General features: G+C 44.6%; 2 protein-coding genes, 1 long non-coding RNA gene and 1 other non-coding gene across 6 annotated transcripts; 1 reads left to right on the forward strand and 3 right to left on the reverse strand.

Moving 5' to 3' along the window:
- Positions 1-10641: 10641 nt before the first annotated feature.
- On the reverse strand, positions 10642-79630 carry ZNF652 (zinc finger protein 652). 2 transcript variants are annotated; one of them, XM_030923147.1, is made up of 6 exons: positions 79429-79630; positions 32987-34145; positions 28411-28558; positions 27629-27744; positions 27016-27160; positions 10723-13664 (listed from the first exon to the last, which is right to left on the reverse strand). In XM_030923147.1, exons 2-6 carry the CDS (start codon positions 33884-33886, stop codon positions 13153-13155), a joined length of 1821 nt encoding a protein of 606 aa, XP_030779007.1. In that variant the 5' UTR covers positions 33887-34145; positions 79429-79630; the 3' UTR covers positions 10723-13152. The 2 variants fall into 2 exon arrangements, with proteins under 2 accessions (XP_030779008.1, XP_030779007.1); XM_030923148.1 differs by lacking the exons at positions 27016-27160; positions 27629-27744 and having other exon boundaries at positions 10642-13664; positions 79429-79552.
- On the reverse strand, positions 42712-42774 carry LOC115895009. The gene has a single exon (XR_004055219.1). It is a non-coding gene; the product is annotated as a U7 small nuclear RNA (small nuclear RNA).
- Positions 79631-79874: 244 nt separating the features above from the next.
- LOC104659926 lies at positions 79875-118167 on the forward strand. The gene is made up of 6 exons (XR_004054982.1): positions 79875-80038; positions 81772-81842; positions 103838-103965; positions 105670-105752; positions 113255-113363; positions 117952-118167. It is a non-coding gene; the product is annotated as an uncharacterized LOC104659926 (long non-coding RNA).
- Positions 118168-125512: 7345 nt separating this feature from the next.
- Positions 125513-136547, reverse strand: PHB (prohibitin). 2 transcript variants are annotated; one of them, XM_010359938.2, is made up of 7 exons: positions 136482-136547; positions 134831-134945; positions 133028-133189; positions 130779-130921; positions 130491-130607; positions 128200-128295; positions 125513-126678 (listed from the first exon to the last, which is right to left on the reverse strand). In XM_010359938.2, exons 2-7 carry the CDS (start codon positions 134916-134918, stop codon positions 126466-126468), a joined length of 819 nt encoding a protein of 272 aa, XP_010358240.2. In that variant the 5' UTR covers positions 134919-134945; positions 136482-136547; the 3' UTR covers positions 125513-126465. The 2 variants fall into 2 exon arrangements, with proteins under 2 accessions (XP_010358240.2, XP_010358248.2); XM_010359946.2 differs by having other exon boundaries at positions 136387-136500.
- Positions 136548-144179: the final 7632 nt, after the last annotated feature.

Genomic DNA, 144179 nt, shown 5'->3' on the forward strand with positions numbered 1-144179 from the left:
AACAGAGCGGGATTTGGTCTCAAAAAAAACCAAAAACAAACAAACAAAAAAAGTTAGCTGGGTGCAGTGGCTCATGCCTGTAATTCCAGCACTTTGGGAAGCCGAGGTGAATCACGAGGTCAGGAGTTCGAGACCAGCCTGGCCAAGATGGTGAAACCCCATCACTAAAAATACAAAAATTAGCTGGGCATGGTGGCAGGCAACTGTAGTCCCAGCTACTTGGGAGGCTGAGGCAGGAGAATCCCTTGAACCCCGGGAGGTAGAGGCTGCAGTGAGCCAAGATTGTGCCACTGCACACAAGTCTGGGCGACAGAACAAGACACCAACTCAAAAAAAAAAAAAAAAAAAAAAAAGAAAGAAAAAAGAAAAAAAGTCACTGAGTCCAGCGCAAATCCAGTGGGTGGCGGGGGGGGGGGGGGGGCGGAAATTACACAAAGGCATGAATACTAGGAAGTGGGATCACTGGGGACATTTTAGAGTTGCACATCTCAAGTACTACCCGCCGAACACTGAGCTGAGCATTTTACCTGCTCTACTTTAATACTTACAATAACCTTAAGGTAGTTATTTTTAATTTTATTATTATTTTTTGAGACGGAGTCTCGCTCTGTCCCCCAGGCTAGAGTGCAGTGGCGCGATCTTGGCTCACTGCAAGCTCCGCCTCCCGAATTCATGCCATTCTCGTGCCTCAGCCTCCCAAGTAGCTGGGACTACAGGTGCCTGCCACCACGCCCAGCTAATTTTTTTTTTTTTTTTTTAAGTAGAGACAGGGTTTCACCGTGTTAGCCAGGATGGTCTTGATCTCCTGACCTTGTGATCTGCCCGCCTCGGCCTCCCAGAGTGCTGGGATTACAGGCGTGAGCCACCGCACCCAGCCACCTTAAGGTAGTTATTAATACCTCCCTCTGCAGATGTGGAAAGAAGCTCAGCGTGGTTAAACTACTTGCTCATAAGCCACACAAATTACTATGTAGGAGAGAAAAGATTTAGCCTAGGTTTGAGGACAAGGCTGTGTGTTTTTTAACTCTTTTGCTCTATTGTCTCCCTCAATAACAGCTGAGAGGGATCAAAGTGTTACAGAATACTGAAGCTAAATAGGGTGCTACTTTGCAGTAGGTGCGGGAACTGAGGGGGAGATATACCAGTCAAAGGGCTCTAAATTTAGCCAGGCATTTACTAGCCCCAAAGTTCAGGAATAAGGTTGGGAACATGGAAAAGCAGGCCAGGAGACAAAGTGAAGAGGAATTCCAAAACAGTTGTGTTGCTGGTGAAATCTGCTGTGGACATATGAACACCTTCCTTTCTAGTTCCACAGTTGCTAAATATGAATTGGAAATAGAGGTAGCAGGGACCTAGAAACAAATGACCTAAAACTCTTACAGGTTGCGTATCCCTTGTCCGAAATGCTTATAACCAGGAGCATTTTGGAATTTCTTGCATTTTGGAGTATTTGCCTGATATACTTACCGGGTGAGTATTCCTAATCCAAAATCTAAAGTGCTCCAATGAATATTCTCTTTGAGCATGACCTTGGAGTGTCATGTCAGTGCTCAAAAAGTTTTGGATTTTTGGTCAGGCGCAGTGGCTAACACCTGTAATCCCAGCACTTTCAGAGGGCGAGGTGTGTGGGTCACCTGGGGTCGGGAGTTCGAGACCAGCCTGATCAACATGGAGAAACCTCATCTCTACTAGAAATACAAAATTAGCCAGGCGTGGTGGCACATGACTGTAATCCCAGCTACTCAGGGGGCTGAGGCAGGAGAATCACTTGAACCTGGGAGGCGGAGGTTGCAGTGAGCCGAGATCACACCATTGCACTCCAGCCTGGGCAACAAGAGCGAAACTCCATTTCAAAGAAAAAAAAAAGTTTTGGATTTTGAAGCATTTTAAATTTTGGATTAGGGATCCTCAACCTGTACTCAGTTATGGCCAAAAAAGTCAAGCTTCTTGCACAAGGAACTTGTACAAAGATACAAGCTTTCAGTAACTCTTAGACCTAAATCTGGGGGCTATTTCAAGTTTATTGCTGTATAACAAACCACCCCAAATCTTAGTGATTTATAATAATACTATAATAATAGTTTATATCTCATGATCCTATGGTTTGGCTGGGGGGTTATTCTGCTGGTCTCACCTGAACTTTTTTTTTTGAAATGGAGTCTCATTCTGTTGCCCAGGCTGGAATGCAGTGGTGCAACCTTGGCTCCTGGGTTCAAGTGATTTTCCTACCCCAGTCTCCTCAGTAGCTGGGATTACAGGCGCCCACCACCAGGCCTGGCTAAGTTTTGTATTTTTAGTAAAGATGGGGTTTTGCCCTGTTGCCCAGGCTGGTCTTGAACTCCTGACCTCAAGTGATCCACCCACTTCAACCTACCAGAGTGTTAGAATTACAGGTGTGAGCCACCGCACCTGGCCTCGCCTGGACTTTTAAGCATGCATTTACCTGTAGGTCAGCTGAGCTGGTGGGTCCAAGATGTCCTCACCCACATCTGGAGCTGGGCAGGGACAGCTGGAACTCTGTCTCGATACAGCTCTCATTGCTGTGGTCTAGCCTGAGATTTTTACTTGGCAGGCATGTTTCAAGAAAGGAAAATAAAGGCAGAGGCCGGGTGCAGTGGCTCACGCCTGTAATCCCAGCACTTTGGGAGGCCAAGGTGGGTGGATCATGAGGTTGAGATGGAGACCATTCTGGCAAACATGGTGAAACCCCGTCTCTACTAAAAATACAAAAATTAGCTGGGTGTGATGGTATGCGCCTGTAGTCCCAGCTACTTGGGAGGCTGAGGCAGGAGAATCGCTTGAACCTGGGAGACGGAGGTTGCAGTGAGCTGAGATCACACCACTACCCTCCAGCTTGGGCAACAGAGAGAGAGACTCCATCTGAAAAAAAAAAAAAAAAAAAAAAAAAAAAAAAAGAAAAGAAAAAAAAAAATCAAAGCGCAGCACATATATTTTTCTTGAACCTTTTATTCACTTATATAAATAAGCTCATCTATATATGTGTATTGAGTAGCAAAGTAGTGGTAAAAATATTTCTTGCTATGGTGTCATGGTGAAAGTCTGAAAGCACTTATTTTATATACTCAGGTGGGAGTGATTACCTACCCTATATCTATGAAGAACCTGTGTTAACATCTACATCTAGTTAGAGATACAAGATGATAAAGAATAGTAATTCTATGATTTGGGCAGTTTTATTCCATTCTAAGAGGTTTCAAAGGGAAACTTGAACAATAAGATTTCCTTCCTATACACTCAACTCCCTCAATGGAATCCTTAGAAGGAACAAAATCGGTGGCTCATGGACCGGGAAGGCTTATGATGACAGAAGCTAGTCGATCTTCCAGCTGACTACAGTCACAGCTCTGAGGGCAAGCTTCACAGTACAAGGGCCCACACCACCTGACATTATATAAGATCATCATTTGTTTATTGTCAGGGTTTCTCCACTGGAAAGCAGGGTCTGTGAGAGTAGAGCCTGTCTTGCTCATTGCTGAATCCCCCGTGGCCAGATCAATGCCCAGCACGTATTAGGCATCTAATAAACATTTGTGGAATAAATGAATGAGTGACTGAATGAAGGGCGTAGAGGTAGGGAAAGCTGCCTCATCCCAAGTACCATATTTTATAATTATTGCTTTTCACTGACTATACTTTGTAAGCTGTTTCAATCTGTGTTGATTTTTCTTCAAATTGGTTCAGAACCCAATCCTGATCCTTTGTCTAAACACTGTTCTCAAGGATACTTTCAGATTATTGCTCGGCTGAACACACTAGTGTTACTGAAAACAAACAGCGCTGCAAAGAGAGAACTAATCACTCTGCCTTTGATTAACAGCCTTGAAAACATGTTATTCATGAAGAGATCAGGCAGGTTTGGGGTAGGTCAGCCTATTACCACCATCACTAGAAACAACAAGTAAACAAGTAACAGCAGAAGAAGACTGCAGGATTGTTCGTTTTTCTCAAAAAGGGCAATTTGTTAGCAATGGGGACCTCAAAATGTTGTCACCTGAGGGTATGGAAGAAATGAAGAAAGACACAAAGGGGATATGGCTGCTTTTTTTTTTTTTTTTTTTTTTACTTTGAACATTAGCATTAAGTTGGTTACCGTACACATCCAAAGGCCCAGCATCTCAGAAAATTCATTAGGCGGCACACCTGTACCAGAGTCTCACAAGAAAAAAATATACAATGCTACATTGAGTGGTTAAAAATACACAAAAAAGTAGTTAACAATCTATAAATTTTTTATACTTAAAATCATGATTGAGTTGAAATAAAAAAGTGCATTTCAATTGCTAAAAAAATAATATTGATATAGTTAACACAAGGGGGAAATCAGTACACTGAGGGATCTGACAGGATGCTGGAAAAAACGACTCAGGGAAGCTGGGCAGCATGGGCTCGTTTGGAGATTCAGGAGCGGAGCTCAGTTCCATCTCACTGCAGTTCCCTGGGGCCAAGCAGCCCTCCTCTCCCCAGTATCTTTCCCATCTTAAGAGATCCTGTCCTACCTACCTGTCACCTCCCCAACCCAAAGACTCCTCTAAACTTCTTTGCAGCATGACAGCTGCCTGCCCTACACTGAGTCTACTTGACCTTCAATTGCATCTCCGCAGAGAGGTAGGAGAGGGACACTGCCCCATTCTGGACTTGACATAAGTACCCCAGCCACATGGCCTTCATCCTTATGACCTAGCAGGCAGAACAGGGACCAAGCAGCTTCTATTTTGTCAAACTCCTTTGGACAAATATTCAACATTCAACAACAAGCTTTGTAAACCTAACGCTAAACAAGTCATGGCAAGCAAACTGGATTTTCTTTTCTTAACAAATGAGGAAAAGTGCAAGTGATCTCAGTACTGTTGGGGAAAACAAAAATAAAAACAAACAAGTTGCACCTGGCCACTTGCTGCCTAAACCAATCACAGCTTCAGTTTTGTTTTTTGTCAAGTGTTGGAGTTACAAGTAGACACCACCCTCTGTGCCTGATATTGCTCAGGTTCAGACTTGGCTGGGGGTGAGGGGACCAGGCAGAAATCAGTTAAGAAGGCCATTCCAGGTGTAAATGCCTACCGGCTCTACTGGGGTAATATTTACTGTCTGGTCTTTTCCCTTCCCAGGTTGATTACTGACCTGTTTGTTGTGAAGATGCTGCTGCAATAAGCACCAATGGCCAGAGAGCTGATGATCATGGTTAGAAGCCCTTAGACAAAGTAACTGACAGAGGGGGAGCGCACAGTTTCTAACCTAGAGTGCCTGTTGCACTGGTCGGGAGGAAGGGTCTGACCTAGAGGACTTGCTCCCCGATGTAACAGATACCCCTTTGGAGCAGAGAAGGTGAGAAGCATTTCCTTACTCATACTCCAGAGTTCCCCCAGTGCTCTTGTTCCTCCTTCTGTAGATGTGATGGTGGTGGCCTGTGAAGGAGATAGGAGCGGGGAAGCCTGCCTGCTCTGCCTTCAGCACACAAAGGCGCCCCCATGGGAAGGTCCTGGCTTTCAATCTGGAGGTCATCAATATGTAAAAAGTCGAATTAACTAAGATGCCTGACCCACAAGGACTCCAGACCCACAAGTCAATCATTGCTTGCATCATGAGGGATGAACGACGACTGGACTTTGTAATAAGGGAACACTTCTTAAATAATCAAAATATATGAATAAGCTTCGAGCCAAGAGGCTATTCCAGAAGAGATTTAAAAGTGAGATCTTTCTTTAGAAGGTTGAGAATAAAGCTAAAGTACTTTATTGCTCCCTTGTGGACAAAGCCAGAACTGCTGATGGAAAACAGTCACACAGCCCATGTCAAGAAACGAATAAAACACATATTCAAATTTATGGAAGATTGAGAAGAAATCATCCTATTTTCAGAGGCTACATATATGCCCTTGGGGAGACAACTTAAGAAGTAAACACAAAAATTATGTCACACAGTTTCTTTTTAACCTAATGAATTAATAGAGTATGAAAAGATATTTCTAGGAGGGTTAGAAGTTCTAGCAGAATAAAATACTTCCCACCAACTTTCAAATGCAATGAAAGTCTTGAGTCCTGTACAGGATGTGAGTTAAAGTCTATCATGCTCATCAGACGGTCCCTTTTCACCTGTAAAAGACGGGTAGGGAGGAAGCTGTGTTCGTTCAGAGGAGCTGGATATTCCAGAAACTTGATTCTCTGGCACATCCAGTACAGACACAGGCTCTTTAGTTGATCAGAACTAGCCAAGGCAAGTATCAGATTTCCTTCTGAAGTTAAGCAAAATTCAGCTTCCACCCCCTTTCTTGCCCCATCCTCACTTCCTATGAAATCATTTTCAAGTAATATGTAACATCCCTGATCTCACCAGAGAAGCTGACGTAGTGTGAAAGTAATCTGCGACTGGAAAGCTATGGGAACACTCTCAGGGGCAGGAACTCCCTTGGATGCGTGTGTCAGAAGTTTCCTACTGAAACATACAAGACAGCAGGCTGTCTCAAGGACATGGTTCCTCCAAATGACAAGCAAGTACAGCTCTCCACTGTTTTATGGCCTGGGACTCTGAAGAGAAAAGCCACAAATTTTAAAGTAGATCCTGTAAGTAGCTAGTTACTATCCAAGAGGCAAACTTCTAGATCAATAATGAGGAAGAAACATCGCGGTGAATGCAGCGAAAGGTATTTAACACAGTAAGAAGCGCTTGTTGCTGATTTCTGTAACATAAAACCTTTTTCATTCTGTAAACTCATCTTCCCATCCCAGATAGCAGTGAAGCCTTCACAAATCTTGAATTTATTCATCATCAAACATAACCAATTCTCACAATTTTGCACTATCTCACCAATAATATAGTGTCTGTTGCCAGACGGGAAAGATGGAGAATGTATTAACAGCTGCCTTCTTAGACACCCACCTTGTGTGGTTATCAGTTAGTCTTAAAAACCTGAGTACTATTAACTTTAAGGAAAAGGACATGAGATTTTAAGTTAGAAAGGAAAAATGCTGACTAAGGCCCAAACACTCAACTCCAAGCTTTCATTCACCTAAAAAATGCAATCAAATCTCATTTGAAAGAGTTCATTTTTTTTTTTCTTTTTCTCCAGTTTTGGAGGAGAACTGGAAGGGAGTAAAAAGAACTGTACACAGCACAAACTTCCGCTCTGGCTGTGAAGGACTAGCCAATTGCTAAATGTTTGATCACGGAGGTGCTCGATCATATTACATGGAAAACACTGCAACCTCCTTTTCATTACATCCTTCATATATTATGGATCCATCATATGTTTTAAACCAATTAGATGAAAACAGCTAGAAAAAATAAACAGAAGTTTTTGAGGGACAGGGCCATGAGAAAGCAGAAACCCAGAGAGCAATTTTAAATAAATTTGACTAAAAGAGTAGAGTCTCGCAAAATGTGTATGGAAGAGAGTGGGCACATGGGAACAGGGCAGAGCAACAGCAGCACTCAGGATCCCTTCATCAGAAAGGGGAGGCATTCAGGAAGACTTCAGTTGAGAAAAAGGTGTTCAAAAGACATATTCAATGACCTTTAATTTTAAAGGAACGTCGAATTTCCGGTGAAAGTAAAGAAGGTGAAGAGTCAAATAAGGATAAAATCTTTCAACAGGGAGATGTAATATGTGAAGAAATAACATATAAATAAAAGTTAAAAATGTAACCTAAAAATGACATGGAGGAACAAAACAGAAATTCAGTCAAAATTCTTGTCCAAGGTTTTAGCTAGTTTGTAGAGTTAAGCCCACTGGAATATGGGTGAATTCCAATATTCATGGATAATGAAGTAGTCAGAGGTAGGATTTAGCTCAGGAAAAGAATGTTCCAGGATGCTGGCATTTTGAAGGCACTCAAAAACAGAGTGAGAGAGACTGAAGCTGCAGTGACATCAGAGGATTAGAGAGAGGTGCATACTCATGTATCTGTCATAAAGAAATAAAACAACTCCAGGAACATGTGACCATACATATATTATTGAGTAATACATAGAGTAACAAAGCAGAAAGAAAGCCACCTTATAAGTAGTTTCTTACAACAATACAGATTCTCTCTAGAGAACAAGAAAGAGTTTGTTTTCCAAATATGCATGTCTGCAAAGTAGTTTTGATTTAAAGAATTTCATAAATGGTATGTGATCTGGTTCTTTAAACAAATTTACTGAAGCAAAAGCTTCAAAGCTGGAACGACCAAGAGTTTGATTTTCCTTTGAATCTTGCAAAACCTATCCTCTAAGACAAAAAGATTTTATCATAAAGTCTATAAAAAAGTCTAGAAAGTATAAAAGTATAGAACTATGAAAGTGGATATATTGATGGCAACTTTTATGGCTTCCATAGAAAGTGTAGAGAGGATCTCTGGTTTGCTTTATCGAGGTAGTGTCCAGGGTTGGAAGGTCATCATTCTTTATTGTAAGTGCTACAGATGACAAAAGCAGGTTAGCTAGGGTGTTGTTATTGCATAATAATGCCACTATTTCTAATGGCTTATGACCTTTCATTCCTAAAAAAAAAAAAAAAAAATCTTTTGAGAAATTTCCTATCTTGGTTCAGGCCAAGGAAAATTAAAACCCAAACTTTACTTGCTCAATTTTATAGTCTGAGGAATTCCAAATGAGTTGATTTTTTAAAAACAGTAATTAGCTGATACAATTCTTAAATGTAATGTATCCCTTTTTTCATTAAGTACTTCTCATACAGTCTAGAACAGCATTGAAATATTTATCATGTGGACCAGCAATGCAATAAAAGTTGTCTTTTCTATACAGTAGCTCAAACAGAAAGGTTTCTTTAACTTTTGTTTTCTTTTTTTTTTTTAAACATTAAAACTGACCTATCATTGTGTGTTTTACTAGCCGAAATCTGCAAGATGGTGTAAATATACATATATCTGCAATGGATTTCTATCTCTGCTTCATCTTCTCAAAATTTAAAACTTCCAGTGAAGTAATAATGAAACTAAACATACATATCTATTCAACAAACATAAAAACTGAAAAAAATTTCAAGAATTAAAAAATCCATAGTTTATAAGAATCTCATCAGAGCATTTTGCTTTCGGTTAGTGTATGAGTGACAATCAAATTACAGGGAAAGTTCTAACCACTAGAAAAGGATACTTCGAACCAATGTGGTTTTAAAAAAATGGTATAATTATGGTAATGTCCACGCTCAGTCACTAATCTAGAACAGTTAATGTAAATGGTAGACTATGAAAGTACAGGTAACTGATTTGCACAGGCTTCTCTGAACTACAGTAAAGGTTTTGTGGAGCTCTCCCCTGCTTGCTGAAAATAAGAAACCAGCCACAAATACATGTGGGAACGAAGCCACAGGTCTTCAAATTGTTGCCTTTTCTTCATTCAGATGTAAACATCTAGCTCAGAATGAGCCTACCTGACTCAATTTGAGAAAGCAGCAGCCTTTATTAAGGCTAAGGAAGAGTTTATATTTTACTGATAAATCTTATGAGAGAAAGCAGAAAAATGAAAATGAAACACACACAAACAAACCAACCCACACACACACAAAATACAATGCCAACTCATCCTCAAATAAGTCTTAACCCTAGCAATGATACAAGCCTTTGAAGACAGTAAAACTAAGTAATGAGAGACAGCCTCCATTTGTTATCTACATAATGCTTAAATGTGGCCTTTGTTGTCTTTAACAGACATGTACAGATAAGGGCTGAGAACTCAAACTTCTCCATAATTATTTTTTTCATAAACAGATAACAAGTAGGTAAAAAGTTTTGAAGAATTCATGGGGTGCTGTAGCATATATGGAAGAGAACATACCACATAATGCAACTTTTATCTTACAAAGACGACCCCAACCAAATTTTCAACCCTGAGTTTGAGTCTTAAGTATGTTAAACGTGTTGCACATATATGTTTAAGGCTTAATCCTGCAGTTCTTATATTCAGAAGCATTAATGTTGTAAATATTCTTAATGCATTTCATTATTCATATGCAATATGATACTGATGAGGAGTCATTATATTCGGAGCAGTTTTCCTGAAGACCACAAATCTCAAGTCAAGGAAAGTATCCTTAATCTAGGGGAAAAAAAGGAAGTTTCTAAATTGTTCCACAATACATTTCACTAAGAACTGTACTGTATGACAATGCTAATTTTAAAAAATAATCTTTTTTTTTTTTTTGCTTCTGTTAAGGATGGTGGTGATTATTTGCTTAATACTGGTTTTCCTGTATAGCAGATATTTTCTTATGGCTATATTTACTTGAATGAAAAATCAAAGATGACTACCTGAATATTCCAGTGTATAATTATAGTACAACCTCATGAAATGGTTGATTCTGTGGTCTCAAGTCTAGAATTCAGAATTGCTGCCCAATACTGTAAATTTATTTAGAACAAAATAAGGCGGTCGGGCATGGTGGCTCACGCCTGTAATCCCAGCACTTTGGGAGGCTGAGGTGGGCGGATCACAAGGTCAGGCATTCAAGACCAGCCTGGCCAATATGGTGAAACCCCGTCTCTACTAAAAATACAAAACTTAGCCGGGCATGGTGGCGTGTGCCTGTAATCCCAGCTACTCGGGAGGCTGAGGCAGGAGAATCACTTGAACCCGGGAGGCGGGGGTTGCAGTGAGCCAAGATCGCACCACTCCACTCCAGCCCGGGCAAGAGAGCAAGACTCTGCCTCAAAAAAAAAAAAAAAAAAAAAAAAAAAGAACAAAATATAACCAATTAACTAAGCACAATTTACATCTTTAAAAAAATCATTTTAATACTATAGGCTTGACCATGAAATAATGATATGTCCATATAAAAGTGTAGGTTGACAAACTTGTCATGGAATGCCAAGGAGACTGTGGAGGGAGGGGAGACAACCACTAAAGATATAACCGTCAAATGCAAGGAATTAACTTTCCTCATTGGCTTGGATACCTGGGTGCTCAAAGAATGTGTACAAATATTAAAAATACCATTTTTAAAACTTACATCCAAAACCAGGAAGAAAAGTATATCTTGAGATATTTTTCTGCCTCATTCCAAAAGTTTCCTATGCTCATTATACAAGACAGGCAAAATCAGAAGGAGAAAATTTAGAAACATTAAACCAAAAAGCTAATAGAGAGTGTGATGTTTAAAAAAATACGGACTTAATCTCAGTTGAAAGAGTTACATTTTTTCCTACCACAGAACTCATTAGCTAGAAAAGTGCTCAAAGCATATCTGCACATTTAACATTAAAAAAAAAAAAAAAAAAAAAAAAAAAAAAGCCAGTGTTCTGATTCAGGCAATTATTTTAAGAACCTGAAGAAAGAAAAATGAAGAAATTTCAAGATTCAAAAATGGACTGGGCATGGTAGTGTGTGCCAGTAGTCCCAGCTACTTGGTTAGCTGAGGCAGGATTGCTTGAGCCCAAGAGTTGGAGGCTGTAGTGTGCTATAGTTGCACCTGTGAATAGCCACTGCACTCTAGCCTGGGCAACATAGCAAGACCTTGTCTTCAAAAAAAAAAAAAAAAAAAAAAATTGGAGAGGGGGTGGGAGGTAAGTGATTTAGCCTGGGAACTCAGTTCTCTGAGATAAAGAAATACAAAATTTTAAGCTATAATGAGTCTGGATAAATTTGATCAGTTAAGTGTAATCAATACACTAGCCCTTCTGTTCAGCCTTTCCTATAATAAGCTCCTGGTTGATTATGTTCTTTTGAAGTTCCCCAAACTTGAAAAAGTAATCTGCCTAAAGGTATTGGGGTGCTGCTCTCTTTATCACCTAAGAATGCTGGTATTACATAATTTGCAGAGGACAGGGCAGTAAAACTTAGGAGTTTTCCTATTTACTATTTACTGTGTTAAAATAGCTCAAGGTTGTGAACATATCCATATTTCACATATAATCGATATTTCAAAATTCATAACCAATTTACCTTCTCATCTGAATTTCTCAGCCACTATCAGCAACATCATGTTTATGATTTTAAGTTTACTATTTTAGCTTCTTATAACAATTCCAGAAAAGTAAAGCAACCTCAAAATGAGAGATTTCAACTTGTCATCCCATAAAAGCTAAACATGAACACAGTTCCTAAGGGAAGTGAGAAACAGACGTGACTGAGATTAAATGATCTCCACTACTTCCTCCTCCTGTCAGCAAACAGCCTTATTCAAATGTTCAAAACATTGGAAGCTTTAGGTGACTTCCCTGGAAAAGGCCCCATCCCCTGCAAATCATTTCATGTAATGCACTAACGAAGCCAGGTAGAACATGGAGGACAGGAGCACATTAGGGAGCCTCTCTGAGTGTTACACAGAGATGTCAAAACTACCAAGTATTTATGCCAAATCCTGAAAGCAAAACCTCATTTTTGCAGTAACCTGGTGTGGAGACCCTCTCAGATACATCTAGTCTCTGAAGCACCTTTTGAGTTGTACGGATGTAAGAATAACTTTGAATTATAGAAGTTATATGCATCTTTAAGAATCACATTTTGATGATTATAAAATTTTTTTTCTATTTTACAACATAGGTTCAGCTACACTGAAAAAATTACACCGCTTATTGAAATACATTTCATTTTAGAAACAGACTACTAAAGAAGTCTATACAAAAACTCTAAAATAATTTCTGTAGTAAAATAAAGAGTGCGTTAGGAGAGCTACACGAAGAAAATTTGTCTTTCTCTATAATGCTTGATATACTGTGAATCATGGCCAGCTCAACTCTGTAGCTGGCACCAAAAGCTGAAAAGAATTCCTTACCATACACAGTGATACAATTAATGCTCTGGATTAATCTCACAGCCTTCCCGATTAGTACAAAGGAAACCAGGCCTATCCCCTCTTTGAGGAGAAGTCCGGGATATAAAAGCAAGCATACCTCATCAGCTGATATGAAATTATAAAATTCCACAAGTCTGAGTATTTGAAACTTATAAAAGTCATCAGAAAATGCAAGCAAATTGGGCTTTAGTTCAGTGGTTCCCTTGGTTTAGGTGACAGTCCCTCTGTGAGCTCAAGGTAGTCTTCTTGTTCATTCCCTTGGATCTGTTGATTCAGTGACACTGGCGAAGCTCTTGGTAGAGGCGGAGGAGAGTCTAAGAACTAAGGAAATGCTCACCGACTCCCTCTGTGCACGCTCACACATGGGGACGTGTCTCCTGGAGAACACACTAAGGAGACGGATGTTAATGATGCTGTGCTGAACTGTTCTTCTCTGCCAGGTGCCGCAGAAAGTTGTCATCACTCTGGCCTCTATGATTTAAAGGCTCACTCTTAAAGAGAGCTGGAGGTGGGGGGAGGTGAGGGACTGGAGGGATGGGAAGGTGATGCGGGTGGTGAGGGTGTGGGTGGATGTGCAGGTGTGAGAAGGGGTGGGGGATGGGCCGAGGGGGAAGAGTGCTTACAGGATTCATATTGATTGGAGGGGTTGGGGTTGTGGGTGTGTTCACCACAGAAGGAACTGGGGTGGCTGGGGAAGTTGTAAGTGGGATCTGGACAGCAGGTGGCACATTCACGGGGCTGGTCACCCGAAAGCACTTCTCCTTGTGGGCCTTAAGCATATTCGAGAAGCGGAACCGCTGGCCACACACATCACATGGATAGGGCTTCTCGCCTGTGTGAGTTCTGCGGTGTCTCTTCATGTTGGGGCGGCTGGTGAAGCTTTTGCCACAGATTTCACAGATAAAGGGTTTCTCTCCTGAGATGAACACAGACATAAAAATGATTAACATATTAGGTGGTAATTGTGTGCTCATGCTTCTTCTTTTCTTTCTTTCTTTTTTTTTTTTTTTTAATAGAAATGGGGTCTCACTATGTTGATCAGGCTGGTCTCGAACTCCTGGCCTCAAGTGATCCTCCTATCTGGGCCTTCTAAAGTGCTGGGATTACAGGTGTGAGCCACTGCACCTGGCCTATGAGACTGTATTCTAGAGTCATTTAAAAATCCTCTCAAATTTGGACTTAACAGATCAGAGTAGAGACAACTAAAACTTACATACACCCTACCATCTGGGCTTAGCTAAAAGAAGAAGATAAAGATGGGGGAGAAGGCATCTACATTAGTGATCCTCTACATCCTACATAAAGAACAGTTCAAATGGCTTTCTGTGCTCAAGGACACATCCTAGATGACTCTTTGCCTTTAAATTTAGGCAAGTTAATCTGTAAGCTATTTATTTATTTATTTATTTTTTGGTTTTCTGAGACAGAGTTTTGCTCTTGTCACACAGGCTATAGTGCGATGGTGCGATCTCGGCTCACTGCAACCTCCACCTCCTGGGTTCAAATGATTCTCTTGTCTCAGCCTCCCGAGTAGCTGGTACTACAGGCGTGCACCACCATGCTGGCTAATTTTTGTATTTTTAGTAGAAACGGGGTTTCACCATGTTGGCCAGCTGGTCTCAAACTCCTGACTTCAGGTGATCCACCCACCTTGGCCTCTCAAAGTGCTGGGATTACAGGCGTGAGCCACTGTGCCCGGCTGCAATTTCTTTTTCCTTTTTCTTTTTTTTTTTTTGAGATGGAGTCTCGCTCTGTCACCCACGCTGGATTGCAGTGGCGCGATCTTGGCTTACTGCAAGCTGCGCCTCCTGGGTTCATGCCATTCTCCTGCCTCAGCCTCCCAAATAGCTGGGACTACAGGCACCCGCCACCATGCCCGGCTAATTTTTTGTATTTTTAGTAGACACAGGGTTTCACCGTGTTAGCCAGGATGGTCTTGATCTCCTGACCTCGTGATCTGCCCGCCTCGGCCTCCCAAAGTGCAGGGATTATAGGCGTGAGCCACCGTGCCCGGCCTTGCAATTTCTTTTTTAAAGAGGATCTTGCTCTGTCACCCAGGCTGGGGTACAGTGGTATGATCACAGCTCACTGCAGTTTCAACCTCCTGGGCTCAAGCAATCCTCCCAGCTCAGCCTCCCAAGTAACTGGGCCTTCTACAGGTGCCAGCTACCACATCTGGCTATCTTTTTTGTTTCTGTAGAGGCAGGGTCTCCAAATTTTGCCCAGGCTGGTCTCGAACCCATGGGCTCAAGTGATCCTCCCGCCTCAGACTCCCAAAGTGCTGAGATTACAGGCATGAGCTAAGGCCCTGTCCTGTAAGCAATTTCTGATATTCCAAACAAAAGTAAGAATTTTCTGAAAATGTCCTGTGGGACAAAGAAGTCTCTTCCTGTCTATTCTTACAGAATCCTTAGCATACAGCTTGCTTTTTGGCACTGAACTTAGAAAATACTGGCTTGACAAACCTACAATATGAATTTCACACCACAGTGTTTCTCAATGAGAGTGCTACCGGCATTTCTGCAGACAATTCCTCATTATGTGGGACTATCTGGCATTCAGCATTCCTGATGCCAGCCTACTGAATACACACAAAGAGATTTCAACAAAAAAAAAAATGCCCCTACGCCATTTCCAAATGTCTGTGGGTGTAGGGAGGGTGTTGGGGGTTATTGCTCCTAGTTGAGGACCACTGGGCCAATGAGTCAAAAAAGGAGACAGAATCCCATAGTTCTTAGGGCGTTTAGAAAGGAAATTAGGTTTGGGTTCTGAGGGCTTAATTTTTAAGCTTCCCTAACTTGCTTTTGAACTTACTGCTTAGTTCCATTCTGTGTCTGCCTGCTTCTCTACCCAGGCTGTAGAAAATAAAATGCTTTTTGATTCTGTATGTCCATCAGTCATTTTGTATGGGATGCTGAGGTGAGGTGGGGAGTACTTCTGTACATGCACTTTGGTGAACCATACGCTTGTATTGATCAATTCCTGCATCAGTCCTCCATATCTATAGCTCGTCTCTTTACATTAACTCCTATAAGAGTGTTGCTGTCACTTCCATTGCTGCCCCCTCTTCTCCCAACAGGTGTGTTTATTCTACTCATGTGTATTGGGTCTTACTGTATACCAGGCACTGCTAACTGCTTTACATCTATTAACCTTGGTGATCCTCACAGTGACTGTATGAGGCAGGTACACTATTACCCCTTATTTCACTCATAAGGGAATTAATAAACTTGCTCAAGTTTATATGCTAATGGAGAGTTAGGATTTAAAATCTGCAGCCTGGTTCCAGAGTTTATGTTTTTGACATATAAACCACAGTATTTCATAAACCACTCAATTTGCATTTCTGCACACATGAAGGGATGTATTTTCTTACTTTCTCATCTACTTTGGGACTCCTTTTTTTCCCACCCCTCCCTGGGCCCCTTCTTATATTACTAGGAGAAAACACCTCTTTACTCATAGTACAAATTTCTTGTCTCCAACTTTTCATTGTAATAGAAAACTGACATCCTCTATGGCCTCTTCCATGGAAGCCAGAATTTTCCTCACTTTCCTGAGAGATTAAAGAGTCAATTTGCTCCATAACTATCAGTATTATTTGAAACCTATCATATTTCTCTTGTCTTTACACTTTTTTTTTTGAGATGGAGTCCTGCTCTGTCGCCCAGGCTTAAGTGTAGTGAGTGGCACGATCTCAGCTCACTGCAGCCTCTGTCTCCTGGGCTCAAGTGATTCTCCTGCCCCAGCCCCCGGAGTAGCTGGGATTACAGGCACATGCCATCACACCCAGCTAATTTTTGTATTTTTAGTAGAGATGAGGTTTCACCGTATTGGCCACGCTGGTCTCAAACTCCTGACCTCAGGTGATCTGCCCACCTCAGCCTCCCAAAGTGCTGGGATTACTGGTGTGAGCCACCACGCCTGGCCCTCTTTACACTTTTCATTCTTCAATCACTGCCACAGCTAGGCTCCTTACTGTGACTCATATTCACCTTTCTGGATGAATTCTGAGCCCAGTTTGTTTTCCTTCTTTTTAATCAATTTCCTCCAACCGTCTAAAAAACTTCAACTTCTGGCAGGGTGTGGTGTCTCAAGCCTGTAATCCCAGCACTTTGGGAGGCCAAGGCAGGAGGATCACTTGAGGCTAGGAGTTCGAGACCAGCCTGGGCAACACAGTGACACCCTGTCTATATATTAAAAAACAAACAAAAGCCCTTCTACTTCTGTGTTAAATGGAATTAAGCAAATGAATTATAGTATATTTGTTTGATGGAAAATACCATTGAAAACAATGTTACAGGCTAGGTAAAGTGGATCACACCTGGAATCCCAGCACTTTGGGAGGCTAAAGCAGGAGGACTGCTTCAACCCAGGAGTTTGAGACCAGCCTCAACAAGGTAAGACTCTGTTTTTACAAAAAAATACAAACAATTAGCCAAGTGTGGTGGTGTGCACCTGCAGTCCCAGCTACTGAAGAGGCTGAGGTGGGAGAATGACTTGAACCTGGGAGGCAGAGGTTGCAGTAAGCTGAGATTGCACCACTGCACTCAAGCCTGAGCCACAGAGAGATGCTATCTTAGAACAACAACGTTATAAAGTACAGAAATGTATTTCTTTTTTCCTTTTTTTTTTTTTTTTTGTGGTGGAGACTCACTCTGTCGCCCAGGCTGGAGTGCAGTGGCGCAATCTCGGCTCACTGCAACCTCCGCCTCCTGGGTTCAAGCGATTCTGCCGCCACAGCCTCCCGAGTAGCTGGGACTACAGGCGCCTGTCATCGTGCCCGGCTAATTTTTTGTATTTTTAGCAGAGACAGGGTTTCACCGTGTTAGCCAGGATGGCTTTGATCTCCTGACCTTGTGATCCACCCATCTCGGCCTCCCAAAGTGTTGGCATTAAAGGCGTGAGCCACTGCGCCCAGCCCAGAAATGTAATTATTAACATGAAAATGTATAATCTATTAAGTTTATCTATGGTCTATTAAATAAAAGCAAGTTATGAAAATGCATGCATGAGGACGGGTGTGGTGGCTCATGCCTGTAATCCCAGCACTTTAGGAGGCTGAGGCAGGCGGATCATTTGAGGTCAGGAGTTCGAGACAGGCTCAGCCAACATGGTAAAACCCCATCTCTACTAAAAATACAAAAATTAGCCGGGTGTGGTGGCACGCACCTGTAGTCCCAGCTGCTGGGGAGGCTGAGGCAGGAGAATTGCTTGAACCCGGGAGGCAGAGGTTGCAGTGAGCGAGATTGTGCCATTGCACTCCAGCCTGGGTGACAGAGCAAGACTCCATCTCAAAAAAAAAGAAAAGCATGCATGGTATTATCTACCTTTTAAAAATATATATACATGGAAAGAAATACAACAGGCCAGCCACAGTGGCTCACACTTGTAATCCCAGCACTTTGGGAGGCTGAGGCAGGGCAGATTGCTTGAGCCAGGAGTTCAAGACCAGCCTGGCCAACATAGTGAGACCCCCAACTCTATTAAAAGAAAAAAATACAACAAATGTTACCAGTGATTATCTCTAGGTAATAGGATCATGGGTGATGTTTTATTCTTTATGCTTATCTGTTTTTTTGGTTTTTGGTTTTTTTTTTGAGACAGGGTCTCACTCTGTCACCCAGGCTGGAGTGCAGTGGTATGATCTTGACTCACTGTAACCTCCACCTCCAGGTTCAAGCAATTCTCCTGCCTCAGCCTCCCAAGCAGCTGGGACTACAGGCATGCACCACCACACCTGGCTAGTTTTTGTATTTTCAGTAGAGACAGGTTTCACCACATTGGCCAGGCTGGTCTCAAACTCCTGACTTCAATTGACCCACCCACCTTAGCCTCTCAAAGTGCTGGGATTACAGGTGTGAGCCACCATGCCTGGCCCTCATTTGTAGTCTTCTATACTATAAGTGATTTGCTGCAGAAAGACCAAAAACTACTAGAACTAGCCTACTACAGATGCCTAGATTCAAATTAAAATTGGTCTTTTTTACTGCTTAGTAATCTTTTATTCACTTCTTAATGTCCACATCTGTTGTTCCAGACCTTCACTTGACATTAACCCACAATCCCATCTGCCTCTAAATCTCATTATTCATTACGCCCCATCTCCTAAATGTGTTTAATGGTTGATATTAAGGTTTCTCTGAAACTTCAAGGTTAAGATTACAATGAGGTTGAAACAAGGATAAATACAAATCTAATTTTAAAATCAACTACCTGTACAATGTTCCACTTTAAGGAAGAGCTGGTAAATGGGTGGCAAGAAGATATAATTACAGCTAAATTCATCAAGGTAACTGGAAAAGCATGTATATTAATATATCTAAAGATATATCTGAACTTTTACATGTAGATAAAGCTAACCTAATTGTACAGCAATGTAATGAGTCTGAAGAAAAAACAGTATAAATGAAGACAGAGAACCTACAGAGAAGCTAGAAAAGAGCAAAAATTAGGCTAGTTGTCTTTTGTATGTGGTCTGTCCAATAAACACAAGCATTCCAGTCTGCTTAGGGTGAATATCTTTGGGCAGAATAAATATATATATACATACACACACCCCCTCCTCACACACACACACACATACATATATACACACACACATACATACATATATACATCTAACCGAAATCTTTCTTGAATTTTAAACCCATTTTTCTTTTAATTTAATTTTATTTTTTTGAGACAGAGTCTCGCTCTATTGCCCAGGCTGGGGTGCAATCTCGGCTCACTGCAAGCTCCCCATCCTGGGTTCATGCCGTTCTCCTGCCTTAGCCTCTCGAGTAGCCGGGACTACAGGCCCCACCACCATGCCCAGCTAAGTTTTTGTATTTTTAGTAGAGACAGGGTTTCACCATGTTAGCCAGAATGGTCTCGATCTCCTGACCTCGTGATCTGCCCTCCTCAGCCTCCCAAAGTGCTGGGATTACAGGTGTGAGTCACTGCGCCCGGTCTAAACCCATTTTTCAGACTGCTTACTTGAATGCCCCAGAGATATCTCAAAACAAGTACAAAATTAAATTCGTTATCCTATCTATCAAACCTGCTCTTCCCTCTACTATTCTCTATCTTGACAAATAGTTTTATACCCCACATCTGAGACTAACCCTTGATTCTTCCCTTCTACGCTGCCCTTTGATACTACTAATATCCAATCAATCCCCCAAGTTCATCCAAACAAATCAATAAATAAAAGTTCATTCAAACTTGGTGATTGAATACTATTTTGATAGTAGTGATATCCAGTCAATTCACCAAGTTCTACTTTGTATCACTTTTAAAGTGAGAACTTTAATCTCATTGGTTGCCATTACCATAAATTTTATTTTATTTTACCTTATTATTTTTTGAGATGGAGAATCGCTTGAACCCAGGAGGTGGAGGTTGCAGTGAGCTGAGATCACGCCACTGCACTCCAGCCTGGGTGACAGAGCGAGACTCTGTTTCAAAAATAAATAAATAAATAAAATAAAGATAATAATCTCCTTAATAGATTATTACGATACAAAACACAAGTAAAGTGCTTACAACAGTATCTGGTAAAGTGCTTACAACAGTATCTGGCACATAGTACTCAACGCATTTTACCTGCTATTATCATCACCATCAACACCATCATTACCATTCAGCAGACTATAAGCTCCTTAAGAGCAGAAACCAGGTCTTAATTCATCCTTGTGTCTCTAGGCACATAGCACTGTGCCTGGTATAAGGAGAATCAGTAGGTATTCTATTTTGAACTCACCCTATGTCCACACCATCCTAGTAAACCCTGACTGATGGCTGGTCAGCCTTCCTAAACAAGGTCTGCCTCATTTCTCTTTAACTGCAAGAAACAGTCCAATACTGTCAGTTCATACAATGTCCTTAATCCCAACCAAAACACACTGCTGTCTCTAAATGTAGTTTCATTAAGCCTTAGAGATCTATCTGTATCCCCTTCCTTCTCTAAAGCTAATCCTTCTCTAAAACCAACATTTCTCCTGCACCCTTCAGGTACTACTGTCATTCTTATTTAATATCAAGAAACCAGAGGCCTAGAGAGGTTACACAATTCTGCTAGTGATTGGCAGAGCCAGGTTTGTCCAACTTTACCATCTAGCTGCTTTTCCAGTTTGGACACTCTGAATAATATTAAAAGGCAGATGACAAACCAGAGGTAAGTATTTCAACATTAGTGAAATTAAAAAAGTCAAACACTAATGGAACGATGAACACAGAAAAGGCACAAGCAATTCAGAAAAGAAAATACATTGATAACTATTAAGCAAATAAAAATGTTCACTCTTACCTAGTAATTAAATAAATGCAAATTAATATAAGAAATCATTTCTCACCTATCAAATCAGCAAGGATTTTATTTACAATTATAAAGGGCTGGGCAAACAAGTATTTTCCCTCTGGGTTTTTAAAATTTTCTTTTGGCCGGGCGCGGTGGCTCAAGCCTGTAATCCCAGCACTTTGGGAGGCCGAGACGGGCGGATCACGAGGTCAGGAGATCGAGACCATCCTGGCTAATACGGTGAAACCCCGTCTCTACTAAAAAATACAAAAAAAAACCAGCCGGGCGACGAGGCGGGCGCCTGTAGTCCCAGCTACTCGGGAGGCTGAGACAGGAGAATGGCGTCAACCCGGGAGGCGGAGCTTGCCAAGTGAGCTGAGAGCCGGCCACTGCACTCCAGCCTGGGCGGCAGAGCAAGACTCCGTCTCAAAAAAAAAAAAAAAAAAAAAAAAAAAAAAAAAAATTTTCTTTTTAATAGAGATGGGGGGCTCACTATATTGCCTAGGCTGGTCTTGAACTCCTGAGCTCAAGTGATCCTCCCACCTCAGCCTCCCAAAGTGCTAGGATTACAGGCGTGAGTCAGTGCACCTGGCCACAAATGAGTATTTTCATTTTCATACAGCTGGCAGGAGTATATGTGGAGGGCATTTTGTAATACATGACACTAAGTCTTAAAAATGTGTGTATCTCTTTGCTATAATAATCCTACTTCCAAAAATTTATCCTAAGTAAATAATTACAACTGTGATAACACTGTGATAAACAATATTGTAGCTATTTATTTTTTTGAGATGGAGTTTTGCTCTGTCCCCAGGCTGGAATAAAGTGGCTTGATCTCAGTTCACTGCAACCTCCCTGTCCTGGGCCCAAGTGATTCTCCTGCCTCAGCCTCTTGAGTAGCTGGGATTACAGGTGTGTGCCACCACACTCGGCTAATTTTTTGTATTTTCAGTAGAGACAGGGCTTTGCTGTGTTGGCCAGGCTGGTCTCGAACTCCTGACTTCAAGTGATCCACCCACCTTGGCCTCCCAAAGTGCTGACATTACAGGTGTAAGCCACTGTGCCTGGCCTGTGGCTATTTATAACAGTAGAAAAACTGGAAACAGAAATAACATAAATGTCTAGCAGGGACCTGGCTAAATACGTGGAGAAAATATCCTTCACTGGCCAGGCTCAGGGGTGGGGCTCATGTCTGTAATCCCAGCAGTTTGGGAGGCTGAGGCGGGTGGATCACCTGAGGTCAGGAGTTCAAGACCAGCCTGGCCAACATGGTGAAACCCCATTTCTACTAAAAATAAAAAAAAAATAACTAGGCGTGGTGGCATGTGCCTGTAATCCCAGCTACTTGGGGGCTGAGGCAGGAGAATCACTTGAACCTGGGAGGTATAGGTTGCGGTGAACTGAGATCGGGCCAGGCCTGGGCAACAGAGTGAGACTCTGTCTTTAAAAAAAAAAAAAAAAAAAAAAGGCCGGGCGCAGTGGCTCAAGCCTGTAATCCCAGCACTTTGGGAGGCCGAGACGGGCGGATCACGAGGTCAGGAGATCAAGACCATCCTGGCTAACATGGTGAAACCCCGTCTCTACTAAAAAAATACAAAAAACTAGCCAGGCGAGGTGGTGGGCACCTGTAGTCCCAGCTACTTGGGAGGCTGAGGCAGGAGAATGGCGTAAACCCAGGAGGCGGAGCTTGCAGTGAGCTGAGATCCGACCACTGCACTCCAGTCCGGGCGACAGAGCGAGACTCCGTCTCAAAAAAAATAAAATAAAATAAAAAGGCCAGGCGCAGTGGCTCGTGCTTATAATCCCAGTACTTTGGGAGGCCAAGGCGAGCGGATCATGAGGTTGGGAGTTCGAGACCAGCCTGGCCAACACAGTGAAACCCCCGTCTCTACTAAAAATACAAAAAAATTAGCTGCGCATGGCGGCATGAGCCTGTAATCCCAGCTACTCAGGAGGCTGAGGCAGGAGAATTGCTTGAACATGGGAGGCGGAGGTTGCAGTGAGCCGAGATCGCGCCACTGCACTCCAGCCTGGGCGACAGAGCAAAACTCCATCTCAAAACAAACAACAACAAAACAAATCCTTCACTTTATAGGACTGTTGCAAAGGGTACATTAATTAAATGAGATAAAGCACTTAAGATAATGCCAGACATACATGTGTATAATAAATTATAGCTACTATTATAGCAAATTTACAAGAATAAATATTATATAACCATTAAAATTATATTGCTGACATAATACAGCAAAAGAAAAAGCAGGTTACAAGAGTATAAATATCCAACATTTCTTTTTTTTTTTTTTTTTTTTTTGAGACGGAGTCTTGCTCTGCCACCCAGGCTGGAGTGCAGTGGCCGGATCTCAGCTCACTGCAAGCTCTGCCTCCCGGGTTCACGCCATTCTCCTGTCTCAGCCTCCCGAGTAGCTGGGACTACAGGTGCCCGCCACCTCGCCCGGCTAGTTTTTTGTATTTTTTAGTAGAGACGGGGTTTCACCGTATTAGCCAGGATGGTCTCGATCTCCTGACCTCGTGATCCGCCCGTCTCGGCCTCCCAAAGTGCTGGGATTACAGGCTTGAGCCACCGCGCCCGGCCAACATTTCTTTTTACTATATACATGAACACATAAACACTTATGCAAAGTATCTGTCTATATGTGTGTTAAGAAACTGAATAATTTTTTTTCATGGGTATATGCCAAAATGTTAAGAATGGTGAGCTCTTGGTGGCATGATTTTATTTTGTTTGCAATTTTCTTTTTTTTTTTTTTTTTTTTTTGAGGCAGAGTCTCGCTCTGTCACCCAGGCTGGAGTGCAGTGGCCGGATCTCAGCTCACTGCAAGCTCCGCCTCCTGGATTTACGCCATTCTCCTGCCTCAGCCTCCCGAGTAGCTGGGACTACAGGCGCCCGCCACCTCGCCCGGCTAGTTTTTGCATTTTTAGTAGAGACGGGGTTTCACCGTGTTAGCCAGGATGGTCTCGATCTCCTGACCTCGTGATCCGCCCGTCTCGGCCTCCCAAAGTGCTGGGATTACAGGCTTGAGCCACCGCGCCCGGCCTCTTGTTTGCAATTTTCATAGTTTCTCATATATTTTAATAAGTATGTGTTACTCTTTTTTTGGTTTGTTTTGATTTTTGAGACCAGGTCTTGCTCTGTTGCCCAGGCTGGAGTGAAGTGACACAATCACAGCTCACTGCAGCCTCGATCTCCTGGGTTCAAACAATCCTCCCCGCCTCAGCCTCCCAAGTAGCTGGGACTACAAGTGTGTGTCACCACCCATGGCTAACTTTTGTATTTTTGCAGAGCTGGGGTTTTGCCATGTTGCCCAGGCTGGTCTTGAACCTCTGGGCTCAAGAGATTCACCTGCCTTGGCCTCCCAAAGTGCTGGCATTACAGGCGTGAGCCACCACGCCCAGGTGTATATGAATTACACCTTTAATGAGAAAGATAAAAATTTGGGGGACTGGGCATGGTGGCTCATGCCTGTAATCCTAGCACTTTGGGAAGCCAAGGCAGGTGGATCACCTGAGGTCAGGAGTTCAAGACCAGACTGGCCAACATGGTGAAACTCCATCTCTATTAAAAATACACAAATTAGCCAGGCATGGTAGTGTGCACCTGTAGTCCCACCTACTCGGGGGGCTGAGGCAGGAAAATTGCTTGAACCTGGGAGGTGGAGGTTGCAGTGAGTGGAGGTCACACCACTGCACTCCAGCCTGGGTGACAGAGCAAGACTGTCTGAATAATAATAATAATAATAATTTTTTAGGGGGTGGGAATTTAGGTAGTTGTATTGCTTTAGAAGAAACAAGAAGTATTCAGTTTGCCTATCTGATCAAAGACGAATACTCAACATAAATTTATTCAATAACTAAAATAATCATGAAAGAAACACTTCAGTTTCACATTATGAACATCTAAGGGTCCAAAGAAAAAGATGACAAAGGAGAAGAAACAAAGAAATACAGGAGAAAGAGTGAGGAAGGAATGGGGAGAAAAGCACACAGGGAAACAGGCAGGGAAGATAAGGGGGATGCAGAGGCAGAGACTTAAGTGCTAGAGGTTCCTTTCAATTCTGTGACATTTACCAAGCATCTATGTGCCAAGCAGTGTGTGTGAATATGACAAAACTTCCGCCTTCACAAAAAAGTTATGTTCTGGCCAGGGGTGGTGGCTCACGCCTGTAATCCCAGCACTTTGGGAGGCCAAGGCAGGTGGATCATTTCAGGTCAGGAGTTCTAGAGTGGCCTCACCAATATGGTGAAACCCTGTCTCTACTAAAAAAAAAAAAAAAAAAGAAAAAAAATTAATCAGGCGTGGTGGTGAACGTGTGTAATCTCAGCTACGCGGGAGGCTGGGGCAGGAGAATCACTTGAATCCTGGGAGGTGGAGGTTGCAGTGAGCCAAGATCGTGGCACTGCAGTGAGCCAAGATCGTGCCACTGCACTCAGTCTGGGTGACAGAGCGAGATTCCATCTAGAAAAAAAAAAAAAAAAAAGAAAACCAAAAAACCCCCCAAAACTTATGCTCTGTTTAGTTCCATGTTTTCTTGCTGTATCACACACGAAAAAACCTGAACCCTAAAAATGACATTAGAACTAAGAGCCTATCCAAGAGCCACCAAATTATAAGGAGAATCTGTTAACTATTCTGATGCATCCTGCCATCCACTTGGCTATATCTGCAAAGTTATCATTTTCTTTTCAGGTCTAATTTAACTAATTAAACTGCTTTCATGACTCTTCATCTAGACTAAACATCCTTAAAATCTGTGGGTGCTCTGTTCTGAATGAGAAAGAAGCCCACTAGGTAGGCGTTTTTCTTTGGGCTTCAACAGAGAACTGCGAACTAAAGAGATCCAGCCATAGGCAGAATTTCCTCACCACTAGTTAAGCAAAAAGAATAGCAGGCTAAGCAAGATAATCTCTGTTGTTCTTTCTAGCTTCACTATTTTGTAGACTAATGGAACCTGGAATCCTGTCATTATATTTTATTTAGAAACCTGAAAAATGTTTCATCCTGTTCAATTTATGCAAAGATGACTAATCCCAGAACATCAAGTTTAGACTGAGATACAATGATAGTGTTTATAGGGGAGCTATTATTTTAGCCAGTTCCCTGGAAGCAGGATAATCAAATGCTTGTAAGACTCAAATCCATGCTATGGAACATATGCTCCTAAAACCACAAAGTGGTTAAAATATTAATTAACCTCACGGAATGGATGTGTTCCTGAAAAGTAGTGAATTTTGATAAATCATATAAAATCAAACTTTAAGAACACTGAGAGGGGCTGTCTTGGTGGCTCACACCTGTAATTCCAGCACTTTGGGAGACTGAGGCAGGCAGATCGCTTGAGCCCAGGAGATGGAGACCAGCCTGGGCAGCATGGTAAAACCCTCTCTACAAAAAATACAAAAATTAGCCAGGCATGGTGGTGCGCACCTGTGGTCCCAGCTACTTGGTTGGCTAAGGTGGGAGGATGGCTTGAGCCTGGGAGGTAAAGGCTGCAGCGAGCTGAGACTGCACCACTGCCCTCCAGCCTGAGTAATGGAAGTGAGACTCTGTCTTAAAAAAAAAAAAAAAATTAAAAAGAAAACAGAGAGAAGGGTATTCTATTAAAGCAATCAGTGTCCTCCATCCTTGTAAGTTCCAGAACCCTTTCCTTAGGAAAATAACATATGCATATACACAAAACAAGTTTCATACAATTTCAGGAGTTCCTGAACCCCACGCAAAGACCTCATTGTCTTAAAAGAGCTCAAAGTTAAAAGGCACTCACAAACAATTCTTTTTTAAACAATCAGAGTTATTAAAGCTAAATTTTTCAGTATTACTAATCTACATTTTTACATATTAGGTTTATTTAAAGTGAGATTTTTGCTTCAAATGCAAATTTGTGGTTTTGATTTTTTAAAAAACAGACCCACAGATGATCAACAAGTGCTTGAGACATTATCTGTATCTTTCCCAAGAAATTCTTACCAGTGTGTGTTTTCATGTGTTCGTCGAAGTACTGCTTCATGTTGAAATCCTTGCCACACCACTGGCACATGAACTGTTTGTGCCCAATATGAATGCTCATGTGGGAGCGTAGCTGGTACTTGTACTGAAACCTTTCGTCACAGTTCTGCATTGGACACAGTGGAGATTTTTGAATGCCAAGCATAGTAGCTTTACCTGAGCCCACCCTAACATAGTTTCTGATATTAGGCTTATTTTTCATACTCAAAATAGAACCTGCTTGTGTCAGCTATTTGGCTTTGCCATATTTCTGCAGGTGAGTTACTAATAAAAGGGAAATTTTCTCACAAAATTATCATTGAAGTATACTCGACTTCTCAGAATCACTGAGAAAAGAAAAATAAGTCATTGTGTGTTATTTCCAAGTTAACCTAATCTAAGAGTTAACAGTGTGTTAAAAGTGACATTTTTCTACCTTGCAGTGACAGCACACACCGAGCTCAGAACACATGTCTGAAGGTTCTGTGGAAGGCAGCTTTGTGCCTCCTGCTCCAGCATACCTCTCTCTCACTGGTCCACCATCTATGCAAACACTAACCCCTAGGCCTGGGCCTGTAGGTAGCACATTCCTTACCTCGCATCTGAAGGGCTTCTCTCCAGAATGCTGCAAGGAGTGCACCTTGAGTGACATACTGCGTTTGAATGATTTTCCACAGGTTTCACATGTAAATGGCATGTCTTTTGTGTGTGCTGCAACACAGAATGTACTTAGTGTCAAAACAAATCCACCAAAAAGCTCAAAGTAAAAATGTATCCTACTGTAAAGCAATTATGCCCTCCTAATTTTCTACACTGATTTGTGAGCCTCTTTTTTTTTTTTTTTTTTTTTTTTTTTTTTTCTGAGATGGAGTCTTGCTCTGTCGCACAGGCCGGAGTGCAGTGGTTTGATCTTGGCTTGCTGCAACCTCCGCCCCGGGGATTCAAGTGATTCTCCTGCCTCAGCCTCCCGAGTAGCTGGGATTACAGGCATGCGCCACCACACCCAGCTAAGTTTTGTATTTTTAGTAGAGACAGGGTTTCACCACGTTGGCTAGACTGGTTTCGAACTCCTGACTTCATGTGATTCACCTGTATCAGCCTCCCAAACTGCTGGGATTACAGGCGCGAGCCACCACACCTGGCCTTTGTGAGGCTATAATAGTAATATCTGGAGAGAAAAATAATGTTGAAAAGAAATCTGGGTGTGGAAGACTATACCATCCAATTTGGTGATACTTACTGAAGACATATTGTATTCAGTTTCAACAGGTCAAAACTGATTAGGGCAATTCCTCGTATTCTGCCCAACCCAGGGCATAAAGCACACAGAAGAGCAAGGGAAAATTATAGGTATGAGAGAAAAGCAGAAAAACTTACCAACCATGTGTTTCCGCACATGAGCCATGGTATAGAATTTCTTCTCACAAATTTCACAGGAAAATTTCTTTTCTGCATATCCATGGACGATCTTGATATGCTCATGAAGGGACCAGAGTTTCTTGAACGATTTGTTACAGGAAACACACTGAGCAGGATAAATAGAAATAATATTTATAGGGGCTTACAGAATGCCATACCAGCCTACTGGCAGATGAAACGGATGTGCTTCAGGTTCACGGCACAAGGCCAGAATCCAGATAAATGCTATTCTTCCACAGAGCCCAGATTCCAACACCAACATCTGTATGTTCTCTTTTTCTAAGATGCATCTTTTAGATACTCTTTGGGAGTATGAAAACAATGGCAAAAACTAAGACAAAAAGTGGAAAGTTCCACTAACGTCAAGCAATGTTCAAGTGATTCTTCTGCCTCAGCCTCCCAAGTAGCCAGGATTACAGGCGGGGGCCACCACGCCCGGCTAATTTTTTTGTATTTTTAGTAGAGACGGGGTTTCACCATGTTGCTAGGGTGATATCGATCTTCTGACCTCGTGATCCATCTGCCTCAGCCTCCCAAAGTACTGGGATTATAGGCATGAGTCACCACGCCCAGCCAAGCTTTTTTATTTTTAAACAGAAGTTGCAAGAGATTCAAGTTTTAAAAATATAGGTATTAAGCAAGTGTGGCTGCCTCCTCTCCACATCAGTTAGTAAGGGTTTACCAGAGAATATATACTGATTTTAAATTAGTATAATAAAGACAAGATGAAACAAAATATATATTAGTGGTATAGGTATTATAGGTATGTAGAAATATAAAAACGTTCTTACGCCTTAGAAAATGCATTTGGAGCCAGGTGCAGTGGCTCATGCCTGTAATCCCAGCACTTTGGGAGGTCAAGGCGGGTAGATCACCTGAGGTCAGGAGTTTGAGACCAGCCTGGCCAACATGGAGAAACCCCACCTCTACTAAAAATACAAAATTAGCCAGGCATGGTGGCGCATGCCTGTAATCCCAGCTACTCGGGAGGCTGAGGCAGGAGAATTGCTTGAACCTGGGAGGCGGAGATTGTGGTGAGCCAAGATTGCGCCACTGTATTCCAGCCGGGGCAACAGAGCGAGACTGTCTCAGAAAAAAGAAAAAAAAAAAAATGCACTTGGAGCATTTATTAACATGAATAATTGAAATGTTATTATATTTCCCCAAATCCAATTTACACTTTCAAACACTTCCCTCTGGCAGAATATACCCTCTAAACTCTTAGTATCACTGTCTCTAATTATTACTATTATTATTATTATTATTATTTTGAGATGGAGTCTCACTCTGTCACCCAGGTTGGAGTGCAGTGGCGCGATCTCGGCTCACCACAACCTCCACCTCCCGGGTTCAAGCAATTCTCTTGCCTCAGCCTCCCGAGTAGCTGGGACTACAGGTACATGCCACCATGCCTGGCTAATTTTTGTATTTTTAGTAGAGACGAGGTTTCACTATGTTGGCCAGGCTGGTCTCAAACTCCTGACCTCATGATCTGCCTGTCTCAGCCTCCCAAAGTGCTGAGATTACAGGTGTGAGCTATTGCACCCAGCCTCACTCTTTTTTTTTTTTTTTTTTTTTGAGACGGAGTCTCGCTCTATCGCCCAGGCTGGAGCGCAGTGGCCGGATCTCAGCTCACTGCAAGCTCCGCCTCCCGGGTTTACGCCATTCTCCTGCCTCAGCCTCCCGAGTAGCTGGGACTACAGGCGCCCGCCACCTCGCACGGCTAGTTTTTTGTATTTTTTAGTAGAGACGGGGTTTCACGGTGTTAGACAGGATGGTATTTCTTTTTTTTTTTTTTTGAGACGGAGTCTGGCTCTGCCGCCCAGGCTGGAGTGCTGTGGCCGAATCTCAGCTCACTGCAAGCTCCGCCTCCCGGGTTCACGCCATTCTCCTGCCTCAGCCTCCCGAGTAGCTGGGACTACAGGCGCCCGCCACCTCGCCCGGCTAATTTTTTTGTATTTTTAGTAGAGACGGGGTTTCACCGTGTTAGCCAGGATGGTCTCGATCTCCTGACCTCGTGATCCACCCATCTCGGCCTCCCAAAGTGCTGGGATTACATACAGGCTTGAGCCACCGCGCCCGGCCGGCCGGTATTTCTTAAAAATTTTTTTAAAAAGTTTTTTTTTGGTCTAAACTTTAATTAACTAAAGTCTATCCCTTTTCCCTTACAGACCAGTTCCAGAGCTCTCTTGCAAGAATCTGTAGAAAACACATGCTGCCTAGCTCCTTGTATCATGAATCATTAATAGCCTGTAATATTAGGCATAATGTGTATCAGAGTATTTCTGGTTAAAGCAAAACAATACTAGAAAGCTCTTGGTAATCATTAGACCCTTGGATACTTATGGGAACATGTAAATAATTCACTGTAAATAAAGATCTCTCTAAACATCATTGTCACTTCAGGAAACAAGAACTCTAAGAGTTAAAATATAAACCTCTGGTTGGAAAATGCTCTAGAAAAGGAGACTACTACTATCAGACATTTTGTAGGGCAGGTTTTTGTTGTTGTTGTTTAGACAGTCTCACTCTGCTGCTCAGGCTGGAATGTAGTGGTGCTATAATGGCTTACTGCAGGATCAATCTCCTGGGCTCAGGCAACCCTCCCAAAGTGCTGAGATTACAGGCATGAGCCACTGCACCCGGCCTTAGGGCAGGGTTTTAGTTTTTTTTTTTTTTCTGAGACAGAGTCTCGCTCTGTCACCCAGGCTGGAATGCAGTGGTGCAATCTCAGCTCACTGCAACCTCTGCCTCCCAGGTTCAAGCGATTCTCCTGCCTCAGCCTCCCGAGTAGCTGGGATTACAGGCATGCGCCACCACGCCTGGCTAATTTTGTATTTTTAATAGAGACGGGGTTTCTCCATGTTGGTAAGGCTGGTCTCGAACTCCTGACCTCAGGTGATCCACCCGTCTTGGCCTCCCAAAGTGCTAGGATTACAGGTGTGAGCCACCACGCCCAGCCTGGGGTTTTAGTTTTCACTTGTTACCAGGTCATCAGGATTATTAGGATCTATACATAAGAACAAAGTACAGTGTTATTTAGGAATTTGAATGAAGTTCATTTAGCAGAATCCACAAAACTTAAAACACAAATTTAAAAGTAGTATGATGAAGAATTGTGAGGAAAGTCACACACAAAAAGTATTTATTAAATGTTTTCTTTTCTGTAACTTAAACAGATTTAAGTCAAAAAAAAAAAAAAAAAAAAACAACCCACAAAACCTATATATAAAGAGCAAGAACACTTTCATTAACGGATCATTACAGAATCCAAGTTTGACCCCTAGAGTGCAGCAGTGCACCACACTCCCTAGAGTGCAGCAGGGCACCACACTCCCTAGCACGTAGCAGGGCACCACACTCCCTAGAGCGCAGCAGGGCACCACACTGCCTTTGGCCTGAAGTGTTGCAGACAACTCCTACCCAAGCCAGGGCACTGGCAGTTACCGGAGGATATGGGCTCCATGACTCGGTCTTCTTTTATTTACCCAGCGTGTCGGAGATCAAGTCACAATTGATGAATCAAAAGCGGTGAATTTTTAGCAAATGCAATTTCCATTTTTTAAAACTCTTTAAAGTAGAGCAATGATCTCAGTTGTTGATTAAAAGCAACGGAAGAAAAGTAAAATTTAAAAAGTAACTACCAATATTAGAAGCACACCAAAAAAACAAAACAAACCAACACAATTTATAAGTTTAACTTAAATATGGTACAAAATATTTCTGTTACATATCTTATGGAGACATGAATAGACTTACCTCTTATATTCATTAACATGCATTCACATGTGCAAACCAATATAACTGCAATCCATTTGACATAATATAATTAGCATACCTCTTTAACCTATCACAATATAGTCCTTTCACAACACCAACCTGGTTTGAATACCATTATTTTGTTACCTTAACAATACTGTACAGTGGCATTGTGTAAACCTAGTGCCAGGTGGGCAACATTTTCAACCAGCTCAGCCTCTGCTTAAAGTTTGCATATTCCCATGGGCTCAGCCTCTTGGCAAATTTAGTGTTGTCATCTCTCCAATGGTAAAAGCAAACTCACTGCTGAAGATCTTCCATTTCCACCGGTCTGAGTCATGATGGTTTTTGTCCCCATCAGCTGTACTAGAATCTGGCATCATTATAAACCCAGAAAGGGACCTTTCTCTACTCCTAACCTTTAATCAGTAACTCCTACCTCCACAGAGAAGATGCCAGAACGAATTTTATTACATGTCCTACAACAGTGAATCTCAGTGCAAAGTTGGTGTTGATTTTAACCTCCTGGTCAATCAACTATAACAGATCCCCCTTCCAGTGTGCCTGTGTTCCCACTAGTCCAGCGTCAAATTTAATGCTTTCGAAATAAAAGCCTTGGTTTAGAAAAGACCAAAGCAGGAGCTTTTCAAATGATAAATTGGTGAAATCTGTCCCTTCAGCCTCTATTGTATTTATTCTCTTGGGCGGATACCAGATGAATCTGAACAGCCAGGTTTTATCCTGAAAAGTTTGCCCTCTCGGTGATGAAACCTACCTGAATGTTTTTTTCACAGTCTGTTTGCTGGTGAAGGGACAGCTCACTTTCCAGGACAAACTTCTTGCCACATTTATCACAAATCTGCATGCGCCTATGAGTAACGTTCATGTGCTTCTCCAGGTACCAGCGAGTGTTAAATACCCTGGGGCACTTCTCACAGGTCAGAGTCTCTTTCTCTTCACACTTAGCTTTCTGGACTGGTGCTTTGGGCTCCTTTGTGGCCCGCTTCTTACGCTTAGGTGGCTCTACACTCTTCCTACGACCTCTTGTAGTTCTGGGAGTAGGGGAAGTGGTAGCTGCGGCAACAGAGGCAGCTCTCCTGGTTCTCCTTTGTGTAACGCTGACTTTCTCTACTATCTTCTCCTTTTTCTTCTGCTTTTCATTCTCTCCATAGTCATTGCTGTCATCTGTGGCCTCTTCCTCACTCTCTTCCTCTTCCTCCTCACTGCTTGTCTTAAGAACAGGAGTCTCTTTGGACTGAGAAGAGACACCCTTTTCCCCTTTAGATACATTTAATGTTTGATTATTAAGGTTTACCTCCACTATGATCTGCTCCCTTTTGTAAGAGACTTCTTCCTCTTCCTCTTCTGTGTCATCAGAATTCTCCCGGTCCTCCTTAACAGCATGCACGTCAGACACTGCTCTTGTCTCCCTGAAATATGGCTGTTCTTCTGTTTCATGGAGATGTGGCTTGCTCATCTTGGTGTCCACTAACACAGAATAAGGACTTCCTGACTCCCTTTTGTACACTTTGGTGGACAGGTCAAGTTCTTGGTTGGCACCATGATAAAAGGAAGATGGCACTTGACCACGACGGCTATCTTCTTGTGCCATTCCTGCTACATGCACAGCACAGTTTTCAACCAGTTCCTGACAAGAACTGGCTGTGTGGCTCATTGGTAAGTGGCCCAATTTATTAAGCAGTTCAGACTATAAAGAAAATAGCTTTAAAACAAGGTAATTATTAAGACTCAAATCTTTTTTCATCCATGAAGAATCACTCAAATGAAAAAAAGATATTCCTGGAAATTGTGTGCAATTCTTCCAGTGTTGCAGCACCAAAGCATGAGTCAAAAAGGTTTGGTATTACGGCAAGAGCAGAGCACTAGTGATTTTTCTTCTGAAGAGAGCTGCAAGGGACTTGGGAGCATCTTATCTACAAAGAAAAGCAAAGAGGAAAAAACATCAGATAATACCACTATTTCCTTTTTATAGCATGAATTTAAATCACCAGAAACATAGCTTAAATAATAATTATTAAATATTATTATTATTTAGAGATGGAGTCTCACTCTGTCACCCAGGCTGGAGTGCAGTAGTGCAGTCTTGGCTTACTGCAACCTCTGCCGCCCGGGTTCAAGCGATTTCCCTGCCTTAGCTTCCTCAGTAGCTGGGATTACAGGCAGCTGCCACCACGCTGGGCTAATTTTTGTATTTTTAGTACAGTCGGGGTTTCGCCATCCTGGCCAGGCTGGTCTTGAACTCCTGACCTCGTGATCCACCCACCTCGGGCTCCCAAAGTGCTGGGATTATAAGCATGAACCACCACACCCGGCCAAAATTATTAAACTCTTTACATACACAATGCTTTTAACTGCTTAAATGTTTCAGTATGGGCCATTATTTTGATTATAGGAATTCATAAACATTTTCTGTTAGACTATAAATTTTACAACAGCAAAAGCCACATCTGTCCAGTTCACTGAAATATCCTCAGAGCTTAGCACAGAATCTAGCATACAGTATATATTTGATGAATAAAATAATACTGCACAGCATTCATTTTCCTAGATACTACAGAATATGCTGATATGGCAAAACATATGGTCTCTATCCACAAGACCTTTACAGTCTAGTTTACTAGTGTTGGGCATGAAACACACAACAGCTTTATATTGGCTGACTTTCTTTCATCATCAATCACATGTCCACCACAGTGAGAGCTCGCAGAACAAAGGTGGTAGTGGGGTAAGCACTGTGGTCCCTGGAAATAAAATAGTTAATTGACATAACTATAGAAGAGAAGAAAAATGTCCTTGGCCTTAAATAATTTATAATCTAGGTTTAAATATAATTGTTTTCAGGTTTATTGGAGTAATTTCAAAGTTGCCAAATATTTTAACATTTGTTCTGTGCATAGCTCACTACACCCACTCAGTAAGTGGGTGATTTTTTTGTGTGTCAGTTGCACAGGAGTCTAAATTCTAAGAAACCATACCCATCAGGTTGATATGGTTCCAAGAAAAATAAAACCATCCAGTATTAATTTTTAGAAAGCTTAGCAGGGCATATAATTTGCTTAGTGACATACTCACATTGCTGCTTAGCCAAGCCACCTATCCTCTGAGTCATATGAATATTACTGTAAACAATAATTGACAAAAGGAAGGAAATTAGTATTTATTAAATGCCTGCTATGGACATAGGCACTATAATAGTTCTTATTGTTCATTATTTAATACCCACCACAAAACTGTGGCGTTGATTTCTTTTTTAATACAGGGTCTCGGGCCAGGTGCTATGGCTCACACCTGTAATCCCGGCACTTTGGGAGGCCGAGGTAGTCGGATCACGAGGTCAGGAGATCAAGACCATCCTGGTCAACATGGTGAAACCCCGTTTCCACTGAAAATCCAAAAATTAGCTGAGCATAGCGGCGCGTGCCTGTAATCCCAGCTACTCAGGAGGCTGAGGCAGGAGAATCGCTTGAACCTGGGAGGTGGAGATTCTAGTGAGCCGAGATCACGCCACTGCACTCCAGCCTGGCAACAGAGCTAGATTCCATCTCGCAGGGCGGGGGGGGTGGGGGGTGGGGGGGAAGACAGGGTCTCACTCTGTTGCCCAGGCTGGAGTCCAGTGGTGGAATCATGGCTCACTGCAGCCTCAACCTTCTGGGTTCAAGTGATCCTCCCACCTCAGCCTCCTGAACAGCTAGGACCACAGGCATGCGCCACCACACTCAGCTAATTTTTAAAAAAATTTTTAGAGATGGGGTCTCCCTATGTTACCCAGGCTGGTGGGACTGGTTTTTAAATTCAATTTTTATCAAAGTAATCATTTTAAAAATTCATAGTTTCACAATTCAAATGTATTGGCCGTACTCCAATTTATCTCAGTCCCATTCCCTGGAGGCAATAATGCTGTTTTAGCTGCCCCCTCTCCATTTAATTCCGTATTTCTACATAATTTGATTATATTTCTGTTTCTGGACTTTTTATTTCAATTTCAGATATTACCTTGTCTCTATTTTTTTTTTTTTTTTTTTGAGACAGAGTCTTGCTCTGTCACCCAGGCTGGAGTGCAGTGGCCTGATCTCGGCTCACTGCAAGCTCTGCCTCCCAGGTTCACACCATTCTCCTGCCTCAGCCTCCCCGAGTAGCTGGGACTACAGGCACCTGCCACCACGCCCAGCTAATTTTTTGTATTTTTAGTAGACATGGGGTTTCACCGTGTTAGCCAGGATGGTCTTGATCTCCTGACCTTGTGATCTGCCCACCTCAGTCTCCCAAAGTGCTGGGATTACAGGCGTAAGCCACCATGCCTGGCTCTCTAGTTTTGTTACCTTATTGTTCCCAAGTCTTCCCTCATGCTCCCAATATAGTTATATCACAACTTTGAAAAAAATCAGTATTTATGACTACTATGACTATGAGTAGTTCACAATTATTTCTATCACTCCTACACTAGTCCTTTGTCTTCTCTTCCATTTTCTTTTTCCTTGTGAATTTATTCTTTTTTAAAAAACTTATGTTACTTTTGCTTTAATGGAATTTCAGGAATTTGTGGTAATAAATGCTACCATGTTTTACCTGACATCTGAATAGATATATTCATACTTTCTTGTATTTATAAATGGTAAAATTGTGGCTCAGAGAGGCAACCTAATTTGTCTAAGATCACAAGTCTATCAAATGACAGACGTAGTATTTGACTACAGGCCTGCCTGACTCCAAAGCTCATGGTCTATTTCTACTATGACAAATGACACCTTGAAATAATTTAAACTCAACTATTCTTTTAACTGCTTATCTTTTTGTACCAGTTTCATGCCTCATATTTTAAGTAGGAAAATCCTAGCAACCTTATTCTACATTTGCCAAAACTTCTCACCCATGGATATAATGTGAACTACTATGAGTATCATTTAAATAAACTCATATTAATTATCTCAAATTAAGTAAGGGAGGAGTGATTTAAAATTCAATTAGCTAGCAAAAGCTAGGAGTTAAACAAAAACCAGAAAGACAAAGAAAAAAAATAAAGAGTAATCATCAATTCATTTTCCAAATATTTCTGACTCTCGGCTTTCTGGGCACATGGTAGACTACACTTTTTTTTTTTTTTTTTGGAGACGGAGTCTTGCTCTGTCGCCCGAGCTGGAGTGCATGGTGCAATCTCGGCTCACTGCAACCACACCTCCTGGGTTCAAGCAATTCTCCTGTCTCAGCCTCTGGAGTAGCTGGGGCTATACACACCACCATGGCCAGCTCATTTTTTTTTTTTTTGAGACAGAGTCTTGCTCTGTCACCCAGGCTAGAGTGCAGTGGCGCAATCTCAGCTCACTGCAGACTCCACCTCCCGGGTTCAAGCAATTCTCTTGCCTCAGCCTCCCAAAGTGCTGGGATTACAGGTGTAAGCCACTGCACCCAGGCTAGGCTACACTTTTTAAACCACGCCCACAACTCCTATTCCCTGTAGTTGGATGGGGTCCTGTGACTACTTCTGGTCAGCATATTATGAGATGTGACAGGGAGAGGCAGGGCATTTACTAACCAATATGAAATCCTTCAGACCTCTTTTCCTTCTGGCACAGTGGCTAGCAATCTTTCAGGTGATGGTTGCTCTCAGCTTGGTCCCGTAACAACTAAGACAACCTACTGGATAGACATAGTGTATTTTCTTGGTGTTTTTGTTTTGTTTTGTTTTGAGACAGAGTCTCACTCTGTTACCCAGGCTGGAGTGCTGTGGCATGATTTCGGCTCACTGCAACCTCTGCCTCCCGGGTTCAAGTGATTCTCCTGTCTCAGATTCCTGAATAGCTGGGACTACAGGCACCCACCACTACGCCCAGTTTTTTTGTATTTTTAGTAGAGACAGGGTTTCACCATGTTGGTCAGGCTGGTCTTGAACCCCTGACCACAGGTGATTCACCCACCTCGGCCTCCCAAAGTGCTAGAATTACAGGCGTGAGCCACTGCGCCCAGCCACACAGTGTGTTTTTAAAGCCACTGAGATCTTGCATTGTTTATTACCACAGCATAATTTGGCTTATCCAAGCTGCTCTGAGTAGACACCAGAAGTGGGGTGCTGCCTTACCAAAAAGCCTAAAATATATGACAAAGCCTTAGGAGCTGGGTGGAAGGAGGCAAGGAAAGTTATTGGAGGCCAAAAGATCAGCAACTTATATTATACAGTGGTGAAATGATCAGTGAAACTATCAGCTATCCCAGAAGGTAGATAATATAACACAAGAGCTAACAGCTCTAGTGGGAAAATGGACTATTACAAGTGTGTTGTATTGTAACACTGTTAGTTGTATTTAACAAATTATCTCATGAAAAGGATGAATTCAGAAAATAATGATCAATTTATAATCAAGAATAAAAGAAATCCAGAAAGTCAGGGATTTGCAGATTAAGAAGAGGCAAGTGCTTAATGTAAAACTGAAATCTTTGAGCTACAAAGCCTGTATAGAACTCAGTCTTGAGGCAAAGATCAAATCAAATATTTGGCTTTCACAATCACTGATTAAGATGGTACTCAATAAAATAGCTTTTTTAAAGAGACTAAAGATGAGTTCTGCTACAAAGCATATTTCTCTAATGTGAATTAATTCAAATGCTATTAGTAAATAGGGAAATGATAGCAGAATAACTCAGAAGCAATGTTAGTTTATACAAGATTTTCCCAAGTTAAATGTCTGAAGTGATCAGGAGCAAGCTTTCTCAAAATTACAAAGAAAGCAAGCCTTAGCAATACACGAAGACCTCAAGAAAAAAGCTAAACACCCTACTTCTGTACCTTCCTTTAATGCAAGCAATGGTTCATTCAGTGACTTCATGAATAAAACTCTTTCCACTTTATACCTGATGAAGCTGAAAGAACAGTCATACCTCAGAGATATTGCCGGTTTGGCTCCAGACCGCCTCAATAAAGCAAGTCACACAAATTTTTTGGTTTCCTTGTGCATATAAGTTATGTTTACATTACACTGTAGTCTACTAAGTGTGCAATAGCTTTGTATCTTAAAAAACAATGTACATGCTTTAATTTTAAAATAATTTATTGTGGCCGGGTGCGGTGGCTCATGTCTGTAATCCCAGCACTTTGGGAGGCTGAGGTGGGCGGATCATGAGGTCAGGAGATCGAGACCACCCTGGCTAACACGGTGAAACCCCGTCTCTACTAAAAATACAAAAAATTAGCTGGGCGTGGTGGCAGACGCCTGTAGTCCCAGCTACTCAGGAGGCTGAGGCAGGAGAATGGCGTGAACCCGGGAGGCGGAGCTTGTAGTGAGCCGAGATTGTGTCACTGTACTCCAACCTGTGCAACAGAGCAACACTCTGTCTCAAAAAAAAAAAAAAAAAGAATAATAACATTGTTAAAAAATGTTAACGATTATCTGATCCTTCAGTGAATCAATCATTTTGCCAATGGAGGGTCTCGCTTCAATGTTGATGGCTGCTGCATGATCAGGGTGGTGGTTGCTGAAGGCTGGGATGGCTGTGGCAATTTCTGAAAATAAGACAATGAAATTTGCTGCACTGACTTATTCTTCCTTTCAAAGATTTCTCTGTAGGATATGATGCTGTTTGATAACACTTTGCCCACAGTAGAACTTCTTTCAAAATTGGAGTCAATCCTCTCAAACCCAGCCACTGCTTCAACAACTAAGTTTATGGAATATTCTAAATCCTTCATCATTCCAATAACGTTCACAACATCTTCACCAGGAGTAGATTCCATCTGTTCGAGTTTTATCAAAAGATGGCAGCAATTCAGTCATACTTCAGGCTCCACTTCCAATTCTAGTTCTCTTGCTATTTCCACCACATCTGCAGTGACTTCCTCCACTGAAGCGCTGAAACCCTCAAAGCTGTCCATGAGGCTCGGAATCGACTCCTCTAAACTCCTGTTTGTGTTGATATTTTGACCTCTTTCCATGAATCACAAATGTTCTTAATGGTATCTAGAGTGGTGAATCCTTTCTAGAAGGTTTTCAAATTACTTTGCCCAGACCCATCAGAGGAATCACTATCTATGGCAGCTATAGTACAAAATCAATTTTATAAATAATAAAGCTAGGAGGTAAAAATTACTCATTGATCCATGGGCTACAGAATGAATGTTAAATTATCATGCATGAAAACAACATTCAGCATTCATCTCCTTGTACATCTCCATCAGAGCTCTTGGGTAACTAGGTGCACTGTCCATGAGCCATAATATTTTGAAGGGAATCTTTTTTTCTGAGCAGTAGATCTCAACAGTGGGCTTAAAATACTCAGTAAACCATGCTGTAAACAGGTGTGCTGTCATTCAGGCTTTATTGTTTCATTTCTAACACACAGGCTGAGTAGATTTAGCATCACTCATAAGGGCCTCTGGATTTTTAGAATAGTAAGGTGGCTTCACCTTCAAGTCACCAGCTGCATTAGCCCCTAACAAGAGAGTCAGGTTATCTTTTGAAGTCAGGCATTCACTTCTATCTATGACAGTCCTAGATGGCATCTTCTTTCAATATAAGGCTATTTTGTCTACACCAGAAAATGATCTTAGCTAGATGTGGATAACTTGCTGGAGCTTCTACATCAGCACGTGCTGCTTCACCTTGCACTTTTACATTATGGAGATAGCTTATTTCCTTAAACCTCATGAACCAACCTCTCTGCTGGCTTCCAACTTTTCTTCTGTAGCTTCCTCACTTCTCAGCCTTCAAAGAATTGAACAGTTAGGACCTTGTTCTAGCTTTGGCTTAAAGGAATGTTGTGTTTGGCTTGATCTTCTATGCAAACCACTAAAACCTTCTCCATCTCAGCAATAGGGCTATTTCACTTTTTTTTTTTTTTTTTTTTTTTTGAGACGCAGTCTCACCTGTCACCCAGGCTGGAGTGCAGTGGCATGATCTTAGCTTACTGCAACCTCCGCCTCCTGGGTTCAAGCGATTCTCCTGCCTCAGCCTCCCAAGTAGCTGGGATTACAGGTGTACACCACATCTGGCTAATTGTGTATTTTTAGTAGAGAAGATGTTTCACTATGTTGGCCAGGCTGGTCTTGAACTCCTGACCTCAGGTGATCCGCCCACCTTGGACTCCCACAGTGCTGGGATTACAGGAGAAAGCCACCACACCCAGCCAGCTGGTTCACTTTCTTATCATTTGTGTGTTCACTGGGGTAGCACTTTTCTTTTTTTTTTTTTTTTGAGATGGAGTTTCACTTTTGTCACCCAGGCTGGAGTACAGTGGTATGATCTCAGCTCACTGCAACCTCCACCTCCCAGGTTCAAGCATTTCTCCTGCCTCAGCCTACCGAGTAGCTGGGACTACAGGCACGCACCACCACACCCAGCTAATTTTTGTCTTTTTAATAGACACTAGGTTTTAATATGTTGGCTAGGGTGGTCCCGAACTCCTGACCTCAGGTGGTCTGCCCACCTTGGCCTCCCAAAGTGCTGGGATTATAGGTGTGAGCCACTGTGCCCAGCCCATTGGGGTAGCACTTTTAAATTTCCTTCAAAAACTTTTCCTTTGCATTCACAACTTGATAGTCTGGCACAAGAGGCCTACGTTTTGGCCTGTCTTGGCTTTTGACATGCCTTCCTCACTAAGCTTTATCATCTCTAGCTTTTGATTTAAAATGAGAAAGGGGTGACTCTTCCTTTCACTTGAACACTGAGAGGCCACTGTAGAGTTATTAATTGGCCTAATTTCAATATTGTTGTGTCTCAGGGAATAGGAAGGCTTGAGGAGAGGGAGAGAGATTGGGTAACAGCTGATCTGTGGAACAGTAAGAACACATATATTTATCAATGAAGTGTGTCATCTTATATGAGTATGGTTTATAGCACCCCAAAACAGTAACATCAAAGATCACTTATCACAGATCACCATTAACAGATAGCAAAGAAAATGTTTTCAATATTGGGAGAATTACAAAAATGAGACACAGAGACACAAAGTGAGCACATGTTGGAAAAATGACACAGACAGACTTGCTCGATGGATGGTTATAACAAACCTTCAATTTGTTAGCAAAGTGCAGTAAAACAAGGTAGGCCTTCAGCCTGGGCAACATGGTGAAATCTCGTCTCTACACACACACACACACACACACACACACACACACACACACACACACACAAACACACACAAAAACAAATTACCCAGGCATGGTGCTGCACACCCGTGGTCCCAGCTACTTGGGAGGCTGAGGCACGAGAACTGCTTGAACCCAGGAGGCAGAGGCTGTAGTGAGCCAAGATTGTGCCACTGCACTCCAGCCTGGGTGACAGAGTGAGACCTTGTCTCAAAAGAAAACAAACAAAAAAAATTATTTTGATGAAACTGGTCTGTATTGGAAGCAAAGGTCCTCATAGTCCAAAATCTCAGAGAAGGAAACAATCATCCAAGGAATTAAGTCTGTAAACACTGAAATATATGCCAGTGGAGATTTAATATGTTTTTATTATGGTTAATTTTATTTTCTTTAATTTTTTTTATTTTTGGGGTTTTTTCCACGAAGACCAAAAAACCTGCTAGACAAATTCTAAAAGAGTTGTAACATTTATTTTTGTTTTTATTAGTGCAAGGACTATGGTGTTCCACAGATTTAGAGTTTCCTCAACTCTATTTTTCCCATAAATCCTGTTTACTTTAGTGCACAATTTTGCAGAATGGGGACTTTTTGGAAAAGCATATATGGCAGTATAGCAGAAATATCTGTATTCAAAATTAAATCAAGGAAGAAGTATGGGACTAACAAAGCGGAGTTATGTAGCAAACATAAGAAGTATGGGCCAGGTGCAGTGGCTCATGCCTGTAATCTCAGTACTGTGGGAGAAATGCCTGAGTCCAGGAGACTAGCCTGGGCAACATTTTTTTCCTAAAAAAAAAAGAAAAAAGAAGTATGGTAAGAAAAGAACTGTGGATGTGGTTAGAGCACCTGGAGCTGAATATATATATATATTCCCCCTCCCCCCCGAGACAGAATCTAGCTCTGTTGCCCAGGTTGGAGTGCAGTGGCACAATCTCAGTTCACTGCAACCTCCGCCTCCTGGGTTTCAAGTGATTCTCCTGCCTCAGCCTCCCTAGTAGCTGGGATTACAGGTCCCTGCCACTACGCCCAGCTAATTTTTGTACTTTTAGTAGAGACGGGCTTTCACTGTGTTGGCCAGGCTGGTCTCGAACTCCTGATCTCATGATCCGCCACCTCAGCCTCCCAAAGTGCTGGGATTACAAGCATGAGCCATTGCGCCTGGTCTACATAAGGCATATTTATCATATATTTGTTAAATGTTTATGAATTGCCTACTACGTGTTAGGTATTGTAGGAGTTGGAACCATCAAGGTGCTCAAAGGTGTACCTGGAGAGACAGACACGAAGATATAGCATAGCAGATCAGGCACAGTGGCTCATGCCTGTAATCTCAGCACTTTGGGAGGCTGAGGCAGGAGGATCACTTGAAGCAAGGGAGTTCAAGACTAACATGAGCAACGTAACGAGACTTTGTGTCTACTTTTAAATATATACTTTTTTTTTTTTTTTTTTTAAGTAGAGATAGGGTTTCACCATGTTATCCAGGCTGGTCTCGAACTCCTGGCCTCAAGTAATCTGCCTGCCTCAGCCTCCCAAAGAGTTGGAATTACAGGCTTGAGTCATCACACCCATAATTTTTAAAAAAGTAAAAACACAGTAGTTGGCCGGGCGCGGTGGCTCAAGCCTGTAATCCCAGCACTTTGGGAGGCCGAGACGGGCGGATCACGAGGTCAGGAGATCGAGACCATCCTGGCTAACATGGTGAAACCCCGTCTCTACTAAAAATACAAAAAACTAGCCGGGCGACGTGGCGGGCGCCTGTAGTCCCAGCTACTTGGGAGGCTGAGGCAGGAGAATGGCGTGAACCCGGGAGGCGGAGCTTGCAGTGAGCTGAGATCCGGCCACTGCACTCCAGCCTGGGCGGCAGAGCGAGACTCCGTCTCAAAAAAAAAAAAACCACAGTATAGCTGTTAAGAGCACAAACTCTGAAACCAGACTGCCTGCATTAGAAATCTGGCTCTAAAACCTCATAGGTGGGTCATGACCTTGAGTAAGTTGCTTAACTGCTTTATGTCTAATTTTCTGTATATGTACAATGGAGATAGTAGTAGTATCTACCTCATGGATTACTGGTATAAATGCTTATGAGAATACTTAGCAATAGTAAGCACTATTATAAGTATTTGCTAAATAAATACACTCACCTATACACATAACATACAGTGGCAGTGTGTGAAGGGAGGTGGTGAACAGGCCATGGGAAGTTTCAGAGATGAGATAAAGCTGGGGCTGGTCTTGAAGGACAAGCAGAAGTCAGATGGAGAAGGGGGAAGGTAAGAATGTTGCACACAAGCAACACCATAGGAAAATGACAGTAATGAAACCATGTGGGTTTTTTTTTTTTTTTAACCTACTTATGCATGATTACCCTACAATGACTTGGAATGCTGATATGGTTTGGACATTTTGTCCTCTCCAAATTTCATGTTGAAATGTAATCCCCGATGTTGGAGGTGAGGCCTGGTGGGAGGTGTTTGGGTCATGGAGGCAGATCCCTCATGAATGGCCCGGTGCCGTCCTCGAGGGAATGAGTTATTTCTTGCTCTGAGTTTACATGAGATCTGGTTAAGACTGTGGCACTTCCCCCCAATCTCTTGCTTGCTCTTTCAGCATGTGATACACCTGTGTCCCCCTCTGCATTCTGCCATGATTGTACACTTTCTGAGGCCCTTAACAGAAGCCAAGCAGATGTCGGTGACAGGCTTCTACAGCCTGCAGAACCACGAGCACAAGTAAACCTCTTTTCTTTACAAATTACCCAGCCTCAGGTATTCCTTTACAGCAGTGCAAACAGACTAACACAAATGCTGCTCCCATTTTACAGATGAGGCTCAACTTTCCCATTGTCATTGCTGGTAAGTGATGGGACAAGTGTTTGAATTATGCTTTTCTAACTCCTAGTCCAAGTTTACCATACTGTCTCCTACTGAGTTAATGGTAAACAACGGTCTCAAAAGATGTACTTAGGTTTTTGAACAACAAAATACCTTTACAATACAAAGCAAATAACAGAATTCCAGACTCGTGTTTGAGGGTGTAAATTTTATCCTGAACTAGTGAAACTCATACCTTCCTTCAGAATGTCCAGAAAGTTAGGTTAATTCATATGGATACATTTTAATTTTCAAATTGATTCACCTGTAGTCTGGGTTTCACAGTAACCACTTTTAACAAACTAAAGACTCTAAAGTATATTTTTAGTTCATCTTCTTGCAACAAAATGGTAAGCTTTCAAATGGGTAAAACCTAAATAAATTTGTCAACTTTGAATTTTGTATGTAAAGTAGAAGTTATAGAAACAAAATTTATATTGAAAAGTGTTTTGTTATCACAGTATCAACGCATATTTATAAATGTCCTTCATTTCCAAAGGTGCTCACAATATCGACCTGAAATACACTCGAAAACCTACCAACGTCAACTTGTAACAGTCATCTTCACAACAAACAAAAACCTCAAACGTCATATATCACTGGGCCTTATTTTGGATAAGCATTACAAGCTGTTCTCAGATGCCTATATTTTATATGGTCAAAAAACAGAACTACAGTCTCATCTAATAAAAATGTACTATGTCAAACAATTTTTTTTTTTTTTTTTTTGAGATGGAGTCTCGCTCTGTCGCCCAGGCTGGAGTGCAGTGACCGGATCTCAGCTCACTGCAAGCTCCGCCTCCCGGGTTTACGCCATTCTCCTGCCTCAGCCTCCCGAGTAGCTGGGACTACAGGCGCCCGCCACCTCGCCCGGCTAGTTTTTGGTATTTTTTAGTAGAGACGGGGTTTCACCGTGTTAGCCAGGATGGTCTCGATCTCCTGACCTCGTGATCCGCCCGTCTCGGCCTCCCAAAGTGCTGGGATTACAGGCTTGAGCCACTGCGCCCGGTCTATGTCAAACAATTTTTAAGTAGTCCATCTAATCCACTCTCTGTAAGAAGTGAAATTGAGAAATGCTTGTCACCTTCAGTTTTAGACAAAGCTTTCATAAAAATAAAATTTAACTGTAGTTTTTTACACACGCATTTAAACGAGACTGCCATTGTGTTTCCTCAATAATGTGCAAGTGCAACCAGTAAAAGAGGACAAAGGAGAGACGCACTCTTCCTAGGTACTACCTAATTACCTTCAAGCATCAACAGTTTCCACATTTCCATATAAGATAATACAAACTAATGTGCATTAGTCATTACACAAGTCAGCTGAAGCAATCTTAACTTTCACCAATAACCACCACGCCCAGGGTCAAAGAAGAAATCAAATACTAATTAACTCCTGATCTCAGGTGATCCACCCACCTCGGCCTCCCAAAGTGCTGGGATTACAGGTGTGAGCCACCGTGCCCGGCCCAATGTGCCTTTTCTTTTTTTTTTTTTTTTTTTTTTTTTTTCGAGACAGAGTCTCGCTCTGTCGCCCAGGCTGGAGTGCAGTGGCCGGATCTCAGCTCACTGCAAGCTCCGCCTCCCGGGTTCACGCCATTCTCCTGCCTCAGCCTCCCGAGTAGCTGGGACTACAGGTGCCCGCCACCTCGCCCGGCTAGTTTTTTGTATTTTTTAGTAGAGACGGGGTTTCACCATGTTAGCCAGGATGGTCTCGATCTCCTGACCTCGTGATCCGCCCGTCTCGGCCTCCCAAAGTGCTGGGATTACAGGCTTGAGCCACCGCACCCGGCCATGTGCCTTTTCTTAAACTTCTAAAGGTAACACCCCAAATTAGAGCTGAGGTATATCTATCAGGTATAACTATAGGTACAGATGTTCACATTGTGGCTACCTATAATCCACTAAGACAGGTGTCAAATTGACTAGATCATTGTGAACCTGAATTTAAAACTCATTTAGAAAATGAAAATAACTCAGAAATGCCTTTATTACATTCTTGTATTTTATAAAAATAAAAATCACAAACATTTTAGATTTGTGGATAACATCAGAAAATGCTGGGAATTTATTTTATACATTTGGCCTACAAAAAGACAAAGGAGTGTTACTGTTTTCTCATTAACAAAAACTCTTGGACACTTCAAAAATTAACATTTTGTACAAAAACTAGCCATGCATGGTAATACATGCCTGTAGTCCCAGCTATTTGGGAGGCTGAGGCAGGAGAATCGGTTTAACCAGGGAGATGGAGATTGCAGTGAGCTGAGATCGCAGCACTGTACTCCATCCTGGGTGAGAGTGAGATTTCGTCTCAAAAAATAAAATAAAATAAAAGGCAGGCATGGTGGTTCATACCTGTAATCCCAGCATTTTGGGAGGCCAAAGTGGGTGGATTACCTGAGGACAGGAGTTCAAGACCAGTGTGGCCAACGTGGCAAAACTCTGTCTCTACTGAAAATATAAAAACAGCTGGGTGTGGTGGTTGGCACCTGTAATCCTAGCTACTTGGGAGGCTGAGGCAGGAGAATTGCTTGAACACAGGAGACTGAGGTTGCAGTGAGCTGAGATCACACCATTGCACTCCAGCCTGGGAACACTGCCTCAAAATAAATAAATAAATGAATAAATAAATATAACATTTTTGAAAACATCTTAACTGAACTAGTGTTAAATCAACAGATATAAATAAAGAGTCTAAAACAAAAATATTTGAAACCAGGCAGGAAGTTTTAACCCAAACCATAACGTATGCAAAACACAGCCAACAGAAAAAGACAAATTGCTAACATACCTTCTGCCTTTTCCTTCCCATAAGCCTGTATATTTCCTCTCTGATTCTTTTGAAATATACAAATCCGCCGGGCGCGGTGGCTCAAGCCTGTAATCCCAGCACTTTGGGAGGCTGAGATGGGCGGATCACGAGGTCAGGAGATCGAGACCATCCTGGCTAACATGGTGAAACCCCGTCTCTACTAAAAATACAAAAAACTAGCCGGGCGAGGTGGCGGGCGCCTGTAGTCCCAGCTACTTGGGAGGCTGAGGCAGGAGAATGGCGTGAACCCGGGAGGCGGAGCTTGCAGTGAGCCGAGATTGCGCCACTGCACTCCAGTCTGGGCGACAGAGCGAGACTCTGCCTCAAAAAAAAAAAAAAAAAAAAGAAAGAAATATACAAATCCTCTCCCTCCCAAAAGGAACACACACAATTTTACAAACAATTTCAAGGGATCTGCCTATTTCCAGAAATCCATCCATGGATTCTCTAGGGATCCCAAAACCCCAGGCTAAGAACTCTCATCACAGAGCAGATTTTACCTTTCCTTGTGATATATATTTAAATTTTTTTGAAGACAGAGGTCTTGCTATGTTGCCCAGGCTGGTCTCAAACTCCTGGCCTCAAGTGATCCTCCTGCTTTGGACTCCCAAAGTCCTGAGAGTACAGGTGTGAGCCACTGCACCCAGCCTGTAGCATATATTTACTTAGACAAAGTTTGTAAATTAAATTTTTCTCTACCATCTTTCCTTCTTCTCCCTACCCCCTTTTCTCCCAATTTCTCCAGCATATCTATGGTCAGAAATGAATTAACAAGACTCATGCCTATAGTCTTAGCACTTTGGGAGGCTAAGGCAGGAGGATCATTTGAACCCAGACGGTTGAGGCTATAGTGAGTTATAACTGCACCACTGCACTCTGGCCTGGGCAAGAGAGCAAGAAGACCCTGTCTGAAAATAAAATAAAATAATTTTTGTTTGTTTGTTTGAGACGGAGTCTCACTCTGTCACCCAGACTGGAGTGCAGTGGCACGATCTCGGTTCACTGCAAGCTCCACCTCCCGGGTTCACTCCATTCTCGTGCCTCAGCCTCCCAAGCAGCTGGGACTATAGGCGCCTGTCAGCACGTCCGGCTAATATTTTGTATTTTTAGTAGAGATGGGGTTTCACCGTGTTAGCCAGGATGGTCTCGATCTCCTGACCTCATGATCCACCTGCCTCAGCCTCCCAAAGTGCTGGGATTACAGGCGTGAGCCACTGCGCCTGGCCAAAATAAAATAATTTAAAAAATTAAAACGGAAAGGATATGAAGACATTCCTCTAAAGAAGATACACAAAAGGGCCAGGTGCGGTGGCTCACGCCTGTTATCACAGCACTTTGGGAGGCCAAGGCAGGTGGATCACAAGGTCAGGAGATCGAGACCATCCTGGCTAACACAGTGAAAGCTCTGTCTCTACTAAAAAAAAATTTTTAAAAATTAGCCGGGTGTGGCGGCAGGCGCCTGTAGTCCCAGCTACTCGGGAGGCTGAGGCAGGAGAACGGCATAAGCCCGGGAGGTGGAGCCTGCAGTGAGCCGAGATCGTGCCACTACACTCCAGCCTGGGCAACACAGCGAGACTCTGTCTCAACAACAACAACAACAACAACAAAAAAAACAAAAACAAAAACAAAAAAAAAAACAAGAAAAGAAGATATACAAATGGCCAATGCGTAAAGGAAAAGATGCTTAATATTATTAGTCATGAGTGAAATGCAAATCAAAATCTCAATGAGCTACCACTCCACACCTACTAGGATGGCTATAATAAAAAATTGTAACACAGCAAGTGTTGGTGAGGATGTGAAGATATTGGAAGCCTCATATGTTATTGGTAGGAATATAAAATGGTACACTGGAGAACAGTTTGGCAGTTCCTTAAAAAAATTAGAGTTAACATATGACTCAGCAATTCCAGTTCTAGGCATAAACACAGGAGAACCAAAAATATATGTTCATACGAAAACTTGTAAACAAATGTCCACAGAAGTATTATTTATAATAGCCAAAAGGTGAAAACAATCCAAACATACATCAACTGATGAGTGGATAAACAAAATATATAATCATACAATGGAATATTATCTGCTACAAAAAGGAATGAAAAAGTCAGGTGTGGTAGCTCATGCCTGTAATCCCAGCACTTTGGGAGGCTATGGTGGGATGATCGCTTGAGCCCAGGAGTTTGCATCCAGCTTGGTCAACATAGCAAGAACTTGTCTCTACAAAAAGTTTTTCAAAAATTAGCTGGGCGTGGCGGTGCACATTCGTAGTCCTAGCCACTCAGGAGGCTAAGGTGGGAATATTGCTTGAGCCTGGGAGGTTGAGACTGCAATGAGTCATGATCGTTCCACCACACTCCAGTGTGGGCGACAGAGCGAGACCGTGTCTCAAAAAGAAGAAATGCCCGGGCATGGTGACTTATGCCTGTAATCCCAGAACTACAGGAGGCCAAGGCGGGTAAATTGCTAGAGCTCAGGAGTTCGAGACCAGCGTGGGCAACATGGTGAAACCCCATCTCTACCAAAAATACAAAAAATTAGCTGGGAGTGCTGGCATGTACCTGTGGTCCAACTACTTGAGAGGCTGAAGCAGGAGAATTGCTTGAACTCAAGAGGCAGAGGTTGCAGTGAACTGAGATCTTGCCACTGCACTCCAGCCTGGGCGACAGAGCAAGATTTGATCTCAAAAAGAAAAAGAAAAAAAAAAAAAAAGGAATGCAGTACTGATATGTGGTACAAGATGGAAAAACCCCGAAAGCATTATGCTAAGTGAAAGAAGCCAGACATAACAGGCTACATAGTTGTATGACTCTATTTATATGAAACAGCCAGAATAAGCAAATAGAGAGAGAAAGTAAATCATCATTAACAGGAGCTGGGAGTAAGGAGGAGTGGGGAGTGACTGCTGATGGGCTCTAGGTTTCTTTTGGGGGTAATGAAAATGTTCTGGAATTAGATATAGGTGATGGTTGCACAATCTTGTGAATAAACTAAAAACCACAGACTTTGATGCTTTAAAATGATAAATTTTATAGTAAATGTATATTTCAATAAAATCAAATAGGCTATTCGGATATAAATAGTTCAAAGGTGATGTGAAGTAATAAGATCATGTGAAAATAAATTATAATATTTTGCATAAAATGACATTATCGATTTACTGGATAGCTCATAAACTGCAACCTGGGCCCTAACAGCAGTGATGTAATGAGGCTGAGTGGGAAATAACACCCACAGTGCAGAGAGTCAACAGATCTGGATGGGTTCTATTTGGAACTCTTCCACACTGCTGGGCAGGTTATTCCACCTTTCTAGCTCTCAGTTTTTTTCAGCCACGAACTTAAGGGATTCCCTTCCACAACTGACATTTAATGTTCTATAAGTCTGTGCTGATTATCTGTGTCTATTCTGTTACCTAATTCATCTGGTCACCTATTGCCACACAGGTAATTCCCAACCTTTCAATATTAAGAGTTATCACACACCCCTTACCCCACCCTACCCCACCATGTTCTCTCTTATTATTAAAAAAAAAAACTGTGTCTAAGAATTTGCATTGAGGTCATACTTTATTTGTTACTAATCAAATATATATAACAGCCAGTTATGATACTTTGGTTACAATGTAAAGTGTTACCACAATTTCAATTTGACCCTTTGAACATAAAAATTAGCTTATGAATCTCAGTTTGGAGATTCTTGAGTTAAGAAAACAGTCCACAGTCTTTAAATAAACATGATGCTTGATGGAAATGACCCCACAACCTTAACCATGGAATAGGTAGGTTTTTCTAAACACAACACAGAGTCCACCATACTTTCTTAGGGTAGATAGAGACATGAGCATACTTAACACCATTCCTTGGATGATTCTATTCACAATCCTCTGCCTTCGTCAGAAAGCATTTAAGGCAATATGCAGAAAAGCATGTAGAATAAATCCATGAAGCCTAAGACCTGTCATATCTATTGATACCTTTACTTTTTTTTTTTTTTTTTTTTTTTGATACGGAGTCTCCCTCCGTCGCCCAGGCTAGAGTGCAGTGGCGCAGTCCTGGCTCACTGCAATCTCCACCTCCTGGGTTCAAGCAATTCTCCTGCCTCAACCTTCTGAGTAGCTGGGATTACAGGCACGCGCCACCATGCCCAGTTAATTTTTATATTTTTAGTAGAGACGAGGTTTCACCACGTTGTCCAGGCTGGTCTTGAACCCCCGACTTCATGATCTGTCTGCCTCAGCCTCCCAGAGTGCTGGGATTACAGGCATGAGCCACTGCACCCAGCCCTTTTTTTTTTTTTTTTTTGGAGACAGAGTCTCACTCTGTCACCTAGGTCCAGGTTGGAATGCAATGGCATGATCTCAGCTCACTACAACCTCTACCTCCCAGTTTCAAGTGATTCTCCTGCCTCAGCCTCACAAGTAGCTGGGATTACGGGCATGCACCACCATGCCCAGCTAACTTTTGCATTTTTAGTAGAGACGGGGTTTCACCACGTTGGCCAGGCTGGTCTTGAACCTCTGACCTCAAGTGATCTGCCTGCCTCAGCCTCCCAAAGTGCTGAGATTACAGGTGTGAGCCATGGTGCCTGGCCATTTTTTTTTTTTTTTTTTTTTTTTGAGACAGAGTCTCACTCTGTCACCCAGGCTGGAGTACAATGGTGCAATCTCGGCTCTCTGCAACCTCTGCCTCCCGAGTTCAAGGGATTCTCCTGCCTCAGCCTCCTGAATTGCTGGGATTACAGGCGCACGCTACCACACCCAGCTAGTTTTTGTATTTTTTTTAGTAGAGATGGAGTTTCACCATGTTGGATCACGAGGTCAGGAGTATGAGACCAGCCCACCTCAGGCTCCCAAAATGCTGGGATTATAGGCGTGAACCACCACGCCCAGCCCCAGTCTACTTTTCTTAATTTTTTTTTTTTTTTAAAGTACATAAGTCACAGGTTGCATGAAATAAAATCTGTAACAATGCCACAACTGTTAAATTTTAACATAACTTGTTAAAATTAAAGGTGACCAGGCATGGTGGCTCATGCCTGTAATCCCAGCACTGGGAGCTGAGGTGGGAGGATCACTTGAGGTTGGGAGTTTGAGATCAGCCTGGGCAACATGGCGAGACCCCATCTCTACAAAAAAATTTTTAAACTTAGCCAGGTGTGGTGGTGCATGCTTACAATCTTAGTTATTCAAGAGGCTGAGGTGGGAGGATCACTGGAGCCCAAGAGCTCCAGGCTATAGTGAGCTCTGATCATGCTGCTGCCCTCCAGCACAGGCAACAGACCAATACCCTCTCTCTTAAAAAAAAAAAAAAAAAATTAAAGGCAAAAATGCCCAGCAACTCTGTAGGTAGCTTACTTAGAACAAAATTTAACTCAATAGAGGTTTTCTACACTGGAGGTTGGCAAACTGATCCAATGGATCCTTCCTCCCTTTTGGGAGGTACAGCTGAACACAGAGAAGAGACTGATTACTGGGGTTTGAGTTGTTACCCTAAATATACTGAGTTATGCTTTATGAATCTTCCCGAGACATCCAGTATATCACTCTTAGAAGTAATGGGACTCTGTGTTACTAAAACTGCTGCTACTCAAACAAGGGATTTATTTTTTATCTAGAGGTAAATAAAAAACAAGGAGCCCATGTCTCCTTTTTTCCCTGAACGCAGAAATTCCTTTTTCTTTTCTAATTAAAATGTGAAGTTTATAGGTCTCATGGGTTTACACACTAAGCACTGTCTGTCCAATTCCTACATTCTATTCATGCATTCACAAGCTTTGACTATTATCTACATGCAAAGTACCAAGAGGCTAATATAAAGAGAAAATATTTATTCTTTAAAATAATCATTGTATTGACCCTCACATTCACAAGCTTAAAGTTAGGTTGAGAAGCAAGACCTATGCACAAAAAATAAGTCATGATTGCCAAATACAACAATTTTTTATTTTTGAGACAGGGTCTCGCTCCATCATTCAGGCTGGAGTATAGTGGCACGATCATGGTTCACTTCAGCCTCGACCTCCCAGGTTCAAGTAATCCTCCCACCTCATCCTCCTGAGTAGCTGGCACACGCCACCATGCCTGGCTATTTTTTTTTTTTTTTTTTTGGTAGAGACGGGGTCTTACTGTGTTGGTCTGCCCAGGTTGGTCTTAAACTCCTTGCCTCAAGCGATCCTCCTGCCTCAGCCTCCCAAAGTCCTGGATTACAGCATGAGCCACTGCACTCCACCAGTTTCTAAACTCTTAAAAAGCATAAGAATGAGAATCAACACCTTCTGCTAGATGTCACCTTGCCTGGATGTGATGCATGGAACTGTGGTACCCATCTTGCATCTATAATGTGTGCTGGCCAAAAGACAAGGCAGACATGTTCAAGCTGGCAGAGCAGAAGGGTGAAAAGAATAGGGGTCTTGATTGATGTCACTAAACCACAGATTTAAACCAACCCTAGACTGAGGCATCTTGTTACTTGTAAGGATATATTTTCCTTATTTGTGAATTATTTTGAATAGAATTTTCTATTACTTGAAGTCTACAGCATCCTAATAATGTACAAGGTCATGTTTGAGATGCAAATTAGACAACTAAGTAGAGTTGTCCAATAGCCAACTGGATAGAAGCACCTGATCAAAGGAAAAGTCAACACTGTAGCTATATATTTAGGAGGTATCAGCAAACAGAAAGAATTTACATTTGGGGGCTGAGGACACAGGATAAACAGAAAAGAAGGGGCTAAGCACCAAGCCTTAGGGCACCCCAAGGACAAAAAAGAAAAGGATAACAATGAAGAAAGAAGAAATTAACAGTGAGGTAAAACAAAAACACTAAAGTGCAGTGCACAGAAGCCAAGAGGTTAAAAAAGACACAAAGAAAAATCACCACCGAATTTAATGACTCAGTAATTCCTTAACATGAAGGTCCCCTTGTCCTTCCACCAGCCTCCTCCTCTCTGAAAAAACACCAGACTTCATTAGCATAATGGTTAAGGGCTCAGACTTGGGCTGACTTCTGGAGCTATCACTCACTAGCTGTGGGTGATACTTAACCGGTCACACTAGTTAAAAGTGTGATCAGGAGGGAATGGAAGCTGAGGAACAGAGCTGGAGTAGAACTCAAAACAAATAAAAGGTCTGAATTTGCTTTTTTTTTTTTTTTTTTTTTGAGACGGAGTCTCACTCACTCAAGGCCCAACCTTGAGTTTGGACTTTTAAAGATGGGAGAAACAGCATGTTTAACTGCTGAAGGGAAAGATCACCTCTGATTACAAAACTCTATTACAGAAATAACATTTTGGGGCTGCGTGCAGTGGCTCATGTCTGTAATCCCAATACTTTAGGAGGCCAAGGCGGGCGGATTACTTGAGGCCAGGATTTTGAGACCAGCCTAGCCAACATGGCAAAGCCCTATCTCTACCAAAGATAGAAAAATTAATCCCAGCGGCCGGGCGCGGTGGCTCAAGCCTGTAATCCCAGCACTTTGGGAGGCCGAGACGGGCGGATCACGAGGTCAGGAGATCGAGACCATCCTGGCTAACACGGTGAAACCCCGTCTCTACTAAAAAACACAAAAAAACTAGCCGGGCGAGGTGGCGGGCGCCTGTAGTCCCAGCTACTCGGGAGGCTGAGGCAGGAGAATGGCATAAACCCGGGAGGCGGAGCTTGCAGTGAGCCGAGATCCGGCCACTGCACTCCAGCCTGGGCAACAGAGCAAGACTCTGTCTCAAAAAAAAAAAAAAAAAAAATTAATCCCAGCTGGGCGCGGTGGCTCACACCTGTAATCCCAGCACTTTGGGAGGCCCAGGTGGGTGGATCACCGGAGGTCAGGAGTTCGAGACCAGCCTGGCCAACATGGCGAAACCCTGTCTCTACTAAAATACAAAAATTAGCCGGGCGTGGTAGCACGTGCCTGTAATCCCAGCTACTCCAGAGGCTGAGAGAGAAGAATCTCTTGAAATTGGGAGGCAGAGGTTGCAGTGAACCGAGATCATGCTACTGCACTCTAGCCTGGGTGACAGAGCATGACTTTGTCTCAAAAAAAAAAAAAAAGAAAAGAAAAGAAAAAGAAAGGAAGGAAGGAAGGAAGGAAAGAAAAGAAAGAAAAGAAAAGAAAAGAAAGAAAAGAAAGAAAGACAGACAGACATTTTGGAATTTATTATAGGAGGTTAGTTCATTAAGCTTTCAAAAATTGGTTGGCATGGTGCCTCACACCTATACTTCCAACACTTTGGGAAGCTGAAGCGGGCGGATAGGTTGAGCTGAGGAGTTCAGCCTGAGAAGCATGGCAAAACCCCATCTCTACAAGAAATACAAAAAATTAGCCAGGTAGGGTAGTGTACCTGTAGTCTCAGCTACTCGGAAAGCTGAGGCAGGAGGATAGCTTGAGCCCAGGAGGCTGGGGCTGCAGTGGAATGGAACTCTTGGGGCCTGGGCCACAGAGTGAGACCCTGTCTCAACAACAAAATTATATATAGAACAAAAAGTATGCCAGGTGCAGTGGCTCACACCTGTAATCCCAGCACTTTGAGAAGCTGAGGTGGGCAGATCACTTGAAGCCAGGAGTTCGAGCTAGTCTGACCAACATGGTGAAACCCTACTAAAAATATAAAAAATTAGCTGGGTATGGTGGCAGGCATTTGTAATCCCAGCTACTCGGGAAGCTGAAGCAGAATCGTTTGAACCCAGGAGGTGGAGGCTGCAGTGAGCTGAGAGCCGATATCAGGCCACTGCACTGCAGACTGGGTGACAGAGCGAGACTGTCTCAAAAAGAAAAGAAAAGAAAAACTATGACAAAGTCACAATCTTAAACTCTGCTTCATTTCAGAGCACATCGACTAAAAAGAAAAAAAGATGGATGGCCTGGCGAGGAAAAGAAAAAAGACGGATGGCTGGGCAAGGAGGCTCATGGCTGTAATCCCAGCACTGTGGAAGATGGAGGTGGAAAGATCACTTGAGCCTAGGAGTTTGAGACCAGCCTAGGCAACATAGTACGATCTCATCTCTTAAAAAAAAAAAAAAAAATTAGTCAGGTGTGGTGGTGCATGCCAATAGTCCCAGCTACTCAGGAGACTGAGGCGGGAGGATCGCTTGAGCAAGGGAGGTCAAGGCTGCAGTGAGCTGTGACCACACCACTACACTCCAGCCTGGGCAACAATGAGACTGTCCGAGACTGTCTCAAAAAAGAAAAAAAGAAAAAGGATACCTTTTTAAAAAGTAGTAAAAGAAAATAGTAAAGGAAAAGTGTCTAATTTTCTCTCGGTTATATTACAAAGATCATTCCATAATTAAAACACAAACTCAAAGTACTAAACCACAAAAGCCCAGGTACTTTAAGAGCTAAGAAAATCTATAATACAACTACATGAAACCATTTGGAATATCCCCTTAAAACACTTTCAGTCTTCAAAACTTTCTCAAATCTGGCCAGGTACGGTGGCTCACACCTGTAATACCAGCACTTTGGGAGGCCGAGGCAGGCAGATCACCTGAGATCAGGAGCTCAAGACCAGCCTGACCAATATGGCAAAACCTCATCTCTACTAAAAGTACAAAAAGTAGCTGGGCATGGTGGCAGGCGCCTGTAATCCCAGCTACTCAGGAGTCTGAGGCAGGAGAATTGCTTTAACCTGGGAGGCGGAAGTTGCAGTGAGCCAAGATTGTGCCACTGCACTCCAGCCTGGATGACAAGAGCAAGACTCGGTCTCCAAAAAAAAAAAAAAAAAAAAAAAAAAAAAAAAAAAATTTCTCAAATCTAAAGTATTTTTTCGCTTTGGTCTTATTGAAGAAGTATGTTGTCTTGAGATAAGCTTTCTATATAAACTTCTGTACAAGAACCACATAAGAAAATACTTAAAATTTTTTATGTTAAATTCAGGAAATTCTAAAATGTAAAACCACTCCAAATTAAAACATGACCACTTCAAAGAAAACGGGATAGTGTTGAAGTTAAGACCAGAACAGCTTTTGACACAAACCACTGCATGCTGCAGAAACGGTAACCTAGTTTCATTTTGAGTATAGTGTTTGTTGCCCTCAAGGGATCTGCAACTTTCGAGCAAGATTTTTTTTCATTAAATGCCAGATAACAGATAAAGGATGGGGGGGAAATCAATACATTTTCATGCTACAACATATCTTAACTCTTCAGTTTAAAAGAAGAAAAGCATAGTCCTTAGGAACACACAAGTGTATCATATTGACAAACCTCAGTTACTGGTGACCACACGAAGATTTCAACTCAAGACTGAACTATAAAACGTGACAATTTAATGATCTGCTTGTGAGGAGAGAACCCCCCTCAGTATCACATAAAATTCTTAGCTATTTGCTCACTGGCACAACAACTGGTCAGTAATAACATGAGTTGGGAAAGCTGATGGAAGATGTTCAAATATACGAAGGTTTTTTCCACATAGAATTTTTTTTTTTTTTTTGGTGGAGTCTCATTCTGTCACCCAGGCTGGAGTGCACTGGCACGATCTCAGCTCACTGCAACCTCCGCCTATCGGGTTTGAGTGATTCACCTGCCTCAGCCTCCCAAGTAGCTGGGATTACAGGTGCACACCACCACAGTCGGCTAATTTTTGTATTTTTAGTAGAGACGGGATTTCACTATGTTGGCCACGTTGGTCTCAAGCTCCTGACCTCGAGATCCACCCACCTCAGCCTCCCAAAGTGCTGGGATTACAGGCATGGACCACTGCATCCAGCCCACATGTAATTCTTAACTATCTTTTCCCAAAATACTGTTCTCTATAATGTACAACGAATGACTGACTACATATTTCAGTAAGACAAAAGTCCCAAACATCCACATTTCTGAATGAACAACCTGTTCAAGACACCATCTCCTTATAAACTCGAGAAGTTACTTTTAGGATATAAGATAAATCCATTAGTAACATTACACACCATAGACATTTACATCCTAACTGCACTGGAATGTCTAAAACTTAGCCTATGAACACCAAAGTGACAGAGCCCAAGAGGAAGTGAACAGACTCCTGGCTTGCAGACAAATGAGTAGGTGGTGGAAACATTTATGTGGGGAGATGATTTGTATACAATATCTTTCTTAATCTAAAGGAAACCACAGCTCTTCACAATGTATGTGCTATAAATAGATGTCATCAGTCGAAAACCTTAATAAACGTTTTGTTTTTGCTTGCTTGCCTTTAAAAAAAATAACTTTTTTTTTTTTTTTTTTTTTTTTTTTTTTTTAATAACCCAAATCCAATGTGTGGTCAAGATAACCAAACTAATGGATGTAACCAAGCAGGTTGCCCAGAGCCGTGGGTACACATAACTAAGTTTAATTCCCACCTGGGCACAGTGGCTCATGCCTGCAATCCCAACATTTTGGGAGGCCAAAGTGCGAGGACTACTTGAGGCCCAGAGTTCAAGACCAGCCTGGCAACACGGTGAAACTCAATCTCTACAAAAAACTTAAAAATCAGCTAGGTATGGTGATGCATGCCTACAGTCCTAGCTACTTGAGAAGCTGAGGCAGGAGGATCACTGGTGCCCAGGAATACAAAGTTGCAAAGAGCTGTGATTGCACCACTGCACTCTAGCCTGGGCAACAGAGTGAGACCCTGTCTCAACAGACAAGAAAAAAAATGTATTCTCCTTCATTGATTTATGCTGAAGAAAAGATTTCAATTAACAATGTTTTTTAATATATGTAATATTCTTCAAATATACTTCCCTTACCAAAATCAAAGAATTTTCACATTAGCTCACATCAAGGCAAATTTTTATTTTTTATTTTTACTTTTTGTGACAGTCTCCCTCTGTCACCCAGGCTGGAATGCAGTGGCGTGATCTCGGCTCACTGCAACCTCTGCCTCCCGGGTTCAAGCGATTCTCCTGCCTCAGCCTCCCAAGTAGCTGGGACCACAGGCGCACACCACCATGCCTGGATAATGTTTTGTATTTTAGTAGAGACAGGGTTTCACTGTATTGCCCAGGCTGGTCGCGAACTCCTGAGCTCAGGCAATCTGCCGGCTTCCGCCTCCCAAAGTGCTAGGATTACAGGCTTGCGCCACCGTGCCTGGCCCATCAAAGCAAATTTTCTATCACTACTTTTGCTAACACCTTCAAAGAATGTGGCTAGGGCAATCAAAGACAGTTTTGATCACAGAAACATTGTTCAAGTTAGCATTCCCTCGTTCCCCAACTCCCACCTAATCCCCCCTCAAAAAAAGCACATATATCTAAGAATCAAAAAGTTCTTGTCGGCCGGGCGCAGTGGCTCAAGCCTGTAGTCCCAGCACTTTGGGAGGCCGAGACGGGCGGATCACAAGGAGATCGAGACCATCCTGGCTAACATGGTGAAACCCCGTCTCTACTAAAAAAAATACAAAAAACCACCGGGGCGAGGTGGCGGGCGCCTGTAGTCCCCGCTACTTGGGAGGCTGAGCCAGGAGAATGGCGTAAACCCAGGAGGCGGAGCTTGCAGTGAGCTGAGATCCAGCCACTGCACTCCAGCCTGGGCAACCAAGCGAGACTCCGTCTCAAAAAAAAAAAAAAAAGTTCTTGTCAAATAATTATTAGTCTCTTTTATAAATGCAGGAAACTAAGGCCCACTGGCTAAAAGATGAGTCAGAGTGGCCCTGAGAGTAAGAATTAGCCAAATTTATGACTGCTATGCTCTCTTCTCCCTTAAGATAAAATCCATTCAGATGATTTGTGACTTTTTGGAAGGGGCAGTGAGGGGTGGTAGTAAGGAAGTTATCTAGATTTTTCTTTTTTTCTTTTTTTGAGACAGAGTGTTGCTCTGTCACCCAGGCTGGAGGGCCAGTGGTGCAATCTCGGCTCACAGTAACCTCCTCCTCCCGGGTTCAAGCAATTCCCCTGCCTCAGCCTCACAAGTAGCTGGGATTATAGGCATGTCCCACCAGCCCAGCTAATTTTTGTATTTTTAGTAGAAACGGGGTTTCACCATGTTGGCCAGGCTAGTTGTGAAATCCTGACCTAAAGTGACCCGCCCACCTTGGCCTCCCAAAGTGCTGGATTACAGGCATGAGCCACCGCGCCTGGCCACGTTATTTCTTTAACAAACAAAACAACTAATCCTAAACTATAAAAAGAAATGAAGTAATTAAACCCATTTAAATGCAATGCCTAAGATCATTTAGATGCCAAGTGTTAACAAAAGGATGTTGAAAAAAGCACAAACATAATGTAAGCATAAGAAACACTTAAAATCAACATCAAGCCTGAAAATATCAGACTCTTATTAAATTCACAAAATATTTATTGAGCACCTACTATGTGCCAAGTGCTGCAGCCACACTACAAGTGTAGTACAACAGACAGGATTCCTGGTCTCAGGAGGCTTACAGTCTCACAATTCATTTATAAATAGATTGTAAGCATTTGTCCTAGTTTACTGGGAAAAGTCCTAGTTTATCATTGTTTTCTCCTAGAATAATGCTAATGATGCCCCCTCACAGGTCTCCCAGTCTGGACAAGTGACATGGTTACTTTATTTATAAAAAAACAAACAGGTCAGGCTCAGTGGCTAACTGAGCTGGGCATGGTGGTGTGCACGTGTAATCCCAGCTACTTGGGAGGCTGAGGCAGAAGAATTGCTTGAACCTGAGAGGCAGAGGTTGCACTGAGCTGAGATCACACCACTGCACTCCAGCCTGGGTGACAAGAGGGAAACTCCGTCTCAAACAAGCAAAAAAAATTACTATACCTATAGGGCGACATGTTTATAAAATGTATATTAAGATTTTAATCTTTAGCTTCAAACTTATTTTAGACATTCTTCTTATTTTGATATGTACGTGTTACATAATGAAAGCAAATATTTGCTTCAGTTTAAAAAGAGGAAATCAACTCTGATTTTATCACATCAAAATGTATACCAAGTAAATCAAGTGAATTTAAAAAATCAAAATGTCAAAGACCAAGTCCCTTGAGGGCAGGTAGCTCTTTTTTTTTTTTTTTTTTTTTTTTGAGACGGAGTCTTGCTCTGTCGCCCAGGCTGGAGTGCAGTGGCCGGATCTCAGCTCACTGCAAGCTCCGCCTCCTGGGTTCATGCCATTCTCCTGCCTCAGCCTCCCGAGTAGCTGGGACAACAGGCGCCCGCCACCTCGCCCGGCTAGTTTTTTGTTTTAGTAGAGACGGGGTTTCACCGTGTTAGCCAGGATGGTCTTGATCTTGTGACCTCGTGATCCGCCCGTCTCGGCCTCCCAAAGTGCGGGATTACAGGCTTGAGCCACCGCGCCTGGCCCGCTCTTTTTAAAATACTACTTTAGCATTCCAGCTTGTGCCTATCTTAGTACTGAGAACATATTATGGTTTCTAGATATTTCCCTCTAAAAGGAAACAGGGCAGGAAATGTATGAGTTTGGAATATCTTGTCATAAGGGAAAGAAAGGAAGCTATCAAAAACTATCAGGATTGTGTCAAAAAGAGTGAGGAACCAGCCTGATAAATGCCTATCTGGCAAAGATAGGACAATTGAGTATCAAAGGATTAATAAGAGTCGTGGATTGAAACACACCAAATATGCTTAAATCCACTGGTCACCTTTAGAGGATGCTAAGACAGCCAACTAATTCTTTTGAAAATAGGTAAATGAAGGGCAAAAATCATTCCTATCAGATCTCTACCCTAAGAAAACTAAACAGTTGATGGAAAATTTTATATAAGTATTCCAGCTAATAACTGAAAAACAAATTATAGAATTAAATATTATTTTGTGGTCAGGCGTGGTGGCTCATGCCTGTAATCCTGGCACTTTGGAAGGCCAAGATGTATGGATTGCTTGAACTCAGGAGTCTGAGACCAGCCTGGGCAACATGATGAAACCTGGTCTCTACCAAAAATACAAAAAGTAGCTGGGCATGGTGGCACGTGCCTGTGGTCCCAGCTACTCCAGAAGCTGAGGTGGGAGGACCGCTGGAGCCTGGGAGGTAGAGGCTGCAGTGAGCCGTGATCATGCCTCTGCACTCCAGCCTGGGTGACAAAGCCAGACTCTGTCTTTAAATACATATAAAATTTTGCAACCCCTAATGAATGGATATAGGCAAAAAGATCATCAATGACTCATAACAATATCCAAAAAGAAGCAACCAGCTTTTATATCTCCTAGAATTATACACCACTACCTATTAAGTAATCTTGCCCCATGCCTGCAAGAAAAATTTAACCTCAGTTTTTGTTTTGTTTTGTTTTGAGACACACTCTGTCACTGAGGCTGGAAATGCAGTGGCATGATCACAGCTTACCAGAGCCTCCACCAATCACTCCTCCCACCTCAGCTTCCCGAATAGCTGGGACTATAGGTGTGCGCCACCACACACAGCTAATTTTTGTATTTTTTGTAGAGATGGGGATCTCACTATGTCACCCAGGCTGTTCTCAAACTCCTGGGCTCAAACAATCCACCTGCCTCGGCCTCCCAAAGTGCTAGGATTACAGGCGTGAGCCACCGCACCCTACCAAACCTTAATCTTATCAAGCCTATAGATCTAAAAACCAATTTACTGGAAATAAAAGGGATTGAGGAACATATCAAATGACACCATGTGGATATAATTAGCAAAATTCAGACTATAGAAAACTATAAAACAAATGATTTGGATTCCTCAACAAAAAACTGCAAGGAGGCTGCTCATGGTGGCTCATGTCTAACCCCAGCACTTTGGGAGGGCAAGGTGAGAAAATCTCTAGAAATCAAGAGTTCCAGACCAGCCTGGGAAACATAGTGAGATCCCCCACCGCCATCTCTACAAAATATGTAGCTGGACATGGTGGTGTGTGTGTGCCTGTGGTCCCAGCTACTTGGGAGGCTGAAGCGAGAGGATCACTTGAGCCTGGGAAATTAAGGTTACAGTGAGCCAAGACTGAGCCTCAGGCTCAGAGCAAGACCCTGCCCAAAAACAAACAAACAAACCAACCAACCAACCCTGCAAGGAGAGGAATGGAAAGGCAAAGCGGGAGGGGAGAGAAAGAAAACAAACCTGCCCAATCACTTCTTGGGACACTAATTCAAGCAAACTGAAAAAAACAATTATGAGTCAACTGGGACATATACACACTGACTGAATACTTAATGATGCTCAGGAAGTTTTTATAAATAATATGATATGTTGTCTGGAGCTTCTTTAAAATGAGGGGGCAGGTAGGGAAGTGTAGTGAGTGTAGCAATCCTCCTGCCACAGCCTCCCAAAGTTCTGAGATTACAGGTATGCACACTGTACTCATCCTAGTGTGTTTTTTCTTATGGAACTGCCAAGTTATCTCTATGCATTTTTGTTTCCTAGAATGCTTAAGGGGAGTTTTTCTTTTTTTCTAAAAAGTGGTATGCTTCTGAATGAAATTGCTGAATGAAAACAAAACAAGGCCGGGCGCGGTGGCTCAAGCCTGTAATCCCAGCACTTTGGGAGGCCGAGGCGGGTGGATCACGAGGTCAGGAGATCGAGACCATCCTGGCTAACACAGTGAAACCCCGTCTCTACTAAAAAATACAAAAAACTAGCTGGGCGAGGTGGCGGGCGCCTGTAGTCCCAGCTACTCGGGAGGCTGAGGCAGGAGAATGGTGTAAACCCGGGAGGCGGAGCTTGCAGTGAGCTGAGATGGGGCCACTGCACTCCAGCCTGGGCGACAGAGCGAGACTCCGCCTCAAAAAAAAAAAAAAAAAAAAAAAAAAAAAAGAAAACAAAACAAAACAAAGTAAGAATTTAAAAAGTGATTTGCTAATGGAAGGAATACTTAAGAGTTCTTAAGCTGTGAGAAAAAGTGATTTTTTAAAAATCCGTATCTACGGCCGGGCGCGGTGGCTCAAGCCTGTAATCCCAGCACTTTGGGAGGCCGAGACGGGCGGATCACAAGGTCAGGAGATCGAGACCATCCTGGCTAACACAGTGAAACCCCGTCTCTACTAAAAATACAAAAAACTAGCCGGGCGAGGTGGCGGGCGCCTGTAGTCCCAGCTACTCGGGAGGCTGAGGCAGGAGAATGGCGTGAACCTGGGAGGCGGAGCTTGCAGTGAGCTGAGATCTGGCCACTGCACTCCAGCCCGGGTGACAGAGCAAGACTCCGTCTCAAAAAAAAAAAAAAAAAAAAAAAAAAAAAAAAAAAAAAAAAAAAAAAAAAAAAAATCCGTATCTACCTCATATTGCCAATTCCTTCCTCCTCTGCCATAAACTAAACTGTTTCAAGGAATTATTCAATTTAATGCAGTGGTCAGGTGCGGTGGCTTACACCTGTAATCCCAGCACTTTGGAAGGCCGAGGCAGGTGGATCACCTGAGGTCACGAGTTCGAGACAACGCTGGCCAATATGGTGCAACTTTGCCTCTGCTAAAAATACAAAAATTTGCTAGGCCAGCTATTCGGGAGGCTGAGACAGCAGAATTGCTTGAATCCGGGAGGCAGACGCTGCAGTGAGTCGAGATCACACCACTGCACTCCAGCCAGGGAAATAGTGCAAAACTCCATCTCAAAAAAGAAAAAAAAAAAAAAAAATGCAATGCAGTGAGTTTGGATGCCATGGTTTGCCACGGCAGGGATTCTCTGCATTAGTAAGTGTAGAGTGAAAGATACCTAAGTACTACCCTATCTACAATGGTATTCCGCCTCAAGATCAGTAGCTTTTTCTCCTTCAAGAATCACTAAATACTTAAATTTTCTCAGAGCAAGACGTGAAACCATCCTGCACGAAGACTCCTGACTACTACTCTCAGTTAATTTCCTAGTAAACAAAAGTTGGCTATTTTCCATATGCTAATGGACTTAGGGGCTTATAACTATACTGAAAAGGGCACTATTGTGCAAGAACTATACTCACAGAAGTGATAAATCATGTTTCTGCATGGAATACAAGAAGGGTGGGGAAAATTCTGCCCTACCTTAAAACGGCCTTGGGCAGAACTATCTGTGAATGTCAAAAGATAACTCCTAAAGATATTAATGTCAAAGATAACTTACATTTGTTTAACAAATACAGAGATCCAGCTACATTATATATAGTACATATATATGTACAATCTATGTTATAACCAAAGCGAATCCATGAACAGATATTCAGGCTTCAGAATAGAGTTTAAAAGCTTAAGATGTTTCCAAATAGAAAAGGATATTAGTTGAAAATCAAATGAAATCTGAATTAAATATAAAGTGTAGTTAATAGTAATATACCAATGTCAGTTTCTTAGTTTTGAGAAACACACCATGGTTATGACTTTAACAAAAGAAACCATGAGGAGTTTACGGGTACAGAGTTGCACTCTACTTGTAACTTTTCTGTAAATTTAAGATTATTCCAAAAATTAAAAAAAAATTATTTGTAAGCTGGACATGGTAGCTCATGCCTGTAATCCCAGCACTCTGGGAGGCCAAGGTGGGTGGATCACCTGAGATCAGGAGTTCGAGATCAGCCTGGCCAACATGGTGAAACGCCGTCTCTACTAAAAATACAGAAATCACCCAGGTGTGGTGGTGCGTGCCTGTAATCCCAGCTACTCAGGAGGCTGAGACAGGAGAATCGCTTGAACCTGGGAGGCAGAGGTGGTAGTGAGCTGAGATCGCACCACTGCACTCCAGCCCAGGTGACAGAGATGAAAGACTCCGTCTAAAAAAAAAAAAAAAAAAAATTGTAAAGAGAACTTATTGCAACAGCATAAAGTGAGTTATAATCACTTCAATTAACAGATTTTCTTTGATTTAAAAAGGCAGGCTGCTTTATCACCTTACTTTTCTCAAAAGTGAGACTTTTAAAAAATGGCTGGGTGCAGTGGCTCACACTTATTAATCCCAGCACTTTGGGAGGCCAAGGCGGGCGGATCACCTGAGGTCAGGAGTTTCAAGACCAGCCTGGTCAACATGGTGAAACCCTGCCTCTACTAAAAATACAAAAATTAGCTAGGCTTGTTGGCAGGCTCCTATAATCCCAGCTACTCAGGAGGCTGGGGCAGGAGAATTGCTTGAACCCAGGAGGCAGAGGTTGCAGTGAGCCGAGATCACACCACTGCATTCCAGTCTGGGTGACAGAGCAAGACTGTGTCTAAAAATATATATATACACACATATATATACACACACATATATATTTACATATAAAAATATATTTTTAAAAAACTTTGATGTTTTAAGACATTATTAGGATTCTTTGGTAAAGACTACCAATTAGCAAATGGACTTGGTTTTTTCACCAGAATCCATGTACAAACACGTGTAAGTATTCTTTATGGCACAAATCCCAAACTGGCTAATGCCAAGAAAACCTGACTGACTTCTGACATTAACTGGCAGGGCTGCTTACAGATCATAACACTATGGGAATTCAGCACTATTTTCCTAACTGTGAAAGGTGCATATTTTTGGATGTAGCCATTGAAGAATTCAACACCAGAAGATGGTAAGTATACAAAGAGTGTATACAAGAGCATTCATTATAGCATTATTTATTATAACATAAATAATGGCACATACAGACACAGGCATACTGCATAGTCATCAGAATTATGATGCAGATTTATAATAACATAGAAATACATCTATATAAAAAAGATTAAAGAACATGTGAGGATGGCGTCATGCAATTTCACTACTTAAAACCATGGACATACATATATATATGTGCACTCATATTGAGAGATGTCTCAGGGTAGAAGTACAGGCAGAGAAGGCCATACTTTTTTTTCTTCATATTTTTCTAGAATCCTTAGTTTTAACATAAGCACGTAGTCTGATGTAGTGACTCACGCCTGTAATCCCAGCACTTTGGGAGGCTGAGGTGGGAGGATTGCTCGAGCTCAGGAGTTTGAGGCCAGCCTGGGCAACATAGTGAGACCCCACCTATACAGGAAAAAGTACAAAAAATAGCCAGGTGCCATGGCACACGTCTGTAAGCCCAGCTATTCAGGAGGCTGAGGCGGGAGGATCACTTGAGCCCAGGAGTTCAAGGCTGCAGTGAGTTAGGATCACACCACTGCGATCACACCACTCTAGCCTGGGTGACAGTGCAAGACTGTCTCAAAACCAAAAAATAAACAAAAAGCCAACAGCCAAAAGACCCTAAGTTCACAGGTTGTCAATGTTAACTGCAACATTAGCTACAAAATTTTAGCTTACGGATATAACATACACCACCACAATACTGTTTAATGCCAATGGACAAACTGTAATCTAAAATATCAAGTTATTTCATATAAATTCCATTTGTAAATATATATGCTACTAATAGTGTTTGTACTTTAGTTGAGAAGATCAGCCAATAGTTGCTGTTTTTTTTTTTTTTTTTTTTTTTTTTTGCACAAGCAGACAAATCTCTGTTCTTCTTGCCAAGGACTAACATTTCCAAATCAATGAATTTGGGAGCTGAGAGAAATTATAATGTATCCAAGATAAACCTATTATATGAGAGATGAGGAAACAAGAGGTTCAGAAAAGTTAAATGGCTCCTCTAAAGTCAGCAGCTAGCTGATGGCAGAGCTGAGCCTAATACCCAGATTTTTCTCATAAGGCTCAAAATGAAGTATTCCTACATAAAAATATTAAAAATATCAGTTGCTGACAAAAATGTGGAACAAGTAGAATTTTTCATGTCTTTCCAGTAGGGATGGAGAAACAGCTTGGTAATTTCTTGTAAGCTAAAGATACATACCATATGACCTAGCAGTCCCACTCCTAGGTATTTACCCACGAGAAATGAAAACTTATATTCACCCCAAAACCTGCCATGAACATTTACAGTGGCTCTGTTCATAATCACCCGAATTTGGAAGCCAAATGTCCCTCAAATGGTTAAGTATGTAAGTGATCTGTGGTATATCCACACAAAGGAATATTACCTGGCAATAAAAAGGAACAAACTGTTGATAAACCCAAATACTTGGACAAATCTCAGCGGCATTACTATGAGTAAAAGAAGCCAGTCTCTAAAGGTTACATACTATATGAGCCCATGTCACATCCTGCAAAAGACAAAACTATAGTGACAACAGATCGATAGTTGCCCAGGGTGAGGGGAGGGTATGAGTGCAATGGGACAGTGGGAGGGAGTTATCTGGAGTGATGGAACTGTTCCGTGTCCTGGCTGTGGTGGTGGTGGTGGTGGTGGTGGTGGTGGTGGTGGTGGTGGTGGTGGTGGTGGTGGTGGTTACACAAACTGATATTCCCAGAACTGTATGAATATCAAAATGTCAATTTTACTGTATATTAATTTAAAAATTAAAATAAATTATTTACTCCGTCTCCGGTTTCTAAAAGCCAGAAATACCTATAAATTTCAAATTCTTTTTTTGCGGAGGGCAGGCACGGTCTCACCCTGTCACCAGGCTGGCAAGCAGTGGCATGATTCTGGCTCACTGCAGCCTTCGCATCCTGGGCTCAGGTGATCCTCCCATCTCAGCCTCCTGAGTAGCTGGGACTACACCACACCTGGCTAATTTTTTTATTTTTTTGTAGAGACAGGTCTTACTATGTTGCCCGCGCTAGTCTCAAGCTCCTACCCTCAAGTGATCCTTCCGCCTCAGCTTCCCAAAGTGATGGGATTACAGGTGTGAGACACTGTACCCAGCCAAATTCTTTAAATTAATTTTTTGGTTTTTTTTTTTTTGAGACAGAGTCTTGCTCTGTCACCTGGACTGGAGTGCAGTGATGTGATTTTGGCTTACTACAACCTCCACCTCCTGGGAAAATAAATTTTGTTAAGCACTATACAGGGCAGTGGTTTTTTCAAAGTGCCCGTACCAACCCAATTTTTCTAAATGAAATAAAACAGAATAAAAATTCTAACAGATTGCCTCACAGTTAGTAAAAGTAAGTACTGTCTCCAAGTTTTTGTTTCAGTCGTGGGTGTAGGTATGAATGTGAATATGTGTGGGCAAGCATGCACTGCTTCTTACTGTGGATCACAGTCAAAAAGTTTGAGAAATACTGCTAGAGGGAATTAAATAAACAACAGTTCTAGATTTAGAACAGTCCAGCCCTGCAAGAGTTGGTTTCTGTGGACATGTATTTAGTACACAGTGCACCACCTGGCCTTACAGACATAAATCATCTTTAAAGAAATAAAAAATATCTTAAAAAAAAATCTAACTTTCCATACGAGGTGATGAAAGGATTGAGGAGACTGGAAGGCAGAACAAACTACCTTTTGGATATTAATTATAATAATACCTGACAAATTAGAATAGACGCAGAAGTGTTTATTTGTTTACCATAATCCAACAAGAAGAAATTAGTCATATGAAATTCTATAATTTCTACTATGCATATCATTTCCAAATTTTAATTTAAACATTTTCTCACTTAGCAATGGTTTCTTATTATATCATACAAGCTTTAAATATATCTCAAAGAACCAAATTATATTCTATTAGAGCAAGGTAAGACACACATTAATATCACAAAAATAAAAATTATAAAAAAAGGGAAAAAAGGTAAATGTATCTGCTTTTAAGAAAATTATACTGCTAAGTCTCTGCTGTGTAATATATAAAAAGGCTTTTTCCCTTTGTGAATAACCTTTCAGATAAAAGCTATATTCCAAGATAATTTGGCTTTAGCCACCAGCAGACTATAAATAATTTATTTCTAAAAAGATTCACGCCTGTAGTCCCAGCTACTCGGGAGGCCAAGGCAGGAGAATCACTTGAACCTGGCAGGTGGAGGTTGCAGTGAGCCGAGATCACGCCACTGCACCTCAACCTGGGCATGGAAGCAATACTCCATCTCCAAAAAAAAAAAAAAAAAAAAAAAAAAAAAAAAAAAAAAAAAAAAAAAAAAAAAAAAAAAAACCTGTCCACTAAAGCTTATTCTAAAATCTTCATATCTAAAACACCATTATTATTCTGAAAGTTACCTGGCTTGCTTTATTTATTTATTTATTTTTTTGAGATGGAGTTTCAACTGTCACCCAGGCTGGAATGCAGTGGTGCAAATGTAAAAGTTACATTAAATAAAAAAGTTTTAATAATTAATTCATGAGGGATTGTGATTTCAATATTATGAAATGAGACAGTAAAAGAAAAAATTTGCCTGGGCATGGTGGCTCATGCCTATCTTCCCAGCACCTTGGGAGGCCGAGGCAAGAGAATCACTTGAGCCCAGCAGGAGTTTGAGATCAGCCAAGGCAACAGAGTGAGGCAAAAAATACAAAAATAAGCCAGGCATGGTGGTGCACACCTGTAGTCCTAGCTGCTCAGGAGGCTGAGGTGAGATGATCTCTTGAGTCTGGGAGGTGAAAGTTGCAGTGAGCCAAGATGGCACCACTGTACTCCAGCCTAGGTGACAGGGAGACCCTGTCTCAAAATAAAAAATAAAAAATAAAAATAATTAGTAGTGTCTGGGCATGGTGGCTCAAGCCTGTAATCCCAGCACTTTGGGAGGCTGAGGCGGGCAGATCATGAGGTCAGGAGTTCGAGATCAGCCTGGCCAAGAGACCAGCCTGGCCAATATGGTGAAACCCCATCTCTATTAAAAATACAAAAATTAGGCCGGGCACGGTGGCTCAAGCCTGTAATCCCAGCACTTTGGGAGGCCGAGACGGGCGGATCACGAGGTCAGGAGATCGAGACCATCCTGGCTAACACTGTGAAACCCCGTCTCTACTAAAAATACAAAAAAACTAGCCGGGCGAGGTGGCGGGCGCCCGTAGTCCCAGCTACTCAGGAGGCTGAGGCAGGAGAATGGCGTAAACCCGGGAGGCAGAGCTTGCAGTGAGCTGAGATCCGGCCACTGCACTCCAGCCTGGGCGACAGAGCAAGACTCCGTCTCAAAAAAAAAAAAAAAAAAAAAATACAAAAATTAGCCGGGCGTGGTGGTGGGCACCTGTAATCCCAGCTACTCAGGAGGCTAAGGCAGGAGAATTGCTTGAACCCGGGAGGCAGAGGTTGCAGTGAGCTGAGACCACGCCATTGTACTGAAGCCTGGGCAACAGAGCAAGACTCCAACTCAAAAAACAAACAAACAAAAAAACAGTATCTACACAACAAATCTCTCAAGTGTAATAATCATTTTAAAGCCATTTTCCATCATTTTAGCTCCTCTTTATTTAAGGATAAAGGAATACAGGATTTGCTCTTAGGTTGACTGGGAATTCTCTTATTATTGTGAAAATCCAAGCTAGGTCTTTGAGAATATATTAAAAAGTGGTTTGAAATCATTTTCCCTCACTAAATACTTCATTGTTTTGTTTAAAATACGATATTACAGGGCTGGGCGCAGTGGCTCACACCTGTAATCCCAGCACTTTGGGAGGCTGAGGCAGGCGGATCATAAGGACAGGAGTTCAAGACCAGCCTGGCTAACATGGCAAAATCTCGTCTCTACTAAAAAATACAAAAATAAGCCAGGCACAGTGGCAGAGACCTGTAGTCCCAGCTACTAGGGAGGCTGAGGCAGGAGAACTGCCTGAACCCAGGAGGTGGAGGATGCAGTGAGCTGAGATCCTGCCACTGCGCTCCATCCTGGGCAACAGAGAGAGACTCTGCCTTGGAAAAGAAAAAAGAAAAAAATAGGATATTACAATCTTCCTATGGATCAGTGGGGGGTATATTTTAAATTAAAAAAATTAATAGGTATACATTAACATACATCAAAATTTTAAGTATAAAAGAATATATAGAGACTACAGTAACATTATTCATGATAGCCAAAAGCCAGAAACAACCTAAATTTCCATCAATGATACAATGGACAAATAAATTATAATATATACATATAACATATATATTATAATTGTGGTTTATATGAGGACAAATTATTGTTACGTACAACAATATGGACAAATCTCATAAACACAATTTTAAGCTAAGGAAGCCAGACACAAACAAGTTTATATGTATTCCACCTATATAAAGTTCAAAAAAACAGGCAAAATTACTCTATGATTGCAGAACTCAGAATGGTGAAAACCTTTGGGAGAGAAGTAATTGGGAAAGGGCATGAGAGGCTACCAGGACATTAATCTTAATTCCTTATTCTTGGTACTGATTATACAGAGAAAATTCATCAAACTGTACACCTATGGTTTCTCTACTTTTCTGTAAGAAGTTAGGTTTCCTTGAGTCCCCAAAAACAGAATCAAAATTCCAAAGCTGAAAAGTATAAATGTATTAAAGACTATATTCTGCACTAGCATTAAAAGACAAAATGAATAACCCAACACTGTTTATCTTTATTTAACCCAGCTAAGAGTCATAACCCTCTGATGCCACATGCACAGTAAAGACCAAGAAATCAGGCTGTGTAGCCATTCTTTCCCGTTTTTGTTCTCTCCCAAAAATCCCATCTCGCCACACACTCACTGGTTTATCAAGGAACTAACAGAAGAAACCAACTATCTGCTAGGCCATTTGACTTCAGTGAACCGGGGAAAAATAACAGTAAAAAACAAAACACAGGCCGGGGGGTAGTGGCTCACGCCTGTAATCCCAGTACTTTGGGAGGCCAAGGCAGGCAGATCACCTGAGGTCAGGAGTTTGAGATCAGCCTGGTCAACGTGGCGAAACCCCGTCTCTACTAAAAATACAAAAATTAGCCAGGTGTGGTGGCACATGCCTATAATCCCAGCTACTTGGAGGAGGCTGAGGCATGAGAATCGCTTGAACCTGGGAGGCAGAGGCTGCAATGAGCCAAGATCACACTACTGCACTTCAGCCTGGAGGACAGAGCAAGACTCTGCCTCCAAAAAACAAACAAACAAACAAACAAACCACCCCTCCTCACAAAAAGTTTACTTAGCAAAATGTATGATAGTAAATCATTCACCTAAATTTTGTTTGTTTAGTCATTCTGGGCTCACACAGCATTAGGGCTGTTATTATACATTCTGGTCAAATTAAGTTGTTTTCAGTATACTGCAAAATCTAAGGTGAGTCCAAGACCACCATATGCCAATCCCTCTTTATCAGCAATTCAATACTAGTGACTGAGTCCACTGATGGGCAAGCCTGCAGGTGGCTCAATAATAAAAGAAAATAAGGATTGGCAGATTCTCCTGAGGTAAATCCTACTGTATTACTGATGTGTCTACCTTATCTGAAAAGTCTCTAGGTAACTCTTATGGGCTCACGGACTTATCACAATGCTATCCTGCAAAAATTACAGAATAATTTAATTCTATAGTAACCTAAGAAATCCTATTTTTAAAGCTGTATGCAGGTAATAAAACTGTATACACGGCCTTAATTGAATTTACTTTTCAAGGTAATCAATCACTTGAACTATGTTTAAAAAAAAAAAAAAGAGGCTGGGTGCAGTGACTCACGCCTGCGATCCCAGCACTTTGGGAGGCTGAGGTGGGCAGATCACAAGGTCAGGAGTTCGAGACCAGCCTGATCAATATGGTGAAACCTTGTCTCTACTAAAAATACAAAAAAATTAGCCAGACACGATGGTGCGTGCCTGTAATCTCAGCTACTTGGGAGGTGAGGCAGGAGAATTGCTTGAACCCGGGAGAAGGAGGTTGCAGTGAGCCGAGATCATGTGACTGCACTCCAGCCTGGGCGACAGAGCAAGACTCCGTCTCAAAAAAAAAAAAAAAAAAAAAAGGTAATGTCATCTTTACCATAAAGCTGCCTTTTTGCTAAAAAAAAAAAAAACAAGAGAAGGATGGCTGGGTGCGGTGGCTCACGCCTGTAATTCCAGCACTTTGGGAGGCCGAGGCGGGCGGATCACGAGGTCAGGAGATCGTAGCCATCCTGGCTAACATGGTGAAACCCCGTCTCTACTAAAAATACAAAAATTAGCTGGGCGAGGTGGCGGGCACCTGTAGTCCCAGCTACTCGGGAGGCTGAGGCAGGAGAATGGCGTGAACCCGGAAGGCAGAGCTTGCAGTGAGCCAAGATCGCACCACTGCACTCTAGCCTGGGGGACAGAGCGAGACTCCATCTCAAAAAAAAAAAAAAAAAAAAACAAGAGAAGGAACTACACATATAATCTACAGGCCTAAAGCAGAGCTCATAAAATCTGATAGGTAAAGAGACCTTACTTTTCTTTGCTTCCCTTGCCAAAGTAAAAATTCATAAAGCACTCAAATCTATAGCCCCAATAGCAGTTTATAATCAAAATCTCAGAAGAGCAATGGAAATTGTATTAGATAAAATGTTCATAAGTATTTTTAAAAATCAAACATAACTACTATATAAACAAACAGATTAAAATAAACAACTGATATTGCCACTGATTCTACAAAGCACTTCATGGCTTGCATTAACCATGAAAATTTATACAAGGCTTTGCACGTGATTCAACTCTGGACACAGAACCCATTGAGATACGTTAATGTCCTAAAACACCCCTTTCACTACATAAGCTCTGAATAGGCTTAAAACAAGCACAGCCTGTGGGTAGCACTGTAGAATTTGGAGCTAGATTTTACTGTCCCCACCAAGTTCAGCCAGCCACAGAGCAACAAATCAAAGTTCCCATAAGCACATTGCACCTGCAAGACTTAGGTATACTCCAAGTCAAATATTTGCAATTTTTTCATTCCAAATCTGCACAAATGAAAAAATGCAGATCGCAGTGCCAGACTTCTAAATCTTCTCATAAGACAAAATGATCTGTAGTTTTACTCCAACATGCTCCATATCCTACCATGTATTGAGTCTCTAATATGATCATATGCCACGAACTGCTAGGAGTTTGCATACATTATCTCTAATCCTCATAACAAATCCCATTCTGCTGATGAGGAAACTGAGGCCAGAGAGGTCAAAGAGCCTTGTTCAATATCATAAGACCAGTAAATGGTGGAGCTGGGGTTTTAAATCTAGTCATGCCTGGCTCCAAAGCATCATCTCCACGAGCCTTCTTCAGCTAACGTCACTAACCACCCGCAGCACCAGTTCACCTCTATCGAAGTAAATTCAAGTGCTGATTGTCTGAAATGATGACAACACCTGAGAAAAATATCACACCTAAAATGGTAGCACAAGACCCAAGACTTCACAACAAGGAGGTGCAGTTATGTCCTTTAGAATAACTAGTTTTAAAGGCTATGGTTCAAAATACAAGACAATCCACTTTTTTTTTTCTGTTGTCTATCAACTGACTTTTTATAACAAGGGAAATGAAACTCAAGAGTATATTCACATTTTTTTAAGTAAAATTATCTAAAACCCCTGAGAAAAGGGTGACTTCAAAAGTTCACATTCTAGTTTACCTCTTCGTTAGGCTTCAGACACTCAAAAACAAAATCACATCAGTAGCATTACTAATCAACTTTTTTTTTCTACAGACTTGAAAAGTATTTTCTTACCACACTACGAGATTACTTCCCATACTTAGAACAGAAATGGAAACAGCTCTGGGTGTCACAAATCAGATCTTGAGACCACAGTTGCAGAAAGTAGGTGCTGTTTTCCCTTGAGTAGGAGCTGCTGATCTGAAACCTCCTAAGGGAAGGGTGTCTGAAGAAGAGTGTTGGAGAAACTAAAGCAAGCTGTTTGCATTAATGAGAGTGAACTGCTGGCACCACTACTCCTTAAGTGTTTCACTGCTATGCAATTGTTTTCCAGCTTCCAAGTTCCGAATTTGGCAGGGAGAGAATGCTGTTCTCACAACCGTATGTGTTATATGATCAGCTGCTCTATGATGTGTGGGTGTTTAACTAGGTAAGTGACTGGTTTAGAAGAGGTTCTGCAATACTAAATCAAGGAAGCACACTGTCCCCTGAGATTTTAATGGTCAGTATACTACAAAGCATATACAAAGAAAAGTAACCTATTTGCAACTCTGAAATGGTTTGGGTTTAGAATAGCCAAATGATTTCAGACAGTAAAACTTCAGGCATGACATGAACAAAAAATATAACTTGTAATATAAGGCACTGGCAGCATGTTTATGAGATAATAAAAGCGGCAATATTTGCAACTTCAGCATGCTTTCAAACTTTTGGATACGCTGCATAATAGAATAAATGCTATTCTTCAGGTGTATGGAACAGGTTCTATAGGCAAGATTCCAAGGCTTCCTTGCCTACCAAAGTGCCAGTTAATATCATAAACTTCTTAGCTTCTCAGAACCCCGCCCCCCCCCGCCAAATGCAAAAAATATGAAGGTCTCAAAGGATTCTTTAACTGAAAAATGTCAGAATCGTAAGCTCCTAGAGAACCGGTACTGTGCTTAAAGTTACTACCCATTCCAACACTATCACAAGCTGGAATAAATCTCTCTTGATTGCAATACGACCAAAAGGCAAAAGCTGGGTGCAGAGTAATCTAAACAAAAATAGCTGATATTTATCACCTGCTTATTGATAGCTGTGCAAAGTTCATCCTAGGTTCCAGATTCTAAATATGGAGACTGAATTCCGTAACCGCAATTAAAATCCTTCCATTAAAACAAAATTTCCAGATGAATGATTTTGATGGCACCATCACCATTAAGACATGAAATCACAGTTAACAAAGTTGAAAAAAAAATCTTTTTTATGGAGCAGGTACACCGCTATGAGAATGATACAGCCTTCTTTTAAGAGATCAGATCAACTTCAGCCAACACATAAAGATTCAGTATAGGCATTATAAAACAGACCTTGGACTTTGCTGTTGAAATGTGCTACATTTAGAATCTGGTGCCAGGAACATACATCACCAATTGGTCAAGTCTAAGCAAATTATTTGGACTCTAGCTTTAACTATTTCTGAAAGACTCTCACATACATTTCCTTTTTACAGTAAGACAAGGAAATGATAATTTACAAGTACCTAACTTATCCTAATCAAAGAACAAAACACAAGGTTACATGCATAAGCTACTTTGTTGTTCACTGCTCAGGGCCAGACAATGTAACTCTAATCCTTAAAAGAAAAAAGAAAACCAACTAACCAACTGAACAAAACACACAACTCAAGTTCCTTTCACTTTTGCGTAACATAGGTCTTAACCTGAAGTCCCAGGACCAGCTTCAATTTGACTGTAGTGGCACACAAAATGTGTCTTTTTAATGGAGAAGACGGTTCTAAAGACTTCCAAGACCCCAAAGATTACTAACCACTGAAGACAGTTCCAGGATCACTAAAACTTAATGAACAGTTTAAACAAAATTATACTAAAGATATTATCTATCTGAATACTGTGCACCGTCCTGATATAAACAACCAAGCTGCCTGCCACCACTGATAATCAATGTCAAGCCCCACCCACAAAACAGCCTCACTCGGCAACATCACCTGTATTCAGCTTAGACACCACACATCCCAGCAACAGCAGCTCCTCAATCCCTAAGCACACACATGTTGTCAACAAAGCATGTGCTAGTTGCCATTCCCAGAACAATACGGGCCTGGCCATCCTCTGGAAAAAAAAAAAAAAAAAAAAAAAAATTCCCATTCTTTCTTGAATACTACCCTACTAATACACTATGCCTTCATCATAGATCCCAAACATTACAACAAAATAGGAGAAACTTGCACACACCATATCTAATTAACTGGGAAAAAAGCATCACTCAGGTGTTCCTGAGGGTCCACGGGAGATGCACGTAAGGGAAACATTATGATAATGATGCTTGAACACGGGGACAATCTGGGGGCAAAGGCAGACTCACGCAGGAACACCCCGAGAACGTGGATGTGGAAAGCACCCTTCTCCAAAGGCACAAGCACATTCCTTTGATTGGCACAAGCCATTTCTGACAATGGATCCCGGTGACAGGGGCTGCTCAGCAATCAGGAAGTGAGTGTATGAGTGTGTCTGTGTGTTGTGGGGGAGGGATGCTCTAGTTGTGATCAAAGCTGGACCTTTTCAGAGAAGGTCTCGAATCCTGAAGACAGACTTCGAGGTGAGGGGGGAGCATTTATCATTTCTACTGGAGACATCCCTCGACAATGAACATGTTACGTGGAGATGTAACGGGGGTGTCACTACCTTTGGTGTCTCCGATCTAAGAATCTTCAGCAGAGTCTGATTGGAGGGGAGGAGGAGGTGGGGGTGGAGAAAGGTCTGCATTACCCACTGGTGTGAGCGTGGGGCGGCCGGTGGCGGGTGTACATCAGACGCATTTTATCTGCTAGCGGCACAATACTCCTGGGGGTTGGAGGTTTGGGTGCAACCGCAGGGCGGGGGAGGTAGTGGGTGCAAGCCACCAGCTGCAGGGTAGGAGAACGCTCGCAGGAGGACCGGTGCAAATCTCCCCTCGGCCCGCTAACCCGTGCCGCCCCAGCCTCCCCTCAGGCCTCGGGGCGAGCGGACCAGCTGCAAAACTGCAGCCAAGCCCGGGTCCAGGAGGGAGGGGGCGAAAGGGCAGGAGCAGGGCACCCCCAGCCCAAGCTGGGTGCCCGAGGACCTCAGCGCCCGGGGCCTCCCAGCCGGATGGAGGCTGCTCCGGCCTAGCGCACGCAGCTGCCTCGGCGAAGGGTTACGCCGGCCCCCGGAGCCCGGGGCGGCCCGGCGGGCGGCGGAGAGGAAGAGCTGCCGGGGGCGCCGCTGCGACGGTGGCGAGTGCGTGGGGGAAGGGGCCCTTACTCACCCGGGCCGGCCGCCTCCGCCTCCGCCGCCCCGGCCGCCGCCTCGGCGGTCCATCCTTGCGGCGGGGGCCTGCAGCCGCGGCGCTCGAGTCACAACCGCCGGCTGGGCCGGCCCCTCCCCCCTGCCCAACGTCTGTCCTCAGGGCCGCTCCTCAAGACCCGGCCTCGGCCGCTGCCGCTGCCGCCGCCGCCGCAGCGCTACGTGGCCGCCGCTCCGACGTCTCGCGACTCCCTTCCCAGCGCGCGAGGGCGAGCGGGGCCGGCGGGGCGGGCAGCACGGGGCGGGCGGCAGGGGAGGGGGTGTGCGTGTGTGGATGTGTGTGCCGGAGGGGGCAGGGAGGGAGGCGAGCGGCTGCGAGGGCGCGCGCGCGCGCCCGCGGCCCCTTCCCTCGCCGGCCCCCCCGCCCAACAGGGATCCCGACACCTCCCTCCGCCCGCCCCCTCGGCATCCCGGCCTCTGGGAGTGGCGGCGCGCATGCGCAGCCCTCGGGCCGGCCCGGGCGCACCTTTTCTGCCTCCTGCCACATTGTGAGCGCTCCGCCGCCCAGATAACCGCCGGCTCCCCGCGCGCCACCCCCGCCCTTTCCCACTCCGCCCACTCCCGGCGCCCAGGTAAAGGCGAGAGGTGCGCATGCGCGGCGCTCTCCGTGGGTCGGGGGGCGTGGTTGCTGAAAGGAAGCCAAAGCGAACAGTTTCGGGGGGTTGTAGCAGTGGCTACTGTGGGATTCCACAAAATAGGCGCGGGTTAGGATGGGGGAAGGTAAAGTGAAGAAAGGGGCCAAAGTAGAAAAGTGGGTCGATGTGAGATTTGGAAGTAAAAGAGACTTTGAATAAAAATTTAACGACTGCTGACCGCCTTGTTCCTGGAGGGCAGTGGGAGTGACAGGGGACAGAAATCAGCTTGGCAGCATGCAAGCAGTAGTGGTCATTCGCCATATGAATGGTACTGCTAAAAACTGGAACAGTTTCGAGATTGCCAAGGTGCTCAGAAAAACAGATTTAGAGCCTCGCCTGTCCTGTGGCCAGGAATAGGGAAGGGGATGTGTGTGCTTGAGACCTACAGCTGCTGCGGTAAAGGAAGCCTCCATTGTATTACAGTATTATGACTAATTAGCTATTAATCATTAATATACTAAATGGTACTATTAGCTAACAAGGTAGCATTTATCCGAGTTCAGAGCCAAGAGAGTGTCCGTAATTGAAAGTGTTTAGGGTACAGGGAGAGGAAATGTACCTGGCAAGGTGAAGGTCTGTGATGGAAAAGACCCAAGACAGCAACTCAGGTCAGAGTTCCCTTTCCCACCGTAAACCAAACTTCCCTGAACTTGTCCAAATCCTATCTTAAGTGGAACTCCTTCCATTATTAAAAGCACACTTAAGTAATGTTCTTGCACTAAGGCTGACCCCAATAGCACATAAACATTTTCTTTTTCTTTTTTTTTTCTTTCTTATTTGAGACAGGGTCTCACTCTGTCACCGAGGCTGGAGCGCAATAGCATGATCAGGGCTCACTGCAGCCTCCTCATCCCACGCTCACATGAGCCTCCCATCTCAGCCTCTGGAGTAGCTGGGACTACAGAAGTGTGCTGCCTCACCTGGATAATTTTTAAATTTTTGTAGAGACAGGGTCTCCCTATGTTCCCCAGGTTGGTCTCAAACTCTTGGGCTCAAGCAATCCTCCCACGCCAGCCTCCCAAAGTAATGGGATTACAGGTGTGAGCCACCATACCTAGCTGACATTTTCAATACACATGCAGCTACTTTTCCCTAAAATAGCACTGCTGTGATTTGAATGTGTCCCCCAAAGTTGACATGTCGGAAACTTAATAATCCCAATGCAAAAGTGTTGGAAGCTGGGGCCTAATAAGAGGTTATTAGGTCATGAGGGCTCTGCCCTCATGAATGGATTAATATCATAAACAGTGGGTTAGTTATCTCCAGGCCAGGCGCAGTGGCTCATGCCTGTAATCCCAGCATTTGGGAGGCCAAGGCAGGTGGATCAGCCTGGCCAACATGGTGGAACCCATCTCTACTAAAAATACAAAAAAAAAAATTAGCTGGGTGTGGTGGCATGCACCTGTTATTCTAGCTACTCAGGAGGCTGAGGCATGAGAATCGCTTGAACCTGGAAGGCGGAGGTTGCAGTGAGCTGAGATCGCGCCATTGCACTCCAGCCTGGGTGACAGAGTGAGGGTCTGTCTCAAAAAATAATAATTAATTAATTAATTTTAAAAATAAACAGTGGGTTAGTTATCTCAAAAGTGGGCCTGTTATAAAATCAAGTTTGGACCCCTTTGCTCTGTTGCTCTCTCATGCACTCTTTTTGCCTTCCTGCCTTCTGCTAGGGGATGATGCGTCAAGAAGACCCACACCAGATGAGGGTACCTTGATATTGGATTTCCCAGCCTCCAGAACTGTAAGAGATAAATTTCTATTCTTTTTAAATTACCCAGTCTGTGGTATTCTGTTACAGCAACACAAAGTAGACTCCGACAAGCACCCCACTCCCGTGACCCAAAATCCTGCAAGGAGTAAGATGACCTGAGTCTGGGACAAGGTTAGGGAAAAGATTGAAACTTTCTAAGCAAAGGGGTCCAAGAGCTGACTCTGTCCTTGACCCCTTCCCAGAACAGATGCTTGACTTTTATTACATTTGGTCTCTGGACTCCAGGGATAATTTTGGCAACTTTGGGTCATGTTTTTCAATAATGAGTTTTTTTCAGTGAATAAACACTAAAAACAATACCATATTTCAGCAGGTAGAGAGAAAATCCTCAGGTCGAACAGGAGGAAATAAGCAGAAGTATTAAAAGGAGAGATAGATTCAATGTGAGAAAGAACATGGTATCCCTAGGGGCTGGTGAACCTGGGACATCTCAGTGAGATCGATGTCTCGCTTTGCCTTCTTAGACATTTGATCCATTCCCCACCCTCTGCTAGTCAGAGCTATCCAGCTTGGAATAGGGGTGTGCAGAGTGATGGCTAATGAATAAGGTGACTTTCCCAGTGTTTGTGACTCTTCAACTCTCTGAAGGGTTCCTAGTAACTAGGTATGGTTTTTGCAGGGAGGTTATGTCCATTATCTCTTTTTCTTTTTCCTTCCTTCCTTCCTTCCTTCCTTCCTTCCTTCCTTCCTTCCTTCCTTCCTTCCTTCCTTCCTTCCTTCCTTCCTCCTTCCTTCCTTCCTTCCTTCCTTCCTTCCTTCCTTCCTTCCTTCCTTCCTTCCTTCCTTCCTTCCTTCCTTCCTTCCTTCCTTCCTTCCTTCCTTCCTTCCTTCCTTCCTTCCTTCCTTCCTTCCTTCCTTCCTTCCTTCCTTCCTTCCTTCCTTCCTTCCTTCCTTCCTTCCTTCCTTCCTTCCTTCCTTCCTTCTTCCTTCCTTCCTTCCTTCCTCCTTCCTTCCTTCCTTCCTTTCCTTCCTTCCTTCCTTCCTTCCTTCCTTTCTTTCTTTCTTTCTTTCTTTCTTTCTTTCTTTTTTTTTTTGATGAAGTCTTGCTCTTGTTGTCCAGGCTGGAGTGGCGCTATCTCAGCTCACTGAAACCTCTGCCTCCTGGGTTCAAGCGATTCTCCTGCCTCAGGCTCCTGAGTAGCTGAGATTATAGATGTGCACCACCATGCCGAGCTAATTTTTGTATTTTTAGCACAGACGGGGTTTCACCATGTTGGCCAGGCTGGTCTTGAACTCCTGACCTCAGGCAATCCACCCGCATCAGCCTCCCAAAGTGCTGGGGTTACAGGCATGAGCCACCACATCCGGACTTATGTCCATTATCTTATCAGACCTTCCAACAACCCTGCAAGGCAGACAGGACAGGTATTATTCCCAATGAAGGAAATTCAGGCCAAGGAATGTTTAATGGCTCAAGCAAAGTCATCCAGCTCAGTAAACAGTGGAGCAGAGCCAAAGCAGGCCCCAGCCTCCCTGACTCCCAGCCTGCTGGTCTTTCAGAGGCTTTGACAGGCCCACTCTGGGAATCTGCCATTTATTCCCATGGAGTGAAAACAGGTGCCCTTAGCATGTGATGGAGAATAATTCTAACATTTAGTTCTCCTTCTCCATCTCCTTTATTCAATGTTTTTTCCTTTTTCTTCTTTCTTTCTCTCCCCAGAAACCTGGGACTTGCCTCTGTGATCTGGTGCTTTGGAGGGCCTTGGGCCTCAGGGCTAGCAAGGTCCCTTTCTGGAGATTTCAGTTCCTCTGCCCGCCCTCCTTTACCTCCTTCTCCTCACACATCTGTCCCAGATAGAGGGTGAGGGCTGCCAACCAATGTTACCACTTGACAGACCACAAGAGGGCTAGTTCCAGTGCCTCCCTTGTTCAGCTGCTGACACTGCAGCTTGGCAGTCATTGAAGGCAACATTTAACTCCCACATCTGACCTGATTGGAAGATCAGGCTTCTGTCATCCTGGTTTCCTGGCCTTGGATAGTTCTTCACTAACTTTTAAAGCAGTGGGCAGAAAGCAGCAGAACCCTGTTTTTTCTTTTTTGGGTTTTTTTGTTTTGTTTTGTTTTTTGAGATAGGGTCTCCCTCTGTCACCCATGCTGGAGTGCAGAGGCACCGTCATAACTCACTACAGCCTCGACCTCCTGGGCTCAAGCAATCTTCCCACCTCAGCCTCCTGAGTAGCTGGGGACCACAGGTGCTTGCCACTGCACGTAACTAATTTTTGTATTTTTTCGTAGAGATGGGGTTTTGCCATTTTGCCCATGCTGGTTTTGAACTCCAGAACTCAAGCAATCCACTGGCCTCAGCCTCCCAAAGTGCTGGGATTATAGGTGTGAGCCACTGAGCCTGGCCAGAACCTGTTTTTTTGTTTTGTTTTTGTTTTGTTTTTGTTTTGTTTTGTTTTGAGGCGGAGTTTTGCTCTTGCTGCCCAGGCTGGAGTGCAATGGCATGATCTCAGCTCACTGCAACCTCTGTCTCCTGGGTTCAAGTGATTCTCCTGCCTCAGCCTCCCAACCAGCTGGGATTACAGGCATGCGCCACCACGCCTGGCTAATTTTGTATTTTTAGTAGAGACGGGGTTTCACCATGTAGGTCAGGCTGGTCTTGAACTCCCAACCTCAGGTGATCCGCCCGCTTCGGCCTCCCCAAGTGCTGGGATTACAGACATGAGCCACCACGCCCAGCCCAGAACCTGTTTTTTAATTTAAAATTCTTATTTAAAAGTTCTGTACATTTTGAGAATCCTTTTTTTTTTTTTTTTTTTTTGAGACGGAGTCTCGCTGTGTCGCCCAGGCTGGAGTGCAGTGGTGCGATCTCGGCTCACTGCAAGCTCCGCCTCCCGGGTTCCCGCCATTCTCCCGCCTCAGCCTCCGAGTAGCTGGGACTACAGGCGCCCGCCACCGCGCCCGGCTAGTTTTTTGTATTTTTAGTAGAGACGGGGTTTCACCGTGTTAGCCAGGAGGGTCTCGATCTCCTGACCTCGTGATCCACCCGCCTCGGCCTCCCAAAGTGCTGGGATTACAGGCTTGAGCCACCGCGCCCGGCCCATTTTGAGAATTCTTAAAACCTTCATGCATTTAATTTAAACAGCAGCAGAGATATCTGGTTCCTGGTAAAGTGAACAAGATGTTGTGATACAAGCTCCCTGCTCACTACATTTCCTCAGTTCCTAAATTCCTAGGGCTATACCTCCAGTGAATAATAGTTTTTACCACCTGTACATATACAGGGTCAGTGGCCATGGCTCCTTGCTTGCCCATTAACTAATATCACATCCTACAGCACCAGACTTAGAGCCAGAGCCCTGGTCATGGCCTCCTAGGTTCTCATACTTGACCTTTACTCAATCATTTCACCATTTAGGCTTTATAAAAAGGGGAGACTGTTCGGGCGCAGAGGCTCATGCCTGTAATCCCAGCACTTTGGGAGGCCGAGGGGGGTGAATGACCTGAGGTCAGGAGTTTGAGACCAGCCTGGCCAACATGGTGAAACCCTGTCTCTACTAAAAATACAAAAATTAGCCAGGTGTGGTGGCATGCGCCTGTAGTCCCAGCTACTCTGAGGCAGCTGAGGCAGGAGAATCACTTGAACCTGGGAGGCAGAGGTTGCAGTGAGCTGAGATCATGCCACTGCACTCCAGCCTGGGTGACACAGTGAAACTCCATCTCAAATGAATGAATGAATGAATGAATGAATGAATGAATGAATGAATAAATAAATAAAAATGGGGGAGTTATATGGCTATTAGGGTCCTCCAGATCTGATACCCAGGATTGTAACCTAAAGACTTGATTATGTTCATTAATACATTGCAATTTCATTCCTTTCCTAAGAATTACTATCCAAAGATCATGCCTAAGCCCTTCCTACAAGAAACTACCCCTTTTACAGAATGAATAAAGTTGTCCTAGATTCCTGTTTTTTCCTCACTTTTTCTCATATCTCTAAGTGACAGTATCCGGAGACGGCTCAGAAAGCTGGAGTTTTGGTTTTTTGTCATAGGGCTTGTGTGTATATACGCATGCATGCACAAGTGTATGTATATGTTCATTCTTAAACGGATAGGGGTCATGGGCACCTTCACTCTGTGGCCCCCCACCTCCCACCAGCCCTACCTGAATTTTAGTAAATAGTAAAATAAATGCCAGGACCAGGCACAGTGGCTCACGCCTGTAATCTCAGCACTTTGGGAGGCCAAGGTGGGTGGATCACCTGAGGTCAGGAGTTCGAGACCAGCCTGGCCAACATGGCAAACCCCATCTCTACTAAAAATACAAAAATTAGCCGGGTGTGGTGGCACACACCTGTAATCCCAGCTACTTGGGTGGCTGAGGCAGGAGAATCACTTGAACCCGAGAGCCAATGTTGCAGTGAGCCAAGATCGTACCACTGCACTCCAGCCTGGGCGACACAGCAAGACTCCATCTCAAATAAATAAAATAAAATAAATAAATAAATAAATAAATAAATAAATAGAAAGAAAGAAAGAAACCCCATCTCTACTAAAAATACAAAAAAATTAGCCAGGCCTGGTGGCGGGCACCTGTAATCTCAGCTACTTCAGGAGGCTGAGACAGGAGAATTGCTTGAACCTGGGAGGCCTTTGCAGTGAGCTGAGATTATGCCACTGTACTCCAGCCTGGGCAACAAGAGTGAAACTCCGCCTCAATAAAAAATAAATAAAATAAAATAAAATAAAATATATAAAAAATAAAATAAAATAAAATAATAAAATAAATGTCAGGATGCCTGGAAGAACAAAAGAGTATATACTAAGAGGCTAGATATGTAAGTGCAGTTGTAGTGATAAGGAGGCCATTGGGATAGCCAGTGTCACATAGGTCTAAAGTTTGGTTTTAGCTAGAGTTTTCTTCTACCCTAATACCGCCCCCATGTCCTGAAAGCGAGCATTGCAGCAATCCTGGACTACAGCCAGCAGCTCTGGTCTCTGTACATCAGCTTCTCCATTTGAAACATCTCAGAATTTGAATTTTGACTACTCTGGTGTTAACATCAAAATGCATTTTATGGGCCAGGCGCGGTGGCTCACACCTGTAATCCAGCGCTTTGGGAGGCCAAGGCAGGCAGATCATGAGTTCAGGAGATCAAGACCATCCTGGCCCATGTGGTAAAACCCTGTCTCTACTAAAAATACAAAAAATTGGCTGGGCGTAGTGGCTCAAGCCTGTAATCCCAGCACTTTGGGAGGTCAAGACGGGCGGATCACGAGGTCAGGAGATCGAGACCATCCTGGCTAACACGGTGAAACCCCGTCTCTACTAAAAAATACAAAAAACTAGCTGGGCGAGGTGGCGGGCGCCTGTAGTCCCAGCTACTCGGGAGGCTGAGGCAGGAGAATGGCGTGAACCCAGGAGGCGGAGCTTTCAGTGAGCTGAGATCCGACCACTGCACTCCAGCCTGGGCGACAGAGCAAGACTCCGTCTCCAAAAAAAAAAAAAAAAAAAAAAAAATACAAAAAATTAGCCAGCATGGTGGCAGGTGCCTGTAGTCCCAGCTACTCAGGAGGCTTTGGCAGGAGAATCAATTGAACCTGGGAGGTGGAGGTTGCAGTGAGCTGAGATTGCGCCACTGCACTCCATCCTGGGCGAGAGAGTGAGACTCCATCTCAAAACAAACAAACAAACAAAAAGCCCACAAAAAATGCATTTTATAGTGTTAAAAAAACATATTTATGTGGCAATTTCTACACATCTTTCTTCTGCATTGCTTCATTTAATCCTCTCAATCCTGAGAAGGAAGAAGGACAGAAAATGTTGTTCCCACTGTTTTCCACTGTTTGGTTTTGGTTTGTTTCCTTTCTTTTTTTTTTCTTTGAGACAGGGTCTTGCTCTGTCACTAAGCTGGAATGCAGTGGCATGATCATAGCTCACTGTAGCCTTGACCTCTTGGGCTCAGGTGATCCCACCTCAGCCTCCCAAGTAGCTGGGACTACGGGCACATACCACCATGTATGGCTAATTCTTTTTATTTTTAGTATAGGTCTAAAATAGAGGTCTCACTATGTGACCAGGCTGGTCTCCAACTCCTGAGCAGAAGCTATCCTCCTGCCTCAGCCTCCCAAAGTGCTGGGAGATCTGGCCCCTGTTTTGTTTTGTTTTTTAATGAGATGGGATCTCATTCTGTTGCCCAGACTGGAGTCCTGTGACACGATCACAGCTCACTGCAGCCTCGACCTCCCCAGGCTCAGGTGATCCTCCCACTTCAATTTTTTTTTTTTGTATTTTAGTAGAGACAGAGTTTTGCCATGTTGCCCAAGCTGGTCTCGAATTCCTGGGCTCAAGGGATCTGCCTGCCTCAGCCTCCCAAAGTGCTAGGATTACAGGCAGGAGTGAGCCACTGTACCTGGCCCCTTGCTGTGTTTTGTTTTGTTTTTAACAGCAAATAAAAATGCAGTCTGGATTTTAAGGGCCACGCAGCAAGAACTAAAACGTGGGTCTCCAAGGTCCAAGTCCAACACTTCTCTATGACACCCTACTGCAGCCCTTTGCTGGATACCATACAAAGCAAACTGAGCAGATGTGGTCTCTGCCCTCTGAAAGTTTGGACTCAAATGGACAGCCACGACTCTGGCAAACATAAAAGGACAAAGTGATTTAGTGTCAACTCACATATGCAATAAATAACTGAGTTAAATAGATAAGGAAAGGCATGTTTACCTGGTCAACTGATATTTTTTAAATTCCAGTTGAGTAGAGAGCAATGTTAATAAGACTAAGGTTTTGGGCCAGTCCCATTTCTGCCTACTTGCTTTGCACCTGGAAAAATATTTGTAACTGCATGCAAACTCTTTCCCCTCCTCGTCTTCAACAATCTATAAACTTTCCCTGAGCAGCTACCAAGTGTAACACAAAGTGGGAATGAAGGACCATTAAGAAATCATCTCTGTGCCGTGCGCGGTGGCTCATGCCTATAATTCCAGCACTTTGGGAGGCCAAGGTGGGTGGATCACCTGAGCTCAAAAGTTCGAGGCCCTGCTCAACATGGTGAAACCCCCGTCTCTACAAAAAATACAAAAAACAAAACAAAACAAAGCAAAAAACTAGCTGGGTGTGGTGGCATGCACCTGTAGTCCCAGCTCCTCAGGAGGCTGAGGCAGAAGAATCGCTTGAACCCAGGAGGCAGAGGTTGCAGTGAGCTGAGATTACGCTATTGCACTCCAGCCTTGGAAACAAAAGCGAAACTCCATGTAAAAAAAAAAAAAAAAATCATCTGTGCCCTCGAGCAACATCTTTAACCATTTGCCTAATTCAAACCACTGGGATGAAAATGTATATTCTGTATATACCATCTCTACTGCTGGAAAAAAGGACACGTCAACTCAATACCCATCCTATTTTTAGAGGGCCTGAGATTCATCCTTATCCATGCAGGACAGTCGGGTAGGACAATGAAGAGGTGGACTTCTGAATTTTAGAGAAATTGGTCTTATCCTAGAGAAGTGAGGCCACCACCCACCTGCAATAGCTTCGCTTCCTGGATCCCTAAGCAAAGGTAGAAGGGAACCCTGGGGTTAGGTATTGTGGGCAAAGACCAGCAGCCAGAGAATTCTCTGTCCTCCTATCTCAGAGCAGACTGTTGCAGCCCTCAATTCATCCTTTGGGGGTTCTGCCTCAGGCTGTGTCTCCAGTAGAGTGATCTAAGGTTCTAAGGCAGCGAGGCCGGAATGGTGTTTGAGTCTTTAAAGAGACTCACAAATCCTTTTAAGCAGCAAGCTTAATTGTTGTCTGTAATTGATGTGACATATGCTCCAGAGGCACGCACTGAGGTTCAATTGAGATGGTTTTTTTAAAAAATTGGAATTAATTAATTAAAGAAGGCAGCTGCACGGGCCTGGTAGTTAGTGCCAAGCTCTGTAACCCTAAACCAGCCAACCAACCCAACTGGCCTCACCACCTGAGGAACAATCCCTGCAGCTCTCATGGAGATGAGATGGGATGGAAGTGCTGGGAAACAGTGCAGGGAAGAGGGGCTTGCAAGGGGGAACGGCGGGGCTCAAGGGACCCACTCTTCACTTTCATGATCCCCCAAAGACTTAGCTCGTGAGAACTGTCTGGGGGGAGTAGGTAACTGGGGAAAGGGGATGGGAAATTCAAATGGAAGTATGTGTGGGGCAGGTGAGATTTTGGGGGAGGGGAAGGCATGGGGCTGGAATGGGAGGGGAAGGGGTTGGCAGGTGTGAGAACGATATAGCAGCTCAGGTAGGGAATGGCAGGATCCGGGGGTGGAGAGACCTATGGGCGGAGCTCAGAGGAGGTGGAGCCTGGGTGTGGGGGCGGTAACATGGTGCCTGAGGCCTCAGCACTCAGAGGAAGTGTTAATTAAACCCCTTATGTGAGGTCGTTAACAAAGCTGTGGCAGCTTTTCCTAGGAGTTGGGTTAATAACAACAATAATAACAATTAACGATAATGAGACCTTATCTGGAGAAAGTTGTTCCTAGAGATTATAGGCATTAACTCATTAATTCCTCTGGCCCCTGAGGGCCACCTTTTCCTAAAAAGTAAATGATACAAGCAGACACAGACAATCCTTGTGCACCTGAGGACTGAACTGGTGTCATGTGGCCAGTCCACTAGGCCTGCTGCCCTTGGCTGGCTGGGTTAGTTCATTTACACAGGAGTAACATCCGGAGTTCCATTAGGGCATCATAAACTGTTTTAATTTTTTGCATTATCTAAAGTCTCTGAAACGATGCTTAAATGAAATGAGTGCAGAAATCGCCACCTACACAAGTTGTGTAGATACCTACACAACTTTGATGTTGAAAACTCGGCCAGGAGTGGTAGCTCATCCCTATAATCTCAGCACTTTGGGAAGCCAAGGCGGATGGATCACTTGAGGCCAGGAGTTCGAGATCAGCCTGGTCAACATGATGAAACCCTGTCTCTACTAAAAATACAAAAATTAGCCAGGTGTGGTGGTTCATGCCTGTAGTCCCAGCTACTCGGGAGGCGGAGGCATGAGAATCGAGAATCGCTTGGACCTGGAAGGTGGAGATTGCAGTGAGCCGAGATCGCGCCACTGCACTCTAGCCTGGGTGACAGAGCGAGTCTCTGTCAAAAAAAGAAAAAAAGAAAGAAAAGAAAAGAAAAAAGAAGGAAGGAAGGAAGGAAGCTCAACTCAAGCCCCACCTGAGAGCACCAGCCTGAACAATATGCTGCTGTGAAGAATGGCCTGGAAATGCCCCGGATACTGCATGGCGAGGCCCTCATTGGCTGCGCCTCCGCTAGAGACGGAGCAAGACTTCAGGCATCTGCCCTGGCGGACCAAGAAGGGAAATTTAGAGCAAAGGCTTGAGGGGAGTAAAAAAACGAGTTTTCTTAGATTAGGGGAATCACATGGGATAGAGGTTGCTCCAAAAGCCTTGAGCAAACCTTAGTGCCAATAGTGGCTGGCCTTGCAGAGTTAAACATAGTAGCGATGACTACAAATTATTATATATGTGCCAATCCAAAGACAGACTTTGTATTCACATCTGGTAGATGGTAAAGTCATCATCATTATTCCAGTCAAATATCAAAGGCAGCAATATACACTATGCATTGTATAGTACCTTTATTTATTTTTTATTTTATTTTAGACAGAGTCTTGCTCTGTCACTCAGGCTGGAGTACAGTGGCGCAATCACGGTTCACTGCAGCCTCGAACTCCCAGGCTCAAGTGATCCTCCTGCTGTAGCCTCCTGAGTAGCTGGGACTACAGGCTTGTGCCACCATGTCCGGGTAATTTTTAAATTTTCTTTTCTCTTTCTCTCTCTGTTTTTCTGTCTCTCTCTTTTTTCTTTCTGAGACAGAGACTTGCTCTGTCACCCAGGCTGGAGTACAGTGTTGTGATCTCGGCTCACTGCAACCTCCGTCTCCCAGATTCAAGCAATTCTCCTGCCTTAGCCTGCCGAGTAGCTGGGACTACAGGCATTCACCATGGCGACCAGCTAAATTTCGTTTTGTTTTTTTTTTTAGTAGAGCTGGGGTTTCACCATGTTGGCCAGGTTAGTCTTGAACTCCTGACCTCAAGTGAATTTTTAAATTTTCTGTAGGAATGGCGGTCTCACTATGTTCCCCAGGCTGGTCTTGAACTCCTGGGCTCAAGCAATTCTCCCACCTTGGCTTCCCAAAGTGTTGGGATTACAGGCATGAGACCCTGCACCTGGGCAACACCTTTTTTTAAACAACAATGAAAACAAAACCTTAATGTACTTAAACAGAATGGGTCTCCTGGTGGTCCTTAGGTCATGGGGCAGGGGCATGATGCTGTCCATTAATGAAAGGGCAGGTGAGATCTAGAGCAGGAGCTAAGCCTATCTGAATCTCAGAGCTGGGCAGCAGAAGAATCTATGTTACGAAATAGGAGGGACCGGTCTCCACTCTTCTGACCTTAGGCCCCTCCCCTATTCCTTTAGAATCATAGCCTTTCTTCTCTTACCTGTATTACTACAAAGTCATCTGTAAGAAGGTACTGGAACTTTCAGGGCTTGAATAACAATCTGCCTTATAGGTTGCATCAGAGAACATACAGTAAAGTATTATTTGGTGAAGTTAGGAAGTGGAGTGTTCTCGTTAATCAAATAATCTGGTTAACAAAGTAGCGCTCAACATTTAGTAATATTTGGGATATACTTATATAGGTTGAATATCCCTAACAAAATAATCTGAAATCCAAAACACTTCTGGTTCCAACCATTTGGATAAGGGATACTCAGCCTGTACTAAAATTATTTGCTGTTTATCTGAAATTCAGATTTAACAAGGTGTTGGCCGGGCACGGTGGCTCAAGCCTGTAATCCCAGCACTTTGGGAGGCCGAGACGGGCGGATCACGAGGTCAGGAGATCGAGACCATCCTGGCGAACACGGTGAAACCCCGTCTCTACTAAAAAAATACAAAAAACTAGCCGGGCGAGGTGGCAGGCGCCTGTAGTCCCAGCTACTCGGGAGGCTGAGGCAGGAGAATGGCGTGAACCCGGGAGGCGGAGTTTGCAGTGAGCTGAGATCCGGCCACTGCACTCCAGCCTGGGTGACAGAGCGAGACTCCTTCTCAAAAAAAAAAAAAAAAAAAAAAAAAAAAACAAGGTGTTCTGTATTTTGTCTGCAAACCTTACTGATATAGTTTAGACGTCCTCTCCAAATCTCATGTTCAGCTATAATCCCCAGTATTGGAAGTGGAGCCTGATGGGAGGTATTGGGGTCATGGGAGCAGATCCCTTATGGCTTGGTGCTGTCTTCACCATAGTGAGTTCTCTCGATCCGGTTGTTTCAAAGTATGTGGCACCGCCCCCCCCCCCACCCCTACCCCCATCACTCGCTGTCTTGCTCTTACTTTTGCCATGTGACAAGCCTGCTCTCACTTCACCTTCTACAATGAGTAAAAGCTCCCTGAGGCCTCCCTAGAAGAGGAGCAGATGCTGTTGCCTTGCTTCCTGTACAGCCTGCAGAACTGTGAACCAATTAAACTCTTTTCTTTATATGTTATCCAGTCTCAGGTATTTCTTTATAGCAATGCAAGAACAGCCTAATGTCTGGGCACAGTGGCTTATGCCTGCAATCCCAGCACTTTGGGAGGCTGAGGCAAATGGATTGCTTGAGCCCAGAAGTTCAAGACCAGTCTGGGCAACATGACAAGACCCCATCTCTAGAAAAAAAAAAAAAAAGCCAGACCTGGTGGCATGCACCTGTAGTCTAAGCTACTTGGGAGGCTGAGGTGGAAGGATCCCTTGAGCCTGGGAGGTGGAGGTTGCAGTGAGCCAAGATTGTGCCACTGTACTCCAGCCTGGATGACAGAACGAGACTCTGTCTCAAAACCAAACCAAACCAAAAAAAAATAGAAAGAACAGCCTACGGCCCAGCACGGTGACTCATGCCTATAATCCCAGCACTCTGGGAGGCTGAGGTGGGTGGATCACCTGAGGTCAGGAGTTCAAGACCAGCCTGGTCAACATGGTGAAACCCTGTCTCTAAATACAAAAATATATACAAAAAAATGTAGCCAGGTATGGTGGCATACGCCTGCCTGTAATCCCAGCTACTTGGAAGGTTGAGGGCCGAGAATCGCTTGAACCCAGAAGGTGGAGATTGCAGTGAACCGAGATCATGGCACTGTCCTCCAGCCTGGGTAACAGAGAGACTCTGTCTCAAAAAATAATAATAATAAAATAATAAGAAAAAAATAAAAAAAGAACACCCTAGTACATTTTCTTGCAGGTCCATTGCTAGGAGAACCAGATCTACTCCTTGGGAGTTCTCCAGAGGAAATAATCAACAGGAGGGAGAAAGATATTCTGCTAGCTTCAGATTCATTAGTACTAGGAAATGGAGAGACAGGAGGTATAATGTATTAGGGAAGCAAGGGATCCAGCACCAGGTGCCCACTGACTCTGAGAAGCACTGGGTGCACGGGTAAGATGTTGCAAAGTCTGGCTGGGCGCAGTGGCTCACGCCTGTAATCCCAGCACTTTGGGAGGCTGAGGCGGGCAGATCACGAGGTCAGGAGATGGAGACCATCCTGGCTAACACGGTGAAACCCCTTCTCCACTAAAAACACAAAAATTAGCTGGGTGTGGTGGCGGGCACCTGGAGTCCCAGCTACTTGGGAGGCTAAGGCAGGAGAATGGCGTGAACCCAGGAGGCGGAGCTTGCAGTGAGCGGAGATTGCACCACTGCACTCCAACCTGGGGGCAACAGAGCAAGACTCTGTCTCAAAAAAAAAAAAAAAAAAAAAAGGAAAGAAAAGAAAAAAGATGTTGCAAAGTCTTTGACTGGCCTCCATGTCAAATTAAACAGTTCTTTTAGAGACCTCAGAAAAGAAAGCCTAAAACAAAATATCATCTACTCTTTAATGTTATCCAACACCTAGACAGAATCCCACCATAAAGTGAGAACAGATGGGCAGCTTCTAGACCTCATTTCTCTATGCCAACAGAGAGGAAGCAGGGTCTGAGCACAGTGCTCATGCCTGTAATCCTACCACTTTGGAAGGCTGAGGCAGGAAGATTGCTTGAGTCCAGGAGTTTGAGAACAGCCTGGGCAACATAGCAAGACCCCATCCCTAAAAAAAAAAAAAAAGGCCAGCATGGTAGTACACACCTGTAGTACCAGCTAGTCAGGAGGGTGAGGTGGGAAGATCACCTGAGCCTGGGAGATGGAGGCTGTAGTGAGCTGTGATCACACCACTGCACTCTAGCATGGGTGACAAAGTGAGACTCCATCTTTTTTTTTTTTTAATTATACTTTAAGTTCTAGGGTACATGTGCACAATGTGCAGGTTTGTTACATATGTATACATGTGCCATGTTGGTGTGCTGCACCCATTAACTCATCATTTACATTAGGTGTATCTCCTAATGCTATCCCTCCCCACTCCTCCATCCCCACAATAGGCCCCGATGTGTGATGATCCCCTTCCTGTGTCCAACTGATCTCATTGTTCAATTCCCACCTATGAGTGAGAACATGCAGTGTTTGGTTTTCTATTCTTGCGATAGTTTGCTGAGAATGATGGTTTCCAGCTGCATCCATGTCCCTACAAAGGACACGAACTCATCCTTTTTTATGGCTGCATAGTATTCCATGGTGTATATGTGCCACATTTTCTTAATCCAGTCTGTCACTGATGGACATTTGGGTTGATTCCAAGTCTTTGCTATTGTGAATAGCACCACAATAAACATACGTGTGCATGTGTCTTTATAGCAGCATGATTTATAGTCCTTTGGGTATATACGCAGTAATGGGATGGCTGGGTCAAATGGTATTTCTAGTTCTAGGTCCTTGAGGAATCACCACACTGTTTTCCACAATGGTTGAACTAGTTTACAGTCCCACCAACAGTGTAAAAGTGTTCCTATTTCTCCACATCCTCTCCAGCACCTGTTGTTTCCTGACTTTTTAATGATTGCCATTTTAACTGGTGTGAGATGGTATCTCATTGTGGTTTTGATTTGCATTTTTCTGATGGCCAGTGATGATAAGCATTTTTTCGTGTGTCTGTTGGCTGTATAAATGTCTTCTTTTGAGAAGTGTCTGTTCATATCCTTTGCCCACTTTTTGATGGGGTTGTTTGTTTTTTTCTCGTAAATTTGTTTGAGTTCTTTATAGGTTCTGGATATTAGCCCTTTGTCAGATGAGTAGATTGCAAAAATTTTCTCCCATTCTGTAGGTTGCCTGTTCACTCTGATGGTAGTTTCTTTTGCTGTGCAGAAGCTCTTTAGTTTAATTAGATCCCATTTGTCAATTTTGGCTTTTGTTGCCGTTGCTTTTGGTGTTTGAGACATGAAGTCCTTGCCCATGCCTATGTCCTGAATGGTATTACCTAGGTTTTCTTCTAGGGTTTTTATGGTTTTAGGTCTAACATTTAAGTCTCTAATCCGTCTTGAATTAATTTTCGTATAAGGAGTAAGGAAAGGATCCAGTTTCAGCTTTCTACTTATGGCTAGCCAGTTTTCCCAGTACAGTTTATTAAATAGGGAATCCTTTCCCAATTTCTTGTTTTTGTCAGGTTTGTCAAAGATCAGATGGCTGTAGATGTGTGTATTATTTCTGAGGGCTCTTTGTTTTTTTTCTTGAGACAGTTTTTTTTTGGTTTTTGAGACAGTTTCGCTCTTGTTGCCTAGGCTGGAGTGCAATGGTGCGATCTCAGCTCACTGCAACCTCCACCTCCCAGGTTCAAGCAATTCTCCTGTCTCAGCCTCCCAAGTAGCTGGGATTACAGGTGCCCACCACCACACCCAGCTAATTTTTTGTATTTTCACCATGTTGATCAGGGTGGTCTCAAACTCCTGACCTCAGGTGATCCACCTGCTTCCCAAAGTGCTGAGATTACCACCGTAAGCAGAACAAAGGCCCCCCAAGGATGTCCATATCCTAATCTCTGGAACCTGTGAATATGTCACTTTACATGACAAAAGGGACTTTGCAGATGTGATTAAAGATCTTGAGATGCAGAAATTATCCTGGATTATCTGATGGGACCAGTGTAACCACAAGAGTCCTTAGAAGAGGGAGGCAGGAGCTTCAGAGTGTGTGACTATGGAAGCAGAGATTAGAGTGATGTGACTGCTGACTTTGAAAGTGGGAGAAGGACAGGAGTCAAGAAATGCGAGCAGCCCTAGAAGGAACACAACCCTGCTGACAGGTTGACTTAAGTCCAGAACTGTAAGGCAATGGATTTGGGTTGTTTTAAGCCACTACATTTATAGTAGTTTATTATAGCAGCTGTAGGAAATAAATTTGGTTCCCCATTGTTTACAGGGAAGTCTGAACTGCTTTGCAAGGCACTCGAGGGCCTCATGCTATCTGGCCCTTGCCTACCCGCCTGGCCAGCCTGGTCTCTCCACTCACTCCCCCGGGGTTTGCATATGGAACTTCTCTAGCATCCTTAATAGGCCATGCTGTTTCTTACATCGATGCCCTTGCCTGTGCTGTTTCTTCCACCTGGAACACCCTCTCCTTATTTATCATCCTTTACATCTCGGCTCAAACAGTACCTCCTCTGTGAGGCCTTTCCTATTTCCCCCAAAGGAACTTAGGCCTCCTTTTCCTGTGCCTCCGCTGTGTTTTACATCCACTCCATTTAAAGCAGCTCCTGTACTTTAAGGAGCTATTCATTTGCTCACTGGACTGTAAGCTACGTGAGGGGATAGGACCTCCCTTTTCACCTTTGGTCTCCCTTAGCACCTGGCATGGTCCTCAGCTCATCAAATAAAGGTCCCCAGGGACAAGAGTTCTTACCCTGCCTACCAGGATGCCCTGGACTGGAATATGCAACCCCTCCATCTCCACCTCTCCATCAGTAACATGCATTAGGTCAGCCATCCCTTCTCTTCTCCAGTAAGAGATAGGGACAAAGGAAATCAGAGATGGAAGTGCTTTGGGTTCAAAAAAGAAAAAGGTGCTTATAAAAGTTTTCTAATCTTTTATTTTCTCAAAAGAAAATTTTTGAGACAGGGTCTCCCTCTGTTGCCCTGGCTGGAGCGCAGTGGCACAATTTCAGCTCATTGCAACCCCTCCCTCCCAGGTTCAAGCGATTCTTGTGCCTCAGCCACCCGAAATACTATGCCTGGCTAAGTTTTGTATTTTTAGTAGAGACAGCGTTTCACCATGTTGGCGAGGCTGGTCTTGAGCTCCTGACCTCAAGTAGTCTGCCCACCTCAGCCTCCCAAAGTGCTGGGATTACAGGTGTGAGCCACCATGCCTGGCCAAAGTTTTGTAATATTCCCTTCCCTTCCCTCTCCCTCCTTTCCTATAATGTTTCCTCTCCAAGTATCAATCCCTTTGGGAAATGGATCTAGAGACAAGCTTCATGAAGACAGGAATTGTGCCTGCTTTGTACCCCATTGTATCCCCAGCATCTAGCACTGTTCTTTGCTCTCAGGTGGATTCTCTGGTGTTAGTTGGTAAAGATCTTAGAGGAGGCTTTCTCGCATTCTTTTTGAGACAGGGTCTTGTTGTGTCGCCCAGGCTGGAGTGCAGTGGTGCGATCATGGCTCACTGCAACCTTGACCCTTGACCTCCTGGGCTCAAGTGATCCTCCTACCTCAGCCTCCCAACTAGCTGGGACCACAGACACACACCACAATGCACAGCTTTTTTTTTTTTTTTAATTCTTTATAGAGATGGGGTCCCACTATGTTGCCCAGGCTGGTTTTGAACTCCTGGGAGATCAAGTAATCCGCCCACTTTGGCCTCACAAAGCATTGGGATTACAGGCATGCGCCACCGTGCCCAGACATCTCACAATCTTTAGTTTCATAGTTTCATCTCTCTAAGATGCTTACTGATGTTGGATATCATCTTGAATGAAGGTTTCCTCACAGTCACTACATTCAAGTAACCGAGTTCCATGGTATTGAGTAAAGTGTGCCTTCCAAGCCTCCGAATTCCCCGAGGGCTCTCCCACGACATAGCCAGACACAAGGTTCCTTTCCAGTAGGAATTCTCTGATGTTGTAGAATATGATTACTCCACTCAAATAAAAGCTTATGCACACTTATTACACTTAAATGTTTTCTCCAGTATGAATTCTCTGATGTTTAATGAGAAGCAAAAGGCAAGTGAAGTTCTCAATAAAGGCCTGTTACACACCCAGCCCTGTGCTCAGTGTTCTGAGGGACTCCCAGATGGAAGACCTGGGCTCTGCCCTCCAGACATTTACAACCTGGTTGGGGAGACAAGACTCATGTAGTGCGTTACACAGCCGGAGAACGTGAGACATTATGTAATCATATCAAGCCACGTCGTTTAGTGAAATTAAATGGGAATTGGGAGAAATGAGAGTTCAGCCAGAGCTTATCTGGATGGGGAAGGGGGCATAAAGGACTTTAGACTTTAGCTGAAAGGATGGTAAGATTGCGTCTGGAAGATAAAAGGGGAAGCGTGTTCCAGGCTATGGACTCCAGCAAGTACAAAGACATTCTCCTGCGGGGACTCACTGTTTTAGACTCTGAGGGAAAGCAAGAAAGTGAGAGGAAAAGAAGAGAGGGAGGGAGGAAAGAAAAAAGGAAGGAAGGGAGAGAGGAAAGGATTTGCCCTTTGATTTAGGAAACTTCCACAAACTTTGTGCAGCAGCCTTTGAAAATTTTATTTCTCAGCTGGCCGCCATGGCTCACGCCTGTAATCCCAGCACTTTGGGAGGCCAAGGGGGGGCAGATCACATGAGGTCAGGAGTTCAAGACCAGCCTGACCAACATGGAGAAACCCCATCTCTACTAAGTACAAAAAAATTAGCTGGGTATAGTGGCATGAGCCTGTAGTCCCAGCTACTTGGGAGGCTGAGGCAGGAGAATAGCTCGAACCCGGGAGGCAGAGGTTGCAGTGAGCTGAGATTGCACTGCTGCACTCCAGCCTGGGTGACAGAGCAATACTCCATCTCAAAAAAAAAAAAAAAAAAAAAAAGAAAAATTTCTTTCTCCAATGCCTTTCTCCCTTCAGTAATCAAGTCACGTTCACTTTTCCCAGACACACCTAAAAAGGAATGCTTTACCGCTGTGCTGCGTATGTACATCCTCCCTCTGCCCCAGCCTTCTTGGAATCCATTCCAGTTCCATGACCAGGAATGTTACCCTCAGCCCAATGTGCCTTGGTGTCAAAGGCACCAAGTGGGGAGAAAACCCACTCAGGAGAGGGCCCTCGGAGAGCACCCAAGCATGCCCAAACCCTGTGTCTTCTTCTTTTCCCTATCGCATCCTCTAAAAATTGTCCATAGGGGATGTTGACAGTTATAGTGAGGGTCATCAAATCCAATGGCTTTTTACTTATATCAGTTTTGTAGGAGTTTTTATGGAGCATTCAGAGTGGAGAATACTTTATAACTTTTCCTTGTTTTCTCCATTCTTCAGAGGGTAGCAGACAAGCAAGAGGGTGGAACTTGCAGCATCTCATCTTGGTGAGACAGTTGGAAGACTTTTCTGCCAATTATAGTGGTTAAACACTGACTCAGCATCAAACAACTGTATGAGGGGTCAGAGCTTTCATTCGTGGACAAGTCTCAAAAACATGGGAGCACTACCTGTCATGGGCAATTTAGTCAGAACAGAAGAGAATAGATCACACCCAACAAGATAGAAAAAGCTGCTTTCTGGAGAGGGCGGGAGCTAATATTTCCTAACATGGTGAAATTGTGAAGTGCTTTTTGCAGCCCTTCATAATTTCATCATCCAAAGGGTTTGCTTTTGGAATTCTAGACATTTAATTCTGGCCCTGCTTCCCGTGTCACTTCCAGAGGACACTGAATTTGGGAAGAGGGAGACTTCACCAATGGTGGGAAGAACAGATTGGGGTTGGCGCCCTTTTAGGCTTGCCATGTGAACATCCTCCTGGAACAGTCTCCATTCTCTCCCAGCAGGGCACACTCTGCTCTGTGAAGAACCCAGGCAGGAAAAAAAAATCTATGAGGCCACAGTGGAAATGCAGCTCAGCAGGACTGTCAGGGACTCCAAAATTGTCCCATCTGACAACTCATCACATTCTATTTTGTTATTTTGTTATTTATTTATTTTGAGATGGAGTCTCACTATGTCGCCCAGGCTGGAGTGCAGTGGCGTGATGTAGCCTCGCCACACCCTCCACCTCCCAGATTCAAGCAATTCTCTTGCCTCAGCCTCCTGAGTAACTGGGACTACAGGCATGCGCCACCACACCCAGCTAATTTTTGTTATTTTTAGTAGAGATGGGATTTGGCCATGTTGCGCAGGCTGATCTCAAACTTCTGACTTCAGGTGATCCACCCTCCATCCTCGGCCTCCCAAAGTGCTGGGATTACAGGCATGAGCCACTGCACCCGGCCAGCACATTCTATTTTCATCATTAGTGCCTGTCCTTCCTGCTAGCTCATGGGCTCCCCCAGAGCAGGCATGTTTGCCCTGGTCACCATCAAAACTGTCTTAGTACCTGTCACGGTGCCTGGCACATAGTAGTTATTCAGTAAATGTTTGTTGAATAAATCAACCATAAACATCAAAATGATTCCCTTAAAAAGGTCTTCATTCTTGTTCAGATGTAGAGTTACATTACAAACACTGTGTGCTGGGGACAGGAAGGGACACTGTTAGGTAATAATAAGTGCTTGAAACATGTGGGAGGGCCCTGGAAAATAGCCCAAAAAATTCAAATTGTATCTAATAAGCAAGAGGGAGCCACTGCAGGTTCTTTTTTTTTTTTTTTTTTTTTTTTTTTGAGACGGAGTCTCGCTCTGTCGCCCAGGCTGGAGTGCAGTGGCTGGATCTCAGCTCACTGCAAGCTCCGCCTCCCGGGTTTACGCCATTCTCCTGCCTCAGCCTCCCGAGTAGCTGGGACAACAGGCGCCCGCCACCTCGCCCGGCTAGTTTTTTGTATTTTTTTAGTAGAGACAAGGCTTCACCGTGTTCGCCGGGATGGTCTCGATCTCCTGACCTCGTGATCCGCCCGTCTCGGCCTCCCAAAGTGCTGGGATTACAGGCTTGAGCCACCGCGCCCGGCCACTGCAGGTTCTTCAGGTCACCAGTAGGCAAGCGGGTGGTGGCTTTACAGGCTGAAAGGTGTATTTGATCTGGAAGACAGTAGGATTACAAACAGTGAGTCTTGGAGTAGCCTGATCACAGTGGCAAGCTCAAGAGACAATTTTATGGCTGAGAGTTGAATGTTTCAGCTGGGTGGGTGTCAAGAAACCAGCAAGAGGCCAGGCGTGGTGGCTCACGCCTGTAATCCCAACACTTAGGGAGGCCGAGACAGAGGATCCCTTAAGCCCAGGAGTTTGAGACCAGCCTGGGCAGCATAAGGAAACCCTGTCTCTACAAAAATAAAAACATAATAAATTAGCCAAGTGTGGGGGCATGTGCCTGTGCTTCTAGCTCCTCCAGAGGCTGAGGTGGGGAGGATCACTTGAGTCTGGGAGGTTGAGGCTTCAGTGAGCTGTGATCATGCTGTTGCACTCCAGCCTGGGTGAGAGAGTGAGACCCTGTCTCAAAAAACAAACAAAAAAACAAACAAGAAACCCAGCAAGAATTCTGGTGAGCACTGTTCCCGTGTGATCTCAGAGAGCTGATAGGCAATCTGATGGCAGAGGCAGGGGTCAGTGCAGTCATGGCCAAAAATGGCCAGGGAGGAAGAAGATGCCTTGGGGCTCAGCCCAGGAGTCTGGTGTTGGATGGTGTGGAGAGTAGAAGTGAAGTCAAAGTAAGGTCTGTCTTTCTTCAGAGGGAGCCTCCTAAAGGCAGAGGACATGTCTTATCCATCTACACCCACAGCTCCAAGCAGAGCTCCTTGCACAGAGCAGCTGCTTAATAAATTGACACACGAATGCTTGGCTGCCTGGCTGGCTCTGGGAGGCATGGATGATGCCAGAGCTTGGGGAGACCACTGAAGCAGTGTTTATCGTCCTTTCTCCTCCAACTTCCTCAGTCTACCCTTCTGTGTTGTCCCACCTCTCCTTGAAGCCAGAAGATGTCCCCAAAGGTTGCTACTGTCCACATGGACAGCAGGTACTGAGGAAGGAAACTGGGTCTCCACCTGCAGCTTGTAACTCCATCCTCCTCGGGGTACCCACTGTCTGGCAGGACCCAGGGTTTTGTAGAATATTCCACTTACTTGCACCTACTCCTCAGAGTGTCACTCACATTCCCTTCTAGTCTCTTTCCCTTTCATCTCATCTCAGCAGGCAAGGACATGCCACCACTGGAAGCCTGGCATTAGCAAATGTGCACACAGCACACACATACACAGCTTTCCCTGTCTCTGAGCCATTGTCTGGCCCTCTGCCCCTGGGCCTGGCCCATCTTTATGAGATCCAGAGATCCAGGCTTTTCCTATCCCAGGATGCTGAATCTGGCCCCTGACGGGAGGGAGCTGGGCATTTTGCACGTCTGCAGTGTTGCCTTCCCTCAGGGGATTGGGGAAGATCCACCCATATGGCAGAACCTTCCAGAGAGACGCGAAACCAGGAGCCTGACCTCACGGTGCCCGCAGCGTCTGGCACAGAGGGTACCAGTTCTGCTGTCCTGGCTGCAGCCCAGTTCTCTCTTCTAGAATCCACACCTTCTTTGGCTCCCCTCCAGGCCAGTGAGATCTGCCCCAATGGAGGGAGGACAGGGATGGCCTAGTGAGTGGGAGGTGATGGGGCAGAGAAGAAATCTCTGCTACAGAAACGTGGTCAAATCATTCCCTGCCTCTGTGCCTCAGTTTCCCCTCGAGAAATTATTCCAGGGTTAGGAAGGAGCTCAGCCCTGGGAGAGAAACCCATAGTCATGCTGTGTTCTCTTGCAGCCAGGAGACGCTTGCCCCGCCCCGCCTCTTGCTAGTTGGTGATGCTGGCCTAACAAGGCAGGGTCCTGCAGGATGAAAGCTCGGAGAAGCCAAAACAGGAATAATAATGATAATAATCAGCTGCGGCGTCTCAACCATCCAGGAATGCAAGGCCCCACACCCTGTGTGCCTCACACCCCAGGACATCGCAAGGACTCCTCTCCCTTTATTTTATTGCAGTGATCCTACACTCTGCCATTCCCAGCCCAACCCATCTGGGTTCCCAAGAACTGCAGTCCAGCCACCGGCTCGTCCACCACCCAGGTTCCATGGGAAGATTCAGCTCCAAGACCTAAGCCAGCAGCAGGGTAAGACACCCAGCTACTTGGGAACTCGTGATCCAGGGCTTCTGGGAGAAGCAGTCTGCCCACCCCTGGCCTGGAGCACTTTCCCATAGACCCATCTGTGTCTGGTCAATGTGAGGGCCAGGCGCCTTGCTTGTGTCAATCCAAATCTGGATTCAAGTCCAGTCTGGGCCTTAAACTAATTCATCATAGGTCCCTGGACAGGTTCGGTTTCATTTTTTAACTTTTTTGGGTTCACTGCCTCTCCTGCCCAAAAGCTTTTCAAGGATCCCCATGGCTCAGTGAAGATAAACTCTGGATCTAGTGGTCTAGCACGTGGCCATTTGAAATCTGGTTCTAAGACACCTTTCCAAATTCACTCTTCTCCTTTACCTTTGAGATGCCAGCTGGAAGGAAGTACTCACCGTTGGTCATGCACATCCCATGCTTTTCCATTTGGGGATTTTGCTCCTTCTTTGGGAATGTCATTCCTTCCACCTCTACCTCTACCCGGCAAGACCCTCCTAGCCTTCAGCGCCCAGGCCAAAGGTCATCTCCTCCATGATTATGCCTGACCCTCATCCACCTTGGAACCTGGCTTCCTTTTCCTCAGACCATTTCAAGCCCCAGTACTCACATTGTGCTGTGGGCGTGTGCGTATCTTAATCATCAGCATCCTGATGTTTCGTTCGTCTCTGTATCTCCATGGTGGATAGTACAGCACCTTGCACACAGGGCATGGGATCAATACATAAGTTCTGGACTTGCATTGTGGAGAATCATCATCTCCACTCTATTAAATTGTCCCACAATTGTGCTTCAAAAAATAAAAATAATTATTTTAGGCCAGGTGTGATGGCTCACACCTGTAATCCCAGCATTTTGGGAGGCTGAGGCAGGAGGATTGCTTGAGCCCAGGAGTTTCAGACCAGCTTGGGCAACATAGTGGGACTCTATCTCTACAAAAAATAAAATTAGCTGGGCATGGTTGCACATGCCTGTTGTCCCAGCTACTCAGGAGGCTGAGGTGGGAGGATCAACTGAGCTGGGGAGGCAAAGGTTGTAGTGAGCCAAGATCATACCACTGCACTCCAGCCTGGGTGACAGAGCGAGACCCTATCTCCCTAGCTCCAAAATGTTTATTTAATATAACATTTTATGAGTGTGTATTATTGCCTTGAGAGAGAAATAGAGTACAAAGACCAGGAAGGCCCCTTACCCCCACCCCGGCCTCCTCTGTAGGTAGAATGCAGGTACCCAAGTCTCCATGAAGACATCAGCTCTCTGGCTTTGGCTCCTGGGCTGACACTAAGAACCCTTTCCTTGACTAGTAACTGGTCCAGTTCCGTCTCAGACTCTGTCTAGTAGGAGGTGGGCTCTTCCCTTCTTAGAGAATGATAATCTCACCCTTTGGGGGCTTCATCTTTTCTATTTTTTATTTTATTTTATTTTAATTCCCTGCAAGTGTTGCACATGGGTCATTTTTTCTAAGCCTCAGCAACCTCCAGGCCCCATAGGACTTATATGCCAGAAGGACCCCTGGATTCACATGGTGTTAAGAGGTTAGAACTGCTGCACTCCTGGATCCTGATTAGAACTCCTTGGAGCACCATACTCCATTGCTGCCTCTTAGTGTTGTTGAAAATCATAACAATAACTTCAGCAACACTTTGTGTTTACATAAGGCTTTTCTCTAGGGAGGTCAGCTAATCTTTCCCTCATCTCCAGAAGGAAGAGAGGACCAAGGTAATGAAGGACAAATGAACCATTGCAGCCACGCTCTGGAATACAAGCATCCTTTGTTCTTAGAGGTAAGTGCAATACATAGGATTTCAGATGTGGGGAACTGATAAGCAGGAAACCAGTTCATTCCTCAGGACCCAAAACCCATGACTTAAGAATTTTTGCCCAAATCAAGTTCTGTGTGAGATGAAAACCCCCAAACTGAGGTGTTACATTTCATAGTCATAACATTTGAGCATGCACCCTTAATATATGTTAAATTATGTACACATTGTACACACAACCTACTCTCATTAGGACCTCAAAATACAATATATATTTGGAGTGAGGTTTGTTTTTTAACAATGGTAGATGTGAAAGTCCACATTTCAAATAGTCACCTTGATAATTACAAATTACAAAAAAGAAGAAATAAGTTCTAGTGTTGGATAACACAATAGGGCAACTATAGTTAACAATCATTTATTGTATATTTCAAAACAGCTAGAAGAGAATATTTGGAATGTTCCCAACACAAAGAAATGATCAATGTTTGAGGTGCTGGCTATCCCAGTTACCCAGATTTGATCATTACACATTGTATGCTTGTGTTACAATATCACACATACCCCATACATATGTACAACTATTATATACCCATAAAAATAAAAAAAATAAAAAAATCTTTTGGCCATCTTCCTGTTAGCCCTGATTAGACAGTCACTGTTTTTAGCCTCATAACACGGCTGGCAGAGTTCCTATGAGGAGCAGGGCCAGCTTTTCCATTTTCTTGTGTGCCTGTGCTTGCTAAATTAGGATGATCTTTAATCTGCAGGGTTTTTGCTGGAATCTGTTAAAACCCCTTGTTCATTCTGTAAAGGCTAATTTAGTTCATGTTAGATCATATACTCCATTATGTAATTTAACCAGGCAATGTAAGCTGTGATCCTTTGCGATTTTCTGGCCATGAACTGGAGCGAGAGAGCCCTCTCAGCCACTGCAATACACTTCCCACACCTCCTGCGGGAGACCCCACATGCTACACTCTGCCCACGACTCAGTGTCCATCCATATATTTGCATCATGGTAAAGCTTGCCCTACTCAGTGTGAAGGGCATCTCCTGCTGGACCTCCTTCTCACGGTGGCAGCCACCATTTCTGTCCTCTTCTGTGCCCTCCTGGTGTCTCAGCCACCTCAAGCTTACCTTTCTAAAACCTCCTTTGTAGGCCAGGAACGGTGGCTTGTGCCTGTAATCCCAGCACTTTGGGAGACTGAGGTGGGTGGATCTCTTGAGCCCAGGAGTTTGAGACCCGCCTGGGCAACATGGCGAAACCCTGTCTCTATTAAACATACAAAAATTAGGTGGGTGTGGTGGTCTGTGCCTGTAGTCCCAGATTCTCAGAAGGCTGAGGTGAGAGGATCACCTGAGCTCAAGAAGTTGAGGCTGAAGTGAGCCAAGATTGTGCCACAGAATTCCAGTCTGAGTGATGGGAGTGAGACCCCCACTCCCCTCTCTGTATTCCCGATCTCCATTAAGGACATCACTAAATGTCCAGTTGCCGATCTCCACCCCTTGCTCTTTGTCATACTTCCAGATAAATCCGTTTTCTAAGAGTCTTCCACTCTGTTCTCTAAGACCCCTCCCTCATTGTCTCTTGCCCTGACCACTACTGGGACCATTTAACCAGTGGACCTCCCTGCCACTGCTCTCTTCCCCTCTTATTTACCCTCCACGCTTCTGCTACATAAATCTTTCTCTCTCTCTCTCTTTTTTTTTTTTTGAGATGGAGTCTCACTCTGTCACCAAGGCTGGAGTGCAATGGCATGCTCTCGGCTCACTGCAACCTCCGCCTCCTGGGTTCAAGTGATTCTCCTGCCTCAGCCTCCCAAGTAGCTGGGATTGCAGGCACCCGCCACCACATCCATCTAATTTTTGTATTTTTAGTAGAGATGCGGTTTTGCCATCCTGGTCAGGCTGGTCTCAAACTCCTGACCTCAAGCAATCCACCCACCTTGGCCTCCCAAAGTGCTGGGATTACAGGCATAAGCCATCATGCCTGGCCAGGAAATCTTTCAAGTGCACAAATCTGATTGATTTCCCCACTTCCTAGTCTCTCCGTTTGCCTCCTGCCACAGGGTAAAGTGCAAACTTTTGGCAGAGCGTTGCAAGACCAGTCCCTGCTGGCCACTCTAAACTGGTCACCCCTAGCCACACCACTCACTTCCAAGCCCCGGCCAACCACCCAGGAGCTGCCGCCTTGTACACTGTGTTCCCTGTTTCTTAAACTATCTTTTCATGTCCCTTCTTCTTAGCCTGCTTAACCTCCAAGACCAGCTTGCCTGGCCTCTTCCAAACACTAAAGGCAGACAAAGTTGCTTTGTGTCTCGGCACCCTGGCACTTGTATGAAACTCTCTAGTGTTATGCTCAAATGTGGTTGCTTAGTTGTTTGTATCCTCCATAAGATATTGGTTCCTGAGCACTCGGGCCTGTATTCTATTGAGCTCTACAGCCTCCTGTCCCCAGCCTTCTCCTGGCCTGCTGTGGAGTCAGCCTCTCTGTGAAGGACTGTTCCACTGGTATGAGGTGTTAGGTACGTCTTTTCTATCCACTGCTGCACTGCCCTCTACCCCAACCCCAATAGCTAATGCTTAAAAAGCAATTACTAGGGCCCAGATACTGTTCTAGCAGCTGTGGGTGTATTAGCTCACTTACCCTCACTACAGTGCCATGAGGTCACCTATTGTTAGTCCCATTTTACAGATGAGGAAACGGAAACACAGCAAGATTACATGTTAGTCCCAGGTCATACTGCTAGTAGGTGACAGTCTCAGGAGTCGAACATAGCCATCCTAGATCCAGAGCCCTAGTATTAGCCTCTGTGGCATACAGACAACGCTGTGCCGCCTCACTCAGCCTTCTCACTGTCCCCACTTCCTCTGACAAGAAAGAGTGGCTACTGTTCCGAAGGCCAGCTAAACGCTCTTTCCACCCTGTGCAATGCTGAGGGTCTGTTGGCTTAGCTGGCCCCTTCCCCCTCAGAAACAGTGACAGATATGACAGGCTCCCCTCCTGTCACGAATGGCCCGCCATTCTTGGAGGAGGCCCTCTGCTCATCTACTCATCTCCTGGTCTGAGACTGTTTGAAGGGATCCGAATCCTGGTATTAGTGAGTCAAAACCATTTCTCTGGGAGGATCTGCCTGAACTATGCCCAGGAAGGCAAAGCCCATCTCGACCCCATGCTATGCCTACCAACCAGGCAGGCACCTGGAGGGTGTCCACACCTGCTTCACCTGATCAGCTTCTGGCCACTCAGAACATCTTCTCCTTCTCTGGGGCCTTTTCTCTATTCCGCCTTGCCTCCCCACACTTCCTTCCTGTTCTTATTTCTCTTTACAAGACTGGGTATTTTTAACCTGAGGTTTCCACTTATCTCTTCTCGTCTGATTGGGACTGGGCTGGGCAGGGGTGCCAGTGTGCTGGAAGGGCCAGGAGTGTTTTGCCAGCCTCAGAGGCTATAGTCTGCATCCGTCACTCTAGGCCCAGTGTTTGTACTGACTCTATCCATCTTTGTGGAGCTATGGAGCTCCCCCTCCTCTATTTCTGGAGTATAACCCTAAACTGGCCCTGGGTTGAAACTTTGGAAACTGTGCAGGGCATGGAAGGAGCTAAACTTCCCACCCTCCTCTCCACCCCTACCACCACCCCTATGCCCACTCCTACTCCCAGGATGCTGCCGCTAGGTGAAGATGAAGACACACTTTGAGGCCAGGTGCAGTGGCTCAACCTGTAATTCCAGCACTTGGGAGGCTGAGGTAGCAGGATTGCTTGAGCCCAGGAGTTGGAGAACAGCCTGGGCAACACAGTGAGACACCCATCTCTACAAAAAAAAAAAAAAAAAAAAAAAGCTGGCATGCTTGAGCCACTGCATTTCAGTCTGGGTGACAGAGAAGACCTTGTCTCAAAACAAAACAACACAAAAACCCTTGAATTTCACACGTCCCTGGAACAGCCACCAGGATCATCCCTCAATCCACTTTCGTGATCCACATTATAAACATGGATGCCTTTCTGAGGGATTAGGGGCCTCCAGAGCTTCTCTTTCAGTCGGCATCAGCCTTGAGATGCAGCTCAGAGGGCTCTGCCCTCAATCCCTGGCCCCTCTTGCACATTCCTGAAGGTCTCTGCTGCAATGTCCTCCTACCGAAGCCCCCAGCCAGGCCCACCCATCACTCTCCACTCCGTCCTCCCCTGCGGGTCTCCAACCCTCATGTATCTCCTGCTTCTCTGCACTCCAGGTGCTTAATACAGACACTTTTATTTGAAGTCTGTACAGCTGCAAAGTGGGGATAATTGGGCATTTAGGGTTTGGTTGTGGTGTTTTTTAGTTTGGTTTCTGCACCAGCTTTCTTAAAAACAGAAAATGGTGACCACTGAACAGGGTGATAGCAGAGATTTTTAAAAAAGCAACTGATAAGCCGGGCGCAGTGGCTCATGCCTGTAATCCCAGAACTTTGGGAGGCCGAGGTGGGTGGCTCACTTGAGGTCAGGAGTTCGAGACCAGGCTGGCCAGCATGGTGAAACCCCATCTCTACTAAAAATACAAAAATTAGCTGGGCATGGTGGCGCATACCTGTAATCCCAGCTACTTGGGAGGCTGAGGCAGGAGAATCGCTTGAGCTTGGGAGGCAGAGGTTGCAGTGAGCCAAGATCATGCTACTGTTTTCCAGCCTGGCAATAGAGCAAGACTCCATCTCAAAAAAAAAAGCAACTGACAGTGACTCACTCGCTCCAGGCTGGCAGGCCTAAGTTTAATGTTCTGTAAAGTAATTGATAGTCATAATGATTGCCTGAGGCACAGTGGTATCCCGATGTGTGCTTTGAGGCTTTGAGTCTCACTGCAAAAGATTAAATATGTTCCGCATTGTGTTTATATTTGACTGTATTTTTAAAAATTCTAATTCCTTTAAAATGGGCACCCCCAGTATAATGTATATAGTGACTCTTTAATTAGGGAACTGATTTTCCATGTGGTCTAGTGGCTTTCAGGACTTGTTGACTAGACAGAATATCTGCAGCTCTCATCGCCAGCCTCACCCAGCCACACCTCAGCTTCACACTCTGGTAACTGTCCTCACCACTCCCTCCTGTTCAGCTGCCCCATGGTCCCAAGAAGCAATGCTTTCCAGCCCCATGGTGAGATGAGGCTGCAGCCCTGTCTGGCACCGCTTTTATAATTGGTCATTCAGTCTTCAAACCTCTGTGGAGCATCCCCCATGAATAGAGTCATGCTGGGCAGGGACTGGGAAGAAGCAGAAGAAAATGTGTCAGTGCTGCCTTCAGAGAGAAAACACACACAAACACCTAGAGGGCTGCTTCCTACAAGTTCAAAAGAACTTGACCTCAGAACAAAAGAAATAAGAGTGCAGGGTTTATCAGAAAAATCTTCCCAAAGGGGAGAATTCGAGCCTAACTGTGATTGTCAGTAAGGCTATTGTGCTGGGTAGATAGGTGCACGGAGATGGGGAGCCTATCCTGGCAGTGAGGCCAGAATCCCCCAGCACCTCTACCAGGAAGCAGCCTTCTGAATCCTGGGCTGCTCCTTCCCCTCTGGGCTAACTGGCTGATAAGGACTGGGGACCAACCCCAGCAAGGAGGAAGTGGACTGGCTTCCTGTTTATTTATGACTCTCAGAGCAGCACCGTGCAGCCGTGAATACCAACCAAGCAGAGCAACCCCAGCCTGAGCCAAGAGCCCCAGGGAGCCCATCTGCCGACCCAGCAAGCCCTCACCCAGCTGGGAGATGCAAGGACTCCATCCCAGGGCAGCCCATGGTCCTGAGGGCCAGCCTGCTAACAGCCATGCCAGATTGTCACGAACAGGAGGTAGAGGAGTGACAACTTCCCCAAAGAGGTCAAAGCCACATGTTCGTAATATGAAGCCACTGGGCAGCTCCGGGGGCCCAAGCGTTGCCTTCCGCCTCACCCCAAACGTTATTTCCTAGGACCCTGGGCACAACTGTAGGGCCTGTGGGAAAATCGTGTGCAGAAATAGCTGGGCCTTTTAAGAACCAGGCAGCATGCATTGCAGTTTTGTTAGAAACAGCAAAAGCTGACTGGTGACAACACAATATCACAGAGCCACAGGAGGGAAAACAATGTAGCCATTTAAAAGAATGAGGTGGATTAGTCTGTGCTACAGGGCAAGATGTCCAAGATACTTCCATAAATGAAAACAAGGTGCAGAACAGTACGTACAGTGTGATCTTTTGTGCAAATAATTACAATAGCAGAGGATAAGTATATACAGGCTTAGAGATATATGTGCTGCTGAATGCATGACTTTTTTTTTTTTCTGGAAGGAAATTTAAACAACCTAACTGGTTATTTTAGAAATATTTTGAGAGAAAATGGGTGGGAGGGCTTTCTCTTTTCATTATTTATCTTTCTCACAGTGCATAGTGAGGTATATATATTTAGAAAATATTACCTGTGGACAATGAAATTACGGTTCATTCTGTTTTATTCTTTACACTTCGTATTTTTTTTTTTTTTTTTCGACAGGGTCTTGCTCTGTCCCCCAGGTTAGAGTGCAGTGGCGTGATCCTGGTCTACTGCAGCCTCAACCTGCTGGGCTCAAGCGATCCTCCCACCTCAGCCTCCCAAGCAGCTGGTACTACAGGCATGTGCCACCATGACCAGCTAATTTTTAATTTTTTTGTAGAGATGAAGGCCTCACTATGTTGCCCAGACTGGTCTGTATCTTTTTTTTTTTTTTTTTTTTTTTCTGAGACAGAGTCTTACTCTACTGCCCAGGCTAGAGTGCAGTGGTGTAATTTAGGCTCACTGCAACCTCTGTCTCCTGGGTTCAAGCGATTCTCTTGCCTCAGCCTCCTGAGTAGCTGGGACTACAGGCACCTGCCACCATGCCCAGCTAATTTTTTGTATTTTTAGTAGAGGCGGGTTTTCACCGTGTTAGCCAGGATGGTCTTGATCTCTCGACCTTGTGATCTACCCACCTCGGCCTCCCAAAGTGCTGGGATTACAGGCGTGAGTGACCACGCCCAGCCCTGATTTTTGTATTTTTAGTAGAGATGGGGTTTCACCATGTTGGCCAGGCTGGTCTCAAACCCCTGACCTCAGATGATCTGCCTGCCTTGGCCTCCCAATGTGCTGGGATTACAGGTGTAAGCCATTGTGCCCAGTCTAGGTCTGTATCTTTTTTTTGTTTGTTTTTTGAGATGGTGTTTCACTCTGTCACCCAGGCTGGAGTGCAGTGGTGTGATCTCAGCTCACCACAACCTCTGCCTCCTGGGTTCAAGCAATTCTCGTGCCTCAGCCTTCAGAATAACTGGGATTACAAGGGCCCGCCCCCACACCCAGCTAATTTTTGTATTTTTAGTAGAGATGGAGTTTTACCATCTTGGCCAGGCTGGTCTCAAACTCCTGACCTCAGATGATCTGCCCATCTCAGCCTCCCAAAGTGCTGGGATTTATAAGCGTGAGTCACTGCACCTGGCAAGGTCTGTATCTTTTTCTCTTTTTCTTTTCTTTTCTTTTATTTATTTATTTATTTATTTTTTTTTTAAGGATTGGAGAGTTTAATAGGCAAGAAAGAAGGGAGAAGAAAGAAGGAAGAAGCTCCCCTGTACAGAGACAGAGGGACGGCGTCTCCAAAGTCGAGAGGGGAGACCTCAAGGTCTGTATCTTTTATTTATTTATTTATTTATTTATTTATTTATTTATTTATCTATTTAAGATGGCCTCCCAAAGTGCTGGGATTACAGGTGTGAACCACCGCACCTGGCCTTTTTTTTTTTTTTGAGATGGAGTCTCACTCTGTCACCAGGCTGGAGTGCAGTGGCACGATCCTGGCTCACTGCAACCTCCATCTCCCAGGTTCAAGTGATTCTCCTGCCTCAGCCTCCCAAGTAGCTGGGACTACAGGTGCGTGCCACCGTGCCCGGCTAATTTTTATATTTTTAATAGAGACAGGGTTTCACCATGTTGGCCAGGATGGTCTCCATCTCTTGATCTCTTGATCCACCTGCCTCGGCTTCCCAAAATGCTGGGATTACAAGGTGTGAGCCACCACGCCCAGCCATGGTCTGTATCTTTTTTTTTTTTCTTTTTTTGAGACAGAGTCTCACTCTTGTCACCCAGGCTGGAGCGCAATTTCAGCTCACTGCAACCTCTGCCTCCCAGGTTCAAGCGATTCTCCTGCCCCAGACTCTCGAATAGCTGGGATTACAGGCGCCCATCACCACACCTGGCTAATTTTTTGTACTTTTAGTAGAGACGGGGTTTTACCATGTTGGTCAGGCTGGTCTCGAACTCCTGACCTCAGGTGATCCACCTGCCTTGGCCTCCCAAAGTGCTGGGATTACAGGTGTGAGCCACAGCACCCGGCCCGGTCTGTATCTTTTAAAACAATATGTATTAAACCAATAAGTATTATTTTTAAGAAAAGTTAAAGAATCAGGCAGTCTGTATTTGTAAGATCATACAGGTCAGAGCTAGGATCGCTAATTCTCCAGGAAAATCAATGGGAGATGATGGAAGAAATGCTTTGCTTTAAGATCTGTACACACCAATAACAGTGTCCCTGATTCTACACCTCACTTTGAGGTAGGAGGCAGGACTCAGCTCAGGTGGTAGGACTTGACTCCAGAGGTGGAGCTCAGACACTGGGCCTAATTGAGGACTAGCTAAAAAAGGGACAGGGTGAAAACACCTCCCCATAAGACATGCCCACTAGCATGCCATGTCAATTTACTGATGCCATGGCAACACCTGGAAGTTACCGCCCTGATAACCTGGAAAACTACCCCTTTTCTAAAAATGTCTACAGAATCTGCCCCTTAACTTGCATATAATTAAGAGTGGGTATGACTATGACTGTAGCCCTGACTCTGAGCTGCTACTCTGGACACACTGCCTATGGGAAAGTCCTGTTCTGCAAACAGTGGTACCTTTGCTGCTGCTGGACACTGCCACTTCAATAAAAGTTGCTGCCTAACACCACCAGCTCACCCTTGAATTATTTCCTGGGCAAAGCCAAGAACGCTCCTGGGCTCAGCCTTCCGGGCTCGCTTGTCCTCTGCCAACTTCTTGGAGTCCTGTGGCAAACGTTTGAACCTCCTCTGGCTTCCTTCCAACCACTTCCTTTCCCTCTTTCTTCCCCATTTCATGGGCTCATCATTTAATTTTTGGCCTGAGCCAAACAGTAAGGAACAGAAATCTGGAGGAAGAAAAAGAAACAAAAACTCCATATACAACACTTCAATACCCACGACCCAATCACCTGTCATTTGGACTAAATTATATTAACCTCTTTAAGAAAGACCTGAATCAAATTCACCTTTGAATCCCCTGAAGCATGTAGCCTAGGACTGCACACAGTAGGTACTCAATAATACCTGTTGGATGAGTGAATGGAGCAACTGTGTACACAGCACTTGTCCTTTTTCAGGTCTGTTCTTTGATAAAAGGACCCACAAGATAGAAGGTCAAGCCTCCTCAAGTACTTAGCCTATCAGATTTAATGTTGCCCTTCCTCATGAGTGTTTTGGGAAATTGGAAGGCAACTCCTGGGGTCTCTGAAAGAGAATCTGATGTCCCCTCTGTGTCTTTTTTTTTTTTTTTTTTTGAGATGTCGTTTCGCTCCGTCACCCAGGTTGGAGTTCCGTGGTACGATCTCAGCTCACTGCAACCTCCGCCTCCCAGGCAAATCAAGTGATTCTTCTGCTTCAGCCTCCTGCATAGCTGGGATTACAGGCGCCCACCACCACGCCTGGCTAATTTTTGTATCTCTAGGAGAGACAAGGTTTCACCATTTTGGCCAGGCTGGTCTCAAACTCCAGACCTCAAGAGATCCGCCCACCTCGGCCTCCCAAAGTGATTACAGGCCTGAGCCACTGCGCCAGGCCCCGCTCTGTGCCATATTAATTCATTAACAACTGGGTAAGCTGCCCAAACTCACCTTAGGCTACTGAAGGCTGTGTATCCAGCACCCTGAGAGCCTTCTTGGTTTAAGAAGGAGTTAAAGCAGAACTGGGTGGTCTGCCAGGTCTCCCACCTGGCAGAGAGATGGGTAGCACCAGTTTGGCTGGTGGCTGGAGCAGGACAGTTGGTATATTTACAGCCACAGATGCCCAGGGGGTTCTGTATCAGGAAGTCGTCTGCAGAGGGTCACTTCGACCTGTTTACTTGTCTTCAGTACCGGCGCTAACATTTTCCTAGTCTTTCCCTGGGATATTTTTCTGAACATCTTGTGCTGGTTGACACAGCCTGGCACGGCTAGTAGCAGGCAGGTTGCTGCCATCTGGTGGAGAAGAGGGGCCACAGCCTTGCCTGGCTCAGTCTGAGACTTAAGAGATGAAAAGAATCTTTGAGGAACGCTTCTAGGAGAGTGGATTTCAAACTTCCACAGCCATGGAACCCTTCCTTCTTTTAAAATTTATTGGGCCGGGCACGGTGGCTCAAGCCTGTAATCCCAGCACTTTGGGAGGCCGAGACGGGCGGATCACGAGGTCAGGAGATCGAGACCATCCTGGCTAACATGGTGAAACCCCGTCTCTACTAAAAAAAATACAAAAAACTAGCCGGGCGAGGTGGCGGGAGCCTGTAGTCCCAGCTACTCGGGAGGCTGAGGCAGGAGAATGGCGTGAACCCAGGAGGTGGAGCTTGCAGTGAGCTGAGATCCGGCCACTGCACTCCAGCCTAGGCAACAGAGCGAGACTCCGTCTCAAAAAAAAAAAAAATTTATTTTATGCATTTATTTTTTTAGAGACAGGGTTTCGCCATGTTGGCCAGGCTGGTCTTGAACTCCTGACCTCAAGTGATTTACCTGCCTCAGCCTCCCAAAGTGCTGGGATTACATGCATGAACCATAGCGCCTGGCCATGGAACCCTTTCTTCTTCTTCTTTCTTCTTTCTTCTTCTTCTTCTTCATCTTGTTTTTTTTTTTTTTAGATGGAGTCTCGCTCTGTTGACCAGGCTGGAGTGCAGTAGTGAGATCACGGCTCACTGCAACCTCCGCCTCCCAGGTTCAAGCAATTTCCCTGTCTCAGCCTCCCAAGTAGCTGGGACTATAGGTGCATGCCACCACGCCTGGCTAACTTTTGTATTTTTGGTAGAGACCGGGTTTCACCATATTGGTCAGGCCGGTCTTGAACTCCTGACCTCAGGTGATACACCTGCCTCGGCCTCCCGAAGTGCTTGGATTACAGGTGTGAGCCACCACGCCTGGCGGAACCCTTCCTTCTAACAACAGCAGTGCCTAAGGTCCTCGTGTAAAACTGATAAATGCATCATGGCTCTGGCTGAAAGCATCTTCACATCAATCACCTCATATACTCTTCAATAACGCTACCATGTGAATATTCATATCTTTAGTTTCTTGAGGAAAAAAATAAGGCTGTTTAAAGTATTTAAGTAATTTACCCAAGGTTTCCCAAGCTATTCAGTGGCAGAGTCAGAATACAAACCCAGACTTTTTTTTTTTTTTTTTTGAGACGGAGTCTTGATCTGTCGCCCAGGCTGGAGTGCAGTGGCCGGATCTCAGCTCACTGCAAGCTCCGCCTCCCTGGTTTACGCCATTCTCCTGCCTCAGCCTCCTGAGTAGCTGGGACTACAGGTGCCCGCCACCTCGCCCAGCTAGTTTTTTGTATTTTTTTAGTAGAGACGGGGTTTCACCATGTTAGCCAGGATGGTCTCGATCTCCTGACCTCATGATCCGCCCGTCTCGGCCTCCCAAAGTGCTGGGATTACAGACTTGAGCCACCGCGCCCGGCCTTTTTTTTTTTTTTTTTTTTGACACAGGCTGTCTCTCTGTCACCCAGGCTGGAATGCAGTGGTGCAATCACAGTTCACTGCAGCCTTGACCTCCCAGGCTCAAGCAATCCTGCCACCTCAACCTCCTGAGTAGCTGGGACCCAGGTGTGTGCCACCATGCCTGGCTATTTTAAAAATTTTTTTGTAGAGACAGGGTCTCACTATGTTGCCCAGGCTGGTCTTGAACTCGTGGGCTCAGGTGATACACCTGCCTCACCTTCCCAAACTGCTGATATTACAGGCATAAGCCACCAAGCCCGGCTTTTTTTTTTTTTTTTGACAGGATTTAATACTATTGCCCAGACTGGAGTGCACTGTTGCAATCATAGCTCACTGTAGACTCAAAATCCTGTGCTCAAGCAATCCTCCCACGTCAATCTTCCAAGTAGCTGGGACTACAGGTATGCATGACCACACCTGGCTAATTTTTTATTTTTTATTTTTTTTTGTAGAGATGAGGTCTTGCTGTGCTGCCCAGGCTGGTCTCAAACTCTTGACTTCAAATGATCCTGCTGCTTTGGCCTCCCAAAATGTTGAGATTGCAGGCATGAGCCATCGCGCCTGGCCCAAACGCACATCTTTCTAGTTCTGGAACCTGCACTAGTTCCACTAAACTGCCTTCTGGAGTGAGAACCCTGGGAAGTTCAGCCCAGCACAGTTTCACAGTGTCAGCAAGCATTGCTGTAGTTTGCTGGCATGAAGATGAAGGGATTTTTTTTTTTTTTTTTTTTTGAGACAGAGTTTCAGTCTTGTTGCCCAAACTGGAGTGCAGTGGTACGCTCTGGGCTCACTGTAGCCTCCACCTCCCTGGCTCAAGCGATTCTCCTGCCTTAGCCTCTCGACTAGCTGGTATTACAGGCATGCACCATCACACCTGGCTAATTTTTTGTATTTTTAGTAGAAACGGGGTTTCAACATGTTAGGCTGGTCTCAAACACCTGACCTCAGGTGATTTGCCCGCCTCAACCTCCCAAAGTGCTGGGATTACAGGCATAAGCCACCGCGCCCAGCCCACGAAGGGACTTTCAAAAGAGAAGACATTGTCTCCGTCTCCCCACTTTTCCGGTCTAGATGGGGATGAAACTGTGTGTATGAAGGGAATGGACAGGACACATGCTGCCTCCCATCTGTGGATGCAAAGGAAGGATTTATATGCCAGGGTGCCCCAAATATTGGAGCATTTGAAGCTGAGAGATGGGATAGGAACAGCACTCGATGGAGAGTTTGGGGACCTACATTCCAACCCTGACTTTGCTACTTATACCCCATGGGACGTCGTGCAAACCTCCTCACCCTTCTTGCCCAAAGGCAGGGGTGCTCCTGATGATCTGAAAGCCTCCTCTTCAATTCTGTGCTGTTTTGGTTTCAGTGGGGGTGGAGCTAGACAGGAGAGGAATCCTAAAGAAAGTAAGTGTTGAAGAGAACCTTGAGCAGCGGAAAGGTAGGACATGGAAGAGGGAAGTGGCGCTGCACATAAGAGCTTGGCAGAGGCAACAAAGGAAAGAAGCGATTGCTTGCCAGAGACAGAAAGCTCATTCTTGAATGCCTCTTAAAGACTAGTTCTGGCACAGTTCACAATGAAGAGTACCTGTAGGTTCTTTTGGGGTCTCTAGTTGTCCAGGACCAACATGGGCTTGGTCAAGACACTCCTCCACCCAGAGGCTAAAGCTTCCAGAGGCCCCAGTGTCTGGGATTCATCGCTGCACTGGGCTCCCCTCCTTAGCGGTGGCCTCTTCTTGCTTTGGAAAGACAGTCCAGCAGCAAACACTCCCTGGAGAGCAGAGGAGTGGAAAAGAAGTGGTTTTCAACTTCAGACCGCCAGGAGACCTTCCTTCCTAATTCCTACCTGTTTGCTACCCTCGTTCTCATCTACTGCCATTTCAGAAACATGTGTAAGCCACAGAGAACAGCAGGTGTTATAAATCTGTGTGCCAGGGCCCCAGTGTGACTTTGCTTCTCAGATCACCATAGCCTTGGACACAATCAAAAACTAGTGACAATTACATTGGTATCTGACTTAAATCCCTCAGCCCCTCCTGGTGCCTGAGACTTACAAATTCCAGGGTTCTTCCCTCTCTTCTCCAAGGCTATCAAATCCCCTATGTTAGGGGTCAGCAAACTTCTTCTTTTTTTTTTTTGAGACAGAGTCTCACTCTGTAGCCCAGGCTGGAGAGCAGTGGCGTGATCCTGGCTCACTAAAACTTCTGCTTCCCGCGTCAGCCTCCCAAGTAGCTGGGATTACAGGCACCTGCCACCATGTCCAGCTAATTTTTTTTTTGTTTTTTTGTTTTTGTATTTTTAGTAGAGATGGAGTCTCACTATGTTGGCTAGGCTGGTCTCGAACTCCTAACCTCAGGTGATCCATCCGCTTCGGCCTCCCAAAGTGCTGGGATTACACACATGAGCCACCATGCCCAGCCACGGGTCAGCAAACTTCTTCCATAAAGGGACAGGTAGCAAATATTTTAGGCTATACAAGCCATATGGTTTCTGTTGCAACTATTCAGCTCTGCTGTTGTAGTGCTGAGAAGCATAGCGATGTTCCAAAAAAATTTTACTTATGGACTGAAGTAAGAATTTCACATTGTCATATGTTATACAATATTTATATTTATTTATTTATTTATTTATTTTTTTGAGACGGAGTCTCGCTCTGTCGCCCGGGCTGGAGTGCAGTGGCCAGATTTCAGCTCACTGCAAGCTCCGCCTCCCGGGTTTACGCCATTCTCCTGCCTCAGCCTCCCGAGTAGCTGGGACTACAGGCGCCCGCCACCTCGCCCGGCTAGCTTTTTGTATTTTTTAGTAGAGACGGGGTTTCACTGTGTTAGCCAGGATGGTCTCGAACTCCTGACCTTGTGATCCGCCCATCTCGGCCTCCCAAAGTGCTGGGATTACAGGCTTGAGCCACCGCGCCTGGCTTATATTTATTTTTTAAAATGAGATGAGACTTCGCTATGTCCAGGCTGGTCTTGAACTCCTGGACTCAGGTGATTCACCTGCCTCTGCCTCCCAAAGTGTTAGGATTACAGGCGTGAGCCACCGTACTAGCCCCTATTATTTTTTTAGAGACAGGGTCTCCTTTGTCATCCAGACGGGAGTGCAGTGTCTTGATCATAGCTCAGTAAAACCTTAAACTCCTAGATTCAAGTGATTCTCCTGCCTCAGCCTCCTGAGTAGCTAGGACTATAGGCACGCACCCCTATGCCTGATTTTTTATCTTTTGGTTTTTTTTTTTAAGAGATGGGGGTCTCACTATGTTGCCCAGGCTTGTCTCAGACTCTTGGCCTGAAGCAATCCTCCCATCTCAGCCTCCCAAAGTGTTGGAATTACAGGCGTGAGTGACCATGCCTGGCCTTCATGTGTCACAAAATATTCTTCTTCTTTTGACTTTTTTCTAAGCACTTAAAAGTGTAAAAATTCAAGTTAAACATCAGAAAGGAAAAAAAAAGTGTAAACATCATTCTTAGTTCATGAGCTATGCAGAAACAAGTGAAAGGCTGTATTTGGCCCACAGGTTATAGTTTGCCAACTCCTGACCAAAGTGTTTGCACCTCTTTCAGCCAAACTTAGATGGTCCAAGCCTTTGATTATAGCTTTTCTGGCTAATCCAAGTGGGTTGTCCCAGTCTCCAAGGATGGCAACAACTTTAAGTTCCCTCAAAGTAGCCTGACCCTTTCAGCTTTATTTTCTCTTCTGAAGTGGCTTGATTAGAGGGTGCTAGAGAGCCGCCCCTCCTTCCCCTGCCCCTAGCTATAAACTGGTTTCCCCAGTATATTTCTACCCATTCTCTCTCTCGACTATGTGCATCTGGGCCTTACCAAGGCACCTCAGTCCCTACTGGCCAGGCAGGCCTTATCGCTCTATTTTGTTAAATTCTCTACCCTGGTGTTACCAGAACTCCAGAGCCAATGCCTCTTTTATTAAGGGAGATCTTATATACAAGGAAGGTTTGGAAGAGGTCAGCCAGAGGTGAATTCCTGGAGCAGGGGGATTTTAAGCTGAGCTTCCCAGGGACAGGGACAGGAATTAGAGGAGGGAAGAGAGAAGCATGGTGTTCCAGACAGAAGCAGGAGAGAGTGGGCTGTGAGTAGGCGGCAGGGAGGGGAGAGTCTGCACGTGGACGCCCATAGGAAGCAAGATATATATCATTCTGAGGAATTGGTCTTGGGGAGGGAGGTGGCTTGGTGGTTGGGTTGACCAGTTAGACCCTGAAAACCCTGATTTGGAGCAGCTGGAGATAACTTGACCCATGGCATGAGAGGAGAACTCAGTCTCAACTTCCAGCTCTGTTTTTTTTTTTTTTTTTTTTTTAATGGTCCAGAAGTCTTTTATTTATTTATTTTGCGCCTATTATGCCATGAATTCACAGGGAACAGGTCCAGCAGTTCAGACGCCTTTCCCTTGGTTTTCACAAAGCGTTCTTCTCTGGGCAGAGCAGGCTGGCGCTTCAGCTGAACCCAGATACTTTTCTCTTTGGCGTCTTTTTTCTGATGATTTACTTTCATATGCTTCAGGAAGCGACTGCAGCTCTCAGAGTGCTTAATGTGCTCAATAAGGACATTAATTCTCTTGACAAGAATCTTGTGCTTGTTTCCAACAATGCCAACAGCTTGCTGGGTAACACTGTAGACTTTGAGTTTTGCCATGGAAAGGTTTGTGGGGAATTCCTTTTTGAACAGCACCCATTCCCTTGATGTCTACAATATCACCTTTCTTGTAGATTTGCATGTATGTGGCCAAAGGAACAACTCCATGTTTTCTTTTTCTTTTTTTTTTGAGACGGAGTCTCACTCTGTGGCCAGTCTGGAGTGCAGTGGTACGATCTCAGCTCACTACAACCTCCGCCTCCTGGGTTCAAGCGATTCTCTTGCCTCAGCCTCCCAAGTAGCTGGGATTATAGGCACCCGCCACCACGCCCAGCTAATATTTTGTATTTTTAGTGGAGACGGGTTTCATCATGTTGCCCACGATGGTCTTGAACTCCTAACCTCAGGTGATCCACCTGCCTCAGCCTCCCAAAGTGCTGGGATTACAGGCGTGAGCCACCGCGTCCAGCCCACTCCTATTTTGAAACGGCACTCCTCACCCTGTGAGAAGCACTAGGTAGGTTTGTGAGGTAAGCAGTAACATATTGTTAGGCTAGAAAGGGGTAGCCAGTACATGGAGAACCTTGAATGTCAGGACAAGACATTGCACTAGATTGAAGGTTCTTCATTGTGGAGGGGACGAGATCTGCTTTAGAAAACTGAACTTTGGGCCAGGCGTGTTGGCTCACGCCTATAATCCCAGCACTTTGGGAGGTTGAGGTGGGTAGATTACTTGAGGTCAGGAGTTCAAGACCAGTCTGGCCAACATGGTAAAACCCCACCTCTACTAAAAATTCAAAAATTAGCTGGGTGTAGTAGTGCATGCCTGTAATACTCAGAAGACTGAGGCAGGAGAATCGCTTCAACCAGAGAGGCAGAGGCTGCAGTGAGCCGAGATTGCGCTACTGCATTCCAGCCTGGGTGACAGAGCAAGACTTTGTCAAAAAAACAAAAAAAAGAAAAAAGAAAAAGAAAACGAAAAGAAAAATGAACTTTGGAGCACAGTACAGAATGAATGGAAGATCCACGAGAAGCAGACCAATCAGTTGCAGCTTCCTGCGGGCTTCTCACCCAGGTAATTTTCAATCTGGGTGGGCTGCTTTGGCACAATATACTGGTGGATGGCAGAGGTCAAGGGGAGGTCCTAACTGCACATCCCCAGGCTGACTGCTGGAATGTAACTAGATTATTTGCTAAGGTGGGATTTGACTAATCTTCCACTGTCTTTCCCTGTATTTCAAACAAACCCATCAAGATAAACACAGTGCTCCTCCTCCCTATCAGTCCACACTGGCGGAAGTTGTGTAAAACTAGCAGAAGTCAGGAAAACGGCAACCCTTTGAGGGTTTTTCTCTCCTCTCCCTGCCCAGGGTGCACTGCCTTCTTTGCCCTTCACAGCCCGAACAAGGGAACTATTCAGCCCCACCAAAGGGGAGAGGGAGGAAGACACTTCCTGCTCTCCCTTCTCTGGCCAGGACAGGACATGGTTTTTGATCTAAGGCCCAGAGAATCCCGAGCTGATAAAGGCCCATTGTGGCAGCTTCTAGAGAAACCCAGAGGCCATCAGGGGCTAAGAAGCTGGTTAACAGCCCTTGAACATTTGTGAAAAGAATTACTTGGCGGAAGTCAAGGCAAAATGAGGCCCCTGGGCTGCTACTGGGATTTGCCTTTGCCATCCCTGGCAGGGAGGCTAATGGCAAAGCTAGCAGGAAACCTGGCCCGCCTGCCACTGAAAGGGCTGACCTGAAGGCACCAGCAACCTCAAAGCAATGCAGGGCAGCTTTGCAGCTCAGGGCTCCCCTACAGACACCTGGCGGTTGAAACCCAATCTCCCGCCAAATGCAGGAAACACAACTGCTCTTTTAAAAAGAGCCTGGGAAAGACAGAGGAGCCTCCCACCCTCCCACCCCCAAAAGGGTGTCCAAAGCATTAAACAGCAGGAAGAGGAGGAAGGGCGCAGAATGGAAGCCGGTCTGGAACTTATTTAGGAATTAGGCTCTTTCTGCTCCAATCTTTAACACACTTTGAGTTCAGGCACCTCATCATTTGAAAGCCTCACTATTCTTATAGCAAAAGCCAAAGTGGGAAGAGACATCCTGAGGCCTGAGATAAATGATGCTGGGGAGGTGGCAGGGAGATGGGCTGGATGGGGGGAGGCTCACGGGAGGAAGGTTTGAGGTTCAGCAGAGGGTGAGGAGCCCATCACACACTATTGTCTGCTCCCGGGATGGCTGCTGGGAGGCCCTGGGAGGGGTGCAGGATGCAGGGATTGGGAGAACTCAATCCCTGGCTCCACCCCAAATCTGTGCATCAGGTCTCCCTCTTCCCCAGCTGACAGGTGGTGGACCGATCACTCTGGGGGAGGAAACACGGACTCCAGGTCAGAGAGCAGCCTGTGGAGTCTTCTTAAAAGACCCCTCTCTGTGGCCAGGGGGTGAGCCCGGGGATTAAATGAAGAGCAGATTTAAAGCACAGTCAGTCCACTCACTGCATGCTGTTTCCACTTTGTTCCTAGAAGGATCTGGGGTGGGTGATTGACACAGTTCATTTCTCAACCTGAGGCCGGCTTTCCCTCCCCACCATCCAAAATGCACAAACTCAGCTCCCCTCAAATGCCAAGGCATTTCCAATATCCCTATCATCAAAGCAAAGCACAGTAAGCAGTACAAACCCACTGGCTGGGCACGGTGGCTCACGCCTGTAATCCTAGCACTTTGGGAGGCCAAGGCAGGATCACTTGAGCCCAGGAGTTCAAAACCAGCCTGGGGAACATGGTGAGACCTGGTCTCCATAAAAAATACAAAATTAACTGGGCATGGTGGTACACACATGTAGTCCCAGATACTCAGGGAGCTAGGGCAGGAGGATTGCTTGAGCCCAGGAGGTCAAGGCTGCAGTGAGACATGTTCACGCCACTGCACTCTAGCCTGGGCAACAAAGTGGGACCTTGCCTCAAAAAAAAACAAAAAAACAAAAAAAAAGAAACAAAGAAAACAAGGAAAAAAAAAAAAAAAAAAAATCTACCGCAGAGCACCCCAAGCCATCTAACTGAGGACTACTGGACACATTATTTTACGTCAACCACTTCCCTAGCATTGGGGGAAGGTGTTGCTGGCACTTGGTGGGCAGGCCTGTAACTCCCAGTGAGCAGCGGCACCAAAACACACAGAACAAGTTAACTGCCCTCCACCCACCTTCACCGCCTACTAGCCCGTCCCATGACAAACCTCACCTGCTACCACAGAGATTCCCTTCAGGTTGGGGATGGATCTGGAACACAGCACAAAGTGTTTTCTGAAAACAAAGCATTTTCTGCCTTACTGGAGATGCTGTCCCAGCTGGCAATGCAAACATGTGCACACAAAAACTGCTAGAACACTCTGTTCTGATCCCACAGCTCCCACAAACAAAAAAACCAACTCATGGCTGAGCCGGAAGGTCTGGGTGTCATTTATTGACAGCAGTTTATACACATTTGTTTCCTTCCCATGGTTGCTTCCTTCCCAGCACAGGCATAGAACCCCTGAGAAGGGCAGTCTCTGAACGAGGGAGCCAGGAACGTAGGTTGGACACATCTTTGGCAGGCATGTTCAGCCCCAGCAGGATGCAATCCTTCAAGCTGGAATTCCATTGGGTATTTGAGAGGGACCAAGGTGGGGGGTAGAGAGGAAGTCTTCAACAGGACTCACATCTCGGTCCAGGCCTCCTCTCTCACTATCCAAGTCCATCCAAGTGTTAGGACCCTGGGGGGCAACAATCAGGCCCACCCACCTCAACAGGGGCAGATTCTTCAATCTGTGCCCAGTTCACACACACCTGTTTCCGCTGGTCGCACAGTTAAAGAGAATCAGCCTTATGGTAACAGACAGACCACTTCCTCTCTGCCCCTCCCCAGCACCTCTTCAGCGGCATCTGCACAGGAACCGCTGGGAAGATGGAGGCCTGCCTTCTCAGTTCAGCCACATGTGCCCTCATCCGCAAATCTTCCATCAGCAACAGGACAGAGGCCACACATGGACCCAGGCAGACACCTGTGCTCCCCAGTCCATCACACACTGCCCCGCCTGTGTGCTGCCAAATGCTGGTGCCCAGGCCGGAGCTCCAGCAGGCCCCGAATTGGGACCTAAAGCTGGTTTGCATAGGCACTTGGCAATTTTTGGTAGGGAGGTGGATAAAAAAGTAGATGGATGTGAGAAGCATGAAAGTTTCATTTGATAGACTAATTAGAGATCTGAAGTGATTTTACCTTTATTTCCTTCACTTTAAGCCAATCATGAAATTTCACAGTGATTTCTGGGGTGGGGGCAGAAGGAAGGCGGTGTTAAGAATCATCTGGGCTGTGGCCCAGTCAGCCCGCAGAAGTGCAGGCAGGGTGGGCCCTCACTGGGGCAGCTGGAGGAGCACAGACTGCCCCGCCGGCAGGTAGGTGATGTTCCGAGAACGTGAGAGCTGGTATGCGATGTCCTCCGCGGCTTCCAGCTTGCGCAGCTCGATCAGGCCGTCCCCTGCAGTGGCCAGTGAGTTGGCAATCAGCTCAGCCGCCTTGGAATCACCCTCAGCAGAGATGATGGCTGCCTTTTTTTGCTGCTCAGCCTAAAAGAATGGAGGTAGAGACAGACTAAGATCAAACCTCAGGGCACCGCATGTCAGGCTACAACCAAAGGCCCTCCACCAGAAAGCCACCTTCCCAGGCTCCTGGAGGAACTTGGGGAGTTTACCTCCTCCTGATGGCGGGGGGAAGCAGAGCACACAGCCCACCAGTCCTCCCCTTCCCTTTCATGCTCACTTGTCACGGGAGAGATACATTTCTGTTGGCTGCATGAATATTTGTCTTATTTCAAAGTCCTCGTTAATATTAATTACAATCTAGCTTAACAACTCTACTCTGAGCCAGGAGGATCCAAGGCCAAGGAAAACAGAAGCAAAAGAAAAATGGAATCAACCCTCAACGCTCATCTTTCCTTCCAGCCCCAAGTCTAAAGGACTTCATCAAAGCCAGGACAGGGCCAGGTGTGGTGGCTCATGTCTGTAATCCCAGCACTTTGGGAGGTGGAGGCAGGAGAATCACTTGAGCCAGGAGGTCAAGGCTGCAGTGAGCTATGATCATGCCATTGCATTCCAGCCTGGGCCACAGAGGGAGACGCTGTCACACACAAAAAACCTCAGGATGGTAAAGGAAGAGCAGCACGCACTTCTGACTGTTCCTAGAGCTGCCTGTGGGCTAGGCTGGTTCCTGACCAGAATCCAGGCACCCACAGTGAGACCTCCTAGGCCTGCCCTACCAATATTAAGAGGAAGACAGTTCTCTGAAATGTGTGACCTTCAGGAGTGTGAGGAAGAGGACAGTATTAAGCCTCCCTGAAATTACATACAATTTTGAAATGGCTGGGCCCTGCGTCTATTTGCTTAACAAACATTTACTGTATACCTACTATCGCCAGACACTATACTAGACTTGTTATAATCTCTGAAGTTATGGAAGATACAAAGCAACGCAAGTCCCTGCCCACACAGTGTTTTCATTCTCCAAAATTCAATCTATTCCTCTTTTCCCATTTTATTTCTTGCTGTCCCCATCTCCCCATCAATTAGGGATACTGGTGGTGGGAAGAGGGGGACAACAATAAACATGTCTTTGCAAATACCAGAAAGACCAGGCTGCTATGCAAATACACTGTGTCCCATCGCATTCTTTTGACACATCTGGATGGATTTAGCACTAGAAAAAAATCTAGTGACGAAAGCACATCTGGTGCAACGTTTGATCTTTTTTGCTGTCAGCTTTCACTATGTAACTATGGTTAAAAATGACTTCTCAGTGAAGCTGAAAATACTCCAGGAGAAACATTTTTATTTGTAAGAGAGTGTTTTTGATCTCAGAGAAGTGGAAGAAAAATTACCCTTCAGTGATTTAGGAACATAACTCCACATATCCTTGACTAGCCCCCGAAGACTCTGGAACCAATTGCAGAAGTACAATTCTTTCAAGCCCCTTCCGATTATCCCGGAAAAAGGGATGACAGATGATGAATTTCCAGGCCACCCAGCAAATGGGGAAGCTGAGTGCAGGAGAAAGGGGAGAGAGAGGCTCCTGCCATCTGGTTGAATGCTCACCTTTTCCACCACAAATCTGGCCCTCTCTGCTTCCTGCTGAGCCACCTGTTTGGCTTCCACCGCTTCTGTGAACTCCTTCCCGAAGGTCAGATGTGTCTAAGGGGAGAGAGTGAGCACAAGATGAGGCAGTGTGATTGCTTAGACAGCACTGCTGGGACGCCTCCACGGCCGCTGGAAGGAAGAGGCCAGCAATGGCTCTAGCAGCTGGAGGCATCTGTGAGGCCAGAACACTCTTCCACCTCTGTATCTGTATCCAAACGGAGTTTATACTCAGAATCTCTGGCTGCCCAAACTGCTCCTGTACATTACTCTGTCACTCTCAGTGCAGTGAGTGACTTCATGTAGCAAATGGCACCTGGGGCTTTTGATGGGGCCCACAGGCACCAGAAGGTATCTATTCAATCGACCACCTCCCCAGAGGAGAACTGTGGGTTCTAAGACCCTCGCCACTGACTAGTGCTCTTCCAAGGGCCTTTGATACCTTGTTCAAAGCCCAAGGAAGGCCAGATGCAAAACGGGGCCCCTGAGAGTGAGGGAGGCTGCTGGTTCCCAGGGATCCAAGAGCCTGATGCTCTCTGCTTATGGATTAACCAGTCCACTTCTTCCCACAGCAGCTCCATTACTGAACAGGAAGAGGACGAGGGGTGGTGGAACGCAAATCATGCTATTCCCAATGTGAATGGTTCTGTTAAAGGGTTTAAAAGAAAGAGAAAGCAGGTAAAGTCATTGGTCGGGCTGAGGGTTTAGAAGTCTGATGATCCATAGACCTTCCCTAATCATGTCAGGTCTGACGTGACCGTCCCTAACGATAGCACAAACAATGGGAAAGGACCTCAGAATTCCTAATGCCCAGCCTAGAGCAATTTACTTATTCATCCTACTTTTTAAGGAAAAAGAATCAAGAGGAGAGCATTGGTTTTGCCATCAGATTCTAGTTGTTTCCCTTCCTCCGCTCTCCCAGCCTCTGCTTTTAAAAAAGCAGCCAGCCCTGAACTGCTCCTGACAAGTAAATCCTGGTTTCATTCTCTCCCAGAATGTTTAAGCTCCTAACTCTAACTGCAGCTGTTGTACTTCGCCTGATCCATTTCTAGTCTCTTAGTCAAAGTTTGGGTAAGAAAATCTGATCCTGAGAAATGAAAAATGAAATGTATAATTATGGAATAAAATGTATTTCTAAAAGGGCCAGCTGAGGGCAGTGAATTCCCCATGAAACCTAATTTTCTTCTCACACCTCTTAGACAGGGTTTCCTGTGGTCAGCCCACATTTCCCCAGAATGGAGTATGTGGTTCAAGTCTAGTAAAATGCCAACTTTTCCCTTAGGTTTTTACACAGCGTTTTCTCACAGCCAAGGTGTTCAGGTTCAAGGTAATTACCAGGGGAGGGCCTGCAGAACGGCTGCAGCCTGGCCTCTTGCCAGCAGAGGGAGCCCCGAGCCCCCGGGGGTTCCAGCAGGCAGAGCAAGGTGGAGCAGTGCCCTGGGGTTAGCACTGGGTGTTGTCCAGTGGCTGTTTAAACAGCTGCACAGATGCTGGGGGAAGCGGTGCCTTTCCCTAGCGATGCACGGGAGAACTGAACAGGAAGCACTTTACCTCACTGCCCGAACAAATCACTCCAAATGATTTTTCCCAGAGAATCTAGAAACACGACCCTTCCCCTCACCCTCCTCAACCTGAAACGCTATCCTGCCTGTATTGCTTTCTGTCTGAGTTATGACATCCAATGTCATATAAACACACAAGCTATAGTGTCTCAAGAGGATAGCTTACGCCTCAGAGATGTCCCTTGCCCCCTATACCAGGCCTGGGGGAATCGAACCATTCGTTTACACTCTATCACCTTTCACTAGGGTTCCCAGAACGTACATCACTGAGCTTTCGGACCGTAAGTGTTAGAAAACTCCCAGGGGTCGGGCTGGGAGGTCTGTGCTAGGGATAAAGACTACCCGAGCTGTTCTCTGGTCTCTACCAGACAGTTTCTGCCTGTGTCAAACAGGGTTAACAAGGCATCACTTTCTGGGTAACACAGTTTGGAGAACGTAAAACATGTAGTGGTTAGGGACTATCTGGATACAACCAGAGGTCATAAGAAAAATGTGTGTGGCAGGGGGAAGGTAAAAGAACCCTCAACTGAAAAACCCACGGAGACTGCCTCGCCTCAACATGTTTCTGTGTTTTCAAGTCTCACATGTAGCAAAGCAGAAGCAGGGACCTAATAGCGTCTGCCCAGAAATGGAGCCAGGCACCTAACGAGAACTGCAGCCCCTTCCCCTCGGTCTCCCGAAGGATCTTACCAAGGACACGTCATCCAGGATGAGCCCAAAGGTGGCTGCTCGCTCTGTAAGATCGTCGCTCACCTGCCTGGAGACCAGCTCTCTCTGGGTGATTAGTTCTCCAGCATCAAAGCGAGCCTGGTTTCAAAGGGAGGAGCAGAAGGGCAGGTCAGGTTTATGAGGAAGCAGAAAAGGAACCAGGAAACTGCAGCCACATCCCAACCAACCCACTGCCAAGCACTTCCTGCCACCTGGCACCCTTCTGGGGAGGTGCTCTGGGCTTGAGGCTAAAGGCCCCTGTTCACTCACCACCACTGACTTGAGGATCTCGGTCGTGATGGACGGCAGCACACGCTCATCATAGTCCTCTCCGATGCTGGTGAAGATGCGAGGAAGCTGGCTAGCGACGGGCCGGAAGAGGATGCGCAGTGTGATGTTGACATTCTGTAAATCTTAGGGTAGGGGACAAACACTAGAGTTAAAAATAAAAACCACTGTAGGAAAACAAGTGCTTTTTTTTTTTTTTTCCTTTTTCCTTTTTTTGAGACGGAGTTTTGCTCTTGTTGCCCAGGCCGGAGTACAATGGGACGATCTCGGCTCACAGGAACCTCCACCTCAGGTTCAAGCGATTCTCCTGCCTCAGCCTCCCCAGTAGCTGCGAATACAGGCACACGCCACCATGCCCAACTAATTTTGTATTTTTAGTAGAGATGGGGTGTCACCACGTTAGGCTGGTCTCAAACTCCTGACCTCAGGTGATCCACCTGCCTCAGCCTCTCAAAGTGCTGGGATTACAGATGTGAGCTACCGCGCCTAGCCACAAGTGGTCTTTTATATGACCTCTCCTACTCCAATTTGCTACAATTTGTATTTATGTATTTTGAGACAGGGTCACATGTTGCCTAGGCTGAAGTGCAGTGGCAAGATCAAGGCTCACTGTAGCAGCCTTAACCTCCTGGGATCAACTGATCCTCCCACCTACACCTTCCAAGTAGTTGGGACTACACAGGCACATACCACCACACCCAGTAATCTTTGTACTTTTTGTAGAGCTGGAGTTTCGCCATGTTTCCCAGGTTGGTCTCAAACTCCTGGGCTCAAGTGATCCATCTGCCTCAGCCTCCCACAATGCTAGAATTACAGGTGTGAGCCATTACGCCTGGTAATTTTTATTTTTTCTTTTTAGAGACAAGGTCTTGCTATGTGGCCCAGGCTAGACTCAAGTTCTTGGGCTTAAGCATTTCTCCTGCCTCAGCCTCTTGAGTAGCTGACACGCACCACTGTGCCTGGCTCCAAATTGGCTACAATTTATAAGCAAATCTGCTGATTATAAGATCCTAGAGGGCAAGGAATAGGTATGCCTGGTTTCCTTGGCAGAGAACCCAACAGAGCATCACAAAGAGTTTATAATTTCTTAGAACATTCAGTGATAGCAGCTTTTTGGTATCCCCTGAATGCCCTCAGATACACGTAATTCAGATTATATGTCTACCAGGTGCCACGTAACGTCTGCAACACTGAACATTTTAAGACAATAGACAGGCCAATGCTAAGAATTGTAGGGTGAGGCCTTTCCAAGCTCTGGTGATTGTGGCCAAGTCAGGAGTCAGCCTTGGAGAGGTTAGTTTGGGTCTGGTGGAAACCGTGTTAGACTAGTTCATTTGCTTTCTGGGCCTTGAGGAAATGTCGGGGAAAACTGAAGGAAAAAACAGTCATAAAAGCACTCTGTCAAATGTGTAACACATATAAGGGGTTAATAGACCCATCTGTGTTCTGCTTCTCATTACTTGGGCCAATTAAAGGATCCAGGGAGAGAATTATACCTTCCCCTGGACAATTCAGGCCTGCAAGGAGCCAAAGCACTGTCATGGCTTGCTTACAGACGTCAACAATACGGACCAAGCGCCCATGAGACAGAGCCCTGAACTGCGCACCAAGAGAGGTGGGCAATGTATTAATACCGACAACTCCCTGATCTCTGGAAGCTCCTATCAATAGTTTTAGAAATAGGTACGTAATGTATCCTGAAAACAACTGCAAAACAGTACAGAAAGAAATCCCAAAGAGGTGGGAAGTTTAGAAGCAGGCTTTTTTTTTTGAGACAGAATCTCACTCTGTTGCCCAGGCTGCAGTAAAGTGGCACGATCTCAGTTCACTACAACCTTCATTCCCCAGGTTCAAGCGATTCTCCTGCCTCAGCCTCCTGGGTAGCTGGGATTACAGGCACCCCCCCACCACCGGCTAATTTTTGTATTTTTAGGCTAGACAGCATTTCACCACATTGGCCAGGCTGGTCTCAAACTCCTGACCTCAGGTGCTCCACCTGCCTCGGCCTCCCAAAGTGCTGGGATTACAGGCATGAGCCACTGCACCCGGCCATAAGTGGATATTTCTAAGATTCCATATCGAACTCTCCAGGGCAAGTAGTCTAGTCATTCCTGTGATGTACAGTCCAAACTCTTTTGGATCCTGGTATCCCACAGATGCTCCAGCGACACAAAAGAGCAGAGCACCTCTTCCACACTCCCTACTTTACCTGAACCACAGGCAAGACTCACCTTTGCTACCAGTGATGACCGGCACATTACGTGGTCGAGAACGGCAGTCAAAGATAATTGGTTTCTGTACCCATGGGATGAGAAAGTGAGTCCCTTCCCCTACCACAATGTCCTGTACTCCACGGAACCGGTCAAAGATGACAGCTCTGTGCCCAGCATCCACTAGGAAGAAAGGATAATGACATGTCACAAAAATCTTCCCATCCTTTAAACAAAAGGATCATGTCTTTGAAAGAGCCCTGGTGCTTTCTGTTCACTTAGTAAGTCTCCCCTCTTCTCTCTGTCTTCCCCAACTCCTGGTCTCTAGAGACTTCTAAATAGCTACAAAACTAAGCAATCACTTCCTGTTCCACATGTCCCCAAGGATTGGTAATAGGATCTGTTCCTTAGCATCCTTTCTCCTTGAGGGAACTGGCTGTTGATTTTCTGAATGACCATTCTATCCCTGAATTCCCACCAACATATTTCCAGGAATCACCTACCAAAACTTCTAAAACTCACTGAGGTCTTCCCAGTTACCACATATCCAAGGGGCTCCAATTTAACCTAGTGCTCCCAGAAGCAGCACCCTCATTACGGGAATCCTACATTTAGAAGGTCCCACTCTTTCTTCCTAATAGCTCTGTTTCTATAGTTTTAAGGGGTTATAGAGCTGTCTTGGCAGAGAGAGAAATTTATGACGGCAATTACTGTCTAGTGGCAGGTGTGGCCAAAAGGATCACAAAACTGCTAAGATGTGTCATATAAGCCAAGCAGGCTTTTCTAATCAGCTGCCTCTCTGAACTTTATCATTGGTCCAAATCTTCACTCTGAAAGTAAAGCTCCTCTTGTCAGCCAGCCACACACCAGATGGGTCAATCTACTGCTGCTTTGCAGCATGTGAAAGTGTTAGAATGTCAGAGTTAAAGGGGGTCCTACAGATACAGTCAGGTCAAATCCATTGCTTGACCAATGAGGAAGCTTCCACAGTAAAGTGAAAGAAAACCCAGCTTAACCCCCCTCCTACAGTTTTTTCTTTTTTTTGAGACGGAGTCTCGCTCTGTCACCCAGGCTGGAGTGCAATCGCCGGATCTCAGCTCACTGCAAGCTCCGCCTCCCGTGTTTACGCCATTCTCCTGCCTCAGCCTCCCGAGTAGCTGGGACTACAGGCTCCCGCCACCTCGCCCGGCTAGTTTTTTGTATTTTGTTAGTAGAGACGGGGTTTCACCGTGTTAGCCAGGATGGTCTCGATCTCCTGACCTTGTGATCCGCCTGTCTCGGCCTCCCAAAGTGCTGGGATTACAGGCTTGAGCCACCGTGCCCAGCCCCTCCTACACTGTTAAAAGCTGGGCAATGCATCTCAAAGATATTTCTTCTGAAACTATCCAAATTCAGCAGAGCAAAAGCTCCTGTTCGGGACAAGGTCGCCCAAACAGATCTGCAGCCTTTGCTGTTATTCCACATGCAAGAAGAGGAGAACAAATGAGATCTCCATTTCAGACAGCCAGGGCAATCCAGACCCTGTGCGGCAGCATTTGGGTGGTGCAGCTTCACTTCACCTTGACAGGAGCCACTGGACACACCCAACTAGGAAGTGGGCTGGGAGGCTCTTTTTGAATAAAGGCTCTGAGAGAACCTATGACTGAAAGTTCAGGGGCTCTGATAACCATGCAGTCCTAGGGTATGAAATGGCAAGAGATGAGCCCTCTTGGCCACAAACATATTCACTGACAGCAGCTACCATCAAGAGTGTCACATGGGCTATGCAGACCAACAGAAATCTCCCAGGAAAGTGCAGTGACCCACTGTCCCTCCATGCCTCACCATTATATAAGGCAGAGTTCACCACGCCTCCTGCAACAGCTAAGGCCAGGCCAAACTTGCCAATGGACTCAAACACTTTGGCAGCCATGTTTTCTTCTGCTGGACCCTCTCACACCTAAGGGGATAAAAACAAAATACAATAACATTTGATGCCAAATCCTCAGAAAAGGCCCTCTCTGACACACAACAGTCACTTTTCAACCGGGCTATTTATTTCCCCATTCCTGAAAGTGCTAAATCATCCATTGAAGGATACCTAATAATGCTTTGTAGCTTGTAAAGTGTACTATCAATTCTTCTGCTTTATTTTCCAGTTTCTTTTCTTTCTTTTTTCTTGAGACAGGGTCTTGATCTGTCACCCAGGCTGGAGTGCAGTGGCACAATCTCAGCTCACTGAAGCCTCGACCTCCTAGGCTCAATCTTCTCACCTCAGCCTCCCAAGTAGCAGGGTCCACAGAAGTGTTAAATTAGCTAGCCACCACGCCCAGCTAATTTTGTTCAATTTTTGCAGAGATAGGGTCTTGCTACGTTGCCCCAGGTGGTCTTGAACTCCTGAGCTCAAGTGTCCCCCTTGCCTCGGCCTCCCAAGTGTTGGGATTACAGGCATGAGCCACCATGCCTGGCTGATTTCTCTTTTTTTTCTCAACCATTTAAAGTAAGGTGTCTGGGACACTTGGTTCAATAATGAAAACAATGCATGGGCTTGAAATCCATAGAGAACTTAGCACCATACTAAACCACCCTCTCATTTCCTGGACAAGTAGGCCCCCAAAAAGAGGCTGTGTGGTTGGATTGCTGCAATTATGGTTTGAAAAAATAACTCGAAAAATGTGCTACATGTTGATGTCAACAAAAAAAGTAACCATTACAGCTAACACTTATATCAGGTAGCCTAATAAAAGCGATTTATTTACTTCTCACAATTACCCTATGAAGCATATTACTCCAGAGGAAACAGAGGCACACAGAGAGGTTACATGAGAAGCCGAGATTGCAGTTATTAAGTGGTAGAACCAGAATTAGAACCCAAAAGTCTAATGCTAGCAGACACAGCTTTCCTCCTCACCATACTGCTTCTCAACATTGTGTATTAGGAACGACCTGCTTCTTATGGAAGCAGGAGCTGGATGACATCCTGTGGCCAAGATAACTTAAGAACCCATTTGGGAGAAAGGCTCTAACTAGTTGCACAGGGATAAAGAGTTCTGGAATAACTGGGAGGGTGGGGCTGAGGCGGGGTGGGCATAAGCACAGTTGACCTAACTAGAAATCACTCTAGCATCTAACTTTCTAACGCTCCGCCCCACCGTCGTTGCCCGCTCCAGCCTCAAATCCTCCCTCCCTACTTCCCAGACCTCAACTCCTGAGACTACCTTTATCTCGTCCAGTGCATTTAAATCTTCCTTCTCCGAGGCTGGGACACCTGGCTCTTTCCATTTCTAATGGCTTCTGGATTATTCCTCACCCTGCCCCCATGGACACCTCCCTTACTCTGAGTACCCCCTGGCTCGTCCCGGGCTCAGCCCCTTCTCCCCTCCCTCAAAAGCCGGACTCACGCACGCACTCTCCTCGCCCAAAGTGCACATCATGGGGCACAGGAGGATTGCAGAGACGCCCAGAGACTGGCCTTTGCCGCCCCCTCCATTCTCACCTGCTTCCACTCTGACCTCCACATGAATTCCCCCACCACGCATACTGCGCATGCGCTCCTCTGCCCCGCCCTCTTTCCAAGATCCACGCTTCCTATTGGTGGGGAAGAGAGCTGTGAGTTCTGGGAAGGGTGTCTTAGAACCTCACCCTGGTTCCACGGCTCTTAGCAGATGAACTACAACTCCCAAAAGGCTATGCAGCGGCGGGCCCGCGAAGAAAAGCGTTTTCTCTTTGGTGATCACCGCGACTATGTTGCCGCAATGCCTTTTGGGAGCTGTAGTTTCCTGGGGCTAAATGCACGTGCCTATCCTGTACAGCGGCTAAGACTGAGGGAAGGTGAGCCTTAGGGCTCCGGGAAAGAGGAGGTGGGCGTCCAGTTGGTGGCAAAAAATGAGTAGGGGCAAGTTTATCACTGATGAAGAAGGGCAGGTGGAGCTCTGGGGGAAGTCGTGGTGAAATCACCGGCGGGCTGAGACCCTTTGGGAGAAACGAAGGGCCGTCTTCCTTCCAAAGCCCTGTCTGCAAACGTCCTCAGAGTTGTGAGACATTGATTACCAGACACAGAGAGAACCATCTGTGCTGAAACACTGAGACCAACCGAGAGGAAGGAATTCATTCAGGGTCATGCACCGAGTGAGAAAAGGGGCTCGGCTTGGAATCCAGGTCCCCTGAACATGATTTTAAAGAAACGTTTTATTTGGAAAAGTTGCAAGAATAGTGCAAAAGAACGCACATTTAACTTTGGCTCAGATTCACCTATTGTTAACAATGTGCTTCATTTGTTTTATCATTTGTTTCTTACCTCTCCCCTCCTCCTCCCGGCCGTCGCTCCGCCGCCCCACCTGCGTGTGCGTGTTTATTTTCTTATTTTTGTTTTGTTTTGCTTTTTTGTTTGTTTTTGAGATGGAGTTTCGCTCTTGTTGCCCAGGCTGGAGTGCAGTGGCGCGATCTCGACTCACGCAACCTCCGCCTCCCGGGTTCAAGCGATTCTCCTGCCTCACCCTCCCGAGTAGCTGGGATTACAGGCATGCACCACCACGCCCGGCTAATTCTTGTATTTTTAGTACAGACGAGGTTTCCCCATGTTGGTCAGGCTGGTCTCGAACTCCCAACCTAGGTGATCCACCCGCCTCGGCCTCCCAAAGTGGTGGGATTACAGGCATGAGCCACCGCGCTCAGCTCTCATTCTAGTTTTTACCTCCATAAGATCAACTCTTTTAGCCCCCACATAGGAATAAGAACGTGAGGGCTGGGCGTGGTGGTCACGCCTGTAATCCCAGCACTTCGGGAGGCCAAAGCCAGAGGATTGCTTTAGCCTAGGAGTTTGAGACTAGCCTGGGCAACAAAGTGAGACCCTATCTCTACAAAAAAATAAAAATAAAAGTAGCTGGATGTGGTGGCATGTACCTGTAGTTCCACCTATTCGGGAGCCAAGGTGGTAGGATTGCTTGAGCCTGGGAGGTCAAGGCTGCAGTGAGCTGTGACTGTGCCACTGCACTGCAGCCTGGGTGACAGACCGAGACTCTGTCTCAAAAAAAAAAAAAAAAGTATGGTCATTTTAACAATATTAATTATTCAATCCACCAATCCATGAACACGAGATGTCTTTGTATTTGTTTATGTCCTCTCCAGTTTCTTTCATCAGTGTTTTGTGGTTTTTATTGTAGAGGTCTTTTTCCTCCGTTTTTGTATATTGATTTCGTATTCCGCAACTTTACTGAATTTATCAGTTCTAAGAGATTTTTGGTGAAATCTTTAGATTTTTCTATATGTGAAGTATCATGTCATCTTCAAAAGGGGACAATTTGCCTTTTTTTTTTTTTTAAGACTACTCAAGTGCAGTAGTGAGAAGTGGGGAAAGAGTAGAACAAGGAGTTCAATCTGAAACTTACTGTGAGATTGAGATAACTCACTGCCTTCACACTGGTCTGACTTCCTTTTTTCCAATTTGGATGCCTTTTATTTCTTTCTCTTGCCTGATTGCTCTGGCTAAGACTTCAGTACTATGTGGATTAAGAGTGATGACAGTGTGGGGGGCACAGTGCCTCGCGCCTGAAATCCCAGCACTTTGGGAGGCCAAGGTGGGCGGATCTCCTGAGGTCAGGAGTTCAAGACCAGCCTGAGCAACATGGAGAAACCCCGTTTCTACTAAAAATACAAAAAAAAATTAGCCCGGTATGGTGGCACATGCTTGTAATCCCATCTACTCGGGAGACTGAGATAGGAGAAACACTTGAATCCGGGAGGCAGATGTTGCGATGGGCCGAGACTGCGCCATTGCATTCCAGCCTGGGCAACCAGAGCACAACTCCATCTCAAAAATAAACAAATAAATAAATAAATAAAAAAGTAATGCAAGTGGGCATCTTTGCCTTCTTCCAGTTCTTAGAGGAAAGGCATTCCTCTATTATCCCATTCAATATGATGATTGCTGTAGGTTTATCATTTATGGAGTTTATTATGTTGAGATGTTTCTTCTATGCCTAATTTGTTGAGAATATTTATCATGAAGGATGTTGAATTTTATCAAATGCTTTTTCTGTATCTATTGAGATGATCATATGGTTTTTGTCCTTCGTTCTGCTGATGTGATGCATCCACGGTTATTGATTTATGTATGTTGAACCGTCTTTGCATTTCTGGAATAAATCTCACTTGATCATGGTGTATTATCCTTTCGATGTGCTGTTGGATTTTGTTTACTAGTATTTAGTTGAGGATTTTTGCATTGATGTTCATCCAGGATATTGGCCTGCTGTTTTCTTTTTTTGTTGTGTTTTTGTCTGATTTGGGTGTCAGGGTAATTCTGGCTTTACAGAATGAGTTAGGAAGAATTTCTTCCTCTTCAGTTGTTTTGGAATAGTTTGATTATTTCTTCTTTATAAGTTTGGTAGAATTCAGCAGTGAAGCCATCTGGTCCTGGGCTTTTCTGTTTTGGGAGACTTTTTATCACTAATTCAATTTCATTTCTCGTTATGGGTCTCTTCAAGTTTTCTGTTTCTTCCTGGTTCAATATTGGTATGTGTCCAGTTATCCATTTTCTCTAGGTTTTCCAATTTATTTGTGTATAGTTGTTCATAGTAGTCTCTGATGAATTGTTGTACGTCTCTCAAAACAGTTGTAATGTTTCATTTTTTATTTCTGATTTTATTTATTTGGGTCTCCTCTCTTTTCTTCTTGGTGAGTCTAGCTAGCAGTTTGATTGTTTATCCATTGAAACAAACAATGTCTAATTTCATTGATTAAATTTTTTTCACTCTGTTTTGTTTTGCCGTGCTGTAATCATTATTATTATTTTCCTTCTCCTAATTTTGGGTTTGGTTTGTTCTTGCTTTTCTAGTTCCTTGGGGAGCACTGTCAGCTTGTTTATTTGAAAACGTTCTAGTTTTTTGATGTAGGTGCTTACTGCTATTAACTTCTCTCTTAGCACTGCTTCTGTTGTATCCTCTATATTTTGGTATGTTGTTTCCATTTTCTTTTTTTTTTTTTTTTTTTTGAGATGGAGTTTCGCTCTTGTTGCCCAGGCTGGAGTGCAGTGGCATGATCTTGGCTCACCACAACCTCTGCCTCCCGGGTTCGAGCAATTCTCCTGCCTCAGCCTCCCGAGTAGCTGGGATTACAGGCATGCGCCACCACGCCTGGCTAATTTTGTATTTTTAGTAGAAACAGGGTTTCTCCATGTTGGTCAGGCTGGTCTCAAACTCCTGATCTCAGGTGATCCGCCTACTTCAGCCTCCCAAAGTGCTGAGATTACAGGCATGAGCCACAGCGCCCGGCCTGTGTTTCCATTTTCATTTGTTTCAAGAAATTTTTTGATATGCTTCTTAATTTTGTTCATTGACCCAGTGGTCATTTAAGAGTATATTGTTGGCCAGGCGCGATGGCTCATGCCTATAATCCCAGCAGTTTGGGAGGCTGACATGGGTGTATCACTTGAGGCCAGGAGTTCAAGAACAGCCTGGCCAATGTGGTGAAACCCTACTCTATTAAAAATACAAAAATTAGCCAGTTGTGGTGGTGCACATGTGTGATCCCAGCTACTTGGGAGGCTGAGGCAGGAGAATCACTTGAATCCAGGAGGTGGAGATTGCAGTGAGCCGAGATTGCACCACTATTCCAGCTTGGGCAACAGAGCAAGACTCTGTCAAAAAATAAAATTAAAAAAAAAATAAATAAATAAATAAAATGAAAAATGGGCCAGGCATGGTGGTTCATGCCTGTAATCCCAGCACTTTGGGAGGCCGAGGCTGGCGGATCACCTGAGGTTGGGAGTTCGAGGCCAGCCTGACCAACAATGAGAAACCCCGTCTTTACTAAAAACACAAAATTAACCAGGCATGGTGGCGCATGCTTGTAATTTCAGCTACTCGGGAGGGTGAGGCAGGAGAATGGCTTGAACCCGGGAGGCAGAGGTTGCGGTGAGCTGAGATCACGCCATTGCACTCCAGCCTGAGCAACAAGAAGGAAACTCTGTCTCAAAAAAAAAAAAAAGTATGTTGTTTAATTTCCATGTGTTTTTACAGTTTCCAAAGTTTCTCCTTTTATTGAGAAGATACTTGACATGATTTTGATTTTTAAAAAATTTCTAAGACTTGTTTTGTGTCCTAACATATGGTCTATCCTGGAGAATGTTCCATGTGCTGATAAGAAGATTATATATTCTGCAGCTCTTAGATGAAATGTTGGGTAAATGTTAGGTCCATTTGGTCTGGAGTATAGTTTAAGTCCAATCTTTCTTTGTTGATTTCTGTCTAGATGATCTACCCATTGCTGAGAGTGAGGTGTTGAAGTCCCCAACTATTACTATGTTGGAGTCTATCTCTTTATTTATTTAGGAGACAGGGTCTCACTCTGTCACCCAGGCTGGAGTGCAATGGCACGATCTCACCTCACTGCAGCCTTGACTTCTCAGACTCAAGCAATCCTCCCACCTCAGCCTCCCCAGTAGCTGGGACTATAGGCGCATGCCATCACGCCTGGCTAATTTTTTGTACTTTTGCAGAGATGGGGTCTTGCCACGTCACCCAGGCTGGTCTTGAACTCCTGGGCTCAAGTGATCCTCCCACCTCGGCCTCCCAAAGTGCTGGGATTACAGGCGTGTGCCACTGTGCCTGGCCTATCTCTTCTTTTAGATCAAATCATATTTGCTTTATATATCTGGATGCTCCAATGTTGGTTGCATATATATTTAGAATTGTTATATCCTTTTCCTGAATTGATCCTTTAATGGTTATATAATGACCTTCTTTGTCTTTTTTTTTCAGTGTTTCTGACTTAAAGCCTGTTTTATGTGATATAGCTATTTCTGCTTGCTTTTGTTTTCCATTTGCATGGAATATCTTTTCTCATCCCTTTACTTTCACTCTAAATATGTCTTTACAGCTGAAGTGAGTATTTTTGTAGGCAGCATATAGTTGCATCATTAAAAAAAAAATCCAGGCCAGACATGGTGGCTCACACCTGTAATTCCAGCACTTTGGGAGACCAAGGCAGGCAGATCACCTGAGGTCAGGAGTTCAAGACCAGCCTGTTCAACATGGAGAAACCTCGTCTCTACTAAAAATACAAAATTAGCTAGGTGTGGTGGCATGCACCTGTAATCCCAGTTACTCTGGAGGCTGAGGCAGGAGAATGGTGTGAACCCAGGAGGCGGAGCTTGCAGTGAGCCGAGATCACGCCACTGTGCTCCAGCGTGGGTGACAGAGCAAGACTCCATCTCAAAAACAAACAAACAAACAAACAAAAAAAATCCATTTAGCCAGATTATGTCTTTTAAGTGGGGAATTGAGTCTGTTTACATTCAAGGTTATTATTGCTAGGTGAGGATTTATTCCTGTCATTTTTGTTGGTTGTTTTCTGGTTGTTTTGTATATCTGTTGTTCCTTTCTTTCTCTCTTATTGTTTATCATTGCAGTTTGGTGGTTTTCTGTAGTGGTGACGTATGAATCCTTTCTCTTTCTCATTCAGGTACCTACTCTACTAGCAAGTTTTATAGTTGCGTGTATTTTGATGATGGTAGATACTGTCTTTTTGCTTCCAGATGTGGGACTCCATTAAGAATTTATTGTAGGACCTGTCTAGAGGTAATTAATTCTCCCAGTTTTTGCTTGTCTGGGAAAGACTTTATTTCTCCTTTATTTTTGAAGGATAGTTTTGCTGGGTATAGTAGTATTCTTGACTGGAAGTTCCTTCCTCGCCCACTTTCAGCACTTTGAATATATCATTCCATTCTCTCCTGGCTTGCTAAGTGTCTGCTGAGAAATCTGTTAGTCTGGTGGGGATTTCCTTTTATGTGACTTGATGCTTTTCTCTTTCTAAATATATATATTTGAGATGGGGTCTTGCTCTGTTGCCCATGCTGGAGTGCAGTGGTTTGATCATGGCTCACTGCAACCTCGACTACCTGGGCTCAAGAGATTCTTTTACCTCAACTTCCCAAATAGCTGGAACCACAGGTACATGCCACCATGCTTGGCTAATTTTTAAATTATTCATAGAGATGAAGCCTCACTGTGTTGCCTAAGCTGGTCTTAAACTCCTGAGCTCAAGGGATCCCCCTTCCTCGGCCTCCCAAAGTGCTGGGATTATAGGTATGGCTTACCATGCCTGGCCTGCTCTTGCTGTTTGTAGAATTCTCTGTCTTTGACTTTTGACTGTAATGTGCCTTAGAGAAGACCTTTTGGGTTGAATCTATTTGAGGATCTTTGAGCTTCTTGTATCTGGATGTCTGTATCTTTTGTAAGACGTGGGGGAATTTTTCAGCTATTAATTTGTTAAATAGGTTTTCTATGACTTTGCCTATCTCTTTGCCTTCTGGGATGCCCCAGTTTTAATATTTGGTTTCTTATGGTGTCTCATGCCTTTATTCTTCTTCTTCTTTTTTTTTTTTTTTTCAGTTTTGGTCTGACTGGGTTATTTCAAAAGACCACCCAAAAGCTATTAGAACTAATAAACAAATTCAGTGAAGTTGCAGGATACGAAATCAACCTACAAAACTCAGCAGCATTTCTATATGTCAATAGGAAACAATCTGAAAAAGAAATCAAGAAAGCAATTTTACAATAGCCACAAAGAATTTATGTATTTTTATTTTTATTTTTGAGACAGGGTCTTGCTCTGTCACCTGGGCTGGAGTACAGTGGCGTGATCTTGGCTCACTGCATCCTCAGCCTCCAGAGTTCAAATGATCCTCTCGCTTCAGCCTCCTGAGTAGCTGGGACCACAGGTGCACACCATCATGCCCAGCTAATTTTTGTGCTTTTTGTAGAGATAAGGTTTCACCATGTTGCCCAGGCTGGTCTTGAATTCCTGAGCCAAGCAATCCCCCCCCAGGCCTCTCAAAGTTCTGGGATTATAGGTATGAGCCACTGCACCTGGCCAAAAATTAAATACCTAGGAATTAACTTAACCAAAGAAGTGAAAGATCTCTACAATGAAAACTATAAAACACTGGTGAAAGAAAGTGAAGAGGACACAAAAAAATGGAAAGCTATTCCATGTTCATGCATTGGAAGAATCAATGTTGTTAAAATGCCTGTACTAACCAAAGCAATCTATAGATTCAATGTAATCCCTATCGAAGTATCAAGGGCATTCTTCATAGAAATAGAAAAAAAATCCTAAAGTTTATACGGAACCACAGAAGACCCAGAATATTCAAAGCTATCCTGAGCAAAAAGAACAAACTGGAGGAATCACA

The sequence above is a fragment of the Rhinopithecus roxellana genome, chromosome 19 (assembly GCF_007565055.1).
Source record: "Rhinopithecus roxellana isolate Shanxi Qingling chromosome 19, ASM756505v1, whole genome shotgun sequence".
Lineage (NCBI taxonomy): Eukaryota > Metazoa > Chordata > Mammalia > Primates > Cercopithecidae > Rhinopithecus > Rhinopithecus roxellana.

Coding starts and splice junctions, on each gene's coding strand:
- ZNF652 (XM_030923147.1), bottom strand. CDS start 33,886: ATGAGCCACACAGCCAGTTCTTGTCAGGAACTGGTTGAAAACTGTGCT. Junction 28,559..32,986: donor ACTGTGAAAAAAACATTCAG/GTAGGTTTCATC, acceptor TATCCTGCTCAG/TGTGTTTCCTGTAACAAATC. Junction 13,665..27,015: donor ACACATGAAAACACACACTG/GTAAGAATTTCT, acceptor TGTTCATCTCAG/GAGAGAAACCCTTTATCTGT.
- PHB (XM_010359938.2), bottom strand. CDS start 134,918: ATGGCTGCCAAAGTGTTTGAGTCCATTGGCAAGTTTGGCCTGGCCTTA. Junction 133,190..134,830: donor GAACTCTGCCTTATATAATG/GTGAGGCATGGA, acceptor CTTTCTTCCTAG/TGGATGCTGGGCACAGAGCT. Junction 128,296..130,490: donor TCCTGGATGACGTGTCCTTG/GTAAGATCCTTC, acceptor CTCTCCCCTTAG/ACACATCTGACCTTCGGGAA.